The sequence below is a fragment of the Tachypleus tridentatus genome, chromosome 1 (assembly GCF_004210375.1).
Source record: "Tachypleus tridentatus isolate NWPU-2018 chromosome 1, ASM421037v1, whole genome shotgun sequence".
Lineage (NCBI taxonomy): Eukaryota > Metazoa > Arthropoda > Merostomata > Xiphosura > Limulidae > Tachypleus > Tachypleus tridentatus.
This window is the reverse complement of record NC_134825.1, coordinates 116,173,672-116,295,567: the sequence shown is the minus strand read 5'-3', so window position 1 is coordinate 116,295,567 and position 121,896 is coordinate 116,173,672. Positions and strand designations below refer to the sequence as shown.

General features: G+C 35.8%; 1 protein-coding gene across 2 annotated transcripts; it reads right to left on the bottom strand.

The window, feature by feature from the left end:
* Nucleotides 1–309: 309 nt before the first annotated feature.
* LOC143222249 (irregular chiasm C-roughest protein-like) lies at nucleotides 310–76,468 on the bottom strand. Of its 2 annotated transcripts, none has more exons than XM_076448489.1 (9): nucleotides 76,262–76,468; nucleotides 35,881–36,177; nucleotides 34,994–35,329; nucleotides 33,022–33,291; nucleotides 27,960–28,226; nucleotides 4,014–4,189; nucleotides 3,426–3,585; nucleotides 2,542–2,698; nucleotides 310–1,720 (listed from the first exon to the last, which is right to left on the bottom strand). In XM_076448489.1, the coding sequence occupies exons 1-8, from the start codon at nucleotides 76,320–76,322 to the stop codon at nucleotides 2,574–2,576; spliced, it is 1,692 nt and encodes a 563-aa protein (XP_076304604.1). In that variant the 5' UTR covers nucleotides 76,323–76,468; the 3' UTR covers nucleotides 310–1,720; nucleotides 2,542–2,573. The 2 variants fall into 2 exon arrangements, with proteins under 2 accessions (XP_076304604.1, XP_076304612.1); XM_076448497.1 differs by having other exon boundaries at nucleotides 2,542–2,677.
* Nucleotides 76,469–121,896: the final 45,428 nt, after the last annotated feature.

Here is a 121,896-nt window from a genome sequence, read left to right as displayed (position 1 = left end):
ACAATTATGCATTATTAACGGCGTTCATGTATTCGCTTTCGTATATAGCACAATACACTGTGAATCGAACTCATACGTGAAAGATAAAATTGAGAGACGTCCACTTCGTTCTAAAGTCAGAACCTCACAACAGCTGTATATTTTTACAATGGAAGTACACATGTAGTTTTCTGTAACGAAATTCACACATTTAAAATACTTTGTTTCGAATGAGTTAAAATTTGACTTTTTTAAAAAATTGATTCTATTAGCAGGAAACTTTTTATGTTATAACATTTGTTGGAATAAAGGGAAACAGATGTCATTGAATTACATTTATTTATTCGTGTACTATTTTGTTTTGTTTTTTGTTAACAGATCTTAATGGTTATCCATTACAAACACGCGGTTCACATGATTTACAGAGACGGAAATGTGTACTTCAACAGAGCTGACTTCACATAAAAATTAAGAAAAACTTTATGTGAGTGAAGTTTCTGTGATCAGTACGTACCGTTGACACTGTAACTGACCATCTGATTATAAATTAATAAAGAATGTTTAATGCTAACAGACTAGTACAAAGGACGTCCTGCTAGCAAAAGTGGAAACCACCTCATTTACGTCTTTCTATTGGTTAATCAGGAATAATAAAATTCTTGCTGGCCAAAGCGAAAATATTTTTTCGTTCTTGAATGTTTGTTTTCTGTTAACAGACTAGCCCAACAGCAGGAACGTAGATCCTGGGGGGGGGGGGATGGAGGGTGTACATCCCCTCTTCATTTTAGGTGGGGGTATGGTGCATACAATCATTCACCCCTACAGTTTGGTCTGTTGAATTGTTTTATTGTATGTATCACAGGCCTACAAACTGTGTATTTGTTATTGTGATTCTCGTGTTCTTACCAATCGAATTACATAATTAGGCCTAGATGTAGGCTTTTTCAGTAGCCGAAATGTACATCTTTAATATAGGCGTGCTTCTAAGCTTTTCGATCTAAGCGATAGTTCGTAAGTATCAGTCAGTAGGCCTAAGTATACACGCAAGTATCGTGGCAACAAGATTACTCTGTAACTGCATGTTTACAGCTTTAAGGTTCACGTAATCAGAGATTACCAATTAGTAAATTGAACAGTCCACATAAGTGGTTGCAAAAATTACCCCCCCCCCATCGAGTGTAAAAAATCTACGCCCCTGTTGAATCAACAGAATAACATACCAGTAAAAACGGAAATCATGTTTGCGTTTTCTGCTAACAGCTTAGAAAAAACAAAATAATACAATGGAAGTAAAAGTGAAAACATCATTTATGTTTTCCGCTAATATATTAATTCAACATAAACCCATGGGAGTAGAAGTTGAAATATCTTTTATGTTCGCTGTTAAAAACAAAATGGCAGGGTAGAACATAGTTCTAGTAAAAGTGTTAAATGTCCTATACACATTCTTACCAAAATACCCGAACCCGTTTCGTTCTTTTCTGTTGTATATTTACAACAAGTGTGAAACTTGTGGGTAAGTTTGAATTATGAAGCATAATAAACATACGAGCTTTAGCCGAATTGGTTCGCTTCGTCACACACGTCGTGGGTTCCTTTCGACGAGTTTTTCAGACAAGAGTTTAACGTAGGAAGAAGAGCTAAGTGATACTTTAGTGCGGTATAATGGGAACACTTATTACAAACTATTGACGAGTTTGGTCGCGCCCTCTCATTTCTTCTACCTGTTTCACTTCTCTGCCTGTAAAAGCAAAATAAACAAAGGTGTCTTAATCTTCATTTTCATAAACTATTTATTATGTTTTATTACTTTTGGGTAACGTTCGTCTAACAACTTTGGATTTTATTTTAAGAGATTTTAACTCTAAAATATATATTTAACAAATTGCGGGATTTGTAGAATGAATGCAGCTTTAAATCATTCAATTACTATAGACAACAAATGCCAAGTTTCAGTTTTGATAACTTGATCTGACACAAAATGGTTCTTTGTGTCATTAAATGGATGATATTCTGCCGAGGTTATTCCTGATAAATTAAAGGTTAAATAACAAATAAAAAACTCTACCGAATAACATTTTATCAGTTAATCTATCTAAAAATAGTAAGGAATTTTCTTATCGTCTGTTACGTGATATATGAGAACTTTGTTGTTTTTTTTAAATTTCACACAGAGTTACTCGAGGGCTATCTACGCTAGCCGTCCCTAATTTAGTAGCGGTGAGAAACTAGAGGACAGAGAGCTAGTCAGTCATCATCACCCACCGCCAATTCTTGGGCTACTCTTTTACTAACGAATAGTGGGATTTACCATTACATAATAATGCCCTACGGCTGAAAGGGTGAGCAAGTTTCGTGAAATAGGGATTCTAACCCGCGACCCTCAGATTGCGAGTCGATCGCCATAGCCATCTTGCCACATCAGCTGTAAAAAATCTCAGGTCAATCCTTTTCAAAACTATTCTTTTTTACTCTACGCACAGTTTAATAAATGCAAAATACAAACTCTTTAAATTTTTGACAAAATATTAAACAAAAAAAATTGGAACAAATTCATGATACCTTTGATGGACTATTTATTTTCTCGTCTTTGATCAGCTTACAAGAAAGCAGCTAAACGACTCCGCCCAAGCAACAGTTATTAGGGAAATAATGAACAATAAGACGTCGTCCTGATCTCTCCAGATAGTCGTCGAACCTAATATGTAGCATATAATGCCTAACCAATAACGAACATTGTTAAAAACAACTAAATATAAACCTTACTGAAAAAGATAAGTAAGATTCTGCTCAACATTTCAGGTTTATTAAGCTTTAAGAAGTTCTATCTAAAACCTTAAACATTTCCTCATTTGATTTGAGCTGTCTCATTACTGCAACTGAATGCTGTGTTAAACTTTAAACATATTGTGAAAACATTCTATGGGAGAGAAGGAAAACATTTTGAACCTTTTAGATACGTACGAAAAATGGCAACTTTATAAGTCGCAAACTGCTACTGAATATTGCAAGAAATTTCGGGTCAGTGTCACTTTTATTTTTTATGTTGAATTAAACAGTTAGTTACTTTTATTATATTTATAGAATAAATATAACGTACAATCCTGGATAATTAAAGTGCTAGTTTGAATTTTTAAAAAAAATCATATTCCTAGAAAAATTAGAAACAAAATTCAATAATATTATCATTCACGTATGCTTAATTTACAAAAGTTATTTGTAATTGTAATACAAAAAACTCCATGTTAGGGCTACTCAACGTTTAACCATAATGTTCTTGTTAGAAAAGCCTCTTAAGCCTAACGTGCCTATAGACAGAGTAATTATAAAGCCTAACTTACCAACCGATACAAGGTGATTCTTAAGCCTAACTTACCAACTGATACAGGGTAATTCTTAAGCCTAACTTACCAACCGATAGAGGGTAATTATTAAGCCTAACTTACCCACTGATATAGAGAGACTAGCTTGTGTGATGTTTAGCAAGATAACTGCATCATCGATACCTTTTTTGTTCTTTACAAAAAATAAGATTTCTCCTCCATCTTCTGGAAATACATTCGAAATCTTAAGTGCAGCTTGAAAACAGTTTGGGGTTTCCAACAGCTGGAAAAATATGTGGTAATAAAGAAAATTAGTATTTCTTTGAGATAAAAACAACAAATTATTTTACTATTTGTGTCAAGTGTCTTGATAATTTGCGATTATAGTTTTAAATGATAGGATAGCGAATGTCAAAATTAAATTACGTAAAACTTATTTGCATAAATGTTTGGAACTTTTACACATTGTTTTGTTTTAACAATAATTGTTATGGTATAAACGCCTTTACGAAACTGGCAAAGCATGGTTATAATTAAACATACTTGCCATAAGACAAATGCAAAATAACACTTTTTAATACTGTAATACACGCACGCACGTAAACAAGCAGATAAATATTTGTCTATGTTTCGTCAAATGAAGACATACGTTAAAAAAAAAGGAATGTTCTAAACAATATGGTATTTGTAACTTCAAAAATTATTACTTACTGTCACATTGTGAGCGTTATAACGAAGACGTTTTTCTCCAGGACTAATCGCTAGGTGGCGCACTATCCAGTGGGCACGATAAGGACGGGGATTGCTACAGTAATGAACAAATAAAAGAGCTGACCTTCCAGCAATGGCGAGTAGAGTCTTGTTGAGGGGCATTGCTTCTGGCCTTCCTAACCACACAAAACAACAACAGAAATAAATAATAACTTGAGGCAGTCAACACTAACTCCAACATTATGTCTAAATACTGTCTGTTTGTTTTGTTTGTTTCTGAATTTCGCACAAAGCTACTCGAGGGCTATTTCTGCTAGCGGTCCCTAATTTAGTAATGTAAAACTAGAGGGAAGGCAGCTAGTCATCACCACCCACCGCCAACTCTTGGGCTACTCTTTTACCAACGAACAGTGGGATTGACCGTCACATTATAACGCCCCCACGGCTGAAAGGGTGAGCATGTTTGGCGCGACAGGGATGCGAACCCGCGACCCTCAGTCCATAATTCTGAATACAAAATGTGTTTCTGAGTCAGGGTTGATAACTTTATTATATCTTTAAAGTGATTTGGATTTTATAGTATATAATATATTAAGACTCGTCGGTCTACATTTATTCGTCTTGATATATTCGCTGTACACTGCACGTGTATACACGAGGGCTATCTGCGATAGCCGATATCTAATTTAATAGTGTAAGATTAGAAGGAAGGCAGCTAGTCATCACCACTCACCGCCAACTATTGGGCGACTCTTTTATCAACAAATAGTGGGATTGACCATAACATTATAACCCCCACGGCTGGGAGGGCAAGCATGTTTGGTGCGACCAGGATTTGAACCCACGACCCTTATATTACGACTTAAACGCCTTAACCCACTTGGCCATGCCGGGCTAGGAGTATGGGGCTACGTTAGTCTGTAAATGTGGATTTTAAAAGGAAAACCGACGTTAGATCCATTTTGCCCTTGTTGATTGAGAGACTCATCCATAAATATTCGTACTTGACGCTGCCTATCGTCTTAGATTATTATGTCTTGAAGCTCGCACGCATGAGCAGGAATTTCATTATATTCAGCGAGATGCAAATAACGTATGTTTAAGACTACATGACAGACTGAACATCATTACGTAGAATTGAGTACGTTTTATTAAAACGATTTGAATATGTAAATCAGCAAGTCACGTGACGACCACAGCCGATGTAAAGTCGTGGTTAAATTACACGAATATGGACCAGACTTCGACGTTGTTTAGCGTTTCGTAAGTGGTTTAAAATCACCAAAATGTGGTTATTTTGGGGAAGAGTAAGTAAAAACCGTTTCTAAAATATTCGTACATTATGATCATAGAAATATGTCCAGATCGAGGATTTAGAATCAAGACAGGTATATCCTGTGCACTTAAAGGCATTGAAAAACAAAATAATATGGATCAATACTGAATTGCTTTATTTTGGTTTGAATTTCGCGCAAAGCTACGCAAGGGCTATCTACGCTAGCCGTTCATAATTTAGCAGTGGAGGCCACTAGTCATTATCACCCACCTCCAACTCTTCAGCTACTCTTTAACCAACGAATAGTGGGATTGACCGTAACATTATAACGTCCCCACGGCTGAAATGGTAAGGTTAAACGAACACGTAGGTCAATGGTAAAAATAGTCCACGTATCACAGACACTGATACGCAACATAAACGACAAGGAACTGTGTTTGGAAACGAGGCCAAAAAGATATTGATTTACCAAGATAAGACTTCTAGTCATACCTCCTGTTTAACCTTTGCATATCTCAAGCACCTAGAAAATGTAATGTGTATTTGTGCTGTTCCATGTGAAGACATGTAGACTTCTGTGCAATCGGATTGTTTAACTGAGTGGTGAGAAACCATTGCTCTTGTACACTAGGAGGAGTTTGGAAAGCTAACAGGGAGGAATATTACGCTTTGGACATGAAAGCCTTACATCGTAGCTCTTTTAAAACACGCAGAAGAGCTATTGTCAAGATGCGTGATCTTCAGATAGGGATTGACACTGCACGACAACATAGCTTGTAATGGCGTAGAGAAACTCGAAAATCGTTATAATATAATGCACTCAACCTCTGTAGAGGTATTTCTATTTAATTAACGTTAAACTTTCTTGTTTGTCACGCCTAAAAGTAACAAGAGAAATACTTTAATTTAAAGAAAGTGTTAGGGTTCAGTGAACCGAATGAACGTCGTTTCATTAGTGACAAATGATAAGCCAGGCAGAAATTTGGCCAGTTATTCGATCTTGTGCAGAAGTTCACTAAAGAAACATAACAGCAATAGTGAGATTAGATCATCACACAAAAGACAGCCACGCTCCTAAAGAGCAGAAAACCACAAAGTCTTGGATTCATAAACAAAATATACCAGCCTCAAAGTGAAGCTAAGCACTGATATAGATGAGGTAACTGGGCGAAAATGGATGGTGCTAGCACAAGGTTTTTTAAACACGGGAAATTTGTATAAAGTATTTTTTGGGAGGTGATATACTATTTGTATAATATGAAGCATCTAAAGTGCTTTACTATTAGCAGTTACTAGCTGTGATATAACAGCAAATCATAGCCTGGAAGATATAGAAGTTGGTGTCGCCATCTCTTGTTCAGCTCAAACATTAAATAGAACTAATCGTTAATGACGTCAGTAAAAAAGGTGTTTTTCATGCGTTTGACCGAAGATTTAGTCACAGTAAATCTATATTTTATAACCTTTTAAGAAAGCTTTCCTTTATCAACGTACGTTACAAGTATTCTGCTTTCCTAGAAATGTGAAATCAGTGAACGACTGAATGTTTCTTTTCCTTTGTTTACAACGTATTTACTGCCATTGTTTTCAACAGCTCGTTAATCAGTTTGCTTTACCAATTTTATATACGCTATATTCTCTGTTGGTAAGACACTCGTTTTGTTCTGAACCAAATTCCTGACAGATAGTATTTTACCTTCTGTCCATGTTCGTCTAGAGATGTTTGATAATGATTACTAATGTTATTGTATATTGAGCATGCGTCAGCTGTTACCATATAGTCCACAGTCCAGTTCTTCCGGGTCTCCATATTAATTGTATTAAAACACTCCAATGTTTGTTTTTCTTTTCTCCCATAAAGCTTTAACTGATATTAGCTAAAGGGCTGTTATAATAATAAATAATAATTAAAACACACTTGTCTGAAACTCAAACTGCATACTCAAAAGAATATTTTAAATCAATTAAATACGACAGCAGGTGGAAGCCATCGAAACACAAAGCCCATTTGTTCACTACTTCTTTATACTGCAATGAAGATTTTTGCTGTAAGCCAAAAACTGGTTCAAACAGCATCGATTTCAATAAAGGTTTAAAAACACCTGCCTTCAAAGTTGTATTACTGACTCAGTATCATGTTGCCCCTCTGTTCGTGTGGTATGACATCCGACGTGCATCCTAACCACGCGATAGAGGACAATTTATCATGAATTCCACAACAGATAACGACAGAACAGTGCAAGAGTTCTTAAAGTGCCCGGATAAATCGAGAAGTTGAACCTCAATTATGTTTCCTTCTTCCTCTTGAAGAGTTTGTAATAATTATTTGGCGTTTTGAAAGGATGGCACTGTCGAATAGCTCATCAATGATATTCGTTTTTTTCCTGCTGTATCGTGTATTGACGTCGAATCTCTATTCATTCAGCTATCTCTATTCTGAACGTGCTTAATTTGTGTTTGATATTGATCGGTTGTGCCAGTAAGATAATAAGGAACAAAAGGTACTGGCTCAGGGCAGAAAAAGAAACGTCCACAAATAATATTTCTGGTTGAAAACCTGTTATAGACTAGCTGGTAAGCATAACTGAAATAAGACTACCAAATCAGTTGATTTTATATGTCATATCCTATGGGGTTTTTCACTGTTAGTTTTATTATTATTTTTATTACCTCCTAATTGACTAGCTTCGTAAATTATGATACTGCACGGTAGTTACTATGCTGTTTGTTCTAGTGGTCTAAAAACTAAGTAATGTAATTTATAATGTTCTCACTTATATCAAAAACGAGGCAATCATTTTACTACTATGCTTTCAGCTAATTAAAGAAAGATGATAACGAATGTAAACTTTTAAAAAAAATTACCTGCAATGATAAGCCTAATACTGTAAATCTTTCATTGTTATTTTTCGATCCCAGTGCTAACCCACAGCAGATTTTTCACTGTTGTCCGCCATTTGCATTATTAAAGCATAATACATTTTTCGCTGTTTTCTGTCACGTGCACTGTTAAGCCTAGCTCGTCTTTTGCTGTTATCTTGGTTCTTCTTTACAGTAAATTAAATCCATCAAAAACTTTTCGAAGCAGAAAAATCAGTTAATTAATGAGAATAATCGTATTTTATATTCTAATTCTGAAGTAATTACAAATAAGAATATAATTAATTAATGAGAAAATAGTATTAAATCCCACAAGAGGCTTAATACTGATTAACGTAAAACCTAAAAAATCGTAGTTTTTGGAAATACAAGAATGATCCCACAGTTAAAGCATTTAGAAATTAGGCTTAATGTTCAAGTAATATTTGTATGTTGTGTGAGAAAAATAAATTAATGAATAGGATAGTAATCGTTTTAACTGTCTCAAAACAAAACTATTTTCTGCTTGTATCCTCGCATTTGATCAAATACTTCCTATACAAAGTATTCCACGCTAAATTTACGTAATATCTCTATGTTACTTATCCATTATTTTAAGAGTTTATCCACAAGTAACTTGTCCAACGTAGACCAGAAAATAGACATTAACCTTTAGATAACTTTATTTTCAAACACTACGGACCTTAATCTTTAGATAATTTTTATTTTGAAACACTACAGACCTTAATATTTAGATAATTTGTATTTTCAAACACTACAAACCTTAATATTTAGATAATTTTTATTTTCGAACACTACAGACCTTAATCTTTAGATAATTTTTATTTTCGAACACTACTGGTTGGCTGGTTTTATCAATAAATGTCAATATTACCTGTTTGAACATTGCTTACATATGGATACAAATTAGCAGGATAATACTGAAAATGACGTCTGTGAACCGGACGAGAATTCTAACGTTTAGTGTTATGTATTCAGCACTGTTAAGGGTAAACACTCTTCAATGACTGAAATGGAACTGGTAATTATTATAACAAAGCCTCGAAGGACGTAGACAATAAACTAATTTCGGCACTGGCTCTCGGAGCCCTAAAAAGGTATTCTATTGTACCATAAGGTAAATACAATAGAATTTCCAGATATGATCACCTAGAGGGCCATCTGGAATTAGAAGACGCTATTGAAGACTGGTATATACAACTTCGTAAATGAGACACACGCTGAAACAAACTATACTGCGCTATTCAATTCGCGAATAAAGTGTAATTTATTAAGCAATCATGATGGCAAAAACTCATTGTAACAATCCATCTTTCCCGCTTCTGAACATAAAGCTAAATATATATCAGTCTAACATATTAATTTGAAAGTAAGAGTGTCTTCCATTCGAATTATCATTGTCTCACAAAGCGAGTTAATTATAAATTCATTAACCTTACGTTAACGAATGTTGAAAAAACATAAATGGCTAATGAATTGAACGCAAATGTAATACGATTGGCACTGCCGTAAGCTATATTTGTAATGGAAAACTTATTTAAACTGAGTGAGATAGAGTTAGTTAATCAGTACAGCTACACGTAGAGTTTTAGTGAGTTAGACATTGAGAGTTAGTGAGTCTGTTTGTCAATGATCGAGCTAGTAAGTTTGGCATCTATTGTTTGCTTTATTGATAAGTTAACGATGAAATTTTGCAAATAAATTACATGAGCTTTGTTTGGGAATTAGGCGTACATTAGATTCGGAATTTCTATTGAAACATAGTTTGTGAAGTCAGGCCTACAGGGATATGTAGCCTGAAGCCTATAAAGAACGTTGTTAAAGAAATTCATTTATTCGTTATCGCTTCGTGGCCTTCCCCCACCCCGCTAGAGCTGCGGTAAGTCTACGGATTTACAACCCTAAAACCAGGGGGTTCGCTCCCCCTCGGTGGGCTCAGCAGATAACCCGATGTGGCTTTGCTATAAGAAAACACACACTCGCTTAGTGGGCGGTACACGTATTATTTACAATAATCCACCCTACGATAAAACATTTTACGAAGACGCTCTATTTACTGTGTTCGAGAGTGTATTTAATTAGAGTCAACAGTTTCAGTGAAGAATAAATAACAATCTCAAAGTGCGAGGAAGACATATCTGGTAGATGCCAGAAATGTCTTTAAATATTTTGATTAAAACGGTAGCGAAATACCATCTTTAAATTTCAGATAACTGTAACAGGACGTGTTTATATGAACCAACTAATCCTGATGAAGCCACACAGGCGTCTTGGATATCTCGCGTTTGTAACGACATGCGTTTACGTGAAGTAAATAAACGTTTTCAGAAACGTAAGGTGGCTAATACCAAAAACAATGTAAGTAAGATATTAGAAACAGCACTTACACTACATAACAGCAAAGGCAAACAGTATAGTAGAATGTTAACAGGCAAAACTGAAAAATGAAACTCAATTCTGATTGGATAGTAAAATACATCGCTATGGTTTAATGGTTGTCTCGGCTATTATGTAACTGTTACACACTTTAACCTTAACTGTTCTTTTTACGATGATTTTAAAGAACTGATATTAACCATCCGTGCATTAACTTTCTTTAAACAAATGTATTTCTGTGTTTCTGTTTTCGTATAGCAAAGCCACATCGGACTAGCTACTGAGCTTACTGATGGGAATCGAACGCCTGAATTTAGCGTTGTAAATCCGAAGACTTACCGCTGTACTAGCGTAGGGGGCGTTCTGTAATTGTTTGCATTTTTTTAATTCATTCCTTTAATAGACATGGGAAGGTTGTACTATTAACCAAGTTCTAGATAGAATGAAGGTTGTACTGTTAACCAAGTTATAGATAAAATAAAGATTGTACTGTTAACCAAATTGTAGATAGAATGAAGGTTGTACTATTAACCAAGTTGTAGATAGAATGAAGATGTACTGTTAACCAAGTTGTAGATAGAATGAAGGTTGTATTGTTAACCAAGTTGTAGATAGAATGAAGTTTGTACTGTTAACCAAGTTGTAGATAGAATGAAGGTTGTACTGTTAACCAAGTTATAGATAGAATAAAGATTGTACTGTTAACCAAGTTGTAGATAGAATGAAGGTTGTACTGTTAACCAAGTTGTAGATAGAATGAAGGTTGTACTGTTAACCAAGTTATAGATAGAATAAAGATTGTACTGTTAACCAAATTGTAGATAGAATGAGGATTGTACTATTAACGAAGTTGTAGATAGAATGAAGGTTGTACTGTTAACCAAGTTGTAGATAGAATGAAAATTGTACTATTAACCAAGTTGTAGATAGAATGAAGGTTGTACTGTTAACCAAGTTGTAGATAGAATGAAGGTTGTACTGTTAACCAAGTTGTAAATAGAATGAAGGTTGTAGTGTTAACCAAGTTTAGATAGAAAGAAAGTTCAACTATTAACCAAGTTGTAGATAGAATGAAGGCTGTACTGTTAACCAAGTTGTAGATAGAAAGAAGGTTGTACTGTTAACCAAGTTGTAGATAGAATGAAGGTTGTACTGGTAACCAAGTTGTAGATAGAAAGAAGGTTGTACTGTTAACCAAGTTGTAGATAGAATGAAGGTTGTACTGTAAACCAAGTTCAAGATAGAATGAAGGTTGTACTCTTAACCAAGTTGTAGATAAAATGAAGGTTGTACTGTTAACCAAGTTGTAGATAGAATGAAGGTTGTACTGTTAACCAAGTTGTAGATAGAATGAATGTTGTACTGTTAACCAAGTTGTAGATAGAATGAAGGTTGTACTATTAACCAAGTTGTAGATAGAATGAAGGTTGTACTGTTAACCAAGTTGTAGATAGAATGAAAATTGTACTGTTAACCAAGTTGTAGATAGAATGAAGGTTGTAGTGTTAACCAAGTTTAGATAGAATGAAAGTTCAACTATTAACCAAGTTGTAGATAGAAAGAAGGTTGTACTGTTAACCAAGTTGTAGATAGAATGAAGGTTGTACTGTAAACCAAGTTCAAGATAGAATGAAGGTTGTACTGTTAACCAAGTTATAGATAGAATGAAGGTTGTACTGTTAACCAAGTTGTAAATAGAATGAAGGTTGTAGTGTTAACCAAGTTTAGATAGAAAGAAAGTTCAACTATTAACCAAGTTGTAGATAGAATGAAGGCTGTACTATTAACCAAGTTGTAGATAGAAAGAAGGTTGTACTGTTAACCAAGTTGTAGATAGAATGAAGGTTGTACTGTTAACCAAGTTGTAGATAGAAAGAAGGTTGTACTGTTAACCAAGTTGTAGATAGAATGAAGGTTGTACTGTAAACCAAGTTCAAGATAGAATGAAGGTTGTACTCTTAACCAAGTTGTAGATAAAATGAAGGTTGTACTGTTAACCAAGTTGTAGATAGAATGAAGGTTGTACTGTTAACCAAGTTGTAGATAGAATGAATGTTGTACTGTTAACCAAGTTGTAGATAGAATGAAGGTTGTACTATTAACCAAGTTGTAGATAGAATGAAGGTTGTACTGTTAACCAAGTTGTAGATAGAATGAAGGTTGTACTATTAACCAAGTTGTAGATAGAATGAAGGTTGTACTGTTAACCAAGTTGTAGATAGAATGAAGGTTGTACTGTTAACCAAGTTTAGATAGAATGAAGGTTCAACTATTAACCAAGTTGTAGATAGAATGAAGGTTGTACTGTTAACCAAGTTGTAGATAGAATGAAGGTTGTACTGTTAACCAAGTTGTAGATAGAATGAAGGTTGTACTATTAACCAAGTTGTAGATAGAATGAAGGTTGTACTGTTAACCAAGTTGTAGATAGAATGAAGGTTGTACTGTTAACCAAGTTGTAGATAGAATGAAGGTTGTACTATTAACCAAGTTGTAGATAGAATGAAGGTTGTACTGTTAACCAAGTTGTAGATAGAATGAAGGTTGTACTGTTAACCAAGTTGTAGATAGAATGAAGTTTGTACTGTTAACCAAGTTGTAGATAGAATGAAGGTTGTACTGTTAACCAAGTTATAGATAGAATAAAGATTGTACTGTTAACCAAATTGTAGATAGAATGAGGATTGTACTATTAACGAAGTTGTAGATAGAATGAAGGTTGTACTGTTAACCAAGTTGTAGATAGAATGAAAATTGTACTATTAACCAAGTTGTAGATAGAATGAAGGTTGTACTGTTAACCAAGTTGTAGATAGAATGAAGGTTGTACTGTTAACCAAGTTGTAAATAGAATGAAGGTTGTAGTGTTAACCAAGTTTAGATAGAAAGAAAGTTCAACTATTAACCAAGTTGTAGATAGAATGAAGGCTGTACTGTTAACCAAGTTGTAGATAGAAAGAAGGTTGTACTGTTAACCAAGTTGTAGATAGAATGAAGGTTGTACTGTTAACCAAGTTGTAGATAGAAAGAAGGTTGTACTGTTAACCAAGTTGTAGATAGAATGAAGGTTGTACTGTAAACCAAGTTAGAAGATAGAATGAAGTTGTTGTACTGTACTGTTAACCAAGTTGTAGATAGAATGAAGGTTGTACTGTTAACCAAGTTGTAGATAGAATGAAGGTTGTACTGTTAACCAAGTTGTAGATAGAATGAAGGTTGTACTGTTAACCAAGTTGTAGATAGAATGAAGGTTGTACTATTAACCAAGTTGTAGATAGAATGAAGATGTACTGTTAACCAAGTTGTAGATAGAATGAAGGTTGTACTGTTAACCAAGTTGTAGATAGAATGAAGGTTGTACTGTTAACCAAGTTGTAGATAGAATGAAGGTTGTACTGTTAACCAAGTTGTAGATAGAATGATTGTACTGTTAACCAAGTTGTTAGAATACTGTTAACTGTTAACCAAGTTGTAGATAGAATGAAGGTTGTACTGTTAACCAAGTTGTAGATAGAATGAAGGTTGTACTGTTAACCAAGTTGTAGATAGAATGAAGGTTGTACTATTAACCAAGTTGTAGATAGAATGAAGGTTGTACTGTTAACCAAGTTGTAGATAGAATGAAGGTTGTACTGTTAACCAAGTTGTAGATAGAATGAAGGTTGTACTGTTAACCAAGTTGTAGATAGAATGAAGGTTGTACTGTTAACCAAGTTGTAGATAGAATGAAGGTTGTACTGTTAACCAAGTTGTAGATAGAATGAAGGTTGTACTGTTAACCAAGTTGTAGATAGAATGAAGGTTGTACTGTTAACCAAGTTGTAGATAGAATGAAGGTTGTACTGTTAACCAAGTTGTAGATAGAATGAAGGTTGTACTGTTAACCAAGTTGTAGATAGAATGAACCAACTGTTAACCAAGTTGTAGATAGAATGAAGGTTGTACTGTTAACCAAGTTGTAGATAGAATGAAGGTTGTACTGTTAACCAAGTTGTAGATAGAATGAAGGTTGTACTGTTAACCAAGTTGTAGATAGAATGAAGGTTGTACTGTTAACCAAGTTGTAGATAGAATGAAGGTTGTACTGTTAACCAAGTTGTAGATAGAATGAAGGTTGTAACTGTTAACCAAGTTGTAGATAGAATGAAGGTTGTACTGTTAACCAAGTTGTAGATAGAATGAAGGTTGTACTGTTAACCAAGTTGTAGATAGACTGTTGATAGAATGAAGGTTGTAACTGAAGGTTGTACTGTTAACCAAGTTGTAGATAGAATGAAGGTTGTACTGTTAACCAAGTTGTAGATAGAATGAAGGTTGTACTGTTAACCAAGTTGTAGATAGAATGAAGGTTGTACTGTTAACCAAGTTGTAGATAGAATGAAGGTTGTACTGTTAACCAAGTTGTAGATAGAATGAAGGTTGTACTGTTAACCAAGTTGTAGATAGAATGAAGGTTGTACTGTTAACTAGTTAACCAAGTTGTAGATAGAATGAAGGTTGTACTGTTAACCAAGTTGTAGATAGAATGAAGGTTGTACTGTTAACCAAGTTGTAGATAGAATGAAGGTTGTACTGTTAACCAAGTTGTAGATAGAATGAAGGTTGTACTGTTAACCAAGTTGTAGATAGAATGAAGGGTTGTTAACCAAGTTGTAGATAGAATGAAGGTTGTACTATTAACCAAGTTGTAGATAGAATGAAGGTTGTACTGTTAACCAAGTTGTAGATAGAATGAAGGTTGTACTGTTAACCAAGTTGTAGATAGAATGAAGGTTGTACTGTTAACCAAGTTGTAGATAGAATGAAGGTTGTACTGTTAACCAAGTTGTAGATAGAATGAAGGTTGTACTGTTAACCAAGTTGTAGATAGAATGAAGGTTGTACTGTTAACCAAGTTGTAGATAGAATGAAGGTTGTACTGTTAACCAAGTTGTAGATAGAATGAAGGTTGTACTGTTAACCAAGTTGTAGATAGAATGAAGGTTGTACTGTTAACCAAGTTGTAGATAGAATGAAGGTTGTACTGTTAACCAAGTTGTAGATAGAATGAAGGTTGTACTGTTAACCAAGTTGTAGATAGAATGAAGGTTGTACTGTTAACCAAGTTGTAGATAGAATGAAGGTTGTACTGTTAACCAAGTTGTAGATAGAATGAAGGTTGTACTGTTAACCAAGTTGTAGATAGAATGAAGGTTGTACTAGATTAACCAAGTTGTAGATAGAATGAAGGTTGTACTGTTAACCAAGTTGTAGATAGAATGAAGGTTGTACTGTTAACCAAGTTGTAGATAGAATGAAGGTTGTACTGTTAACCAAGTTGTAGATAGAATGAAGGTTGTACTGTTAACCAAGTTGTAGATAGAATGAAGGTTGTACTGTTAACCAAGTTGTAGATAGAATGAAGGTTGTACTGTTAACCAAGTTGTAGATAGAATGAAGGTTGTACTGTTAACCAAGTTGTAGATAGAATGAAGGTTGTACTGTTAACCAAGTTGTAGATAGAATGAAGGTTGTACTGTTAACCAAGTTGTAGATAGAATGAAGGTTGTACTGTTAACCAAGTTGTAGATAGAATGAAGGTTGTACTGTTAACCAAGTTGTAGATAGAATGAAGGTTGTACTGTTAACCAAGTTGTAGATAGAATGAAGGTTGTACTGTTAACCAACTGTTAACCAAGTTGTAGATAGAATGAAGGTTGTACTGTTAACCAAGTTGTAGATAGAATGAAGGTTGTACTATTAACCAAGTTGTAGATAGAATGAAGGTTGTACTGTTAACCAAGTTGTAGATAGAATGAAGGTTGTACTGTTAACCAAGTTGTAGATAGAATGAAGGTTGTACTGTTAACCAAGTTGTAGATAGAATGAAGGTTGTACTGTTAACCAAGTTGTAGATAGAATGAAGGTTGTACTGTTAACCAAGTTGTAGATAGAATGAAGGTTGTACTGTTAACCAAGTTGTAGATAGAATGAAGGTTGTACTGTTAACCAAGTTGTAGATAGAATGAAGGTTGTACTGTTAACCAAGTTGTAGATAGAATGAAGGTTGTACTGTTAACCAAGTTGTAGATAGAATGAAGGTTGTACTGTTAACCAAGTTGTAGATAGAATGAAGGTTGTACTGTTAACCAAGTTGTAGATAGAATGAAGGTTGTACTGTTAACCAAGTTGTAGATAGAATGAAGGTTGTACTGTTAACCAAGTTGTAGATAGAATGAAGGTTGTACTGTTAACCAAGTTGTAGATAGAATGAAGGTTGTACTGTTAACCAAGTTGTAGATAGAATGAAGGTTGTACTGTTAACCAAGTTGTAGATAGAATGAAGGTTGTACTGTTAACCAAGTTGTAGATAGAATGAAGGTTGTACTGTTAACCAAGTTGTAGATAGAATGAAGGTTGTACTGTTAACCAAGTTGTAGATAGAATGAAGGTTGTACTGTTAACCAAGTTGTAGATAGAATGAAGGTTGTACTGTTAACCAAGTTGTAGATAGAATGAAGGTTGTACTGTTAACCAAGTTGTAGATAGAATGAAGGTTGTACTGTTAACCAAGTTGTAGATAGAATGAAGGTTGTACTGTTAACCAAGTTGTAGATAGAATGAAGGTTGTACTGTTAACCAAGTTAGTAGATAGAATGAAGGTTGTACTGTTAACCAAGTTGTAGATAGAATGAAGGTTGTACTGTTAACCAAGTTGTAGATAGAATGAAGGTTGTACTGTTAACCAAGTTGTAGATAGAATGAAGGTTGTACTATTAACCAAGTTGTAGATAGAATGAAGGTTGTACTGTACTGTTAACCAAGTTGTAGATAGAATGAAGGTTGTACTGTTAACCAAGTTGTAGATAGAATGAAGGTTGTACTGTTAACCAAGTTGTAGATAGAATGAAGGTTGTACTGTTAACCAAGTTGTAGATAGAATGAAGGTTGTACTGTTAACCAAGTTGTAGATAGAATGAAGTTGTAGATAGTAGATAGAAAGGTTGTACTATTAACCAAGTTGTAGATAGAATGAAGGTTGTACTGTTAACCAAGTTGTAGATAGAATGAAGGTTGTACTGTTAACCAAGTTGTAGATAGAATGAAGGTTGTACTGTTAACCAAGTTGTAGATAGAATGAAGGTTGTACTGTTAACCAAGTTGTAGATAGAATGAAGGTTGTACTGTTAACCAAGTTGTAGATAGAATGAAGGTTGTACTGTTAACCAAGTTGTAGATAGAATGAAGGTTGTACTGTTAACCAAGTTGTAGATAGAATGAAGTTAACCAAGTTTGATAGAATGAAGGTTGTACTGTTAACCAAGTTGTAGATAGAATGAAGGTTGTACTGTTAACCAAGTTGTAGATAGAATGAAGGTTGTACTGTTAACCAAGTTGTAGATAGAATGAAGGTTGTACTGTTAACCAAGTTGTAGATAGAATGAAGGTTGTACTGTTAACCAAGTTGTAGATAGAATGAAGGTTGTACTGTTAACCAAGTTGTAGATAGAATGAAGGTTGTACTGTTAACCAAGTTGTAGATAGAATGAAGGTTGTACTGTTAACCAAGTTGTAGATAGAATGAAGGTTGTACTGTTAACCAAGTTGTAGATAGAATGAAGGTTGTACTGTTAACCAAGTTGTAGATAGAATGAAGGTTGTACTGTTAACCAAGTTGTAGATAGAATGAAGGTTGTACTGTTAACCAAGTTGTAGATAGAATGAAGGTTGTACTGTTAACCAAGTTGTAGATAGAATGAAGGTTGTACTGTTAACCAAGTTGTAGATAGAATGAAGGTTGTACTGTTAACCAAGTTGTAGATAGAATGAAGGTTGTACTGTTAACCAAGTTGTAGATAGAATGAAGGTTGTACTGTTAACCAAGTTGTAGATAGAATGAAGGTTGTACTGTTAACCAAGTTGTAGATAGAATGAAGGTTGTACTGTTAACCAAGTTGTAGATAGAATGAAGGTTGTACTGTTAACCAAGTTGTAGATAGAATGAAGGTTGTACTATTAACCAAGTTGTAGATAGAATGAAGGTTGTACTGTTAACCAAGTTGTAGATAGAATGAAGGTTGTACTGTTAACCAAGTTGTAGATAGAATGAAGGTTGTACTGTTAACCAAGTTGTAGATAGAATGAAGGTTGTACTGTTAACCAAGTTGTAGATAGAATGAAGGTTGTTGTAGTTGTAGATAGAATGAAGGTTGTACTATTAACCAAGTTGTAGATAGAATGAAGGTTGTACTGTAACAAGTTGTAGATAGAATGAAGGTTGTACTGTTAACCAAGTTGTAGATAGAATGAAGGTTGTACTGTTAACTGTTAACCAAGTTGTAGATAGAATGAAGGTTGTACTGTTAACAAGTTGTAGATAGAATGAAGGTTGTACTATTAACCAAGTTGTAGATAGAATGAAGGTTGTACTGTTAACCAAGTTGTAGATAGAATGAAGGTTGTACTGTTAACCAAGTTGTAGATAGAATGAAGGTTGTACTGTTAACCAAGTTGTAGATAGAATGAAGGTTGTACTGTTAACCAAGTTGTAGATAGAATGAAGGTTGTACTGTTAACCAAGTTGTAGATAGAATGAAGGTTGTACTGTTAACCAAGTTGTAGATAGAATGAAGGTTGTACTGTTAACCAAGTTGTAGATAGAATGAAGGTTGTACTGTTAACCAAGTTGTAGATAGAATGAAGGTTGTACTATTAACCAAGTTGTAGATAGAATGAAGGTTGTACTGTTAACCAAGTTGTAGATAGAATGAAGGTTGTACTGTTAACCAAGTTGTAGATAGAATGAAGGTTGTACTATTAACCAAGTTGTAGATAGAATGAAGGTTGGTAGATAGTGAACTGTTAACCAAGTTGTAGATAGAATGAAGGTTGTACTGTTAACCAAGTTGTAGATAGAATGAAGGTTGTACTGTTAACCAAGTTGTAGATAGAATGAAGGTTGTACTGTTAACCAAGTTGTAGATAGAATGAAGGTTGTACTGTTAACCAAGTTGTAGATAGAATGAAGGTTGTACTGTTAACCAAGTTGTAGATAGAATGAAGGTTGTACTGTTAACCAAGTTGTAGATAGAATGAAGGATAGATAGAATGAAGGTTGTACTGTTAACCAAGTTGTAGATAGAATGAAGGTTGTACTGTTAACCAAGTTGTAGATAGAATGAAGGTTGTACTGTTAACCAAGTTGTAGATAGAATGAAGGTTGTACTGTTAACCAAGTTGTAGATAGAATGAAGGTTGTACTGTTAACCAAGTTGTAGATAGAATGAAGGTTGTACTGTTAACCAAGTTGTAGATAGAAATGAAGGTTGTACTGTTAACCAAGTTGTAGATAGAATGAAGGTTGTACTGTTAACCAAGTTGTAGATAGAATGAAGGTTGTACTGTTAACCAAGTTGTAGATAGAATGAAGGTACTGTTAACCAAGTTGTAGATAGAATGAAGGTTGTACTGTTAACCAAGTTGTAGATAGAATGAAGGTTGTACTGTTAACCAAGTTGTAGATAGAATGAAGGTTGTACTGTTAACCAAGTTGTAGATAGAATGAAGGTTGTACTGTTAACCAAGTTGTAGATAGAATGAAGGTTGTACTGTTAACCAAGTTGTAGATAGAATGAAGGTTGTACTGTTAACCAAGTTGTAGATAGAATGAAGGTTGTACAAGTTGTTAGAATGAAGGTTGTACTTGTTGTAGATAGAATGAAGGTTGTACTGTTAACCAAGTTGTAGATAGAATGAAGGTTGTACTGTTAACCAAGTTGTAGATAGAATGAAGGTTGTACTATTAACCAAGTTGTAGATAGAATGAAGGTTGTACTGTTAACCAAGTTGTAGATAGAATGAAGTTGTTAGAATGAAGGTTGTTAACCAAGTTGTAGATAGAATGAAGGTTGTACTATTAACCAAGTTGTAGATAGAATGAAGGTTGTACTGTTAACCAAGTTGTAGATAGAATGAAGGTTGTACTGTTAACCAAGTTGTAGATAGAATGAAGGTTGTACTGTTAACCAAGTTGTAGATAGAATGAAGGTTGTACTATTAACCAAGTTGTAGATAGAATGAAGGTTGTACTGTTAACCAAGTTGTAGATAGAATGAAGGTTGTACTGTTAACCAAGTTGTAGATAGAATGAAGGTTGTACTGTTAACCAAGTTGTAGATAGAATGAAGGTTGTACTGTTAACCAAGTTGTAGATAGAATGAAGGTTGTACTGTTAACCAAGTTGTAGATAGAATGAAGGTTGTACTGTTAACCAAGTTGTAGATAGAATGAAGGTTGTACTGTTAACCAAGTTGTAGATAGAATGAAGGTTGTACTGTTAACCAAGTTGTAGATAGAATGAAGGTTGTACTGTTAACCAAGTTGTAGATAGAATGAAGGTTGTACTGTTAACCAAGTTGTAGATAGAATGAAGGTTGTACTGTTAACCAAGTTGTAGATAGAATGAAGGTTGTACTGTTAACCAAGTTGTAGATAGAATGAAGGTTGTACTGTTAACCAAGTTGTAGATAGAATGAAGGTTGTACTGTTAACCAAGTTGTAGATAGAATGAAGGTTGTACTGTTAACCAAGTTGTAGATAGAATGAAGGTTGTACTGTTAACCAAGTTGTAGATAGAATGAAGGTTGTACTGTTAACCAAGTTGTAGATAGAATGAAGGTTGTACTAGATTAACCAAGTTGTAGATAGAATGAAGGTTGTACTGTTAACCAAGTTGTAGATAGAATGAAGGTTGTACTGTTAACCAAGTTGTAGATAGAATGAAGGTTGTACTGTTAACCAAGTTGTAGATAGAATGAAGGTTGTACTGTTAACCAAGTTGTAGATAGAATGAAGGTTGTACTGTTAACCAAGTTGTAGATAGAATGAAGGTTGTACTGTTAACCAAGTTGTAGATAGAATGAAGGTTGTACTATTAACCAAGTTGTAGATAGAATGAAGGTTGTACTGTTAACCAAGTTGTAGATAGAATGAAGGTTGTACTGTTAACCAAGTTGTAGATAGAATGAAGGTTGTACTATTAACCAAGTTGTAGATAGAATGAAGGTTGTACTGTTAACCAAGTTGTAGATAGAATGAAGGTTGTACTGTTAACCAAGTTGTAGATAGAATGAAGGTTGTACTGTTAACCAAGTTGTAGATAGAATGAAGGTTGTACTGTTAACCAAGTTGTAGATAGAATGAAGGTTGTACTATTAACCAAGTTGTAGATAGAATGAAGGTTGTACTATTAACCAAGTTGTAGATAGAATGAAGGTTGTACTGTTAACCAAGTTGTAGATAGAATGAAGGTTGTACTGTTAACCAAGTTGTAGATAGAATGAAGGTTGTACTATTAACCAAGTTGTAGATAGAATGAAGGTTGTACTATTAAACCAAGTAGATAGAATGAAGGTTGTACTGTTAACCAAGTTGTAATAGAATGAAGGTTGTACTATTAACCAAGTTGTAGATAGAATGAAGGTTGTACTGTTAACCAAGTTGTAGATAGAATGAAGGTTGTACTGTTAACCAAGTTGTAGATAGAATGAAGGTTGTACTATTAACCAAGTTGTAGATAGAATGAAGGTTGTACTGTTAACCAAGTTGTAGATAGAATGAAGGTTGTACTATTAACCAAGTTGTAGATAGAATGAAGGTTGTACTATTAACCAAGTTGTAGATAGAATGAAGGTTGTACTGTTAACCAAGTTGTAGATAGAATGAAGGTTGTACTATTAACCAAGTTGTAGATAGAATGAAGGTTGTACTGTTAACCAAGTTGTAGATAGAATGAAGGTTGTACTATTAACCAAGTTGTAGATAGAATGAAGGTTGTACTGTTAACCAAGTTGTAGATAGAATGAAGGTTGTACTGTTAACCAAGTTGTAGATAGAATGAAGGTTGTACTATTAACCAAGTTGTAGATAGAATGAAGGTTGTACTGTTAACCAAGTTGTAGATAGAATGAAGGTTGTACTATTAACCAAGTTGTAGATAGAATGAAGGTTGTACTATTAACCAAGTTGTAGATAGAATGAAGGTTGTACTGTTAACCAAGTTGTAGATAGAATGAAGGTTGTACTATTAACCAAGTTGTAGATAGAATGAAGGTTGTACTGTTAACCAAGTTGTAGATAGAATGAAGGTTGTACTGTTAACCAAGTTGTAGATAGAATGAAGGTTGTACTGTTAACCAAGTTGTAGATAGAATGAAGGTTGTACTGTTAACCAAGTTGTAGATAGAATGAAGGTTGTACTGTTAACCAAGTTGTAGATAGAATGAAGGTTGTACTGTTAACCAAGTTGTAGATAGAATGAAGGTTGTACTATTAACCAAGTTGTAGATAGAATGAAGGTTGTACTGTTAACCAAGTTGTAGATAGAATGAAGGTTGTACTGTTAACCAAGTTGTAGATAGAATGAAGGTTGTACTATTAACCAAGTTGTAGATAGAATGAAGGTTGTACTATTAACCAAGTTGTAGATAGAATGAAGGTTGTACTGTTAACCAAGTTGTAGATAGAATGAAGGTTGTACTATTAACCAAGTTGTAGATAGAATGAAGGTTGTACTGTTAACCAAGTTGTAGATAGAATGAAGGTTGTACTGTTAACCAAGTTGTAGATAGAATGAAGGTTGTACTATTAACCAAGTTGTAGATAGAATGAAGGTTGTACTATTAACCAAGTTGTAGATAGAATGAAGGTTGTACTATTAACCAAGTTGTAGATAGAATGAAGGTTGTACTGTTAACCAAGTTGTAGATAGAATGAAGGTTGTACTGTTAACCAAGTTGTAGATAGAATGAAGGTTGTACTGTTAACCAAGTTGTAGATAGAATGAAGGTTGTACTATTAACCAAGTTGTAGATAGAATGAAGGTTGTACTGTTAACCAAGTTGTAGATAGAATGAAGGTTGTACTGTTAACCAAGTTGTAGATAGAATGAAGGTTGTACTGTTAACCAAGTTGTAGATAGAATGAAGGTTGTACTGTTAACCAAGTTGTAGATAGAATGAAGGTTGTACTGTTAACCAAGTTGTAGATAGAATGAAGGTTGTACTGTTAACCAAGTTGTAGATAGAATGAAGGTTGTACTATTAACCAAGTTGTAGATAGAATGAAAGTTGTACTGTTAACCAAGTTGCAGATAGAAAGAAAGTTGTACTGTTAACCAAGTTGTAGATAGAATGAAGGTTGTACTGTTAACTAAGTTGTAGATAGAATGAAGGTTGTACTGTTAACCAAGTTGTAGATAGAATGAAGGTTGTACTGTTAACCAAGTTGTAGATAGAATGAAGGTTGTACTATTAACCAAGTTGTAGATAGAATGAAGGTTGTACTATTAACCAAGTTGTAGATAGAATGAAGGTTGTACTGTTAACCAAGTTGTAGATAGAATGAAGGTTGTACTATTAACCAAGTTGTAGATAGAATGAAGGTTGTACTATTAACCAAGTTGTAGATAGAATGAAGGTTGTACTGTTAACCAAGTTGTAGATAGAATGAAGGTTGTACTATTAACCAAGTTGTAGATAGAATGAAGGTTGTACTATTAACCAAGTTGTAGATAGAATGAAGGTTGTACTGTTAACCAAGTTGTAGATAGAATGAAGGTTGTACTATTAACCAAGTTGTAGATAGAATGAAGGTTGTACTGTTAACCAAGTTGTAGATAGAATGAAGTTTGTACTATTAACCAAGTTGTAGATAGAATGAAGGTTGTACTATTAACGAAGTTGTATATAGAATGAAGGTTGTACTGTTAACCAAGTTGTAGATAGAATGAAGGTTGTACTATTAACCAAGTTGTAGATAGAATGAAGGTTGTACTGTTAACCAAGTTGTAGATAGAATGAAGGTTGTACTATTAACCAAGTTGTAGATAGAATGAAGGTTGTACTGTTAACCAAGTTGTAGATAGAATGAAGGTTGTACTGTTAACCAAGTTGTAGATAGAATGAAGGTTGTACTATTAACCAAGTTGTAGATAGAATGAAGGTTGTACTATTAACCAAGTTGTAGATAGAATGAAGGTTGTACTGTTAACCAAGTTGTAGATAGAATGAAGGTTGTACTGTTAACCAAGTTGTAGATAGAATGAAGGTTGTACTATTAACCAAGTTGTAGATAGAATGAAGGTTGTACTGTTAACCAAGTTGTAGATAGAATGAAGTTTGTACTATTAACCAAGTTGTAGATAGAATGAAGGTTGTACTATTAACCAAGTTGTAGATAGAATGAAGGTTGTACTATTAACCAAGTTGTAGATAGAATGAAGGTTGTACTGTTAACCAAGTTGTAGATAGAATATAGGTTGTACTGTTAACCACGTTGTAGATAGAATGAAGGTTGTACTGTTAAACAAGTTGTAGATAGAATGAAGGTTGTACTGTTAACCAAGTTGTAGATAGAATGAAGGTTGTACTATTAACCAAGTTGTAGATAGAATGAAGGTTGTACTGTTAACCAAGTTGTATATAGAATTAAGTTTGTACTGTAATCCAAGTTGTAGATAGAATGAAGGTTGCACTATTAACCAAGTTGTAGATAGAATGAAGGTTGTACTATTAACCAAGTTGTAGATAGAATGAAGGTTGTACTATTAACGAAGTTGCAGATAGAATGAAGGTTGTACTGTTAACCAAGTTGTAGATAGAATGAATGTTGTACTATTAACCAAGTTGTAGATAGAATGAAGGTTGTACTATTAACCAAGTTGTATATAGAATGAAGGTTGTACTGTTATCCAAGTTGTAGATAGAATGAAGGTTGTACTATTAACCAAGTTGTAGATAAAATGAAGGTTGTATTGTTAACCAAGTTGTAGATAGAATGAAGGTTGTACTATTAACCAAGTTGTAGATAGAATGAAGGTTGTACTATTAACGAAGTTGTAGATAGAATGAAGGTTGTACTGTTATCCAAGTTGTAGATAGAATGAAGGTTGTACTATTAACCAAGTTGTAGATAGAATGAAGGTTGTACTGTTAACCAAGTTGTAGATAGAATGAAGTTTGTACTATTAACCAAGTTGTAGATAGAATGAAGGTTGTACTATTAACGAAGTTGTATATAGAATGAAGGTTGTACTGTTATCCAAGTTGTAGATAGAGTGAAGGTTGTACTATTAACCAAGTTGTAGATAGAATGAAGGTTGTACTATTAACCAAGTTGTATATAGAATGAAGTTTGTACTGTTATCCAAGTTGTAGATAGAATGAAGGTTGTACTATTAACCAAGTTGTAGATAGAATGAAGGTTGTACTGTTAACCAAGTTGTAGATAGAATGAAGTTTGTACTATTAACCAAGTTGTAGATAGAATGAAGGTTGTACTATTAACGAAGTTGTATATAGAATGAAGGTTGTACTGTTATCCAAGTTGTAGATAGAATGAAGGTTGTAGTATTAACCAAGTTGTAGATAGAATGAAGGTTGTACTGTTAACCAAGTTGTAGATAGAATGAAGGTTGTACTATTAACCAAGTTGTAGATAGAATATAGGTTGTACTGTTAACCACGTTATAGATAGAATGAAGGTTGTCCTATTAACCAAGTTGTAGATAGAATGAAGGTTGTACTGTTAAACAAGTTGTAGATAGAATGAAGGTTGTACTGTTAACCAAGTTGTAGATAGAATGAAGGTTGTACTGTTAACCAAGTTGTAGATAGAATGAAGGTTGTACTGTTAACCAAGTTGTAGATAGAATGAAGGTTGTACTATTAACCAAGTTGTAGATAGAATGAAGGTTGTACTATTAACCAAGTTGTAGATAGAATGAAGGTTGTACTGTTAACCAAGTTGTAGATAGAATAAAGGTTGTACTATTAACCAAGTTGTAGATAGAATGAAGTACTGTTAACCAAGTTGTAGATAGAATATAGGTTGTACTGTTGACCAAGTTGTGGATAGAATGAAGGTTGTACTATTAACCAAGTTGTAGATAGAATGAAGGTTGTACTGTTAACCAAGTTGTAGATAGAATGAAGGTTGTACTGTTAACCAAGTTGTAGATAGAATGAAGGTTGTACTGTTAACCAAGTTGTAGATAGAATGAAGGTTGTACTGTTAACCAAGTTGTAGATAGAATGAAGGTTGTACTGTTAACCAAGTTGTAGATAGAATGAAGGTTGTACTATTAACCAAGTTGTAGATAGAATGAAGGTTGTACTGTTAACCAAGTTGTAGATAGAATGAAGGTTGTACTTTTAACCAAGTTGTAGATAGAATGAAGGTTGTACTTTTAACCAAGTTGTAGATAGAATGATGGTTGTACTATTAACCAAGTTGTAGATAGAATGAAGGTTGTACTGTTAACCAAGTTGTAGATAGAATGAAGGTTGTACTATTAACCAAGTTGTAGATAGAATGAAGGTTGTACTATTAACGAAGTTGTATATAGAATGAAGGTTGTACTGTTATCCAAGTTGTAGATAGAATGAAGGTTGTACTATTAACCAAGTTGTAGATAGAATGAAGGTTGTACTGTTAACCAAGTTGTAGATAGAATGAAGGTTGTACTATTAAACAAGTTTAGATAGAATGAAGGTTCAACTGTTAACCAAGTTGTAGATAGAATATAGGTTGTACTGTTAACTACGTTGTAGATAGAATGAAGGTTGTACTATTTACCAAGTTGTAGATAGAATGAAGGTTGTACTGTTAAAGAAGTTGTAGATAGAATGAAGGTTGTACTATTAACCAAGTTGTAGATAGAATGAAGGTTGTACTGTTAACCAAGTTGTAGATAGAATGATATTATAGCTATAATATTTATTGTCTATCTGCTGGTGATTTGTGTTTTAACCTGTACTTAAGTTGTCTGAACGGAAACTAAATGTGTGTGATAAACCTACCTTCAAGGGCTAATGATAACTTTATGATTACTTGTTTTTAGAATCATGACGAGTTATTAGTAATACTCATATTAGAAGACACTTCATTTGAAACTGTCCCGTCAATGGAATTGGTTTTACTATAATGTTTACAGAGATTATGAGGTCTTATAACTCAGTTATTACACAGATATTATAAAAGGAAACAGTGTGTAGTGTTGTAAAGTTATGATGAGATATTTAAAATATCCGAGCAGCTCGTCCAAAGGCAGTACTACCACTTGTCTGATAAAGGATTTAATAAACACACATTAACCCATAATGTCGACTTAGACGTCTCGTGTATGTACTGACATTTGTTTATATGTAAAGGATTCAAACAGTACGCTAACTTTTAAAGAGAATTCGGATATTTGTTTATGTATAAAATATTTAATTAGTGCACGGAATATCTGGGGACTTTTGAAATCGTTTGAAATCGGGTTTCCGTGGTGGGAAGAGCACGGATAACTCATTTTGTAACTTTGTGCTTAATTACAAACAGACAAACTATACTCGCATTTGTTTATACGGAAAGGAATCAGTCAGTACACTAACCCTTAACGTCGACTTGGATATCTCGTGTCTGTTTATATCCTACACTATTAGATGCGATACACTTGTAATGTCCCGCATCTTCATAGTGGACACGATCTAAGCGAAGATTTTTTCCGGATCCGACACCTTCCATCCGTCCAGCGTCTCGAACTCTTGCCCAACAGTAAGAAGGAACGGGTTTTCCATCAGCTTGGCACTCCAGGTCAAGAGAACTTCCTCTTTCAGCTTGTACTCTTTTCGGAGGTTCTTTTATAATTTCAGCGCCATCTACAAAATTAATATGAACTATTATTTATACAATTGTCAACAGAACCATTTTTTTTTTCAGTCTGAACATCCATTGGTAAAATAAGTTGAAAATTTTCAGACAATAACTGGTTGTTATGTTTTTAGCACAGTCATATTATATAGAGGATCGAATCGTAAACTTTAGCGTTATAAGCCCTCTAGTTTACCTCGTGCAGGCTTCTACAGAATGTATGAATATTGGTTCGTTAGTTGTTAAGAGCAAAATTATACAATGCGTGTTCCGTCGTCAGTGGGTATCGAAACCCGACTTTTAACGTTATAAACGATCATGCTTTCCAATGTATCAGCTGTAAAACAGAACAAAATGAATTAGTTTGTTGTTAACTTCTGGCATCTTGTTCCTCACTTTGTTCTAATGAATATTCCGAACAATAACGACAATTAAAGGAAAGTTATAAGACAGCGCCCCCTAGCGTAATTTTCAATATTCCACTTATAAAACACGAAGATTATATATTGTAACTCTGTCACTGAAAACCCCCACCACCAAGTGGTTTAGCAGTAATTCAGTAGGCTCGTGATTCTAGAAATCTGAATGGGCAGAGTACCTGTAGCCCGTTGTGTAGCTTTGGGCTTAAAAGCAACGCCAGCAACTATCTAAACACTCACGGAAAAAATATATATATAACTACACACAGACAGGAGAAGCTTGTTCAATTGCTTTTTGCATGTATCACTTGATAGCACAAAATATCTTAACGTTTTTTCTAACTATAATTACTTACGATTCAGTTTGAAAAGGTTTGACCTGCAATTATTTGTTGTAGTGTCTGATAATTATCTTAGTCGATGATTTGTTGTTCCGTAAATCGATTTCAGTAACGCATATTAAATTATAAATACACATAAAAATGATTTGATGTACGTTTAATTAATTACAACTTCGTGGACTGTTTCATCAGAGTCCCTCTCATACCAAACATGCTCGCACTTTCAGCCGTGGGGGCGTTATAATGTTACGGTCAATCCCACTATTCGTTGGTAAAAGAGTAGCCCATCAGTTGGCAGTGGGTGGTGATGACTAGCTGCCTTCCCTCTAGTCTTACACTGCTAAATTAGGGACGGCTAGTGCAGATAGCCCTCGAGTAGGTTTGTGTGAAATTCAAAAAGAAAGAAGAAAAGAAAGAAAGAGGTAATTTCCCTAGAACATAAAATCATGTAACGTTGATGTGGTAAAAAAGGTTTTATGAGTTAGAACTACCTGGGAACACCTTATGAACGACGCTTCTGTCGTCACGCTTTACCTGTGAACACCTTATAGACGACGCTTCTGTCGTTACGCTTTACCTGTGAACACCTTATAGACGACGCTTCTGTCGTCACGCTTTACCTATGAACACCTTATAGACGACGCTTCTGTCGTCACGCTTTACCTGTGAACACCTTACAGACGACGCTTCTGTCGTCACGCTTTACCTGTGAACACCTTATAGATGACGCTTCTGTCGTCACGCTTTACCTATGAATACCTTATAGACGACGCTTCTGTCGTCACGCTTTACCTATGAACACCTTACAGACGACGCTTCTGTCGTCACGCTTTACCTATGAACACCTTAGAGACGATGCTTCTGTCGTCACGCTTTACCTGTGAACACCTTATAGACGACGCTTCTGTCGTCACGCTTTACCTATGAACACCTTACAGACGACGCTTCTGTCGTCACGCTTTACCTATGAACACCTTAGAGACGATGCTTCTGTCGTCACGCTTTACCTGTGAACACCTTATAGACGACGCTTCTGTCTTCACACTTTACCTGTGAACACCTTATAGACGACGCTTCTGTCTTCACACTTTACCTATGAATACCTTATAGACGACGCTTCTGTCGTCACGCTTTACCTATGAACACCTTACAGACGACGCTTCTGTCGTCACGCTTTACCTATGAACACCTTAGAGACGATGCTTCTGTCGTCACGCTTTACCTGTGAACACCTTATAGACGACGCTTCTGTCTTCACACTTTACCTGTGAACACCTTATAGATGACGCTTCTGTCGTCACGCTTTACCTATGAATACCTTATAGACGACGCTTCTGTCGTCACGCTTTACCTATGAACACCTTACAGACGACGCTTCTGTCGTCACGCTTTACCTATGAACACCTTAGAGACGACGCTTCTGTCGTCACGCTTTACCTATAAACACCTTATAGATGACGCTTCTGTCGTCACGCTTTACCTATGAACACCTTATAGACGACGCTTCTGTCGTCACGCTTTACCTGTGAACACCTTATAGACGACCCTTCTGTCGTCACGCTTTACCTGTGAACACCTTATAGACGACGCTTCTGTCTTCACACTTTACCTATAAACACCTTATAAACGACGCTTCTGTCGTCACGCTTTACCTGTGAACACCTTATAGACGACGCTTCTGTCTTCACACTTTACCTGTGAACACCTTATAGACGACGCTTCTGTCGTCACGCTTTACCTGTGAACACCTTATAGACGACGCTTCTGTCTTCACACTTTACCTGTGAACACCTTATACTTCTGTCTTCACACTTTACCTGTGAACACTTTATAGACGACGCTTCTGTCTTCACACTTTACCTGTGAACACCTTATAGACGACGCTTCTGTCGTCACGCTTTACCTATGAACACCTTATAAACGACACTTCTGTCTTCACACTTTACCTGTGAACACCTTATAGACGACGCTTCTGTCTTCACACTTTACCTGTGAACACCTTATAGACGACGCTTCTGTCTTCACACTTTACCTGTGAACACTTTATAGACGACGCTTCTGTCTTCACACTTTACCTGTGAACACCTTATAGACGACGCTTCTGTCTTCACACTTTACCTGTGAACACCTTATAGACGACGCTTCTGTCTTCACACTTTACCTGTGAACACCTTATAGACGACGCTTCTGTCTTCACACTTTACCTGTGAACACCTTATAGACGACGCTTCTGTCTTCACACTTTACCTGTGAACACTTTATAGACGACGCTTCTATCGTTACGCTTTACCAGTGAACACTTTATAAACCACACTTCTGTCATTACGCTTTACCTATAAACACCTTATAAACGACACTTCTGTCATTACGCTTAACCTGTGAACACCTTATAGACGACGCTTCTGTCTTCACACTTTACCTGTTCGATCCTCACCAACAACCTGTCGAAAGTTTCCAGAGAAGATTTTGATTTTCGTTCTGAAGACTTTTTCAATATATATCTTAAAGATACACGAAACCTGAGAAGTTTCACGAACGTTGTCAGGTATGACGGTGATTAAACATATATCAGTTTCAGGTTTAATTAATCATCATGTTGGCGCAAATCACGTGGATAATTTGTAGAGGCTACGAATCTACATAATTAATTTAACGTTTCCTCAATCGGAAGAATGATGGACTTGAACTGATTACTTGACCACAAACCATGTAACGTCAAATATCTTTTCTTCTTTCCTTTCTGTTCAAATTCTGTTCACGTCAAAATAAAGACAGCTGAGAATTAAAAAAAATCGTGTGTAATAGCTTTAAGAGGATTCCATAAGCCATCACGTCTGTTTTAAGTTTCAAAAGGAGTTTCTAAACCGTGCTCTTTGTGTTACGAAAGCCAAATGAAGTGAACGAAGTCTGAATCTTTCGAGTTTAACAGTATCGTGAACTAAATTTGTTATAAAATATGTAATACTTCATTGAAAACTTTGCCTTGTGAGAATCTACATAATATGTTTAATAGGCGGTTTAAAACTATGCACCATTTTTTGTTTCAATAACATTCAAGATTTGGCTTGAATAATTTTGTGATGTTATTTCCAAAGATCACGTGCAGTGCGTTTAAAACTCATCATTTACGTGCAACCAATCATTTATTTTCTTCCTTTCGCGCGAAACTAATTAGCTGAAAGTATTTGAAAACAGCAACAAGAAACATAAAATCCCAGCGCGTGTAGCTTCAATTTTTACAGAATATACGTAAATAGGCTTAGCTGTTTAGAAAAACGAAACAATTTAAATACCAGTTAATTCAATATTTCCCACGTGTTATTTTAAACTTACCTGCTGTTCGTCTTAACGCAAAGCAATACATCGGGCTATTTGCGATCTGTTCATCTAAAAAAATTAAATCGTGGGTTTTAGCGTTGTAAGCCTGTAAAATTACCCCTGAAACTAAGTGACCCTCCTACAATAACAATTTTAAAACAATGCTTTTTTATTTCCTTGTTAAGTTTAAACGTACAGATTTTCTTGTAGCAAAGCTACATCGGGTTGTCTGCTGAGTCCACCGAGGGGAATTGAACCCCTGGTTTTGAGGTTGTAAATCCACAGTTAATAATACTGATGTGAATAAAATCACTCTGTCAGTTTTAGCGATTTGGTCGATAAACCAAAATGTGTTTGTGGAAATAACGGGTCATTTAAATTCACAAGGGGTTTTCACAACCTTATTTAAATTAGAAGTTTAGTCTAACATGGATATAAATACATGTTAAAAATATAAATAGATGTTATTATATAACATACATGCGTGTTTTCTTAGAGCAAAGTCATATTGGGCTATCTGCTGAATCCACTGAGGTTAATCGAACCCCTGATTTTAGGGTTGTAAGTCCGTAGACTTACAGTTGTACCAGCGGTGGACATAAGGTGTCTAAAAATTACGTTAACATAATTTATTATCTACTTTAATGAAGTGGATAACATTATTTTTAAATGCACTGTCTTTATCTTCTTTAATCAAAACGGTCTGATCGGAATTTTGTACTTACATCGAACGTTGAGAAAATAGCCGAACGAAGTAAAGAAACCAAATAGATGTTTAGTGGTACATTTATACCAGCCAGCATCTTTTCTGGAAATTGAAGTAAAATTGAGATACCCCCCTGAAGAAACATCGAAAGGAAGAGGACTTTGATCCTTCTGCCACAAGGGGTCGCTCAGGGGGTTGGCTTCGACATCACACTTTAAAGACACAGCCATACTCTCGACGATAGGAATTCCAAAACCTGGTTCTCTGCTTATCGAAAACGTGGGACCATCTAGAAAGAGTCAATATTTTTTGTAAAAATGGAGGTATTACATTGACTACAGAACAGTTAACTTTGAATAACAACTGTAACATCTTAAACAACACTACATTAAAAGTTCTGAATGAATAAAATTAAAAACAACAACTTTAAATGCTACCATCGATTTACTGTGGCATTGGAATTATAAACAGTGCTTTATCAACTACGTAACAATATCCCACGAATGTTCCTTTCGTGATGATGAGAAACTCACTTGATTTGTTTGTTTCGTTTGTTGTTGTTTTTTAAATTTCGAGCAAAGCTACTCGAAGACTATCTGCGCTAGCCGTCCCTAATTTAGCAGTGTAAGACTAGAGGGAAGGCAGCTAGTCATCACCACCCACCGCCAAATCTTGGGCTACTCTCTTACCTACGAATAGTGGGAATGACCGTCACATTATAACGCCCCCACGGCTGAAAAGGCGAGTATGTTTGGTGCGACGGGGATGCGAACCCGCGACCCCCAGGACCCAACTGGTCATGCCGGGCCCGAAACTCGCTTGAAGTAAAAATATATTCTCAAGACGGTTGGTAGGGGCATTAGCACTTTAATAAACATAAGGTACAGAACGTCGTTTCGGCCTGAAGATGACCTAAGAAGATCGAAACGTTGTTTTGTGCTTTATTTTAATTAAAGTTTTTAATATCCATACGAGCCCTCTGGATGATACAAAATATTTTTTTTGTTTTCTTGATTTGTTAGTAAAAATGCAAAGTAACATAATTCGATATAAAGATATGTGTTTTTAATATCACTGGTTAAACCAACTACTCATTATCAAATGAAAGATAAAACTACATTTCACGTTTGCTCATTAGGGCCACGATAAGTACTGGAAACAAAAAAAATATATTCATTATTACCTGAAAAAATTTAAAGTCACTGCTAATAGCAGAGTTTTTTGTTAAACATCTCCGTAAGAGAAGTGAGAAGTGTTTTTGTAATTAAATTTTTTTCCAAGTTCTATTAATCTAAAAACGATACCTAGAAACAACGTTTTTTTTAGTCAATAACCTCAGAAAAATGAATAATTATTGGCACGGTTCATCGACTAAAATTTAGAGAAAATAAAAGAAATGTTTGACTTGGGTTCATTACGAATGACCCCACTTAAAGGTCAAATTATAAAAACAATATCTGTAAAGTTCAGCGTTACCATTCTTCTTTACTATTTTGATATTAACCTGTTGACTGCCAAGTATTTCAGCTGCTACAATACAACTCTAATGCTTCTTTATTTTGTAACTTGTTTCGTGACGCCATTTTAGATCGAAAGTGAAACAATTTGTAAGTAGGTCAAATGCATGTATGGTGCTGACATCTAGCGTTGAAGTTAGGTATTACTGAGAACGTATTAACTTGTCCGTGGCACTGTGTTACCGATCGGCTTGGACGAGTTATCTCGTCTACGGCACTGAACAGTTTAATGCTCCACTATGTTGACCATTATGTACATATTTATATCAGCGATTGGACAATGGTTGAGTGCAGTAAAAGAGTTAATAGCTAATAGCTGACATCTTCAGGTGTGCTTAAGAATTCCCGATCTAAGAAGAGGATAGTAAGACCATTCCTCGTTGTAAGATGTCTTGTTGGAATTTCGTATTTTAATGTTTTGGTTTTCAACAGGTTCCTCTAGAGAAAGATTTATGATTCGCCATGACTACTTACACAAAACGTTCAACGATACACTGGCTGTAACTGGTTGTATCCATGCCTCGTGAAAGACAAAGGAGACCAGTTCTTTCTTGTTGAATGCTCTCGTAATGTTGAGGGACAACAAACTCCAGCTTCGATACGTTTTGTTTCCCGGTAGATATTCTGTGAAAAGCTCCCCACTGGAAGAGACGTTTGTTGTTTCCAAGAACCACTGTATTCGTCGAACAGGAATAGATGAATTTTCAGCCACACATTTGATTAGCAGCAACTGCCACTCTTGTAGAGTGACTACTGCGCCTTGAGGAAGTCTTTTGTCTTCAAGTTGTATGTAAGGCTCCACTGGTGGATCTGGAACGAAGAATCCGAAGTATGAACACAGATCTATTCTTTCCCTTTACATAATATACAGAGAACAAAAGTAAATTATAGAACCTTATCCAAAATTATGTTGTAGCTTCTTGTTAATACTGTACTGTAAAAACATGGACTCAGTCAAATCTTTGACTTTTACTAAAACACCAACCACGTCTTACAACGTGTCTGTTATTAAAGTTTTGTGATTCTCAGGCTCTATAAAGACACAAGAAAGACTTTAATTAAACACTAATTGTCAGCTCTGCTGGTAACGATGTTAACACATCTAAAACTGATAGAAAATGAAACACGTTCAACATTATGAGTGAGTAACGTCATCACAAATTATTAGCATACTACTTACTGGAAAACAGCAAAAGTTGATTGTAGTGTAGAACATTATTAAATTTATTTGACTTGTTATAAAAAGAAATCACTTAGTGCATGAAAAAACCGACTTTTCGGTTCTAAACAAAACGCAGTAACAACAACATAATTACAAACGATTTAAATCTGTTAACACTTATATTATTTTTGAAACCTACTCAGCACCGTAAGTTCCATTATTTCGACTTTACTTCCAACTGAACCATCATTTCTAACTCTGCCACACCCCCACAGACCCTCGTCAGTGGTAGCGACATCCTGAATTGTAAGAACTACAATTCCGTTACGAGTTACGTTCCAGAATCTACGATTGGCAGTTATGGCTTCCAGGACCACTGGCTGGCCGTTTTGTAGCCACTGAACTGATCCGCCAGGTGTCTCTAATTCGCATGGGAGACTGACTGTTGCTCCTGCTTGCACTGTTTTCTTCAAACCTTTTCCTATTTGTTTTGAAGCTGTAATAATAATAATAATATGTAACTTAAAATATGATATTTTATGAGATTTCATCAACACAGCCGAAGTTTCGAAATATTTCGTAAATTTTCTATTTTTAGGTTCAGGCCCAGCATGGTCAAGCGTGCGACTCGTAATCTGAGGGTCGCATCCCCGTCGCGCCAAATATACTCGCCCTTTCAGCCGTGGGGGCGTTATAATGTGTCGGTCAATCCCACTATTCTTGGTAAAAGAGTAGCCCAAGAGTTGGCGGTGGGTGGTGATGACTAGCTGCCTTCCCTCTAGTCTTACACTGCTAAATTATGGACGGCTAGCACAGATAGCCCTCGAGTAGCTTTGTGCGAAATTCAAAAACAAACAAACAAATAATTTTTAGGTTTTTAAAATTTCTTTTAGCGCAAAGCTATACAAGGGGATACAGGCGTTTTATCGACTGGGGTCTACCGTTGTTTGGTGTGGTTTTAATTTCGCGCGAAGCTACACAAGGGCTATCTGCGTTAGCCGTCCCTAATTTAGCAGTGTAAGACTAGAGGGAAGGCAGCTAGTCATCACCACCCACCGCCAACTCTTGAGCTACTATTTTGCCAACGAATAGTTGGATTGACCCTCACATTATAACGCCCCCTACGGCTGAAAGGCCGACCAGGATTCGAACCCGCGACCTTCCGATTACGAATCGAACACCTTAACCCACCTGGCCATGTCGGGCTTAGAATACGATACAACTTATATATACCCAAGCTTTAGTTGTGTGCAGGTTTGATGAAACAATGTTTTCAGGCTAAATTTTGGCTTGGAAACAAACTTACTTAGTTTTTAATGTCTGATTCAACACGATAAAAATGAACACAGTTAAACTTGGTCTAAGTACGAAAAGAAAATACCTGATTCATTATATGACAAGAATGTCCTCAAGTTATCTTATTACCAGTAAACGTTAAGTATTTCATTGTAAACGTGTTTCAAGTCCCTATACCATTTATAAATTCTAAATTAGAATACATATGTACGTTATATATTTGTTTGTTTCTTTGTTTTTGAACTTCGCACGAAGCTACTTGAGGGCTATCTGTGCTAGCCATCCTTAATTTAGCAGTGTAAGACTAGAGGGAAGGCAGCTAGTCATCACCACCCACAGCCAACTCTTGGGCTACTCTTTTACCAACGAATAGTGGGATTGACCGTAACATTATAACGCACCCACGGCTGAAAGGGCGAGCATGTTTGGCACGACGGGGATGCGAACCCGCGACCCTCAACACTCTTGGCCATGCCGGGCCACGTTATATATATATGGACGTTTATATCCTCAATATGAACTGTGACAAAAGAATTACATATAATCACATCTGCTTATCAGGGCTTTAACATGAAATATTATAGGTTAGTTATATAAAGCTTAACGTAAAACATTATCATATTCAGTTTTATCAACACATAACTTGGATAATTTACTGGCGTTAACATCCGGTACTTTATATTACAGCAAAGCAAAAAAAACAGTGAGTGTACATCTCTTACCCACACGTTACACATACAAGTCACTAAATTATACTGGAGTTTTTCAGATCATTTTAAACAAAATAACTCCTCAAAAACATCAGGATGACGTCAGGGAATGGAGAAATAGTCTGTGGACTTCTAATAGTTTTATTAAATGTATGACGGTGTCTTTAGGTAAAAGAATGAAGAAACTGAAGTTTAAAAGATGGACGGTAACTTTTGTTCATCTCAGAAATTCCTAAAGTTCGGGGGTATCCGACTGTAATATTGAGCTAATGACTAGAGTGAAGGCAGTCAACGGACAACACACGCCATCATAAAAACTTCATCTGGTTTTGTTAATGGAATAGCGTAAACGACTGTTCCATTTGTAACGCGCCCACAGTTTACAGTGCGGAGCATATTCAGTGGCATCACTTCTCGAACCTTGGATCTTTGAATCACCTAACTTTATATACATCAAACCATTGCACTATATATCAGTGTTTTAACATCAATGTATTGGCGTTCAAGATTCATTCTTCGAAACGCGTGAATAACAAACCAATGAAAGGTTCACGAGATCTGCATTTCCAATTAAACGTATTTTCTCTCAAGTTCTGGATGATAAAAAAATACTTGAAATAACGATATAAAGTAGTAACTTTGCCAATTCTTATTAGCATCAGTATAAGTTTGATGTGGAAGATACTTTTGAAATACTGGTGGCTTCATTTAATGAGTTCGACCAGCAATCTGTGAGTCGCAGGCTCTGATCCTGTCACCGAATATCCTCGCCATTTCAACTGCCTTTCAATGTGATGGTCAATCCCATTATTCGTTGATAAAATAGTGACCCAGGAGTTGGCGGTGAGTGACCCACCATCTAGTCTATCACTGTCGAGTTGGGGACGGCTTAACGCAGATGAGCCTCCAATCGCTTTGCGCAAATGTCAGAACAAAGCAAATCCAACGCACGATAAAAAAAACGTAATGAAGTCGCGAAATTATTAGACAATGGAGACAAAAATCTCTGATATTTTTGTTGAATTAAGAAACCAAAATGAGAACATTGAGCAACAATACATCTCTCTATTTCGTCACTGCTGTGTTGACGTCATCGGTTTACCACACGATAAGAGTCTCCAAAAGCGCGATAAATGTAAACAAAGGGATCTCAAAAATCGTTAGATCTAAGACCCTGATAAGACACTGCGATTTGTCGAGATCTGAGCGGATTCATGAGCGTGATATGGAACTACATTTCTCAGGTTATCAGGAAGAGCCGGCCTTTCTTTTTATCAGACTATTGGTTTCTTTGTGTTTTGAATTTCGCGCAAAGCTACACGAGGGCTACCTGCGCTAGCCGTCCCTAATTTAGCAATGTAAGATTAGAGGGAAGGCAGCTAGTCATCACCATCCACCGCCAAATCTTGGGCTACTCTTTTACCAACTAATAGTGGGATTGACCGTCACATTATAACGTCCCCACGGCTGAAAGTGCGAGCGCGTTTGGTGCGACCGGGATTCGAACCCGCGACCTTCGGATTACGAGTCGAACGCTTTAACACGCTTGGCCATGCCGGGCCTTCTCAGGCTATAAAGATAATACAGCAGTTTCGCGTTACGTCGTGTTTTACAGTTTGATGTCGAGTCTCCGGTGAAGTTAGAAAAAAGATCAAAAAGAAATCCCCAGGGTCACTTAAGGAAAGTTAGATTTCTGTTGCCGATTTCAGTAAAATATTCAAGTATAATTCATTACTACTACAAAGAATCTTCACCTTAAGAGGTTGGCGCGTTCTGTCATCACCCTCCAGGGAACTAAAACTGGACACAGCACGAAAATATCTTTCCAAACAATGACAGGAGAGAATGGTTACTTTCATATTCGCCCTCTTTTAAAAAGAAAGTGAAAGGAAACCCAAGCCTCTCATAGAATTGAAAAACCTAGTTTTCGATATTAGTTTAAATTACACTGCACTACAATTTTTTTTTAAAGTTTTGCTTCCTGAAAAGTTTTTGCTGATTGTGACAGGTACCTGGTGGGTATGCACAAATATAGTTTTGGTTTTGCTTCATCACGTAGAAACTCTGAGAAATAGAGAGTTAACTGTTTATCGGCAATAACGTATTTAATTGCGTTTCTGTTTCTAATACGCTATTAAGTTAAACATAATTAAAAGTGTTTTGCTCCTGATTTTCGTTTGTATTCAATGTTCGGTGCATCACGTTGCACTGTCCAACAGTAGTCAGCAAGCATTGACGGAGTACAGTTGTCCTGATATCGTTTTTCCATTGTAGCAATGTCCTTGTGAAACCTTTCACAGTGTCAGTCACTGACAGCACCGAGATTTGCGGGGAAGAAGTCCAAGTGTGAGTGGAGGAAATGAATCTTGAGTGACATGTTGCACTTCATTGTTTTGTATGCTTTGAGAAGTTTGTCTACCAGCTGAATATAATGTGGGGCTCTGTAATTGCCAAGAAAATTCTCAACAACGTCTTTGAAGGCTTTCCAGGGAATCTCTTCCAGCCCAACTAACAAATCTTCTAACCGCTTGTCACTCATAACATGTCTGATCTGAGGGCCAACGAAAATGCCCTCTTTGATCTTGACCTCAATTATTCTTGGGAACATCTGTCTTAAATAACGAAAACCTTCGCCATCTTTGTTCATTGCTTTCACGAAATTCTTCATAAGTCCCAATTTTATGTGAAGAGGAGGCAGATCTCCACAGATATTCCAGTTGTACTTACTGTACTGGATGTGCTTCAGCAACATTTCCATGTTCTCACAGGTTTCTTTCATGTGTGATGCATAGCCAACAAGTATTGAAGGGTGAACGTTGTCATTGTGTAACAGAACAGCTTTGAGGCTTAACACTGATGATTCAATAAAGAGACACTACTATTGCGGGTCATGGTCACAACACAGAGCACAGAACAATCTTTCGATGTCAACACAGAAACAGAGACTGTCAACTTGTGCAAAGAATTTGGTTATATCATCTTGGCGGCTTCGAAAAACAGAAATTTTCGTACCTGTTGACAGCAAACACCATTCCTGCAGTCTCGAACCCAGCAATTCGGCTTTTGCTTTTGACAGACCCAAATCTCTGACCAGATCGTTTAATTCTGACTGTGTTATGAGATGTGGATCACCTGAGGAGCATGGTTCAAAATCTGGATCAATGTCAGTTCCCTGCATTGCAGTTTCTTCATCTGGTTCGTCTAAGGTCCATTCCTCTGGTGGTTTCGGAATTGGAAGACTGTCATTATGTGGCAGGGGTCTCATTGCTGAAGGCAGATTAGGGTATTCAATTGACTTCTTGTTTTTGGCAGAGAAACCAGACACATTAGTCAAACAGAAGTAACAGTCCGTCACATGGTCTTTCTGTTCTCGCCATATCATCGGGACAGCAAACGGCATTGTCTTTCGTGTGCCTCTGAGCCAAACTCTCGGACAGACAGAACATGCCGCACAACAAATGTGAGGCGCCCATTCCTGGTCTTAATCACCAATTTTACAGCCGAAGTACAGATGATATGCTTTCTCCACAAGAGCAGTCATTGAGCGTCTCTGATGAACAAGCGTATACTCGCCACAAGTATAGCAGAATGTATCGCGGCTGTTACGACATTAACGAGACATATTGACCGACACCAATCGTCCTGTAAAACGTCTATAACATCTAACTTACTTGTTACAGTACTACTGAGGCAATGCTATATTCTGAAACAATATGTACACACTATAAAGTCTGTATTAAACCAATGAGAAGCATCTGTGTATGCAAGCCACTTTTATAGCCTGCTGAGACAGTGTCAAGCTGGCTCCGGCATGTCCAGGCATGCCCGGGCTGCATACCTCCACAGAACAGCTTCCAACCTGGCCTGATTTCATGCCTGGACATGCCCAGACTGCACAAAACATTGTTCATAGGTCTCTTACAGAAACGAAAATTTTTGGACACAAATATAAGAAAAAACATGACAAAACTGAAGATTTCGATGAAACGGTACGTGATGGGCAAATGTGGATGTGATTTTCGTGATCAGCAGCCAAAAATCTATAAGGAACACCTAACAGTGTTCAAGAAGCAAAAACTTTGTTGTGCAGTGTTATTGTTGTTTTTTATTCGGTGGAACTTCAGAATTATTAATTTGTGTGTGGAAGTGTTATGTTCTAATATTACAGTTTAGCTGAAACGGACTGTACTTTAAATAATGAAACCAATCAGAGACTTTGTTTGTTTTGTTTGTTTTTTTTAATTTCACCCAAAACTACACGAGGGCTATCTGCGCTAGCCATCCTTAACTTGGCAGTATAAAACTAAAGAGAAGGCAGCTAGTCGTCACCACCCACCGCCAACTCTTGGGCTACTCTTTTCCCAACGAATATTGGGATTGACTGTACATTATAACACCCTCACGGCTGAAAGTGCGAGCGCATTTGATGCGACCGGGATTCGAATCCGCGACCCTCAGATTACGAGTCGAACGCCTTAACCCCCCTGGCCATGCCGGGCGTACACTAAGTTAATTGTCTGTGTATCAATCCATACAGAAGCTCATATAACAGTTATAATTCAACAGAAACGAATTTGTAAAGCAACATATTCCAACTCTACAATTACTTCTGTAATATATCACGTCTACTTACAACTCTACAGTTACTTCTGTGATGTATCACGTCTACCTACAACTCTACAGTTACTTCTGTGATGTATCACGTCTACTTACAACTCTACAGTTACTTCTGTGATGTATCACGTCTTCTTACAACAATACAGTTACTTCTGTGATATATCACGTCTTCTTACAATTCTACAGTTACTTCTGTGATACATCACGTCTTCTTACAACTCTACAGTTACATCTGTGATGTATCACGTCTACTTACAACTCTACAGTTACTTCTGTGATGTATCACGTCTTCTTACAACTCTACAGTTACTTCTGTGATGTATCACGTCTTCTTACAACTCTACAGTTACTTCTGTGATGTATCACGTCTTCTTACAACTCTACAGTTACATCTGTGATGTATCACGTCTACTTACAACTCTACAGTTACTTCTGTGATGTATCACGTCTTCTTACAACTCTACAGTTACTTCTGTGATATATCACGTCTTCTTACAACTCTACAGTTACTTCTGTGATACATCACGTCTTCTTACAACTCTACAGTTACTTTTGTGATGTATCACGTCTACTTACAACTCTACAGTTACATCTGTGATGTATCACGTCTACTTACAACTCTACAGTTACTTCTGTGATGTATCACGTCTACTCATTGTAATTTACTTCCATTAGTTTACACCTAACTTGCAAACCATCATTACTAGAGAGTATTGTTGAGACACTTCCCATAAACAATACATTTCTTCATGTTTTAACATATATTTGATACAGTTATCGTTATTACTAGAATACTAAGGTACAGTATTCCGGTTTCAATATCTCCATTAGTCTAGCAGTTAAATCTGAGGGTCGCGGGATCAAAACCCGTCACTAGAAATACTCATCCTTTCATTTGTGGGAGCGTTATAATGTAACGATAAATCTCACCATTGATTGTTAAAGAGCATCACAGTGGTGTCTGGTTTTGACTAGTTACAAGTTTCTATAGGTATAGACAGCTAACGTAAGGAATATCTTTGCGCGAAATCCAGTAGATAAAATCCCCATCTATTGATCTAAGATGGTTCTTTCTTTGGTGTTTTTTTTTTTAAATAAATATTTATTGTTTATTATCTTTGTAATGCGGACACGTTTTATTTTGGAAGTTAAGCACTTTTAATATTATTTCACCCGCAGCAATCGCTATTGAGTTATACATGAAATAGTCTTATAATAAACCTAGTTTGTCACAACATGTTTTCATGGAACCGCATACTTTTTTCTGGGTTTTTTTTTTCGCAGATCTTCAGACTGCGCTAGAACTGTGTCTTTTTCAGTCTCCCAGTATTAACATCGCCCCTGGAAACAAAGTTCGTCCAGGAATGGAAAGAAATACACCCTACATGCCATGTTCAACACTAGCAAAAACTAAATAGATGGAATCGAATGTAGGGAGAACAGGAAGGTTTCCCGGGAAAAGCTGGTCTTCTAATTAGCCGTTATCATTACTGGAAGGCTTCAATAATCCCGCTAAAGAAGTAACTGATGAGAAGAAATCTAATGGTCTTCTCTTGTCTTCGGGCATTCATCTCCTTAAACAACGTGTTCTAGCACGATCGAATCGACTGTATCAGACAAAGGAATCTCAACACTACCTAACGTTCGCTCTCTGAATTATTTCATGTCTCGTGACGCTTGTGTTTGTTAAGTTTTAAAACTTTCGTCACGCTATTGTCTGTTCTAACTAGCTTCTATTCAAGACGTTAACACCACTGAGCCAACCACTTAGTTTCAGTTTTAATAGCTGTAAAGAAAGAAAAAAAAAGTCAAATGTCTGTCACGTGATACTTTCAAGAACCACACGGAGTATGGAGTTTCAATACCCGTGGTGGGCAGAGCACAGGTAGCCCATTGTGTATCCTTTTGCTTAATTCAAAACAACAACGACACCAAAATACCTGTCTCACGAACGTATGTTCAACGTTTCGTTTATTAATCATAATATAAATGTAACATCAAGAGTATAAAGGTTATTCATGGACCACGTTAGTAGTTCTTCAATACATCTTGATATTGACGGGAGTTAACCTTACAAACATTCATCTTGCTTACTAGATACCTGTTAGATATTATCTTGATATTGACGGGAGTTAACCTTACAAACATTCATCTTGTTTACTAGATATCTGTTAGATATTATCTTGATATTGACGGGAGTTAACCTTACAAACATTCATCTTGTTTACTAGATATCTGTTAGATATTATCTTGATATTGACGGGAGTTAACCTTACAAACATTCATCTTGTTTACTAGATATCTGTTAGATATTATCTTGATATTGACGGGAGTTAACCTTACAAACATTCATCTTGTTTACCAGATATCTGTTAGATATTATCTTGATATTGACGGGAGTTAACCTTACAAACATTCATCTTGTTTACTAGATATCTGTTAGATATTATCTTGATATTGACGGGAGTTAACCTTACCAACATTCATCTTGTTTACTAGATATCTGTTAGATATTTCATCTTATACACATTCTACCAGCCAAATGGATATCTTAACCCAGTGTTCCTTCATTCTTGAGTTAGTTCACGAAAGAAAACCCGTATTTAAGGATATGTTGACAGAATCCAAGTTCAACACATTACTGTTTATGTCTATAAGACTGCCACATCTCTGTATAGAACATAACAGTGCTGTCAGTGTATGGAAGTACAACAATTTGGAGTCTGAAACACCACATCACTGTATATAGGTACCACAATCTGGATTCTGTAACACCACATGACTGTACAGAGGTGCAACAATCTGAAGTCTGAAACACTACAACACTGTGTATAGGCACAACAATATGAAATCTGTAACATAACATCTCTGTATATAGGTACCACAATCTGGATTCTGTAACACCACATCACTGTACAGAGGTACAACAATCTGGAGTCTGAAACACCACATAACTGTACAGAGGTACAACAATGTGGAGTCTGAAACACCACATCACTGTATATAGGCACAACAATATGGAATATGTAACACCACATCACTGTATATAGGCACAACAATATGGAATCTGTAACACTACATCACCGTTTATAGGCACAACAATATGGAATCTGTAACACTACATCACTGTATATAGGCACAACAATATGGAATCTGTAACACCACATCACTGTATATAGGCACAACAATATGGAATCTGTAACACCACATCACTGTATATAGGCACAACAATATGGAATCTGTAACACCACATCACTGTATATAGGCACAACAATATGGAATATGTAACACTACATCATGTATATAGGCACAACAGTCTGAATGAAGTCTAAGCTACTAAGCCGCTATATACAGGGACAACAATCTGATGTATAAGTTACTAAGCCGCTATATACAGGGACAACAATCTGATGTATAAGTTATTAAGCCGCTTTATACAGGGACAACAATTTGATGTATAAGTTACTAAGCCGCTATATACAGGGACAACAATCTGATGTATAAGTTATTAAGCCGTTATATACAGGGACAACAATCTGATGTATAAGTTATTAAGCCGCTATATACAGGGACAACAATCTGATGTATAAGTTACTAAGCCGCTATATACAGGGACAACAATCTGAAGTCTAAGCTACTAAGCCGCTATATACAGGGACAACAATCTGATGTATAAGTTACTAAGCCGCTCTATACAGGGACAACAATCTGAAGTCTAAGCTACTAAGCCGCTGTATACAGGGACAACAATCTGAAGTCTAACCTACTAAGTCGCTGTACTGTTAATCCCAGTTATATAAGTTTCTGCCCCTTTTCTACCATCATAGGTTACACATGTAATTTTTTTACAGTCCAGATATTAGTGTTTGTCTAATCTTTAAAAAATATCGTTTTCATTGAAATATCTTTTTGAGTATTATCGTGTGTGTGTTTTTTTACATCTTTTAAATACAGAATGTTCGAAAAGTTTGGAATCACAGATGATTTGGACTTTATATTAATTTCAAAGTCTGGTTTATTAACACCTTTCCAATACATTGGATTCGCAGCAAAGTTGCCGAATTTGGTATATTTGGCTCTGTTTGGTAAATTTGATACAACCTTCATGAAATTTGGTAAATTTATCTGTTGCATGGCCGTTAAAAGATTTCCAAATGTATTGCTCTGCTTTACGTAAAATTTGGTCTTGTGATAATGCTTTATAAGGGCTCATCATTGCGCAGGCGCAAGATAATTTCAGACAATAATAATCCATCGGAGGCTCTTTAATGTATTGTTTAACTATAGGTGTCAGTACTAGTTTACAGTGTAATGTATTGTTTAACTAGTAGGTGTCAGTACTAGTTTACAGTGTAATATATTGTTTAACTAGTAGGTGTCAGTACTAGTTTACAGTGTTATGTATTTTTTAACTAGGAGGTGTCAGTGCTAGTTTACAGTGTAATGTATTGTTTAACTTGTAGGTGTCAGTAATAGTTTACAGTGTAATGTATTGTTTATCTAGTAGGTGTCAGTACTAGTTTACAGTGTAATGTATTGTTAAATTTACATTTAATTTAACACACAAATCATAATGGCTGAGAGAAGGAGCAATACCGTTAGTGATTTAGTGGAAAGACTATGTAAGAAAGTAGGCCTACGTAAGCCTAGTTACCAACATAAACGTCAGTTGCCCCAAAAATGGCTTAATAATCCTAAATTTTGTTGTTTTAGTCAAAATTCGATAAACTTAAATAAGTCATTTTGTAAAATATGTAGTTATGACTTATCTGGGAGTGTTACCATACTTGAGAAGCAGTGAAAAACATTTAACAAATATTAAAGACTTCTAAAGTAACTGATTTTTTATGGCCTACTACTTCATCATACAGAATGTGTCAAGTGGCTTCTACTGAACTGGAAATGTGTTCGATTGTGGCAGAACACAATCTCCCCATTTCAATACTATATCATGTTCCAGGCTTCTTATCTAATGGATGCCCTGATTTTAAAATTGCTAAAGGAAGTAAACGACCAAGAACAAATGGAACAGCTTGTTTTCGTAATGTTATTGGTGAGGAATACTTGAAAATTCTTATAGCTTAATCAAATAATATTAAATTTTCATTAATTATTGATGAGAGTACAGATGTATCTACAAAAAAACAACTTGTTCTAATAACTAGAGTTTATGACAGCTATATTAAAAACAGTTGACAAGTTTTAACTCTTTTGGAAATTAATTGCTGTACTGGCCAAGGCATTTACATTTCTATAGTAATTTTTTTTGAGAAATATGGAATCCCTTTTGAAAATCTGATAGGCTAAGCAAGTGATAATGGAAGTGTAATGATGAGTTAAAAAGTGGTATTCTAAAGCATAAAGTGCCATATCTCTTTGTACAAGGTTGTGTATGTCATCAATACATTCATGTGCATCCTATGTATGTTCTAAAGTTCCAACTTCCATAGAGGAACTGACTGGAAATATTTATTCATATTTGTCAAACAGCCTAAAGAGATTATCTGAATATGCAGAATTTCAGGAATTTATCCAGACTGATCCTAAAAAGATTTTACATCATAGCTGTACTCAATGGTTATCACTTCAGCAAAAGGTAGAAAGACTACTGAATGAACCTGTTGACTGCCAAGTATTACAGCTGCTACATAAAACTCTAGTGCTTCTTCATTTTGTAACTTTTTCGTGACGCCATTTTGGATTGAAAGTGAAACAATTTGTAAGTAGGTCAAATGCATGTATGGTGCTGACATCTAGCGTTGAAGTTAGGTATTACTGAGAACGAATTAACTCGTCCGTGGCACTGTTATCGATCGGCTTGGACGAGTTATCTCGTCTACGGCACTGAGCAGGTTAGTGGCCACTACTTGTCTTATTTTTTACTTCAGCGACATTAGAAGATGGGATAAATTTAACATCTACAATACTAGAAGGTTTACAGAATCCAACTGTAAAGATGTACTTTACATTTCTAACTTTTATTCTGCCATATGTAAATAAAATAAATTTAGAGTTTCAAGCTAAGAGCTTCAGAATTCAGTGGCTACGTGCCTCCATCAACAGTAGTATGAAAGGTATCCTTGGTAATTTTACTGAAACAGAAGTACTAAAAGATGCAGGTATATCGAAGGTTAACAACAATGAACCTTCATTTTTACCTTCACTTAAGTGAAATATATCATGGAGAAAAAACGGGAAGTATCTTTCTTGAACATTCCTCCAAATTCCAAAACAAAAAAACTCAAAGAATTTCATCTTAAGACATTGAATTTTTATGTGAAACTGGTATGTTCACGTATTTACAGATATTTGAAGCTTTAGATACAGAAAATGTGTCTCAAAGACAGCCACATTCGATTATCCCATTGGCCATGAAATTTCCTAACATTATTGAGGAAAAAACAGTATGAAGGTATCAATAGAGGATGGTGAGAACTTCTAGAACCAGAGAAATACTGGTATTATATTTCTAAAGAAAAATGTGGAGATAAATTGTATACCAATGAAGAGAAAGAAATACCAAGAGTTTAATAAAATAGGGTTAGTTATACGTTTTTATTTAACTTGGTAAAATCTGAGGAAATTATCTGCCAACCCTGATTCGCAAACGTGGTCCTCAGGAAAGGAACTCAAGGTCTCTGGACTTGACTCCCATGTTGGATTTATTTTCTGGGGCCTGCTCCAGGCAAGTGTGTATAAAGATGAAACAGGGAAAACATAACATCTAAAACAAAGAATTCTCGAAGAGTGTAAGACCATTGACAATGACACGAGTATATTTCGAAGCGTTCAAAGACAGTGGAAATAGTGTCTCCAATTTGTTTCGAATTACAAGGACAGCATATGGAACAGATCCTATAAAACTCGTTCAGATATCTGTAAGGTTGAGGCGTTCGACTCGTAATCCGAGGGTCGCGGGTCCCAATCCCGGTCGCACCAAACATGCTCGCCCTTTCAGCCGTGGGGGCGTTATAATGTGACGGTCAGTCCCACGATTCGTTGGTAAAAGAGTAGCCCAAGAGTTGACGGTGGGTGGTGATGACTAGTTGCCTTCCCTCTAGTCTTACACTGCTAAATTAGGGACGGCTAGCGCAGATAGCCCTCGTATAGCTTTGCGCGAAATTCAAAAACAAACAAATTTTCTGATATCCAATTTGCCTGGCATGGCCAAGCGCGTAAGGCGTGCGACTCGTAATCCGAGGGTCGCGGGTTCGCGCCCGCGTCGCGCTAAACATGCTCGCCCTCCCAGCCGTGGGGGTGTATAATGTGACGGTCAATCCCACTATTCGTTAGTAAAAGAGTAGCCCAAGAGTTGGCGGTGGGTGGTGATGACTAGCTGCCTTCCCTCTAGTCTTACACTGCTAAATTAGGGACGGCTAGCACAGATAGCCCTCGAGTAGCTTTGTGCGAAATTCCAAAACAAACAAACAAGATATCCAATTTAGATTCGCATCTACAGAAAGCTCGACATAAAAAGATTTAAGTGCAAGGAATAAATGTATCGGACACACATACAAACTTTTCAGAATTTTCCATAAAGTTTAAACATTTCATAAGGTACTGCAGTTAATCATGTGGAAACATTTCTGACGAATTTATTTTCCCTTGTTGCAAAAAGCGCTGTGTTAGCCATCACATACATTAATACTAAATTCGCTTTATTTCTGCCATGCCCTTAAATTGTCTTTAAATTGAGTAAACCACCAGGTAATCAAAAAGTAAATGAAATTATCTACACGGTATGAAAAATGTCCTGAAACGAATAGAAGATGGAAACCAGTTTCGGAGTTCCTTTTGTATTTTCTAAACCACGTTTTGAAAAAAAAAATTCAACGATTAAAACTATATATATATATATATATACGTGTGTGTGTGGAGCCCAGGATTTGTGGTTCAATTTCATCCACGTGTAATCTATAGTTTACCAATGTACTGATGCTATAGAGAGAAAGCACGTTATACGACAAATAAAATTTATAGCAACCCATCGTGAACAGTATCGGCTTTCACTTTTTTAAGAACTTTTGGCAGATTGTAGAGTATGTGTCACTTCCAACAGCTTTTATTTAATAAAAAACACTTTGATCTGTGGCGCAGGAACAGACGAACTACCCGCACGTAATACACGCCCCAGGGAGCAGGTCCTAGTCTTTACAGAACTCACGAACTTTTCTATATAAAGAAGAAAAAATTTACGAAACTATAAAAGTTAAGAATTGGAAGTTTTAAGAACAATAATTCCTTCGGGTTTTTATCTTCGCTTTCAGTATCACTTCTTTTCTTGGAGCTGTTTGCCTTTAGACTAACTGTTGCGAACTAAGAACAGAATTAAGCACAAGGGCCCTGGCATAGCCTGATGGTTAAGGCACTCGGCTTGTAATCCGAGGGTTGCGGGTTCGAATCCCCGTCACACCAAATATGCTCGCCCTTTCAGCCTTGGATGCGTTATAATGTGACGATTAATCCTATTATTCGTTGGTAAAAGAGTAGCTCAAGAGTTGGCGGTGGGTGGTGATGATTAGTTGACTTCCCTCTAGTCTTGCAATGCTAAATTAGGAACGGTTAGCGCAGATAGCCCTCGAGTAGTTTTACGCAAAATTCAAAATAAACCAATTGAACAACAATATACAATAGTGGAATACAATGTTGTACTGAAGAAACACTCACTACAATTTTTCTAAAAATATTGTAGATAAAATTTCCTTTTAAAGAGTTTGTTTGTTTTTTAAATTCGCACAAAGTTACTCGAGGGCTATCTGTGCTAGCCGTCCCTAATTTAGTAGTGTAAGACTAGAGGGAAGGCAGCTAGTCATCACCACCCACCGCCAACTCTTGGGCTACTCTTTTATCAACGAAAAGTGGGATTGACCGTCACATTATAACGCCTCCACGGCTGGGAGGGCGAGCATGTTTAGCGCGACTCGGATGCGAACCCGCCACTCTCAGATTACAAGCGCATGCCTTATCGCGCTCGGCCATGCCAGGCCACCTTTTAAAGAGAGAGAGACTGGAAGGTTTATCAGTTAAAAATGAAAATTAAAGATAAAAGCCCAATTATGTCACTGTTATTTTAAATCGATAACTTACCCTCGTTATGAATTTGTCATGAATCTTTCGCGATGTTTGATAAAAACAACTTCAAACCTTTTCTATTGTTTGTTGGGAATTAAATACAAAGCTACACAATGGGCTAGCTTTGCTCTGCTTATCACGAGCATTGAAACTCGGTTTTCAGGGTTATAAGTCCATAGACTAAATGTTGAGCCACTGGGGGAGAAACAAAAAGTGAACTAGAAGGTACCGATGCTAAATAGTTGATTCACGTGCTAACAGAAGATTATAGTGGAACCACGTGCCTTTTCCTTGTTGATTCGTCAGAGACAATTTCCAGTAAATGGTCACTTTCTAAACTACATGTGATTACCACTTACGATATTGTATGTTGTAAGAAAGATTAGAGGTTATGGCCATCGAGAACGAACTGGTTGGCGAAACTTACTTTATAAAAAGCCACTGTTGTCTTTATTCAGAAAAGAATGCAAAGAGGAGAAGCTTCGAGTTCTATTGTAAATGAAAAAAACTTTACTGAATTCGAACATTTTAATTTTTATACCATTTATCACTTTAAAATATTTGAGAGAAAGATCGCATAATAAAGGACAGATAATTATTTCGCGTGTGCTTTTCTGCTAGAAACGTTATTGGATAGAGAGAAACCCGTGGAAAACTCTTTCCCGTGCATAGCTGTAAGACACGTGTTTTTGGACAGAGGGAACGTCACGTCCTTGCAACGTCACTGAGCCTAATATGGTAATCACTCATTCAAACCTGTCAGCATGTAAAAAATCTAAAATTATAACTACAAATACCACAACTTATGTAACACATAGATCAAATATTTTACGACACTCTAAACAGCTAGAATCACCTACCGCATAGCGATCAGTCTTAAACTAATGAAGCTGAAATCACGAAACTTGTAATCAGCAGCATATTGCGCCTCGAACCTTGGACCTATCGAGCATAGCTCGACGTATTACCCGTCGTGAAAACAATTGGACCTTGAGCTTTACAAATCGTTTGACATGAGCCAATATTTCTTTTTGAATTCGCTCCTAACAGTAAATTAATTATAAACTAAGGTGATACCGTAGTTTAGTTGGAAGGTGGGTTTGAGTTACAACTGGTTTTGTTTCATTTTAAAAAACTCTCAGGTTCACAGAATGAAATGCCTCATTTAAAAATGTATGATACTTGACCTTAACAGCTTGGTTTACTGGAATGTCTACACATTAATTTGGTAAAGTTGGTGTACTAGTAAACACCGCAGACATCTAAGGTGTAATAAACACAGTTTTAGTGTTACATTAATTACGTAACGCTGGTGTAATAGTCAACACCACAGACATCTAAGGCGTAATAAACACAGTTTTAGTGTTACATTAATTAAGTAACGCTGGTGTAATAGTAAACACCACAGACATCTAAGGCGTTATAAACACAGTTTTAATGTTACATTAATTAAGTAACGCTGGTTTGATAGAAAACACAATAGACATCTAAGGCGATATAAACACAGTTTTAGTGTTACATTAATTAAGTAACGCTGGTTTGATAGAAAACACAATAGACATCTAAGGCGATATAAACACAGTTTTAGTGTTACATTAATTAAGTAACGCTGGTGTAATAGTGAACACAAGAGACATGTAAGGCGTTATAAACACAATTTTAGTGTTACATTAATTAAGTAACGCTGGTGTAATAGTAAACACCACAGACATGTAAGGCGTTATAAACACAGTTTTAGTGTTACATTAATTAAGTAACGCTGGTGTAATAGTAAACACCACAGACATGTAAGGCGTTATAAACACAGTTTTAGTGTTACATTAATTAAATAACGCTGGTGTAAGAGTAAACATCACAGACATCTAAGGCGTTATAAACACAGTTTTAGTGTTATATTAATTAAATAACGCTGGTGTAAGAGTAAACATCACAGACATCTAAGGCGTTATAAACACAGTTTTAGTGTTACATTAATTAAGTAACGCTGGTGTAATAGTAAACACCACAGACATGTAAGGCGTTATAAACACAGTTTTAGTGTTACATTAATTAAATAACGCTGGTGTAAGAGTAAACATCACAGACATCTAAGGCGTTATAAACACAGTTTTAGTGTTAAATTAATTAAGTAACGCTAGTGTAAGAGTAATCAACACTCACATGTGAAGGGATATAAACACAGTTTACTGTTACATTAAGTATGTGCTCCATTATTCTAGATAAGAACATATTATGCACCCGAGATATGTTTTTACGTATATTGGTTTACATATGAAATGCACATATTTCTGTCTAATAATGTATGCACAAGAGATTCGGTTTTTAACATCACATTGAAATAATTTAAGAATCGACATAAAGAAAGTATACGCATGCGTTTACAGCAGTTAGACAAATGAATTAGGCCCGGCATGGCCAGGTGGGTTAAGGCGTGCAACTCCTAATCCGAGAGTCGCGGGTTCGCATCCCCGTCGCACCAAACATGCTTGCCATTTCAGCTGTGGGGGCGTTATAACGTACGGTCAATCCTACTATTCGTTGGTAAAACAGTAACCCAAGAGTTGGCGGTGGGTGGTAATGAGTAGCTGCCTTCCCTCTAGTATTTCACTCCAAAATTAGGGACGGCTAGCGCAGATAGCCCTCGTGTAGCTTTGCGCGAAATTCAAAAACAAACAAATAAACAAATGAATCAAGTGACTCGTCACTACTCAGGTCATTTAAGATCCCCTAGAACCTCTGAATCATCGGTTTTATTTGAAGATGGCAATCAGAGACGCCATCAGAAAAATAAATAATCCACGAAGAGGGAAGCCAGGCATTTAAGTACCCCGCCGTTCCACGATCAGATGATAATTTTTTATTTTTTAACTCTACGAAACTGCTGTTTCGTCACCTGTAGTACTTACTTTCTTTTATTGTCAAATTTTAATCTGAGGAAGAAATTCCACGTACGTATGTTCTTTATAAAGGGTCTACTTCTTTGGTAGTTGTTGTAATAATATTATAAAGACAAGTAAACGAATAAAAAAAAGCGTATTTTACGTGTATTTTCGTACAAATTATAACTTTTCGTATTTTCATGTGTTTTGTTTTTCATAAGTTGATAAAACCACGAAATTATCAATTTTTTAATAGACGTGTGCAAATCATTTTTATAAATGACACGATACGACCGTCGTATCGTAAAGCCGTGATACGCTTACATCGATACATCATTAGATATTATACGATATGATTTATGTGTATTCACAAAATCTGACAAGCTTTCAGTGTACATTACAAATCTTTTGTACAGGATGCCTATTAAAAGTATTTTGCTGAAAATTCATGTTTCAAAAAAGGAAGATTGATGCTAAGTTCTACGCGTTGTCTTCACTTCTATCAAAAACATAAACCTAATAAATTCAGAAAATAGATACTCAAATATTAAGTTTGTTTATTTAAATTCCTTGTCAGCTGCCATTTGGTAGATCAGATCTTAGAATTTGAAAAAAAAAATCTAAACTTTGAAATATTTAAGTTAGATGATACAATATCTAAATTCATTACTATAATATAAATGCTATCATTCGAATACCTTACGTTTCTTATAGTGTCTACAATTTCCATCTTGCTACCATTCTTACACAGACCTAAAAGAATCTATTTTATAAGATTTTGATACAGCATTAAATAACTGTTTTTTGTTGTTGTTGTTGTTTTTTTGTAGTCTTCTTATGAGGTTTTTTTCGAGTAACAGTGGATTGACCCTAGTACAGCAGTTTAGAAACTTTAAATAAATTTGAACGCAATGATGAGTGCAGTTATATTAAGGGTACTGAGCATTATGTTTTCAACCAATGTTTATAACGTTCCTTAGGTTTGGATTTAAACTTCTACACTAATCTGATTAATTTAAAATTAATTTCAGACCAAACTAAAAATTAACCTAACAATTACTACAGCTAACTAAATATACTGTTTTGACGTTCTTAAGTTATAGTGAATCAAAGATTTCCAGGACTTGAACGAATTCTAAAAGTGGACTTAATCACTAGTTTAATGTATCACCCTTGAAATTAAAACACGCGCGAATATAATTTGAAAATTTCATTTGTCTATCAGTTTAGCCTAAAGACTTCTGAAAAACTGTCAAGAGTTAGCGTTACTTTAATGTGATGACTTTGTCCGTCAACATCTATAGCGTAAAGAATTTTAATGGCAAAGTTGATGGCTTATCTTTTCATGTAAATAATATTATTGTTTATGTATAAGTGTTAAATTAGCTTTTGCTTTTAAAGGCATGACTTAAATTTAAGTTCAGTTAATTTGATTTCGAATAAATAGATCTCCATTTACTAGCTGCGACAACTTCCCCTAAAGCAATATTAATACTCTAACACTCTCGATCAGGGGAAATATTAGAACTCTAGCACTCTTGATCAGGGACGATATTAAAACTTCAGCACTCTTGAACAGGAGAATTATTAGAACTCTAGCACTCTGCATTGTTGGTGACATTTTGATCTCTAACACTCTTGATCAAGAGACGATAACTAAATCTACACTTTTGAACGACAAATAAATTAACATAAAAACGATAATCAACATTAAACCTCTTAAATATATGATTCTTTTATTCTACACTTTGAAACACCACTACAAACCCAATTCATATTGGCTACTTCTTTCTCGAAAGGCTAAGAAACAAAAACGGATATTTAATAATAATTATTATGCTTCTCTATGAGGGTTTGTTTGTAATTAAATTACATTATTGAGATAATTTCCTAAGCCTGTCATCATGCATTTCGCTTTGTTATAAGTGTTTCTAATTCTTTCTCCAGTGGGGTTTATAATCTCTTTAACATCAAAATATTATATTGTTTCTCATTATCGTAATTAAACCTTGTATTTATATCATTGTTCGATTGTTTCTTAGTTCAATCTCAAATTTCACGCAAAGCCACTCAAAGGATACTTACTTACATCAATCCCAAATTCTGAACTGATACATGAAAGGAAAGATAGTCAACAGCAGCCACCGCCAACATTGTGTTATTGTTGACTGATCCCGTATAAGATTTGACCTATAGCGCATTCACCTCTAAGAGTGGAGCGAGTCTTTGTGGCAGCGGACATTGAACCATGAACCTTCGAAATCACACTCCAAACACAGTGAAACTAGGCTACTCCCTGCTTGCCCTGTGTGAAACTCATAACCTTTCGTTTTAAATTTATAAAAATGAAAATATTTTTTCTATACTCATTACCGGGTTGATTTTTTTAAAATTTTGGTCTAAATCGATAGATTACGCTGACTGAGGAGTTAACATTCATCCAAAAGGTTGCATTTAATTTTTTTCTTTCTTAGTTTATAAATGCGTTTTAATAATTTGTGTATTAGTTTTGAAAATAAAAATATTCTGTTCCAATTTTCATAAATTAACTTTTAATACGTCCATTTTTATATTTTCCACTTAGATTCTGATTAAAAAGCAAAAGCAGGAATTTTAATACCATGAATTTTGAAATTTAATATAACTTTCTGGACTTATGTTTAACTGGAAATCTTTCTGAGATGGCACTTTTACATTCTGATTTTAAACTTGAGCTAAGCCTAACAAATTTGATAGGACTAAGAAAGGCTTCCAAGGCTCGTAACAAGATTATTTACGTACAAAATCAGTTTCCTTCTGCATATAAAACAAAATTATCTCACAGTGATAGACATAGGTAATAATGTGATAGGCCTAGTTACGCAAATTCACATTCTCAAAAGTGAAAAAAAAAAAGTTTAAATTCCTCACAGGTTCAGTCAGTTGTTCTTTAAATTCATCAACGACTAAATACGCATCAAGCTCAAACGGCAGCTTCGCTGATCTCAACGATTTGAGCTCGCTCTATCAAATCCGAAAGTCAAAACTACAACTGCAATATTCACTGAATGAATTAGGATCAAACAATTGTAAAAACACATTTATATTGTCAACGATCTGAACTCCCTAAATTAGATTTATGAGTCAAAACTAAACCTCTTAATCTTTCATTAATTAGAGGGATCAAACAATCCTAAACACGTCTGTATTGTCAACATTTTGTCCTCGCTAAATCCGGTTTAGTGAGTTGAAACTAAAACTGTAAAAATATTATTAATTAATTAATCAAACATACCTAAAAATATTTATATTGTCAACGTTCTGAATTCACCAAATCAGGTTTGTGAGTCACAATTAAAACTCTAATTTTACATTAATTAAAAGAATCAATAACCCTAAACAAGTCTATATTGTTAACGTTTTGGCTTCGCTAAATCCGGTTTATAAGTTAAAACTAACACTGAAAAATTCCATTAATTAAAAGGATAAAACATCCCCAAAAATATTTATATTGTCAACGTTCTGAACTCACTAAATCAGGTGCGTTAAAATATGACATTCTATTAATTATGAAGGTTTAAACAACCACTATAATTACATTTACATTTAAAACTTTCTTTTCTACATCAGTGGTCCTAAGATAACTCCCGGTCGCACCAAACATGCTCGCCTTTTCAGCCGTGGGTGCGTTATAACGTGACGGTCAATCCCACTATTAGTTGGTAAAAGAGTAGCCCAAGAGTTGGCAGTGGGTTAGCTCAGATGGCCCTTGAGTAGCTTTGATAATTATTATTGAGAAATATTTCATGAATTTTTGCGGCAATCGACTGGAGGGATCATTTCAGAAAATGTAACACAGTAATGAAAATAAATAATGTATTTTGATCTTTTTCTTTCAGATAAAGCTTTAATTTCATCCAACAGTTTTTGATAAAAGTAATTTCGCATATTTTACTGTTTGTTTTATTTTTAAATAATCACAATTGATTGTATGCAAACCAACGAATACTTTAATACGATATCTTACTTTTCATAATTTCTTTTCATTTGGTAGAAATTGGAATTTTAATCTGATAAGGACTTTATTTATATGTTCTAAACAGCCAGTTCAGATATCCTTCGCTTTTAGTGACAGTGGACTTATTTTCAAACGCTGACCAGATGTAAGGCAGCCAGACTATAGCACTCGCTAACACGAGAAATTTGATTGGCTTATTGGACCTAATGATGTAATTGGTTGGTATTTTTAAAACAAGTACATACCTTAAAATACTGAAGCGAATTCGGCTTTTACTCGACTTTGCGATTCCAGCCTGACACATTAAACATTTTGTCACACTAGGTGCAATAAAAGAATTGTTTGATTTGGTTGTGAATTTCGCGCAAAGCTACACGAGGGTTATCTGCGCTAGCCGTTCCTAATTTAGCAGTGTAAGACGAGAGGGAAGACAACTAGTCATCACCACCCACCGCCAACTATTGGGCAACTCTTTTACCATAGAAAAAATTGGATTCATCGTCACTTTATGACGCCGCCTCTGTTGAAAGAGACTGCATGTTTGGTGTGACGGGGATTCGAACCCGCGACCCTCGATAGTACAAGTCGAGCGCTCTAACCGCCTGGCCATACCGGGCCTTGAAGTAATGATAAAAACCATTTTATTAATTCAAAACAAATAAACAAAAAAGACAAGGATGACGAAATTCGAAGTACTGAATTTATAAATAAGGTAAACAGCTTTTTAGAATACCTTTAATTTTCAGTTCTACCAAATATGTATAAATCGTATAGTTATTCTTAAAGCTATGATAAAAAGTGCATTATATAATTCACAACGCTAAAATTATGGGTTCGATTCGCCTCGGTGGGCTCAGCAGATAGCTCGATGTGGCTTTGCTATAAAAAAAACACACACGCATTACATAATAAAATATTAGTTGGCATCTCATCTAAAATGTGCAAAATACGTAAGTGGTTCGTTTTATTTCTTTATTTTGAAATTTCCTTCAAGAAATAACTTCTGTAACAGAAGGCCCGGCATAGCCAAGCGTGATAAGGCGTGCGACTCGTAATTTGAGGGTCGCGGGTTCGCATCCCCGTCGCGCCAAACATGCTCGCCCTTTCAGCATTGGGGCGTTATAATGTGACGGTCAATCCCACTATTCGTTGGTAAAAGAGTAGCCCAAGAGTTGGCGGTGGGTGGTGATGACTAGCTGCCTTCCCTCTAGTGTTACACTGCTAAATTAGGGACGGCTAGCTCAGATAGCCCTCGACTAGCTTCGTGCGAAATTCAAAAATAAAGAAACAAACTGTAACAGAAGGCTGGGTGGTTAACATGCAAGATTGTGCATCGAAAAGTCCAAGGTTCCAAGTACGAATCGCCGAACTTGAAATTCGCTGTACACTCTAAGGTGCGGGCATATTATGGTTGTGATAGTCAGTCCTGCTATTTCATTAATGCTTAATTACTTTATTAAGTTTCACCAGTTTTATCTGCGCTAGCGCTCACTGATTTTATAGTGACAGACTATTAACAACCTGCGTCCACCGCAGACTTATATTCTTATATTCATTTCAAAATAAATCGTGGGATTTCTCTGTCGCTTTTGTAAAACACTGATTGCTCCAAAGTGCGAAATGCGATTCATTTATAGCGGTAACAGGTCGAGAATCAGGAACCACAGAACCTACTATCCGCATTGGTTCCATTTTTTTCACAGTAGTTCTGGTCAGAACTTTAAACGTTATGAATGACTCAGTCTCAAAGTTATGATCTCTTACCTAAGCTCTTAAACCATGCTCCAAGATTAGGTGCCTTTCAAATTGGTCGTGTTGTTAGTAAAAGAAAATCATTGTTTATGTAACAATGATTTATAACGTGTGGTGTGCTATGCTAGGAGATATGGTGCTGTGCTACGCTAGAAGGTATGATAATTTGTCACTTTGACTCTCGCACATACCAGTCACTAACTCACATCAACTTTCAAAATACTCAACAATACCAGTAAGCAACAGTTATACGTTCTGCCAAATCTGGTATTGACTAAGCAGGTTTTAATAATCTTTATTCATCAAAATGTGTAGTTGGTAGGTAAGCATTTCGGTCTAGCATGGCCGGGTTGTTAGGACATTCGTCTCGCAAACTCTGTGTCGTGAGTTCGAGTTCCAGTCACACCAAACATGCTCACCCTTTCAGCCGTGGAAGCATTATTATGTGACGGTCAATCCCGCTATTCGTTGGTAAAAGAGTAGCCCAAGAGTTGGCGATGGGTGGTGATGACTAGCTGCCTTCCCTCTAGTCTTACATTGCTAAATTAGTGACGACTAAGAAAGTCCTCGAGTAGCTTTGTGCCGAGTTCAAACCAATCCAAACTATTTTTTTTAATACAGTTTTAGTTTACTTACAGCTCTTTCAAACAGGAACATCTTTGATTAAAGACCAATCTTCATAAGAAATAAACGTTTGGTTTGTTTTTGAATTTCGCGCAAAACTATTCCAGAGTAAGACTAGAGGGAAGGCAGCTAGTCATCACTACCCATTGCCAACTCTTTGGCTACTCGTTTACCAACGAATAGTGGGATTGTCAGTCGCATTTTAACGCCCCCACGGCTGAAAGGGCGAGCATGTTTGGTGCGACGGGGACGCAAACCCGCGACTCTCAGATTACGAGTCGAACGCCTTAACCCACCTGGCCATGCCGGGCCTAATAGCAATGTAAAAAAAATGTCCACTCGCGTTTTTGGTGTTTGCTTCGTGGATTTTTCAGTATCTGCTGATGATTGATGTGTTATAAAGTTGTTGTTTTTTCGCTAACGAGCAACTGGTCGATATTCACAGTTGCTTTAACACTGTTTTGTTTTTAACACAGTACATTATTTAACGCCACGTCAGTATGTTTTCTTTTATATATTTTATAAAAGTATTGAATTTGACGTGAAAAATGCCTCCATGTTTTTAACACAATAAATACGTAATTAAAAACACAGATGGGAAAAACTGTTTTTATTTATAAGTAATACTGAAACAATCAAAACCTAAGACGTGAAAACTATCTTATATTTCCAAGTAGTATTTGGTTACTTCAAGCAAACAAGATGTTTATAAGCAATATTTGAGTTATGAAAAACGAAAGATGTGAAAAAATTGTTAATGTTTTCGACAAAATTATGGATAATCTGAAGACACGAAAAGTTACATCAGGTTTCTAAATATTATCCAAATATTTGCGAAAACGAAAATAATGTGGTGTGTAACTACAACCTTCCAAAAATGGGAAAATAACGCGGTGAGTAATGTTTGTTTGTTTTTTTGAATTTTCCGCAAATCTACACTAGGGCCATCTGCCCTAGCTGCCCCGAATTTAGCAGTGTAAGACCAGAGGGAAGGCAGCTTGTCATCACCACCCACCGTCAACTCTTGGTCTACTCATTTACTAACAAATAGTGGGATCGACCGTCACATTATAACGCCCCCACGAATGAAAAGGAGAGCATGTTTGGTGCGACGAGGATTCGAACTCGCGACCCTCGGATTATAACTCAAACGCCTTAACGCACCTAGCTGTGCCGGGCTGACGTGGTGTGTAACTACAACCTTCCAAAAAAGGTGAAGTAAAGTGATGTGTAATTACAACCTTCCAAACCAGGGGAAAAAATTGGCGAATAATTACAATTTTCCAAGAAATAAAAAATAAAGTACTGAGTAACTCCAACCTTCCACAAAATAGAAAATAAAGTAGTGAGTAACTCCAACCTTTCAAAAAAATGGAAAATAAAGTAGTGAGTAACTCCAACCTTCCAAAAAGGGGAAAATAAAGTGGTAAGTAGCTACAACCTTCCAAAAATAAAAAATAAATTGGTGAGTAACTACAACCTTCCAAAAAAGGGAAACTAAGTGGTGAGTAACTCCAACCTTCCAAAAATGGGAAAATAAATTGGTGTAAACTACAACCTTCCGAAAAAGGGAAAATAAAGTCGTGTATAACTACAACCTTCCAAAAAAGGGAACATAAAGTGGTGAGTTACTACAATATTCCAAAAAAGGGAAAATAAAGTAGTGAGTAACTCCAACCTTCCAAAAAAGGGAAAATAAATTGGTGAGTAACTACAACCTTTCAAAAAATGGAAAATAAAGTGGTCAGTAACTACAACCTTCCACAAAACGAAAATAAAGTGATCAGTAATAACAACTTTCCAAAAAAGGGAAAATAAATTGGTGAGTAACTACAACCTTCCAAAAAACGAAAATAAAGTGATCAGTAATAACAACTTTCCAAAAAAGGGAAAATAAATTGGTGAGTAACTACAACCTTCCAAAAAATGGAATATAAAGTAGTAACATTAACCTTCCAAAAAATGGAAAATAAAGTAGTGAGTAACTCCAACCTTCCAAAAAGGGGAAAATAAAGTGGTAAGTAGCTACAACCTTCCAAAAATAAAAAATAAATTGGTGAGTAACTACAACCTTCCAAAAAAGGGAAACTAAGTGGTGAGTAACTCCAACCTTCCAAAAATGGGAAAATAAATTGGTGTAAACTACAACCTTCCGAAAAAAGGAAAATAAAGTCGTGTATAACTACAACCTTCCAAAAAAGGGAACATAAAGTGGTGAGTTACTACAATATTCCAAAAAAGGGAAAATAAAGTAGTGAGTAACTCCAACCTTCAAAAGGGAAAATAAATTGGTGAGTAACTACAACCTTCAAAAATGGAAAATAAAGTGGTCAGTAACTACAACCTTCCACAAAACGAAAATAAAGTGATCAGTAATAACAACTTTCCAAAAAGGGGAAAATAAATTGGTGAGTAACTACAACCTTCCAAAAAACGAAAATAAAGTGATCAGTAATAACAACTTTCCAAAAGGGAAAATAAATTGGTGAGTAACTACAACCTTCCAAAATGGAATATAAAGTAGTAACATTAACCTTCAAAATGGAAAATAAAGTAGTGAGTAACTCCAACCTTCCAAAAAGGGGAAAATAAAGTGGTAAGTAGCTACAACCTTCCAAAAATAAAAAATAAATTGGTGAGTAACTACAACCTTCCAAAAAAGGGAAACTAAGTGGTGAGTAACTCCAACCTTCCAAAAATGGGAAAATAAATTGGTGTAAACTACAACCTTCGAAAAAGGAAAATAAAGTCGTGTATAACTACAACCTTCCAAAAAAGGGAACATAAAGTGGTGAGTTACTACAATATTCCAAAAAAGGGAAAATAAAGTAGTGAGTAACTCCAACCTTCCAAAAAAGGGAAAATAAATTGGTGAGTAACTACAACCTTTCAAAAAATGGAAAATAAAGTGGTCAGTAACTACAACCTTCCACAAAACGAAAATAAAGTGATCAGTAATAACAACTTTCCAAAAAAGGGAAAATAAATTGGTGAGTAACTACAACCTTCCAAAAAACGAAAATAAAGTGATCAGTAATAACAACTTTCCAAAAAAGGGAAAATAAATTGGTGAGTAACTACAACCTTCCAAAAAATGGAATATAAAGTAGTAACATTAACCTTCCAAAAAATGGAAAATAAAGTAGTGAGTAACTCCAACCTTCCAAAAAGGGGAAAATAAAGTGGTAAGTAGCTACAACCTTCCAAAAATAAAAAATAAATTGGTGAGTAACTACAACCTTCCAAAAAAGGGAAACTAAGTGGTGAGTAACTCCAACCTTCCAAAAATGGGAAAATAAATTGGTGTAAACTACAACCTTCCGAAAAGGAAAATAAAGTCGTGTATAACTACAACCTTCCAAAAAAGGGAACATAAAGTGGTGAGTTACTACAATATTCCAAAAAAGGGAAAATAAAGTAGTGAGTAACTCCAACCTTCCAAAAAAGGGAAAATAAATTGGTGAGTAACTACAACCTTTCAAAAAATGGAAAATAAAGTGGTCAGTAACTACAACCTTCCACAAAACGAAAATAAAGTGATCAGTAATAACAACTTTCCAAAAAAGGGAAAATAAATTGGTGAGTAACTACAACCTTCCAAAAAATGGAAAATAGTGGTGAATAACTACAACCTTCCAAAAAAAGGAAAATAAAGTGGTGAGTTACTACAATATTCCAAAAAAGGGAAAATAAAGTAGTGAGTAACTACAACCTTCCAAAAAAAGAAAATGAAGTGTTGAGTAACTACAACCTTCCAAAAATGGAAAATAAAGTGGTGAGTAACTCCAGCCTTCCAAAAAAGGGAAAATAAAGAAGTGAGTAACTCCAACCTTCCAAAAAGGGAAAATAAATTGGTGTGTAACTACAACCTACCAAAAATGGAAAATAAAGTAGTGAGTAACTCCAACCTTCCAAAAAGGGGAAAATAAATTGGTGTGTAACTAAAACCTTCCAAAAATAAAAAATAAAGTGGTGAGTAACTACAACCTTCCAAAAATGGAAAATAAATTGCTGAGTAACCCCAACCTTCCAAAAAAGGGAAAATAAAGTGGTAACTCCAACCTTTCAAAAAATGAAAATAAAGAAGTGAGTAACTCCAACCTTCCAAAAAGGGGAAAATAAATTGGTGTGTAACTACAACCTACCAAAAATGGAAAATAAAGTAGTGAGTAACTCCAACCTTCCAAAAAGGGGAAAATAAATTGGTGTGTAACTAAAACCTTCCAAAAATAAAAAATAAAGTGGTGAGTAACTACAACCTTCCAAAAAATGGAAAATAAATTGCTGAGTAACTCCAACCTTCCAAAAAAGGGAAAATAAAGTGGTAACTCCAACCTTCCAAAATTGGAAAATAAAGAAGTGAGTAACTCCAACGTTCCAAAAAGGGGAAAATAAATTGGTGTGTAACTACAACCTACCAAAAATAGAAAATAAAGTAGTGAGTAACTCCAACCTTCCAAACAAAAAAGAAAATAAAGTGGTCAGTAATTACAACCTTCCAAAAACAAAAAATAAAGTGGTCAGTAACAATAACCTTCCAAAAAAGGGAAAATAAATTGGTGAGTAACTACAACCTTCCAAAAAGGGAAAATAAAGTGGTGAGAATTAAAACCAAGTGGTTTCAGTTGATGTATCAAGAAACCTTTCACAGTGTACCAACAACTGGTACAAATAGAATTTTTTGATTTGTGTGTTTGATTAATAAGGATTGTTTTCATTCTATCTTACACGTCGTGCCAAGTCTGTTTATGTTTTCGTCCATACTTAAATAGTTCTAACTAACTTCAGTATCAACTTGTAACTTATTCTGATGACCCTGCGGTTATGATACGTAAACGAGGGCTATCTGCGCTAGCCGTCCCTAATTTAGCAGTGTAAGACTAGAGGGAAGGCAGCTAATCATCACCACCCACCACCAACTCTTGGGCTACTCTTTTACCAACAAATAGTGGGAATGATCTTAACATTATAATGCTCCCACGGTTGAAAGGACGAGCGTGTTTTATATGACGGGATTCGAACTTGCGATCCTCGGATAATGAGTCGAGCGCCTTAACCACCTGAGTGTGATATATTGAATTAGTAACTTAATTAAATCCTATTTTGACTATTTTACATTTATTATGAATTGTCATAGAATACGTATACACCTTAATATTTAGTAATTGAAACTTATTAAACTCTTGTTTGTTTTACTTTAATTAAGTTTTAATTTCTAGTTTCCCTTTTACCATTAATTCTTACCTCTTTGACCGACATCAGTAAGCCTAACTTCTTATTAAACTGCAAGCCTGCATTTACCAATTTGCCATCTGTCAAACCATTTGTTTCTTCGCCACGTGCGGCCCCAAGTGAGCCAACTTTCCTCCCCAGAACAGAAAGCTGTTAGAAACGATGGCAGTTAAAGTGACGTCATTAGGGCCTTCCGTTAGTGATGGTTAATGGTCACACGAGTTTGTTCAGGCTGTCAGATCGAGAACAGCTGGTCAGCCAGAAATTAAGATAACCACTAAAAGAAAGACGTGTATTAGTTTTCCAAGATAGTTTCGTTCAGTGTAAGTTGTGATAATGGACTTAAAGAACGTATTGATGGTGAGGTTTCTGTGAGAGATTTTGCAGATTTGGTGAGGTCCATAATTTTCTTCTAATGCATTTCATTTTGCTGCTCAAAATGAAACTATAGCACCTCTCTTTTATAGTACACGATTCTAGAGGTTATTTTGAAAAGCTTTGTAAGTGGTAACGCTGAGTTTCAAGGTGGTAAAATAGCTGGATAAATCCTTGCATCTACTGTGTACTAGAAGAATATTTTCCAAGTAACTGTTGGTAGAACTAAACGTAAGTAACTGTTGGTAGAACTAAACGTTGTTCATGGTACAACTACTTAACATACACTACTTTTATAAGTATATGGAAAGTGTAGTTGCTTTACAGTTCATAACATTTTATCAGTATAATATTGTAAGGAATCCATATGAACTAATTACTGTTACTATAAGAAAGTCCCTAGCACCACTGTTGTTAAACAGCAAAATATTTTTTTCCTTTTTTGCATAGCATAGTCTGAAATACTTTCATGTAACAATGTGTCTTGTGGTTACGTAAGAGTTTTAGTTGAAATAAAAAAAACGTATTACGTAAAGGAAGCTTACATTTCAATAAAATCAGGTTTACGTATAGTACTGGAAATTTTATTACAATGTAAATATTCGTGTATTAGAGAAATTAGTTCGTATAGAGTGTAAACAGACCTTTCTTAGATCAGCAGTTGAAAGTTCATTTGGAATGTTAAAAGAAATTTCTTAGAGCAGTAAGTAGTTCATTTGGAATGTTAAAAGGAATTTCTTAGAGCAGTAAGTAGTTCATTTGGAATGTTAAAAGGAATTTCTTAGAGCAGTAAGTAGTTCATTTGTATGTTAAAAGGAATTTCTTAGAGCAGTAAGTAGTTCATTTGGAATGTTAAAAGGAATTTCTTAGAACAGTAAGTAGTTTATTTGGAATGTTAAAAGGAATTTCTTAGAGCAGTAAGTAGTTTATTTGGAATGTTAAAAGGAATTTCTTAGAACAGTAAGTAGTTTATTTGGAATGTTAAGATTATTTTATTTAAGCAACTGTCATTGATTCATTTTGATCGATGAGACATATTTCTTATAGCACCAATAATCAATAATCAATTCAATTGGAGTGTTATTGATCACGTGTAGAAAACTCAACTCAGAATACTCATTCATTAGATTATTAAAAGTCCAAAGATTTATTTTTTTTATGAACAGATGTAAACCATACGTTTCCATGAAACCGGGGGTTAACTTATTTCTGTACTAAAACAAAAAGCTCTGACGTTACACGAAGCAGAAGAGTTTCACATAACGTTTCAGCAACAAATGGATATGAAAACAGAAACTTTGGTCCACACTAATGCGTCCAGAAATATAAAAATGAAAACGTTGCACCTGAGAAAAGTTTTGTTGTTGTTTTTTTTCATATGAAAGGACGAGATAATGTCATTGTTAGGTCCTTCATACGAAGAACAGTGTTTACCCAATCAACTTCAATTTTCTTATGGGAATTACTATCTGAAACAACTTACGTTTCAGTTAATTTCAAGTTGAAAGTGAAAGAAATGGCTAAAATCGATGTATAACAATATAACGTGTAGTTATCACTATAGTTTAAGTTTATAATGTAATTGCATTGATGATAAGTAATGTTCAATCAGGTTATTTCATATCTTGCTAAACTGAGCTTAAGTTTTAGTTTTAAGTTTTAATTTCCACATAAGATAAATAAATATCAAAATTTCTTAACATATCGTTAGAAGATGCTTGAAAGGTAAACTGCATACATTTGCAAGCATGAGTACTTGATTTGTTCTTACAACGCAACTGAACAATTTTTTTTGCCAAAACTCTGTGATAATCTTTAAGCGTGAAAGAAAAAAGTCTTTTGACAGATATGTATATTAGCTTCACAGCGTATACTTGAAGCACTTCTGTCAAACCTCTTTGTTAACTTCACATAAGAATTAAAAACTCCTCTGCCATATGTTTGACTGTGTTGTACACATTTTGAAATTACATTGTCTTAGTATTCGCTGTATGGCATTTCTTTAGTCACACACAATGGGGCAAGTGACACGTGCTGGCAGAAAGAGGAGATGGGGGAAGTGTTAGATTGACGTTTCCTGTAGAAGGAATTCATGGAACAAATGATATTAGGCCTAGGGCTACCGTCAAAATAGAAATATCAATAGGGGCTGCATAACTACTAGACCGAGGTAAAAAAACAACAACCTCTAAACCATACGGTAGAAATAAGACTTTAGGTGTTCGCAAGACCGACAAAAAATAAACCTAACCCATTTACTCAAGATACAAAAGAGAATCAGGCACATTACCGTAGGGAGCAGTTTCGTAATGGTCAAACCACGTTGTCACTTCTACGAGGTCTAATGACATGTTCCCCAAAAAATATTTGAAAATTTAATGTTATAAGGTTGAACCTTAAGTCACTTTAATTGTAAATACCATATAGTCACAACGTGATGTATTGTAATAAAAGAAGTGAGTTTTAATCCGTAAGTCCTGAAAAAGTGATCAGACCATGGTCTGAGTGGCCTTATCACTTTCTACGGCCCTGAAGCATGTCTTTGTTTGGTAGAAAAATGCTGACGGCCATTTGTGATGACTGTTAACAAATATAAAAACTCATGTTTCTCAGTTTTCTTTTTCTTAAACTTCTTAAATAATATTTTTAATTGGTCCCTAACACTTGAATCTATATTTTAAATTTATCTCTAAGACTTAAACGGAACAACGATCTAATCAGGTCCAATGAGAAAGGTCATTTTATGAATCAGGGCTGGCAAAAATATGTTCGGTTGGGCAAAAAATTCTAAATGTTTAGCATGAATGTCAAAGATATTCTCTGTTACCCAAAAACAACCTCCACATCATTAAGACGAATGGCAAAAATAGCTTTTATTACAAATAATTATAATTAGCAGAAACGACAAGAACAGCATTATCTGATTGATAAAAATCCTTTGTGTCAGTGGAGTTGATGGCGTTCATGTTTTCTTATGGTAAAGCCACATCTGGCTATCTGCTGAGTCCACTGAGGGGAATCAAACCCGTGATTTTAGCGTTGTAAAACCGTAGACTTACCGTTAATGGTAATATTACTTATTGTTAGAAATAACTTCTTTATTATTAACAAGGATGACAACAAAGACAACCTCTGTTGGATAAAAATGCTTTACGTCATTAGCATTGTTTGCGACGATGCCCTCTATAAAATAAAAATATTCTAAATTATTACTGAAGTCATTAGCACGAATGACAAAATGCCATATGTTAGACAACAACTTCTAACTTATCAGCATAATTTGTGAACCACTTTCAATAATACAGAAATAAGTTTCACCTTGTAAGTGACTTATTAACATAATCAATATGGAGACGACTCTCGCATTAGTCTACCACGTCCACAAGAAATGAATGTCTTGTTTTTGTTTTGCTTCTTATCATTAAATGTGCTTTCAAATAGCTTTGCGTACGTGAATGGGTGAATAAAAGCTGTTTTTATTTTTCTGTCACGAGGAAATTTTATGTTGTAAAACCGAAACAATTCAGTTTGTTTGAATTATGCGCAAAGCTACACGAGGGCTATCTGCGCTAGCCGTCCCTAATTTAGCAGTGTAAGACCAGAGGGAAGGCAACTAGTCATCACCATCCACCGACAACGTTTGGGCTACTATTTTACCAACGAATAGTGGGATTGACCGTCACATTATAACGCACCGACGACTGAAATGGCGAGCATGTTTGGTGTGACGGAGATTCGAACCCGCGATCCTCGGATTACGAGTTGAGTGTCTTAACCACCTGGCCATGCCGGGCCCGAAACAATTCAAAAGGTAGATAATTGGTTAAATAAGAGTATGAACCAGGTTGTTTTCTAGATTGGAAGTTCCTTTAGCTAATAAATTTTTTATCATTTGTTTCCGTAATGCAATTTAAGAACCGAGATAAAATAAACCGTAATACGTAAAGAGCAACTAGAAAGTTACCAGTATAATATTTTTGCCACCTTCATTAATTACGTACTTATGTACTAGTACGTTTCTGATTCAGTGTGTTTCTGGACAATAAGCGTTCTATACACACTAGCGAAGAAGCTACAAAATTTGATGTTCAGCTCCACTCGCTATACATACACACACAAAGATTTGACTGAGATTTTGCGCTATGGTGAACTGAGAATTTCTGATCAAAAGTAAGTTTACTGATAGCCCGGCATGGCCAGGTGGGTTAAGGCGTTCGACTCGTAATCTGAGGGTTGCGGGTTTGAATTCCCATTGCACCAAACATACTCGACCTTTCAGCCGTGGGGGCGTTATAATATGACGGTTAATTCTGCTATTCGTTGGTAAAAGAGTAGCTTAAGAGTTGGCGGTGGGTGGTGATGACTAGTTGCCTCCCTCTAGCCTTACACTGCTAAATTAGGGACAACTAGCGCAGATAGCCCTTCAGTAGCTTTGCACGAAACTCAAACAAACTGATAGCTCGAAACTGAAACGATTGGGAAAGTAATTTATAAGTTAATAAATACAGTATTTTGTCCGAAAAGTGTGAAAATATTTAGGCACATAAGAAAAGTTCAAATGCATACAATACCTGTTAATTGTGCTTTCGACTGTGTCCTTAACCTTTTTTTTTTCAATTATTAAATACACAAGTTAAGCCAACAATGAAAAGATTCTAACATATATAAACGTTAACCAGTGATAGAGGCGCAAGGAGGCCGAGGGAGTGTCGTGAAGCCCTATGAGTGTAGTAAGTGTTGATATAATAAGCCTAGAGTAAAGACGTAGTGTAGGATCATTTACCTGAGAGCCAAGTGCATGAAATTTATCATGAAAGTTAGAATATCGGTTCATCTTTAAACTTCTATAGTTTTTAAGTTGAGCTATCTTCTGTTATGTAACCTCTTCAATCGACGGAAACTTCAACGTGATTTTTAACGAATAATGTGACCATTTCATGAATGGTCTTAATTTTGATTGGTTCAAAGATTATTTCAGCGATGTTTGAAATCGACTGCACTTTTTATCCTCTTTCTTGGTCAAACTCGATTTCGTAAAATGTGTTTAATTCAATTAACTTTTAAATGTGAGGTTAGTTTATGTTGTGGGATGGAAGTGGGAGGTAGTTGCTTTATAATATTTGACGGGCTATACGATAGTTAATAATACAGGGTGTTCGGAAAGTTACTGTGCACTTATATATTTATTAACAGACATGTTTAAATATAGAATATAGGAGGTAAATATGAATGACAATTATAAACAATGTTGAAAGTGACCCCTGTTGGCATCAATACAGGCCTGGATCCTTCTTATTTTGTTTCTAAACACCGCTATCAGTTGCTGGCTTGAAATAGACTGAATAAAATATAATTACAAAACTGCACAGGGACTTTCCGAACACTCTGTATTTCACAAAATTTAGCATTGTTAAATCATATGTCCATAAGTTAATTAAAATATGTTTAACGAAAATTTAGATAGTTTATCAGTTATACCATATGAGTATGTTATGATTACAGTGGTTAATTTTTAAGTTATATTCCTGCGCATGCTCTAGAGTACGGCTTTAAAAAAATACCGAATTAGTTAGGTCTATTCTACGGTATTTAAATATACTATCATTTGCGAATTCCAAAACACCATGCATTCAGAAAAGTATTGAAAAGCGTTTATAGCCACAACAAGGCAGAAAACTGATAAAAATATATCTTATGTAAAAGTCGAAATGTTTTCTACATAACTAAAACTTTTAGGCTTAATTTCCGGAGACATTTTCATATCTATGAATATTGAAATAATATTTTAATAACGTAGGATATATTTGATACAGGAATAAATAAACCAATACTGTACATTCCCATGAACATAAATACAGCAACAGAAACTTAAATTTGGATTATATCTAATATTTCCATTATTCGGACACAAGTAGAAAATTATTCACGAACATTGACGGAAGCCACTTCTTATCTTGGGATATCTTATCTTAATTTATTTGAGAGTGTGTGTGTTGTATCATAGCAAAGCTACATCGAGCTATCTGCTGAGTCCACCCTGTAATTTATTTGAAAGTAAATGCATAGACTAACTTTCTTTTTTTTTCAAAATTCGAAAGCTTTTCCAAGAACGTGATAGAATGACATTGTTGCGAATCTAGTTTCTTCAAGCATTTTCTTTTAAAGTTAAAACTGCCGTTGATTTCGTGATATAGTTCAATTTTGACGAGTCCTCGTCAGTTTAAAATGCTTGTTTACTACCTAGTTGATGGTAGTGGGAAATAGCCACCTCATCACAACTGCTTTTGTAGGTCGAAAGGTTCTCTTTCGTAACAGTCCTTCATTTGTGCGAACGACAGCGTTACACCGATTTAGATTGAGGTGTGTTTGTGAAGCCTATGAGTATCCTTAATCATCTGCTAGAAAACACTGAAAAGCATCGTCTCCAAGAGCGTGTCCTATGTTGTCCAACCTCTTGCTGTAAGAAGTATTTTTCTTTAAAAAGTGTGGTCTCATTTTTTCCAGACGTAAATAAATATGTTTTGGCTATTTTGCACTTTCGGAGAGCTGGTAATGCAACTGTTTATTTGAACTTACGCACAAATCTACAAAATGGTTTGCTACCACGATTATCGAAACTCGGTTTTTAACGTTATAATTCTTAAACTTATAGTTGTGCTGCTGGGGTGGGGGGGGTGTGGGTGTGGGAGGTGGTTCGCCATGAATAAAATAAATGGGTGTTAAACATTCCGACTGTTGCACTAAGGCTCATATCTGCAATGATATAGTCTGTATTATCTCACATTGCAGTTTTATAAACAGGAAAAAAAAAAAAAACAATAACATCTTAATGAACCACGCAAGTATAATTTTGTTATTATCAAAATTATTATTCATTTAAAGAACTTTTCCCAACGTATCAGGGAAATTCTTTTTTATTTCCTTCTACTTCGATAAACATTTATGTATTATGGTTGAGTCTTTAAAAATCATACATTTTATAATTTTTATCAGTGAGTATTTTGAAGTTCCTTAACCAACAGAGAATATCTTACGGAGAAATATAAAATAAAATAGCAGTATATCTATGACTTTTATATCAACAATAAATCAGAAATGGCAAAGTTACTGCTTTCCATCGTCGGAACGCTGGGGTATAGTAAGGCGAAAAAAATCTATGACAGTTGCTTTATATATGTACGTCAAATATATATATATATATATACCGCTAGCTACATGGAAAAGCTATAAGATATAATAGCCTTCACATTATCAAGGACAAGTTTGCCTCTATATATTCCATTATCTTCTGACAAATGGGAGATTTAAACACGATTGGCTGCGGCATTTCTTGGCGAGCCTTGCATTCATGTTATTTATGAGCTATGATACATATACATAAGCTGCCAGGCTGAAAATCTGGCATTCTGAACAAGAAAACTTTTAACGTTTTAAAATTTCTAATGAAGAATATTAGATTTCTGACAAAACAAAAACGTAACAAAGTAACGATTGTTGATAATTCTAAATAAAAATTCGGTGAATTTTTAATTTAAAGAGAAAAGAGTTTGTTTATTTTATTATCAAGGTATATAAGCGTTATTAGAAATCCAAGCTTCGTGGTGGACGTGTAGCTCAGCATTGTTCCAAAGAATTATTGTATAGCGTAGGTTATGTAAATTATGACCTTACGTTACGTCATATTATTATTATATTGTATTATTACGTAATTAATTTTCTGTGTGTTTCGGTGTAGCAAGACCACATCGGACTATCTGCTGAGCCCACTGGGGTTATCGAACCCCTAATATTAGCGTTGTAAATCCGTAGACTTACCACTGCACGTGCGGGGGGAGGGGAGGGGGCAAACTGAATTGTAAAAAAATTTTCAATTTAATTATACCAAACTGTCGACTGCTGTAAATTACTGAACTACGACTGTATTTAATATTAGTTGTGCTGACAAAGTGTAACTTTCAATCTACTGATGTTGTATGAATGTTAGTGTATTGGTACGCCATGAGTTTCGTTCTAGTGGAATGTCAGATATTTCAAAATGTACAAGTGCAGCAGAAAACCTCAATAAAAGTTAATAGATGGCGCTTCAATTAAGTCGATTTCAAATTCGTGTGCACTACGGTATTGCATTCTTTTATTACAGTAAGAACTGAGGTTGTTCGCCTCCCCCAGTGACAGAGTGGTATGTCTGCGGACTTTTATCGGTAAGAAACTGGGTTTCGATACCCGTGATGAGCAGAGCACAGTTAGTTCTTTGTGTAGCTTGGCGCTTAATAACAAACAAATAAAGAAACACTGATGTTAAAATCTTGCTAGCTTTTCTTGTAAACCCAAAGCTGCACAATGGGCTATATGCACTTTACCCGCTGTAGAAATTCAGCGTCGGATTTTCATAGTATAAGCCCTCTTCTCACCGTTGAGTCACGTGGGATAGTCTGCTAAAAAATTAATATTTTTCCAAAAATATATAACCATAGGTATGCCGAAGACTACAAAATATCGGGTGCAAAATGTTTGGAGCACTTGCTATAGCACCTATGAATAACTAACAGTTGAATCACAAAACACAACAGTTAACCACATCCAGAATTGTAACATAATGTTTCAAAATTACAAATCCTTTGTGGTTTTAAACAAAATTACACTACCAAAACATACCTCACAGTTTAATATTATCCATACACCTAATCGCTGACTGTTCCAATATTACAAGTACACGAAACGTGTATAAAACTTCTTGTTATGAGAAACAGGGTGGAATTATTTTAAAATGGCTGGATGAAGTAAAACCTCTATACTGGAGAATTTAAATTGTTTTGTAATAAAAGAAATATGAATTGTATCATAACGCCAACATCCACATTTAGGCACCATTCTGTGCCTTTGGTAAAGAACTGTCGGTAGTTAGAAACCGGTTTCAAAATCACTTGTGTATTTTTGAAGTATTTCCATATTATTCAAACACGTTTTGAATTATTTTTGTACCTAATTTCCAAGACAAAATAATCTAGAAGGCTGATTGTCAGTATGTTGGTTTATTTCAGAAAATCGCGCAAAACTATATCGGCATTAGCTAGCCCTAATTTGTAATTAGGCAATTAATAAAACAGCGCCCATCACCAACTGTTGAACTACTAAAATCTGACCGAATAGTTGGATTTCACCGTCGTTCTTCAAGGGCACCCAAAGCCCTCCGAAATACGAAGTTTGTTTTTGTTGTTGTTTTCAACGAGACATCAATTAGTAATTCGTGCTTACGGGCAGACAAACCACGATATCATGCCCAAGTTTTTAAAATTACTTTTAAATTTGTTTTGTTTGTTTGTTTTCTCACTTTCGCGCAAAGCTACACGAGAGCTATCTGCGCTAGCCGTCACTAATTTAACAGTGTAAGACTAGAGGGTAGGCAGCTAGTCATCACCACCCACCGCCAACTCTCGGGGTATTATTTTTATCAACGACTAGTGGGATTGACCATCACATTATAACGCCCCCACGGCTAAAAAGGGCAAGCACGTTTGGTGCGACGGGGATTCGAACCCTCGACCCTTAGATTACTAGTCGAACGCCTTAACCCACCTGGCCATGCCTGGCCCATCATTTTTAAGAAACCTAACGCGTGGAAACATAACACCAGGCAACTGTTAAAGGTTAGTATAACTGTCGTTTCAAAATTAACCACAACCAACAGCAGAAACGTAAAATGAGATTTGAATATCTCCATGCTCGAGTCTCGTGCTGGAAACGCATGGTTTAACTGACTTTTTTTGTCGATTTCAAAATCTCTGTTAACTTAAACGTGAAGACAGACAATCACTGTTGTATCTTAATGTGGAAAGCAAAACGTTTTGTATTTACAACATAAGAACAAGAAAAACGTTGCGTTTATATCTGGGGTTTGTTTGTTTGTTTCGGAAATGCAGAATAAACATTTACATTATTACACGAAGCAGTCAGCGAAACGACAATATGATTGACATGTAACCAGGATATTCCAGTGACTTCAATAAAGTGACAACTAGCACTCACCAACTTCTGACGAAAACTCTAAAACGGCTGAAATCACGACAAACCCGAGTAGATTTCGCATCTTTGATGGTTGAAGAGGAAGTCACATCGCTGGTGGCCCTTCCTGCTCTGGCTTTCACTCGGAGCGCGCGGGTCCGCCGAGTCTCTTACAAACTCGCGACATGGAGCGACAGCATCTCAGCTTGTGGAACCATACCTCGCGCAACCACAGATCGATCTGAAACTTTGCCCCTTCATCGCATGTTACTTCAGACAGCAGGTCACAATAGCATGACGTCACTTCGAAGTTGACTAACTATAAGGTAAGTCTTTTTTTTTTAATTTTCTGAAATATAAATTAGTGAGTATTTACAGATAACACAGAATAGGACGAGAAACAAAGCGCGTGGCTATGCGATAACGTCAAGTATCAGAATTCGATACCCGCCATAGGCACAGCATAGATAGCTCATCGTATACAGTAAATTATTGTGTAAATGTTTTATTATATTTTAATACCAGGGAAGAACCTTTTTTCAAATATTTATTTTGTACCGCTAAGCATTAATTTTTTTTTAACATCTGCGCCATTAAATATTACACACTTGTCGTCTTAAACTTAAGAAATTGAAAAGTTAGAATGCGGTTTGTTGTTTTATCAATAAATCAATAAATATAAACATTTTTATTATATTTTTTAATATTTTTTTCAACTTGTTTCAAGCACCAGAATAAAATCCGCAATGAACAACTAACGACCCCTGTGGCGAGAACACGAAACAGGAGAGGACCCCTGTGGCGAGAACACGAAACAGGAGAAGACCCCTGTGGCGAGAACACAAAACAGGAGACGACCCCTGTGGAGAGAACACGAAACAGGAAAGGGCCCCTGTGGCGAGAACACGAAACAGGAGAACATTTGTTTGTTTGTTTTTGAATTTCGCACGAAGCTTCTCGAGGGCTATCTGTGCTAGCCGTCCCTAATTTTCCAGTGTAAGACTAGAGGGAAGGAAGCTAGTCATCACCACCCACCGCCAACTCTTGGACTACTCTTTTACCAAGGAATAGTGGGATTAAACTGAAAGGGCGAGCATGTTTGGTGTGACGGGGATTCGAACTCTCGACGCTCGGATTACGAGTCAAGTGCCTTAACCACCTGGCCATGCCGAGCCCTGTACGTCGTAATCAAGTTCTTTGTGACGTCCTCTAGGACTCGCCACAGACATTAAATATTGACCTGCAAAATATAAACTTCGACACTAACATTATGTTTATAGATAAATTAAGTTGTTTCATGGCAAAACTATAGGTTGTGGAACTGCACTGTGCCCATCATACACATCGAACTTCAAATTTTTGTGTTATAAGACTTCGAGGTTATTATTGAATCAACTAAGAGGACTATGAGAGGTTAATTAATTAGATTCGTACGTCATTTTGACATCTTACTAGCCTTCATAAATATATATGCATAATATTTCAATCATTAATATAAATTATGAAAACAAAATGATTTAAGGTATCATATTTTCTTACATTAATGGCTAGAATTTCAACTATTACGAGATAACAATGTTGTTCTAGAAGACCTTTTCAAAATTTCTAGCCCTCTAGTGCTGTTCAAGTCTAGATAGGTTACTGCCATTAGCTCAGCTACAGCAAACGATCTGATATAAATCATGTTAAATATCACCCAACTCGTAAATCCAAAGTAAGCCTTATTATTTACTTTTTGCTAAGACTAGATATAATAAATCAGTCGTTCGATATATTCTTGATGCAATAAAACAATAATTCAATTTTTGTTTGTTTTGTTTTTTTGCGTTGGGTGTGTATGAATTTTGTAGCAATAAGTTTTTCAGCGTTAAAATATTTTCGTTATTTAGGACACAAAATAACTAGTATTTTTCGTAATTTTGTAGCAATAAGTTTTTCAGCGTTAAAATATTTTCGTTATTTAGGACACAAAATAACTAGTATTTTTCGTATTTACTCGTAGCTTGAAACGTACAAGTGGACTCAGTGGATAGCCCGATGTGGCTTTGCAATATGAAAAACACACACACGCATGAAACGTACAAATTGTATTCTTTTAACTGTTACCTAAGATTGATTTGTTTTGAATTTCGTGCAAAGCTACACGAGGGCTATCTGCGCTAGCCGTCCCTAATTTAGCAGTGTAAGACGAGAGGGAAGACAACTAGTCATCACCACCCACCGTCAACTCATGGGCTACTCTTTTACCAACGAATAGTTGGATTGACCGTCACATTATAACGCCCCCACGGCTGAAAGGGCAAGCATTTTTGGCGTGACATGAATTCGAACCCGCAACACTCAGATTACGAGTCGAGTGCCATACCACCTGGCCATGCCGGGGTCTCTTATCTAAAAATCTCAACTAAAATCTACGAAAATGTTAGACTTAAAATCCAAGGGTGAACAATTTCTTTGTGCTTGGTTTTATTATAGCAAAGCCACATTGGGATATCTGCTGTGTGCACCGAAGGAAATCGAACCGCTGGTTTTAGAGTTGTAAATCCCTAGACTTACCGCTCTTCCAGCGAGGGACAACAATTTTTATATCCCCTTTGTTTTTGTTTTATTTTTTATCGTAACAATACTGAACGAATAAGTAAATAAATTATGAAATGATCGTTGAATTCGTAAATATGAGTTTAAATGACTTAGTAAAAAAAGAATGCGAATTGTATGATGAAAGCTTTGTATTAGGTTTCACGCAGTAGTTCTCAGCTAAATTTTGTTTTCAACAAATATGCAGGCACATATTTAATACAAATCCAAAACAAATAACTATCACAAAAGTGGTAAGGACGCTCGACTCGGAATCTGAGGGTCGAGATTTCGAATCCTCGTTGTACCAAACATTCCCGCCCTTTCAGTCGTGGGAGTGTTATAATGTGATGGTTAATCCCACTATTCATTGGTAAAAGAGTATTCCAAGAGTTGGCGGTTGGTGGTGATGACTAGCTGCCCTCCTTCTAGTCTCACATTGCTAAATTAGGGACGACTCGTGCAGATAGCCTTCGTGTAGCTTTGCGCGAAATTCAAAAAACGAACAAACACAAAAACTGCTCAATAATGTATACATTGTACGAAGTCTTATTTCATCAAAAACCTTAAAAAATGTAAATTAATTCCTTGGCTAAGGTTTTTATTTTATTTGCCTTCAGAAGATTCTTAAATTCTTCATTCATTCACTTTAAGTACCATTAGTTGGTTTATCTTCATTCATGAACTTCAAACAGCTTTAGTTGGTTTATCTTCATTCATTCACTTCAAGTAGCTTTACTTGGTTTATCTTCATTCATTCATTTCAAGTAACATTAGTTGGTTTATCTTAATTCTTTCACTTCAAGTAACTTTAGTTGGTTTGTCTTCATTCAAGCACTTCTATTAACTTTAACTGGTTTATCATCATTCAAGCACTTCAAGTAACTTTAGTTGGTTTATCTTCATTCATATACTTCAAGTAACATTAATTGGTTTATTTTCATTCATATACTCAAGTAGCTTTAGTTGGTTTATTTTCATTCATTCATTTCAAGTAACATTAGTTGGTTTATCTTCATTCATTCACTTCAAGTAACATTAGTTGGTTTATCTTCATTCATATACTTCAAGTAACATTAGTTGGTTTATCATCATTCATTTACTTTAATAAGCTTTAGTTGGTTTATCTTCATTTACTCACTTCAAGTACCATTAGTTGGTTCATCTTCATTCATTCACTTCAGTAACTTTAGTTGGTTTATCTTAATTCATTCACTTCAAGTAACTTTAGTTGGTTTATCTTCATTCAAGTACTTCAATCAACTTGTTGGTGTATCTTCATTCAATCACTTGATATTTATAGGATTTGTCTTATCACTTACCAGATTGTCCATTTAATTTTCGGTATTTTTACTTGTTTATTTGCACTATTCTTTTCTTATAAAGTTAAGAATAAAATCCAAGTGATTAATATTAACTTTTGACCAAAGCCATCTAGTTACATAGATCATTATAAAGAAATTCAGTAACTGGCAGATTAATTAAATATATTGTTATTACATTTGTGTAAGTGAAAGAACAATGTTTGCCAATCAGTTTATGTGTGTATGCATGCTAGCTCACATGGAAACCCGATATCCCTATTGGCTAATAATGCAGTGGTAAATGAGTGCAAAAGTGAACGACATTTAACGTGCATTGTTCTAAACGAGTGCGTAACTAAAGTGTCCTATTTCATAATGTCACTTCTACCAAGAGTTTTATTAACTTCTACCAAGAGTTTTATTAAAATAAAATTCTCAGGAACTTGTTCAAAGATGGCAGCCCTCCGTGAACACAAGATGTCGTGTTGATGCAAAATACGTTATGTACAGTAATATATTTTGTTTATAATCACTCCATGTTGGAATTTAACAACAACTGCGTATTCTGCTTAAAACACCAACAGCATTATACAACATATACTTTTCCCTTACCTGCAGTACCACAATCAATAACGCTGCATATGTTTAAAAATCTCCAGTTTTCAGTTCAGGAGTTCGAGAGTTCAGATATTAAACTCCATCTATGTCCGCTTTTCTTTCGAAACATTGTGTTTAGCAATTCAATAATTCTAGTACGTAATCTCTTGTCGTGTAGCCTGTGTGTTTGTTTTTGAATTTCGGACAAAGCTATACGAGGGCTATCTGCGATAGCCGTCTCTAATTTAGTAGTGCAAGACTAGAGGGAAGACAGCTAGTAATCACCACCCACAGCCAACTCTTGGGCTACTTTTTTACCAACGAATAGTGGGATTGACCGTCATCCTATAGCGCCCCCACGGCTGAAAGGGCGAGCATGTTTGTTACGACAGCGATTCCAACCCGTCAGATTTCGTTAAGTCGAACGCCTTAACCCATCTGGCCATGCTGAGCACTTGCCGTGTAGTTTTGCGCGAATTTCAAACCAAACCAATGCTTTTTTATTTGTTTGTTTAAGTCAGCTAATTAACAGCACCCACCGCCAGCTCTTGGGTTACTCTTACTTTACGGAATAATAGTTGGTCTTCATTCTTATAATGCACCCAAAATTAGTTAGCAACTAACCATGAACTCTTAGATTTACAGTCCAGTCAAGCTAATCACAACCAGCCCTACACCATGCTGCGCTTAAGCGAAGAAGTTCCACAAAAGCAAATACATAATTTGTCTATTTGCTGTTAAGCACAAAGCAAAATGATGTTCTATCTTTGACGTACCCATCTCAAGTATTGAAACCCGGGTTTTAGAGAAGTGAGCCCTTTAACTTACCGCCGAGTCACTGAAAACCTAAAATTTACAGCAAAACATCTATCGTTTATGTTTAATTTAGTCGTATGGACGAATTTCAATAAATATTCATTAAATTTCAATTTTTTGTAACAATCTCAAATCTATAAGTTTCTGAAGAAAAAAAAAGACCCGGCATGGCCAGGTGGGTTAAGGCGTTCGACTCGTAATCCGAGGGTCTCGGGTTTGAATCCCGGTCGCACCAAACATGCTCGCCATTTCAGCCGTGGGGGCGTTATAATGTGCGATCATTCCCACTATTCGTTGGTAAAAGAGTAGCCCAAGAGTTGGCGGTGGGTGGTGATGACTAGCTGCCTTCCCTCTAGTTTTACACTACTAAATTAGGGACGGCTAGCGCAGATAGCCCTCGAGTAGCTTTGCGCGAAATTCAAAACAAACAAGCAAACTGCCAAAAAATATATATTTTATTTAAAATGTTTTTCGTATATTATTATATTTTCCATCACGAAATAAAAAGGTCCATGTAACAACAGATTACATCTCATTACAAAAAAACAAATAAACATAAATGCGAGAGCCATACAATATCTTCGTTAGGATAACGAGAACTGTTTTCGTTTCTATTATAATTACCACCAATCAGAACTTGACACTTGATGCAAGAAGGCCCAAACAAGACAAAAATGCAGAGTAGAAACTACTTTTCATATCATTAAGACTGAAAAGAAATGCTCTTATCTGAAATTAGGGTTAAGACTTATGTTTCCATCAGATCTTTTCTTTCTTCCTTTTTAGAAACGAGTTTGAACTTTATTTTTTGACAATCAGGTTTTTTATTCTCTTTTCATTAAATCTTTATTTTTTTAGCTATTAGAAATATTTCTCAAACAAGGAAATCTCTATTACGCTTACAAAGTTAGTAGATTTTAAAATAAGGAGCTATTTTTACTCACCAACCAGTAGTTTGTAACATGTCATGCACAGTTACACGAGAAATATTTTTTTTACTCTAACTTTTAGTTTTTCAAGTCCTCAGCTTCTTAAAATACACGCTAGAGGGTCCGGTATGGCCAGATGGTTAAAGTGAGTTTATGTGTTTTTCTCATAGCAAAGCCACATCGGGCTAACTGCTGAGCCCAACTAGGGGAATCGAACCCCTGATTTTAGCGTTGTAAATCATTATACTTACCGCTGTAATGGTTAAAGTACTCGACTCGTAAACCGAGGCTCGCGGGTTCGATTCCCCGTCACACCAAACATGCTCGCCCTTTCAGCCGTAGGGGCATTGTAAAGTGACGGTCAATCCCACTATTCGTTGGTAACAAAGTCGCTCAAGAATTTACAGTGGGTGGTGATGACTAGCCTTACACTGCTAAATTAGGGGACCTGCCATGGCCAGGTGGGTTAAGGTGTTCGACTTGTAATTTGAGGGTCGCGGGTTTGAATCTCCGACGCACTAAACATACTCGCCCTTTCAACCGTGGGGGCATTATAATGTGACGGTCAATCCAAATATTCTTTGGTAAAAGAGTCGCCCAATAGTTGGCGGTGGGTGGTGATGACTAGCTGCCTTCCCTCTAGTCTTATACTGATAAATTAGGGACGGCTAGCGCAGATAGCCCTCTGTAGCTTTGCGCGAAATTCAAAACAAACAAACAAACAAACAAACCAGAACAAACTCTCTAGTCTTACACTACTAAATTAGGGACGGCTAGCGCAGTTCGTGTAGCTTTGCGGGAAATTCAAAACAAACCAAACAGACATACTAGATATTAAAATGTTTTCGCATTTTCTTCCTTTTTAACAGTTTAGATGGTGTTATTATACCTTAACCTTTACTTTTAATGTGAGATAATTTTTGAGCCTCAAAATAAAATACGTTTTTTTCTATATTTTCGTTTCAACGTTTTAGAAATGTATTTGCCTCAATTATGCGTTTTCTGTGAAGTTCATTTTCATAACTTCACGACACCGTTGTCCTCTTCCACTGTCCTTCTGAAGAGATACTGCATTCTTTTGCCATAATTTAACTGCTGGTGTAATGGTAGTTTAATGAAGCATTTTACACTGTCTATATCACTGAATTGCCTGAATGCTCGAGTTTATGACGCATTTTGTATCTGAAAGGATTTCTAATTAACCACCAATAACGTTTCTAAATTTAAAGTAACTTCGTGCTCTTACATCACAACGACGACACAGCATTTTTAATTCGAAAATAAAAATGTTTTTAGACTATTTGATGCTGTGTCTAATTTTAAACTGCTGACCAGTTGGAAGGATGGAACCCAGTCAGCAGGACTCACCATCCACTCTCGGGGATTCATTGTCATTCTTATAAAACATCCACAGTTTAAAGTGGGGGATTCTGTGATATTACACGGATACGAATCCATTTCTTAAACGGATTCTCAGTGGCACAGCGGATGTCTGTGAACTGACAACGCTAGAAACTGGGTTTTGATACCCGTGGTGGGCAGAGTACAGATGGCCCATTGTGTAACTTTATGAATAGCTTCAAACAACAAACATTCCCTAAAACAAAAAGGCGTAATATGTTCAAAATTTAATTAGATCAAAACCTGCTATAACTGTCTTCCACATTTTATTAGCCATGTTTAACTTTTGTCACTTTTAACACAGAGCAGACTGTCCTACCCGTAAATTTCCAGTTTACGGTCTTCTACCATAAAAGAGATTTGTTATGACTGACGACTGTCCAGATTAACCTTGCTTTTCCAGGACACCATGATCTCAACATGAAGCAAAAGTTAGACTGGACAGTCGTCAGTCATAACAAATCCCTTTGGGGGTCGAAGACTGTAAAATGAAAATTTGCAAGATGGACTGTCTGCTCTGTGTTACCACAGGAGTGAACCTCGAATTTTAGTAAAATATAAGATAATTAAGTAAATTTCATATGTGTGTTATAATCATGACACAATAATAAAGATTTGAAGATACTCGTAAATTGATTTCAATTTCGCTTCTTTTTCTTTTCAAACTGCCACAACTCGTATTCTTTTTAAGGAAAAACTACTCAACAACAACAACCTAAATACGATGTAGCATGATATATTTATTTATTTGTATGTTCTATTAATCCTTTGGTGTTCTTAAGATTAAAGAAGTACGACCTCGCGTGCTTCTGTTTCACGCGTTAGATGAATTTAATCCCAAAGAAACCAAACAATCCAAAACAAAATCGGTTTCGTTTGCAGATTAAATCGGGTTTATGCTGTAACTTTGAGACTTTATTTCTTTTGTATTTACTTAACAATCATTTAACTTCAACAGACGCTGTTCAGATGGAACTATGGCTCCATTTCCTGAAGCTTTACGACATAAGCCATCTTATGCACACAAAACAGCCACGCGACATAAAATTTCTCAAAACAAACCATGTTGCGAAGTTCAGTTCTGTAAGATAACCTCTCCTGTAAGCTTTGTTTCAATCCTAAATCTTCCGGTGTTTGTTTTTCTCAAGTGACGTCATTCCGACATACACCAGTATGAGAGAAAAGAAACTTTAAACTCGCTCCATGTAAAGGTACCTGGACGCAAGTCAAATTATTTGAAATATTTCAATTTTTTTAACTATGTAATGAAAAAGAAATCTCCAATCCGTGGTTTTGTGATTTAAACATTGAGTGTATACGTTTTTTGAAGATTTGTTTGTTTTTTTGAATTTCGCCCAAAGCTACACGAGGGCTATCTGCGCTAGTCGTTTATAATTTAGCAGTATAATAATAGAGGGAAGGCAACTAGTCATCACCCCCCTCAACCCTTGGGCTACTCTTTTACTAACAAATAGTGGGACTGACCGTAACATTATAACGCCCCCACGGCTAAAAGGGCGAGCATGTTTGGTGCGACGGGGATTCGAACTCGCGACCCTCAGATGACGAGTCGCACGCCTTCACCCACCCGACCATTCCGGACTGTTTTTTGAAGAAACGTATTGATTTTCGTTTCTTTTGTTTTAAAGTTCGCTCAAAGCTACACGAGGGCGATTTGCGCTAAAAGTCCCTAATTTAGCAGTGTAATACTAGAGGGAAGGCAGCTAATAATCACCCTCCACCACCAACTCTTGGGCTACTCTTTTACCAACGAATAGTGGGATTGACTGTAACATAATAATAATTTCAAGGCTGAAAGTGCGAACATGTCTGGTGGGACGGGGATTCGAACCTGCAACCCTCAGATTACGTGTCGAATGCCTTAACAACCTGTGAAACTTACTGGAAAAGCGTTTATAGAAATAGACACCTCATAACTAATGACCTTTGAAACCGTTAAATTTTTAAATATCGGTGTTAAACGTATTTTAAATAAGTTATTTATATAACAATTTTGTTATGGAATAAACGCACAGTAAGTGTGATGTAAGGTTTAATTTCTTTAAACATTCTTATGTAATTACAAACATAAAAAATAATGCACTACTATTTGTTTGAAATTAAGCACAAAGCTACACAACAGACTATTTGTACTCTATCCATCACGGGTATCGAAACCCGGTTTCTAGCGGCACGAGTCCGCAGACATTCCGACGTTCCACTATGGGGCTGCGTGTAGTAATCCAAATGCAATGTTAGCTATACATTAAGAACTTGATTTTCTATCTTCCACTGGCGAGTTGCTCTTATCTTTATCCTAATTGCTGTTATAACAGTCAATGTAAAAATCTGACCAAACAAAAGGGGAAAATCGCTAACTTTCTGAGTACAATATGGAAAAAAGCTGAACATAGAAAAAGTGAGTGAAACGGTAGTTTTCTAATTTGTGACTCATATATCATGAAGGATGACAAACTTATGAACCCATGACTCATATATCATGAAGGATGACAAACTTATGAACCCATGACTCATATATCATGAAGGATGACAAACTTATGAACCCATGACTCATATATCATGAAGGATGACAAACTTATGAACCCATGACTCATATATCATGAAGGATAACAAACTTATGAACCCATGACTCATATATCATGAAGGATGACAAACTTATGAACCCATGACTCATATATCATGAAGGATAACAAACTTATGAACCCATGACTCATATATCATGAAGGATGACAAACTTATGAACCCATGACTCATATATCATGAAGGATGACAAACTTATGAACCCATGACTCATATATCATGAAGGATGACAAACTTATGAACCCATGACTCATATATCATGAAGGATGACAAACTTATGAACCCATGACTCATATATCATGAAGGATGACAAACTTATGAACCCATGACTCATATATCATGAAGGATCATGAAGGATGACAAACTTATGAACCCATGACTCATATATCATGAAGGATAACAAACTTATGAACCCATGACTCATATATCATGAAGGATGACAAACTTATGAACCCATGACTCATATATCATGAAGGATGACAAACTTATGAACCCATGACTCATATATCATGAAGGATGACAAACTTATGAACCCATGACTCATATATCATGAAGGATGACAAACTTATGAACCCATGACTCATATATCATGAAGGATGACAAACTTATGAACCCATGACTCATATATCATGAAGGATGACAAACTTATGAACCCATGACTCATATATCATGAAGGATGACAAACTTATGAACCCATGACTCATATATCATGAAGGATGACAAACTTATGAACCCATGACTCATATATCATGAAGGATGACAAACTTATGAACCCATGACTCATATATCATGAAGGATGACAAACTTATGAACCCATGACTCATATATCATGAAGGATGACAAACTTATGAACCCATGACTCATATATCATGAAGGATGACAAACTTATGAACCCATGACTCATATATCATGAAGGATGACAAACTTATGAACCCATGACTCATATATCATGAAGGATGACAAACTTATGAACCCATGACTCATATATCATGAAGGATGACAAACTTATGAACCCATGACTCATATATCATGAAGGATGACAAACTTATGAACCCATGACTCATATATCATGAAGGATGACAAACTTATGAACCCATGACTCATATATCATGAAGGATGACAAACTTATGAACCCATGACTCATATATCATGAAGGATGACAAACTTATGAACCCATGACTCATATATCATGAAGGATGACAAACTTATGAACCCATGACTCATATATCATGAAGGATGACAAACTTATGAACCCATGACTCATATATCATGAAGGATGACAAACTTATGAACCCATGACTCATATATCATGAAGGATGACAAACTTATGAACCCATGACTCATATATCATGAAGGATGACAAACTTATGAACCCATGACTCATATATCATGAAGGATGACAAACTTATGAACCCATGACTCATATATCATGAAGGATGACAAACTTATGAACCCATGACTCATATATCATGAAGGATGACAAACTTATGAACCCATGACTCATATATCATGAAGGATGACAAACTTATGAACCCATGACTCATATATCATGAAGGATGACAAACTTATGAACCCATGACTCATATATCATGAAGGATGACAAACTTATGAACCCATGACTCATATATCATGAAGGATGACAAACTTATGAACCCATGACTCATATATCATGAAGGATGACAAACTTATGAACCCATGACTCATATATCATGAAGGATGACAAACTTATGAACCCATGACTCATATATCATGAAGGATAACAAACTTATGAACCCATGACTCATATATCATGAAGGATGACAAACTTATGAACCCATGACTCATATATCATGAAGGATGACAAACTTATGAACCCATGACTCATATATCATGAAGGATGACAAACTTATGAACCCATGACTCATATATCATGAAGGATGACTGTCATGAAGGATAAACTTATGAACCCATGACTCATATATTATGAAGGATGACAAACTTATGAACCCATGACTCATATATATGAAGGATGACAAACTTATGAACCCATGACTCATGAACCCATGACTCATATATCATGAAGGATGACAAACTTATGAACCCATGACTCATATATAATGAAGGATAACAAACTTATGAACCCATGACTCATATATCATGAAGGATGACTGTTTTATGAACCCATGACTCATATATCATGAATCTATGACTCATATATCATGAAGAACTTTTTGTTTAATAAACTCATGAACCCACGACTCATATATCATGAAAGACTTTCCATCTAATAAACTCATGAACCCAATCCACAATTCATACATCATGAAGGACTTTCTGTCTAATAAACTCATGAACGCAATCCACGACTCATATATCATGAAAGACTTTCCATCTAATAAACTCATGAACCCAACTCACAATTCATACATCATGAAGGACTTTCTGTCTAATAAACTCATGAACCCAACCCACAATTCATACATCATGAAGGACTTTCTGTCTAATAAACTCATGAACCCAATCCACGACTCATATATCATGATGGACCTTGTATCTGATAAACTCATGAACCCAACCCACAATTCATACATCATGAAGGACTTTCTGTCTAATAAACTCATGAACCCAATCCACGACTCATATATCATGATGGACCTTGTATCTGATAAACTCATGAACCCAACCCACAATTCATACATCATGAAGGACTTTCTGTCTAATAAACTCATGAACCCAATCCACGACTCATATATCATGATGGACCTTGTATCTGATAAACTCATGAACCCAACCCACAATTCATACATCATGAAGGACTTTCTGTCTAATAAACTCATGAACCCAATCCACGACTCATATATCATGAAAGACTTTCTGTCTAACAAACTCATCAACCCACGACTCATATATGATGAAGGACTTTCTGTCTAATAAACTCATGAACCCAATCCACGACTCATATATCATGAAAGACTTTCTGTCTAACAAACTCATCAACCCACGACTCATATATGATGAAGGTCTTTCTGTCTAATAAACTCATGAACCCAATCCACGACTCATATATCATGATGGACCTTGTATCTGATAAACTCATAAACCTAGACACAATTTGCGTTATAAATCTGCTTCAGAAACATGTGTTAAAACGTTACTAAAGTAAATTTCTTACTTCTAGAGTCAACATAAGCGAATTATCTTCCACGAAGAAACAAATATTGAGTTATGAAAGTTAGCAAAAAAACTTAACTTTACCTTCTTGGGTAGTAAATATTTAATATTTATGTCGAAAACAAAATTCGAGTTTCCAGAGAGAGTTTTAACAAAAACGTTCTGTGAAGGAAAAAAAGTGAACGTCAAGACAAGTTTCTCTAAAGCAAGTTTCATATTAAATTGTTGTTTATTTGTTATTAAACGAAAAGCTACACAAAGGGTTACCTCTGCGCTGCCTACCACGGGAATCGAAACCAGGTTTCTAACATAATAAGTCCAAAGACATACCGCTGTACCACGAGTGGCGCTCATGCTCTGCTAATCAAACTTGAAGAAGCACCTTGTATCTATAAAGATGTCATAGAAAAGAGATAATTTGTTTGATTTTTTTTTAATTTCGCGCAAAGCTACTCGAGGGCTATCTGCACTAGCCGTTCTTAATCTAGCAGTGTAAGACCAGAGGGAAGGCAGCTAGTCGTCACCATCCATCGCCAACTCTTGGGCTACTCTTTTCCCAACGAATAGTGGGATTGATCGTCACATTATAACACCCTCACGGCTGAAAAGGCGAGCATGTTTGACACGACGGGAATGCAAACCCGAGACTCTCAGATTACGAGTCGAACGCCTTAACCCACCTGGCTATGAACAGTGGATAGCATACCATGTTAAAAACAACAGGTTTTCCAACTGATTTCTATAATTTTGTGTTTTTTTACTGGGTGTTATCCCTCTTTTAAAATCTTTAACTTTCAGAAATCTAATATCCCTAATTGGCTCGAAACTCACAAGCTGTTTACCACAATATATTTCTTTTCTTTGTATAGTTGCAGTATCTAAGTATTTAAAATAGTACAGTCTGAAGTCTCGGTTATTTAAATAGGTATCCAATAGTTTTTGGACTTTACACAGTCGTTTTAAATGTACTTTATAAACTCGGTGTCTATAAAACGGACCATTAAGCAATACGTGTATAATGGGTGATTAAACAAGATCTGTATAAAAGTTCATTGAACAATATTTTTAAAACTGCTGATTAAATAGTACATGCGCTGTGTTGTTGGAGGTGTGCAGAACGAAAGGTGTTACTTAGTAACGTCCAGTTTGATATAAACGTCTAGTTAGATGCTACACCTAAACCTCCATTATCAGCGATTATTTATTAACAATAACTGGCACAGGAAAGGGACTCAAGAAACTAAGCTAATAAAGCAACACAGGATTAATTTATTTGTGGAGATTTTAAATTACACGTGTTCATACGCGTTTTAACTCGGAGCTGTAACCATCCTAGTTCCTGTGTTAATTATTGGTGATGGATACCTAGTCACACTTAAAGGTTTAGATAATGTAAATAAATAAAAAATACAGGTTTCTTGTTGAAAAAGTGATGGCCTTGATTTTATTATACCCCTTAATAAAGTAAAATAATTTATAACAGTACTGTACCCTTTAATAACCAAAAACGGATATATGTTTAACAAATCAGATTAATAGATTTATACAGAAAATAAAACACGTAACTGTCTTGTGTATAACAATATAAAAATATTGTTGTGTTATGTTTTCTCAGGCCCCTCAGGAATCAGTATGAGATATTTTTCCTAAAAAAAATAAATCCGGTTTTTCTTAATATGAGCTGAACTTCCGGGGACACTTTTATTGGCTAAAACAAGGCATTTCCCGTACTCTTTTAGTATTGGGGCTGTGAAAAGCTATTTGAAGTGGTAAGATGACTGAAATTCTTCAGCACATCACGAGTTTAACGGTCAAGCACAATAAACATGGAAGTCTCCAAATAGCACACAGAGGTATTCAGGAACTGTTTAGAACCAGCTTGAGATATGCTGCACAGCATGCCGAGTACAGTATTGTACCTGTAGCTATTTTCAATGTGTTCCTGCCTGCTCATCCCACTGCTGACTACCGTGATGCTTCGACCTTCCTTACCAAATCGCAAATGAAATCGTTTGTACCTCAATGTATCTCAGGACGGTTGGTATGGGTATAGAGACTTGAGGATACTGTGTTTCACTTACAAATTTAACAGTTAACAAACAAAAAATTGCCTCAAAAAGATATATTCAAAACTACCCTCTTTGGTAGTTTCTGTATTGAACTTTCTTTTACTAGTCAGTATACTGTAGTGTGAAGACATCCTATGACTCCTAAAGAACGTGTTAAAACAAAACATTAAAATCTTCATATTTGTTAATATTTGGTAAATTAACTCGCACGTACCTTCATTTTAGATCGCGAAATAAAAAAATTAGAACTGCTTAAAATATACAGGAGTCGCTTCTGGTCCATAATTATTAGTGTTTATTCACGAAAGATATGGTCCACGAACATTTCATTTATATTGTTAAACTAAAGCCCTGGTGAGCATAGTTTTATCTAATTTATCACATGATTGAGTTCCCTGCGTCCGACCATTCCTAATTTTGAAGTGAGAAATAAAATAATCGTCCCTAATACTGATGTGATAAATTAAACAACCGACTCTAATCTTTAAGTGATAAACTAAAGATTTGTTTTGTTTGTTTTTGAATTTCGCGCAAAGATACTCGCGGGCTATCTGCTAGAAACATTTAACAGTCGAAAGTAGCTAGTCATCACCACCTACCGCCAACTCGTAGGCTACTCTTTTACCAACGAATAGCAGGAGTGGCCATAACATTATAACGCCCTATAACTAAAATGCCGAGCATGTGTGGTGTGATGAGGATTCGAACCCGCAGCCCTCGCAGTTGTAGTCGAGCGCCTTATCCACCTGTCCATGCCGGGCCTAAAGAAAAATGACAGTACTTAATAATGAAATAATAAACTAAAAGAAACACAGTTAACAAACCCTAACAACGGACAACTATTTCTCAGTTTATCATACAAGGTACCTATTTGTTTCTTTTCTGTTTGTTTGTGTAGTATATTATTCATCATAATGCGTGAAGACTATAATACTTTAGTTACAACAGAGATTACTCTACTGTTTATTTTATTAACGTAATCTTGAGTAACGTTATCCTGGAAATATTTTGCAAAATTAAAAGACATAATCTCCTGCCAACCTCTACTGACAGCAATAAGATTAGAACGTTGAATTACGAGTATTGATTAATGTATAGAAAGAGTGCACGTGCGAAGTTAAGCTTTTGGTAGGAATTGTGACCATTAGGTAAATCACAAACTAAAAACGTCGTACTCGTGATCTGTGATGGTCAACAGAGATGGAGCTGGATGGAATATTAATGTAAAACGTAAGGAAGAACGAAAAGTAATGAAGATTGTGGGCTTTACTGCATGGCACGTGACGTGCATGATATTATCCAATAGAAAATCACTGTCGTTTCTTCCTTTGAAGAACAGATTTATTCTTTCTTGTTCTAGAATCATTTTTACTTATGGCAGCCTGGTGCTGAGCTGTGATAGTATGCAAGTGAGACATGTACAACCAAACAATACTGAGCGAAGCCATAATGTGCACACTATGTTGTTGTTGTTTTGAATTAAGCACCAAGCTACACAAAGGGCTATCTGTGCTCTAACCACCACAGGTATCGAAACTCGGTTTTTAGCGTTGTAAGTCCGCAGACATACCGCTGAGTCACTGGGGGGCTGCACACAATGTAAAGTTATTCATGCTTTCTCACTGATCGTTGGAACTTTAGATACATTTAGTGTAATAATATTGTTTATTTCTATATTTTTGTTAGAGTTTTACACGCATTTGGTGTAAAAATATTGTTATTTCTTTATTGTTTGTTGGAATTCTACACACATTTAGTGTCAAAATATTGTTATTTATTGTTTGTTTGTTGAAATTCTACACACATTTAATGTCAAAATATTGTTATTTCTTTATTGTTTCTTGGAATTCTACACACATTTAGTGTCAAAATATTGTTATTTCTTTATTGTTTCTTGGAATTCTACACACATTTAGTGTCAAAATATTGTTATTTCTTTATTGTTTGTTAGACATATTTATCGTGACACTCTTTATCCGTCATTGTTCATTGGAAGTTTTAGATTATTTTATCACAAACATTGTTAATATTTCTTCATTAATGTTTGTTGGAGCTTCACATTCTAAAACAGAATCTGTAATCTTTAAGCCACAGTTTCTGACATAATTAATACAGTTTGTCTTTAAAATTAAAACAAAAATATTTCCTTAGAACAATTTTGTGTCTGTCTAATATGATATTAAAGAACGCTTTGTTTGTAAGCTTTGGTGTTTTTTCTACATTGATTGAGTTTTAGTGCTCAATAAATATCTGATAAATTTATTATTTTACCCATAATTCACCTGGTTTTAGGATAAATAATTACGAAGACGGTTTGGTTTTGGTTTGTTTTTTTTTTAATTTTGCGCACAGTTAAACGAGAGCTATTTGTGTTAGCCGTCTCTAGTTTAGCTGTGTAAGACTAGAGGGAAGGCACCCACCGTCAACTCTTGGGCTATTCTTTTACCGACGAATAGTGGGATTGACTGTTACATTAGAGCGCCCCCATAGCTGAAAGGGCAAGCATGCTTGATGTGACGGGGATACGAAGACGGAACCCATTTGATGTATTAATTAGCGCAGTAAAATGTTTGTTTAAACGTATTTAAGAAACAGTTTAGTGTCATGATAAAAAGTTTTCTTGACAGGTTTGGACGCCTGAGGTTATATTTATATACGTGTGTGTGTGTGATTGTTTGTAAATTAGGCCTTTGGAAATAAATCACCTTAAAAACCATCAGTTTTATTTTTCATATTCTTGGGTGGCATTTCAAGCTAACACCTCTATTCAAGTATGTCGGTTAATTATTAGGTTGTCCAGAAATCCATGTCGGAATTCTCACGATGACATTTAGAAGCTGAATACTGAGTAACTTATCGTTAGTTAGTTGGTTTAATCAACTTACAAGGTGTATTAATTGTCTGCTGTTTCAGCTTTACTCAGAGTAAGTTTCGCAACCCCCAAGGCAGCATGGACAAGAAGGAATTTCGTCTGATTTTCCTCTACGACTTCAAACTTGGACGAAAAGCTATCGAAACTACACGGAGCATCAATCAGACGTTCCGCCATGGATCTGTTATTGAACGTACAGTTCAGCGTTAGTTCCAAAGGTTTCGATATGGAGATGGAAGTCTTGAAGACTAGGAAGGTCGTTGAAAGAAGCCATCTTTAGATGAAAACACATTAAGTGAAGTAATTGTGACAGACCCTCTCATAACAATACATGAGCTTTCAGAAAAGCTAGGCACAAGCAAATCAAGCATTGCCAACTACTTGAGTACGATTGAAAAGACGAAAAAAATTGGATGAGTGGGTTCCACATGAGCTGACTGAAGATCAACAAAATCGGTGTTATAAGACCTGTCAAGGTTGACGCTCCAAAAATTGAACGAATTAGGTATCGAGTTTCTGCCTCATCCACTTTAATACCAGACCTTTCCCAGATATATTTTCATTTTTTCAAGCACTTTGAAAACTTTTTGAACAACAAACGCTTTCAAAACCAGGCAACTGCAGAAGAAGCTTTCATGGAGTTCATTGACCATAGAAACTCTGATTTCTACAGCAGGGGCATAAACAACATCGTTACATGTTGGTAAAAGTGTGTTGAAGCAAATGGTGCTTACTTTGATTAAAGCATGTTTTACAACACTGGTTTATACTTTTCTAAACTTCACATTTTAAAAACAACATTTATTTCTGGACAATAATAACTATGGAAGGACTATAGGAAGGGAAGCTTTGTTTGTTTGTTTTTTGAATTTCACGCAACGCTACTCGAGGGCTATCTGCGCTAGCCATCCCTAATTTAGCGGTGTAAGACTAGAAGGAAGGCAGCTAGTCATCATCACCCACCGCCAACTCTTGGGCTACTCTTTTACCAACGAATAGTTGGATTGACCGTCACTTTAGAACGCCCCCACGGCTGGGAGGGCGTGTATGTTTAGTGGGATCGGGATTCGAACCCGCGACTCTCGGATTACGAGTCGAACGCCTTAACACAGAGGAAATATCAAAGTTCGACTGAAAACTGAACATGATGTATAGGTATTTTGTTGTTGGTTTTCTTTTTCTTTAAAATGGAGTTTATAAGTTTCGTGAAAAACAAATTGATTAGTAGGTACCAGAGTGGTTTTTCAGGTAGATTTAAATTTGTAATAACCAGGTTTCGGTGACAGTTCAAATAAACAGGCTATAGCATTTGAAATTGCGTGATAGCAGACTCTCGTGAGTTATCCAAATAAATATTTAATAGGTTTCTGCGGAGCACACAAGACTTACGTTTTCATGCGACACGATATATGCTTCTTAAGGGTGTTGAACGTGTAGATTATAAGTATCATATTTTCTGGATCAATAGACACGTCTCAGACGAATAATAAAACGGGAAAAAGACATCTCCGGGGATAAAAAGAAAATACAGAGAGAGATTTCAAAAAACCCACGAGAATCAATCTTCATATGACCACGTCTTATGAATTTTTTAAGCTTCCTATTTTACGTATTTCAGGATCTTATAGAAAGTCATTCCTTCAATATCTTTGTAACTAATATCACCAGTGGCTCAATGAAAAGACAGAAAGATCATGAAACAAAGAATCAGGTATTTATACTTGCGATGGGTGGCACAGGAAAACCATTTTATGACGTTCGCTTAACAACAAACAAAGTAGTACAAAGTAATGCCAAATGTAAAGAGAACAATAGGTTTCAGTTTCATTTTGCGTTAAATATAGCTCATAGTCTCCTGGCCTGGCATGGCGAGGTGGGTTAAGGCTTAAGACTCGTAATCTGAAGGTCGCGGGTTCGAATCCCCGTCGCACCAAACATGCTCGTCCTTTCAGCCGTGGGGGCGTTATAATGTTACGGTCAATACCATTATTCTTTGGTAAAAGAGTAGCCCAAATGAAGGCCCGGCATGGCCAGGTGGGTTAAAGAGTTCAACTCGTAATCTGAGGGTCACGGGTTCGAAACCCAGTCGCACCAAACATGCTCGTCCTTTCAGCCGTGGGGGCGTTATAAAGTGACGGTCAATCCCACTATTCGTCAGTAAAAGAGTAGCCCAAGAGCTGGTAATGGATGGTGATGACTAGCTGCCTTCCCTCTTGTCTTACATTGCTAAATTAGGGATGGCTAGCGCAGATAGCCCTCGTGTAGCTTTGGGAGGAATTCAAAAACAAAGTATAGTTCCCTGGTGTCGTAAATGAATAATACTATGGATTGTGTCAAAATGCAAAGTCATTAAAAATGGTATTTTCTTATTCGTTCCTTACGGAAAATCTCACAAACTTATACAGTGACTATATTTGGTAACCATCCGTAAATATTAGAGGGAAGACGATAAGTCGACATCACCCACTGCCAAATCTGATCTGTTCTAATCGAAAAATGGGATATGACTGCTACTCTCTTAAAGCACTCACGACTCTTGTGTGTGAATGTTTTGCGGAAACTGGACACGAATAGCTCACCACACTAATGTTTCAAAGATGATTGGCCCTATTTTGGTAATTACTTAACTGTACCAAAAGAAAAATTAATTACATTAATTACAAGCGTAGAATATTTTTAAATAAAACATAGGAAGTAAATTAAGCGCTGATTTAGTTTCGTGATGACGATAAACTTGAAATAAAGCTCTACTTATAGGTGAACAGTATGCTCTGAAGAGTATGCTTGCTATGATAGCGTCCTCTATTGAGATAAAAACTTAAAGACAAGTTACAAATTTTTATCTCAGAACGGCTGTAATGAGACTCTTTTATTGATAAGCAGAGAACAACGTTTCGACCTTCGTAGGTCATCTTCAGGTTAAAAAAGAGAAAGTTTGAAAGTGACCGTTACTGGACACATGTCTCATGGACGAGAGTATAAATGGATACGGTATTGTAGGGGGCGTTGCAGGTGGATGTTAGGTTATTAATTAGTGAAGGTATAAAGGTGTTCCTTTATATTGGTTTAATTTTGGTTTTAGTTGCTGTATGGCCTTTGTTAACCTGAAGATGACCTAAGAATGTCAAAACGTTCTTTTGTATTTTTTCTTAATTAAAGTGCTGATAGTTACAGCAGCCACCTTGAGAGGGTTACTATTATTATTTATTGTTACCATAGTTATAAGTAAAACTAATGCTTTTAGCCAAGGTAGATCAATCTCATCGCGTGCATTTAGATTTACATAAGATTAAAGGAAGATTGTTTGTTTGTTTGTTTGTTTTAAAGTTCGCGCAAAGCTACACGAGGGCGATTTGCGCTAAACGTCCCTAATTTAGCAGTGTAAGACTAGAGGGAAGGCAGCTAGTCATCACCACCCACCGCCAACTCTTGGGCTACTCTTTTACCAACGAATAGTGGGATTGACCGTAACATTATAACGCCCCACGGCTGAAAGGGGCGAGCATGTTTGGTGCGACCTGGATTCGAAACCACGACCCTCAGATTACGAGCCGAACGCCTTAACCCATCTGGCCATGCCTGGCCTGATGAAGGCAGAATAAAGTTGTGCACTTCCAACAACAGTCAGTTAGATATTCAGATTGAGAAAAGTATGGTTTTATGACATATTTGTTTCTACCGTATCTACTTTCTCAAGTACTTTGGCATCTTGTTGTTCTGCGGAAGGTTTGTTTACTACTCGATAGTGTGGGTAAAGTGTTTGCAGAGTTTTGTTTACATGCAGTGTGTTTGAGGTGTTAATTTGTGTTGCTCATCTGGTACATTCATAATATAAGTAAGACCGTACTCGTGATAAATCTTAACTCGTTTTTTGTAAGCACAAAGCAACACAATGGGCTTTTTGATAGATTGTTCAGGCAGAGTATTTATGATGAAACTTTGTAGAATGGACGGCAACTGCTCGTTATGGAAACACAAGTGAAGACCAAAGGCGGAAGACTTTCGAAACGTCGTCCTCTACATTTGTGTCTCCACAATAGGCAATTGCCGTCCATTCTACAAAGCTTCATTCAACATAATGAGCTATCCTTTCTTTGCCTAAACTACGGGTGTCAAAGTGCGGTTACTTGCGTTTTTTTTAAGTCCGCAGACATACCACTGCGCCACTACGGAGTCTGTTATCTTAATTCAACACAATCAAATCTTTAACTTTGGACTCTTCGATCCACAGTCCGACACTGACACACATAGCGTACATAATTTCTATTGTTGTTCTTATTGTTATTATTCAGAGATTTGAAGGAAGTCTACTTTAAGCTTCTTAACGTGAGGAGTATTTTGATTGATTATTGTTGAATAAACTGTAATAACCAAACACGTAACAAACAGAACAGGGCGAAAGAGATTTTTTTGGGCTAGCCACTGAGATAATCCCTCACCAATGACAATAATTAATTAGAATAAATAAATAAAATTAAATGTTTTGTGTTTATTTGTTTGTGTTTTAATCACAAAGCCACACAATTGGCCATCTATGCTCCACCCACAACGGGTATCTAAACCCGGATTTTAGCGGCGTAATTTGGCAGACATGCCGCTGTGCCACTGGGGGGGGGGGGCGTTTATGTCTCTAACCAACAAAAGTTTGTAAGAATTGAACGCCAAGTCAACAGAAAAACATGTCTGAAAAGTTTATAATTCTATCCAAAAATATTTTTGTTTGTTACTGTTTGCAGTTAAGCGCAAAACTATGCAAAGGGCTATCTGTTCTGTGCCCACCACGGATATTAAAACCCGATTTAGGGCACACTTGTTCAAAATATAAGTCTACATCACATTCTTCTGTTTGCTCTGCACATCGCTTGTTTCGAACACTGATTTTTAGCGATTTGAGCCCTCAGAATTGCAGAAGATGTTTGTATGTTTACTTCGTAATTTAATTGCAACAACTGTGTGAATGCGGTGAATGATGAGTTAAAGAAATATATTTAAATATAGATAGAAACTTCGTGAACACATTTTATACGAATCAATATATTTAAATACAGATAGAAACTTCGTGAACACATTTTATACAAATCAGCAAAACTTGGATTTAAAAAAAAAATTATTTTTGAATTTTAGACTATCAACATTTGCACTTTCTTCACGCCAGAAAGAAGTAACGAAGTTTGTTTGAAATGTTTGCGCACGATGAGATTTTAATTATGATTAATGATAGATGGCGTTACAACCATAGGAAAATATTTTTTAAATGTTGTTTTGTTCTACTGCAAAAATATACTTTACTGAAAGATTATTCCACACAAGTGAAAAGCTCATATAAAGTACATTTTTTTCTGTTTTCTGTTCTAAATACATTTATTACAAACAAAGAACATAAGAGTCTAAGTTATATTTTATCTTCTCCAAGACTTTTTTTCGAAGATGAGGACTTTGATCTACAAGGTGCTGCCATCTATTTGTATAGCATTTAAAACGTTCTGCCATCCAAGATGATTTTCTTAAGTTAAACTGTAACAGCAGATTAGATATATTTATTAAAGAACTAGTAACTTCAGAGTTAAATAATTAAATAATTAGATGCGTGCTTCTGTTCTGATTGTATTGAATAACCACATGGCAACTGATTGAAGGTCAAAAATTAGGTTCAGAATACATCATTTAAAAACAAACAATGTTTTACCAACATGTTCTGTATTTCGCATTCATGATTTAAAAATTAAACTTAAATTACAAGCCAATTAAGAGTATCAAAGTCATCAGTGCAAGAAGGAATTCTTTTCAAAAACCATTGTTCTCAATATGCCGCTTCATGCTATATGCGAAACTATTGAAAGACAGCGGTGAAAAATTGACATATGGCAAAGAAAACTGTGCTAAATATATCACAGAGTAAAGAAAACTGTGTGAAAATATGTTATAGAGGAAAAATTAGTGTGAAATATTTTACATAAGAAAAACGGGTTTCATTTGTTTTGAATGTTGCGCAAAGTTACACGAGGGCTATTTGCGCTAGCTGTCACTAATTTAGCAGTGAAATAGTAGAAGAAAGGCAGCTAGTCATCATCACCCACCGCTAACGTTTGGGCTACTATTTTACCAACGAATAGTTGGATTGACCGTCACATTATAACGCCCCGACGACTGAAATGGCGAGCATGTTTGGTGTGACGGAGATTCGAACCCGCGATCCTCGGATTACGAGTCGAGTGCCTTAACCACCTGGTTAGTCCTTTCTAGCCTTACACTGCTAAATTAGGGACAACTAGCGCAGATAGCCCTTCAATAGCTTTGCACGAAACTCAAACAAAATGATAGCTCTAAACTGAAATGATTGGGAAAGTAATTTATAAATTAATAAATACAGTATTTTGTCCTAAAAAAGTGTGAAAATATTTAGGCACATAAAAAAAGTTCAAATGCATACCATACCTGTTAATTGTGCTTTCGACAACTTTTAAGCTACTATTTTACCAACGAATAATGGGATTGACCGTAACATAATAATAACCCTTCGGCTGACAAAAAAGCAAACATAGGAAAGAAAGCTGAGCGAAAACACACTGTTCAGAAAAAGAACATATCAATGTTATTTTTCTATTTCTGTTGTCGATAGGTACACATTTACATAAAGGGCAATCCATTATCCCCACTGCAGATATCGAAATCCGATTTGAAGCTTTTGGAGCCCAAAGACTTACCGCTAAACCTCCGACGGTCTTTCCTACACGAAAGATACCTGAGAGAAAATAAGAAAATACACTGTAAAATAAAATGAGAAACATTTATTGTTAATGTACTCACGAAAATGTTACGATTCAAAAATGACCTCTTTTCTGAGTCGTTTGGAGCAGAATTAATCTTGTTTTTTAGTCGTTTCGAGCGTAAGTAATCTTCTTTCCTGAGTCCATTAGAGCGGAAGCAATATTCTTTCTGTATCGTTTGGAGCAGAATTAATCTTCTTTCTGAGTCGTTTGGAGCGAAATTAATCTTCTTTCCGAATCGCTTTGAGCAAAATTAATCTTCTTTCAGAGTCGTTTCGAGCAGAATTAATCTTCTCTCTGAGTCGTTTGGAGCAGAATTAATCTTCTTTCTGAGTCGTTTAGAGCGGAATTAATCTTCTTTCCTGAGTCGTTTGGAGCAGAATTAATCTTCTTCCAGAGCCGCTTGGAACAGAACTAATCTTCTTTCCTGAGACGCTTGGAATAGAATTAATCTTCTTCCTGAGTCGTTTGGAACAGAATTAATCTTCTTTCCTGAATCGTTGTGAGCAGAATTAATCTTCTTTCCGAGTCGTTTCGAGCGAAATTAATCTTTCTGAGTCATTTGGAGCGGAATTATTCTTTCTGAGTCGTTTCAAGCAAAATTAATCTTCTTTCTGAGTCGTTTGGAGCGGAATTAATCTTCTTTTCTGCATCGTTTGGAGGGGAATAAATCTTCTTTCTCAGTCGTTTAGAGTGTAAGTAATCTTCTTCCCTGAGTCGTTTGGAGCAGAATTAATTTTCTTTTTGAGTCGTTTGGAACAGAATTAATCTTCTTTCCTGAATCGTTGTGAGTATAATTAATCTTCTTTCCGAGTCGTTTCGAGAGAAATTAATCTTTCTGAGTCATTTGGAGCGGAATTATTCTTTCTGAGTCGTTTCAAGCAGAATTAATCTTCTTTCTGAGTCGTTTGGAGCGGAATTAATCTTCTCTTCTGCATCGTTTGGAGGGGAATAAATCTTCTTTCTCAGTCGTTTAGAGTGTAAGTAATCTTCTTCCCTGAGTCGTTTGGAGCAGAATTAATTTTCTTTTTGAGTCGTTTGGAGCGGAATTAATCTTCTTTCCTGAGTCGTTTGGAGCAGAATTAATCTTCTTTCTGAGTAGTTTTGGAGCAAAATTAACCTTTTTTTCTGAATTGTTTGGAGAAGAATTAATCTTTCTGAGTCTTTTGGAGCAGAATCAATCTTCCTTCTGAGTCGTTTCGAGCGTAAATAATCTTCTTTCTGAAGTCGTTTGGAGTGTAAGTAATCTTCTCTTCTGCATCGTTTGGAGGGGAATAAATCTTCTTTCTCAGTCGTTTCGAGCGGAAATAATCTTCTTTCTGAAGTCGTTTGGAGCGTAAGTAATCTTCTTTCCTAAGTAGTTGGAGCAAAATAATCTTCTTTCTCACTCATTTGGACCGTAAGTAATCTTCTTTCCTGAGTCGTTTGGAGCAGAATTAATCTTCTTTCTAAGTATTTTGGAGCAAAATTAACCTTTTTTTCTGAATCGTTTGGAGCAGAATTAATCTTTCTGACTCTTTTGGAGCAGAATTAATCTTTCTGACTCTTTTGGAGCAGAATCAATCTTCCTTCTGAGTCGTTTGGAGCAGAATTAATCTTCTTTTTGAGTCGTTTCGAGCGCAAATAATCTTCTTTCTGAAGTCGTTTGGAGCGTAAGTAATCTTCTTTCCTAAGTAGTTGGAGCAAAATAATCTTCTTTCTCACTCATTTGGACCGTAAGTAATCTTCTTTCCTGAGTCGTTTGGAGCAGAATTAATCTTCTTTCTAAGTATTTTGGAGCAAAATTAACCTTTTTTTCTGAATCGTTTGGAGCAGAATTAATCTTTCTGACTCTTTTGGAGCAGAATTAATCTTTCTGACTCTTTTGGAGCAGAATCAATCTTCCTTCTGAGTCGTTTGGAGCAGAATTAATCTTCTTTTTGAGTCGTTTCGAGCGCAAATAATCTTCTTTCTGAAGTCGTTTGGAGCGTAAGTAATCTTTCCTAAGTAGTTGAAGCAGAAATAATCTTCTTTCTCACTCATTTGGACCGTAAGTAATCTTCTTTCCTGAGTCATTTGGAGCAGAATTAATCTTCTTTCTAAGTATTTTGGAACGAAATTAACCTTTTTTTCTGAATCGTTTGGAGCAGAATTAATCTTTCTGAGTCTTTTGGAGCAGAATCAATCTTCCTTCTGAGTCGTTTCGAGCAGAATTAATCTTCTTTTTGAGTCGTTTCGAGCGGAAATAATCTTCTTTCTCACTCATTTGGAGCGTAACTAATCTTCTTTCCTGAGTCCATTAGAGCGGAAGCAATCTTCTTTCTGTGTCGTTTGGAGCAGAATTAATCTCATTTTTGAGTCGTTTGGAGCGAAATTAATCTTCTTTTCGAGTCGCTTTGAGCAAATTAATCTTCTTTCAGAGTCGTTTCGAGCAGAATTAATCTTCTTTCTGAGTCGTTTGGAGCAGAATTAATCTTCTTTCTGAGTCGTTTAGAGCGGAATTAATTTTCTTTTTGAGTCGTTTAGAGCGTAAGTAATCTTCTTCCCTGAGTCGTTTGGAGCAGAATTAATTTTTTTTTAGTCGTTTGGAGCGGAATTAATCTTCTTTCCTGAGTCGTTTGGAGCAGAATTAATCTTCTTTCTGAGTAGTTTTGGTTTTTTTTTAAACCTATTTTATTATGTTTAAAAGACCTAATTTAAACAATCAGAATTACTTTTCTTTCCTGAATCGTTGTGAGCGGAATTAATCTTCTTTCCTAAGTCGTTTGGAGCAGAATTAATCTTCTTTCCTGTGTCGTCTGGAGCATGATTAATCTTCTTTCAGAGTCGTTTCGAGCAGAATTAATCTTCTTTCTGAGTCGTTTGGAGCAGAATTAATCTTCTTTCTGAGTCGTTTAGAGCGGAATTAATTTTCTTTTTGAGTCGTTTAGAGCGTAAGTAATCTTCTTCCCTGAGTCGTTTGGAGCAGAATTAATTTTTTTTTAGTCGTTTGGAGCGGAATTAATCTTCTTTCCTGAGTCGTTTGGAGCAGAATTAATCTTCTTTCTGAGTAGTTTTGGTTTTTTTTTTAAACCTATTTTATTATGTTTAAAAGACCTAATTTAAACAATCAGAATTACTTTTCTTTCCTGAATCGTTGTGAGCGGAATTAATCTTCTTTCCTAAGTCGTTTGGAGCAGAATTAATCTTCTTTCCTGTGTCGTCTGGAGCATGATTAATCTTCTTTCTTGAGTCCTTTGGAGGAGAATTAATCTTTTCTCTGAATAGTTTCGAGCTGAATTAATCTTCTTTCCTGAGCCGTTTGGAGCGGAATTAGTCTTTTTTTGAGCCGTTTGGAGCAGAATTAATCTTCTTTCTGAATCATTTGGAGTTGAATTAATATTATATAATATTATGAATTGTTATCGTAATACGTCTGGGTAAAAAAAAAAAAAAATGTTTGTAAGGAACTTGTAGTGGAACTTCTGTTCACCAGAAACTCCAGGAAGACGTTAACCACAGTTTATTGTTTCTTCTTCTTGTCGTATCTATAAAGTTAGAGACAACTACTCGAAAATCACAATAGTAAAAATATTTTAAATTTAATTTACTTTCACACTATCAATTCAATATTCTTATAAATGTTATCAAAGTTATTTGTTTTAATTACACCCATTCAAATAATTCTTATAATCTGGCAGCAAGACCAAAAAATATGTTGTAGGTGTAAGTACGTTTGAGACATAATGTTAAATTTATGTTCTACACAGAAGTTTCAACACTTAGTAAGATACAGAGTAATTGTTTTATCGCCATCTAGTGTCAATTTGTAATATTATTTGATGATCCTTGTTGTAAATTTGTTTCGTAATGATTCAATTATAAGTTGGAGAATTCTACTTTTTCATTGAATGAAAATGTCAGACTAGTTCTTTATGTATGACATGCATAATGAATTACGTATTTTATCACAAGCCTTAAAATTATGATGCTATTTTACACCTAAAAATTGTTATAAGATGACTGTTCATCTCCTTAATATATGACTTTTTAACTAATTACGATTTCGCTGTTTCGCTCATATGTGAAAACAAAGTTGTGGTTCACACAAATTCGGAAGTTTAAACTGTTTTATACATAAGGGTCATCTTGTAATCCAATAACAATAACATGTCGCTAATTTAACACAATAGTATTTCGAATTTTCAATCTAAATCTTAGTCTTGTGTTTCCTTGTACAAAGCTATATGCTGCGTCCACCGAGGAGAATAGAACCCCTGAGTTTTGCGTTGTGAATCAAAAGACTTATCGCTGTTTCACTGGGAGACGTTTCATAAGCGACACTAGAGCTAAAGAGTCAATTAGTTCAATTAGTATCTTACAATTCACAAATGTTCCCTCTTCTATTCAAAAGTCTGTGACGAACAGTACGCACGCATTTGTCACAACTTTCTCGCAATGAAAAAATAAACGATATAGTATTACCTCTGACATCAGTAGCTAGTCGGTAAATCTGAGTTTATGATGGCTAAATTAAGGGTTTCATCCCTGCAGAGATCACTAACAAATATGTCTTGTTATCACCTTCTGCTTCAGGTATATTTATGGAATATGCTAACACTATATGGTCCGTTATCATAAAATATGCTTCTACATAAGTCTCAAAGCTTTGCTGAAAAATTGGAATCGATTATTTCTATCAATTATTATCGATTAAAATTAATACAAAAAGTATAGTTCGTCATTTGTGTTGTTTTCAGTAGAATATCACATTAGGGATATACGATTAATAACTATAGACATTTCAGAGAACATTACACAAAACAAACATGTTCAAATATTTCATTCTTTCTTTAAACTATATTTTATTATTTGTATTGATTATAGTGTTTAAAAATATTTTATTTTCGTAGATTTATGAAAATTATTTTGCACTCTTAGCTTATTATGCGGATTTAGGACAAGCATAAAATCTCCAAAATCGGCCAATCCTCATGAGATATTATTGGGATGACGGCCAAAAATGCCGATCATTACAAAGGTACACAACTCAATACATTATAACCAGTATAAGTTTGTTTCCACGTATACTGCTTTACGAAATTGCATATCTTCAGTAAGACCGCTATATGTAATTAGCTAGTTTTACCTTCAAAATACACCACAGTGGCTCAACGGTATGTCTGCGGACTAACACGCTAAAATCCGGATGTCGATACCCGTGGTGGGCAGAGCAGAGATAGCCCATTTTATAGCTATGTGCTTAATTCAAACAACTTCCAAAATTTTATTATTTTAAATATCGGACTTTTTATAGTTATAATTCTTTCGTAAGGAAATACTAATACGAACATGTTTTTTCACAAGCAAACTGCTCGTAAGACCTAAGTTTTTTCAGAACTTGAATTATTAAAAAAAAAAAAATCTCAAATTTAATTCTTATTACTCACACAAGATGGCGAGGTAAACTATTTGTCTGCTTGTCCTGAACGATTGATCTTACACAACTATACATGTCTGATCGGTTGCTGACTCTCTATTCCCGGAAGAGTCTTACGTCAGGTTGGGAATCCCGACATATTTATGAATGCGCTACCACTACTCCTAACTCCCACCCCTTTTTATAACCTTTATCTCTCGTGGTTCTTTAAGAACGAAGCTTTATTATAGAAAAAATGCCCTATCAATCCGGAACTGCACAAGGTTAGTGAAAAGATACTAACTTCCATCTGGTCTTTAGTCCTATAAACAGACGAAACACGAGACAACAGAACTGTATATTATATATCTTAACCAAGAATTGCCTGAAGTTAGGGCTAGGGTGGCAAGAAATGGAACGTCAAAGAGAATAAAGGCAAGGTACCAAAGACCATGAAAAAGAAAACTAGCACGTTGTAGCGCGTGCAGGTGAGACAACTTCCCTGGGAGAGGGTATTGAATCAGACCGGATCGATGGGCGACGTCTGGACCCTAATGCTCAGACAGACGTCCTGGTTTCTAAACTGGCCCTGGAGTCTGTCCGTCTGGGGTGTTTCCTAAGCGTTATACCGTGACAAAGTTACGCGGTGTTAAAGTTGTTTGTTCGGCCGTCAGTCGAGCTACTTTGTATCTCGGTTACTTACGTAGCATCTCATTGCTGTATCGATTTACCCCTGCATAATGATCCATCAGCTACTTATGTATATTTATACATACGACAGATCATTCCGAGTTTTGTAAGCCTCATATTGTCAGCCTACCAATTACTAGGTTCCATACCGAAATATTCGCTCACTAAAAGAAAAAATGCGTGGAAAATTTTCGTTTTAAAATATTTTGTGTCTTTGTTGTATTCTTGAGAAGCGTATACTAAATTAAAGTTGGTGTTTACTGAGCAACGTATATTTAAACTACTCAAAACTAGATAGGAGTTTACTGAGCAACGTATATTTAAACTACACAAAACTAGATACGAGTTTAGTGAGCAACGTATCTGTAAATTACACAAAACTAAATAGGAGTTTAGTGAACAACGTATCTGTAAACTACACAAAACTAGATAGGAATTTACTGAGCAACGTATCTGTAAACTACACAAAACTAGATAGGAGTTTACTGAGCAACGTATCTGTAAACTACACAAAATTAGATAGGAGTTTACTGAGCAACTCATCTGTAAACTACACAAAACGAGATAGGAATTTACTGAGCAACGTATCTGTAAACTACACTAAATTAGGTAGAAGTTTACTGATCAACGTATCTGTAAACTACACAAAATTAGATAGAAGTTTACTGAGCAGCTCATCTGTAAACTACACAAAACTAAATAGGAGTTTACTGAGCAACGTATCTGTAAACTACACAAAACTAGATAGGAGTTTACTGAGCAACGTATCTGTAAACTACACAAAACTAAATAGGAGTTTACTGAGCAACGTATCTGTAAACTACACAAAACTAAATAGGAGTTTACTAAGCAACGTATCTGTAAACTACACAAAACTAGATAGGAGTTTACTGAGCAACGTATCTGTAAACTACACAAAACTAGATAGGAGTTTACTGAGCAACTCATCTGTAAATTACACAAAACTAGATAGGAGTTTACTGAGCAACTATCTGTAAATTACACAAAACTAGATAGGAGTTTACTGAGCAACGTATCTGTAAACTACAGAAAATTAGATAGGAGTTTACTGAGCAACTCATCTGTAAACTACACAAAATTAGATAGAAGTTTACTGAGCAACTCATCTGTAAACTACACAAAACTAGATAGGAGTTTACTGAGCAACGTATCTGTAAACTACACAAAATTAGATAGGAGTTTACTGAGCAACTCATCTGTAAATTACACAAAACTAGATAGGAGTTTACTGAGCAACGTATCTGTAAACTACACAAAATTAGATAGGAGTTTACTGAGCAACTCATCTGTAAACTACACAAAATTAGATAGGAGTTTACAGAGCAACTCATCTGTAAACTACACAAAACTAGATAGGAGTATACTGAGCAACTCATCTGTAAACTACACAAAACTAAATAGGAGTTTACTGAGCAACTCATCTGTAAACTACACAAAACTAGATAGGAGTTTACTGAGCAACGTATCTGTAAACTACACAAAATTAGATAGGAGATTACTGAGCAACTCATCTGTAAACTACACAAAATTAGATAGGAGTTTACAGAGCAACTCATCTGTAAACTACACAAAACTAGATAGGAGTTTACTGAGCAACTCATCTGTAAACTACACAAAACTAGATAGGAGTTTACTGAGCAACTCATCTGTAAACTACACAAAATTAGATAGGAGTTTACTGAGCAACTCATCTGTAAACTACACAAAACTAGATAGGAGTTTACTGAGCAACTCATCTGTAAACTACACAAAACTAGATAGGAGTTTACTGAGCAACGTATCTGTAAACTACACAAAACTAAATAGGAGTTTACTGAGCAACGTATCTGTAAACTACACAAAACTAGATAGGAGTTTACTGAGCAACTCATCTGTAAACTACACTAAACTAGATAGGAGTTTACTGAGCAACTCATCTGTAAACTACACAAAACTAGAGAGGAGTTTACTGAGCAACTCATCTGTAAACTACACAAAACTAGATAGGAGTTTACTGAGCAACGTATCTGTAAACTACACTAAATTAGGTAGAAGTTTACGCTAGTGGACCCAACTCACTGCACAAGCTACGAAGATACGACATTTCCTAGATTGGTTTTGTGTCTCTAGGTGGTACAGCGGCGAGTCTTTATACTTACGACTCTGAAGTACATGGTTTGAATCCCCGTGGGGGACATAACAGATAACCTAGGGTTTCTTTGCTCTCAATACAACAATAACTTGATATCGTGACCTTTCACAAACTGTTGAAATATGGATACAAAAACAAACAAACAAAAAATAATTCGAGACTCAATTCTTTTAACATGTTTCCTCCAATCGCCGAGGTTGTTACGAAACATAATATTATATCTACTATCATCCTCAAATCGACGTTAACGATAGATAAGTAAAATATACATATATACCGAACTTTTATAAATGTCATTTCTACGTTTAAATTCTTTACTAAATCGTGATTGTATTATTTTAATAATTATTGTTACTGAAAATAGTGTTTTCTATGTATAGTTGTTACCTGGTAGGCACGTCATGGAAATGTAAGAAACATTGTGATTGGCTAATTTAACAATTTCTTTTCCTTTGGGTGACGATTCGCAACAGTGGTTATAAAAACAACACAAAATCTAATCTATGCGTTTAAACTCAAGGTTTATGACTGTCCCACGACTGGTTTCTTTATTTTTCTCGATTTCTCTTGTAACCTTTCGATAAACTCAACAATAAAACTTTAGTGCTTGTAACGCTGAAAGTCACTGCTCAGTACCGATAGTGTACACAATGTATATAGTGTGCCAGTAATAATAAATATTAACTTCCGGTCAGAGAAAGTAACCTGCTTAGAACAAAACTAAAAACCAGTCTGATAATTTGTATGGCTAACTAACTGTACCTTCATACATATAACAGTTGTAAAGCATTGTTTCTCAGTTGTGTTAACCATAATCGCTTAAAAACAAATAACAAAACTTAGTGTGTATTTTTTTTATTTCAACATGTGATTTGCTTGACGTTTGTGAGCAACAGAGCAACATGTTGACACAACAACGAAACACTTAAAGCTGCGTGGCCTTCACGAAACTTACTGATGAATCTGTAACAATCAACCAACAGCTTGGAATCGATTTCTGTGTAAACATCTGCATACCTTAATTAAGTTTCCGTTTTGTTTCTGGAGCAGAGGTTTATACAGAGCTACTGTTGTAATCAGTTTATAGTTGAAATAAGGGTTTATTGTATTAATTTCTGTGCATAACTTAGCAAGTTATATATATATATATACACTACACTTACTAGATTACTATAATCATATTGTTTAATTATATAAATAACCACATTCACTATGTTATGTGGATTGTCTTTTTTACCGTTATCTGTTTGTATTTTCTCATATAAAATATATTTAATAAATAATGATTATTTAGTATAGAAGCCTTAGGTTTAGTACAATGTCCTAACTGTTGTAACAGTTTACAAAGTGACTCTATGCATTATACAGTGGAAAGTTTATGGAGTAGCAAAGCGTTAGGCCTACTTTAACAATGTTTCGCTAGACATAATTTTATAATGGTGAGTTGCTAGGGGATATACTTTAATTTGTTTGTTTTGAATTTCATTCAGAGCTACACGAGGGTTAGCCGACCTTAATTTAACTGTGTAATACTAGAGGGAAGGCAGATAGTCATCACCACCCACCGCCAACTCTTGGATTACCCTTGTACCAACGATAGGGGGATTGACAGTCACATTGTAACGCTTCCTCGGCTGAAAGGGGGAGCATGTTTTGGTGCGACCGGGATTCGAACCCGCGACCCTCGAATTACGAGTCGAACGCCTTAACACTCTTGGCTATACCGGGCCTCAAATGATAGAAGCACTCGCAAGAAAAAAACATGAAGTATGTTTAACAGCACTGGGTTTCAAACCTGGACCCAACTCTGTGTTCTTGAGCTTTCCTGGCGAAGGAACACGTGCTACTTAACCACATAATAATTAATATTTGTTGTAACACAAATCATTCTTTTTATAAAATGAAAGAAGAAGAAATATCGACTCTCACTGCTAGAGCTCCTGTTTGATTTCAGGGCGACTCTCTGATCCACTATTAAGTCTGTGCCTTTCTAGTGTTTTATAATACAATTCTTGAAAATCTCTCAGAGACGACTAGTCTCATTGGATCTGTCGAACATAAATTACCCTGAGAATTAAAAGCAGTTACTCAGGGACAACAAGAAGGAACCAAAATAGCTCTAAGGATAACAATTAACTTAGAAGTAAGTAAGTAAGAAATAGATTTAGTACAGCAGAGTGATTCGTCAACATTGAATAAGTAGATACGTGCGAAAAACACGTAAAGTTTTTGGGTCGTAAAAATCGCACACATTGTAATGAAAAACAATATTACAGCAGCATTACTGAAAGATGGAAATTCTTCAATTAGAGTTGAGGTGGGAAATCATAAAATAAGATAAATAAAATTTCTTATTGTTGTTATCCAGAAAAAGACATGTTCTGAATGACTCTCCCAATACCAGAACCAATCGAGAGCACGAAGAGAATCCAATAACGACTGGGTTTGACAAACCCATCAGTACTGATGTTTTTTCACCTGATTAAAAAAAAAACAAACATTATAATACTTGAGGTATCTCTCACTATTAACAGAGCTGTGAGAGAATTTCATGGTGAAAATAACTTGCACAAGTTGTTTTCTTGTGTTTATTGTACGAGTTTAGCAATGATCTGTTTCTGTGCATGTACAACAAACTCTTTCATCAAGTGAACAAATTTAAAGGAAAATGTGAAAATCTTAGAACTTAGATTTATCTATCTTATGGTACATGAAAATACGTCTGGAAATTACGAGAAACACGTTTTGGAACTTGATGAAAAGTCCCGTACTCATCATTAGTATTGTTTATTTTTGAATTTCGTGCAAAGCTACACGCGGGCTATCTGCGCTAGCCATCCCTGATTTAGCAGTGTAAGACTAGAGGGAAGGCAGCTAGTGATCACCACCCACCGCCAACTCTTGAGCTACTCATTTTACCAACGAATAGTTGGATTGACCGTCACATTATAACGCCCCCACGGCTGAAAGGGCGAGCATGTTTGGTGCGACCGGGATTCGAACCCGCGACCCTCGGATTACGAGTCGAACGCCTTAACACACTTGGCCATACCGGGCCTTTTGCAATAAGAAATAACACACAAACAACATAGAGACTCGTAATTACTGTATGTTGATGAGGTTGGTTTTCGTTTTTTGAATACATGTTCAAAATAATAAAAAATGAAAAATATGTTCGGAGTCGGAAGTGACAGAGAATATTTTGTTTTGAAATCCTTAAAAAAATCAAAGAAAACTCGAAAGTGTTATTATTTATTCAAATTACAATTAAAGTGACAAAAGTAATATTTTCTTTTGTTCTTTTTAACGCCAAGCTACACAGTGGGCTACTTGAGTTCTGTCCGCTGCGGGGAATCGTTTTCAACCCTCACCTTCACTCCAAATTGTAGCGTTGTATGTCCGTAAGTTGACGGTCACCCATCAGGGAACTAAAACCTCCACGTGGATGAAAACAAAACTATTATTTTGTGTAAAAAATATTAAAAACGTAATAAAAATAAAATTGATATTGTTTTCCCTGGTGCCACTTAATAAATATTGAAGTCCAAATGCCGGGTATCACCTAGTGACCAGTATACCGATCGCAAGGTTCGAGGTTCGAGCCCGTATATACTGCTGAACACACTCGGCGTCAAAACTATAAGGTTAACCCTATTTGTCAGTTCAAAGTACCCAAATAGCCAGCAGGTGTTTGCGACTTCACTGACCTCTGGTCAGCTGTTTTAAATTATAGATAGGTGTGATTAAAGTTTAGTGACCTCTGACCATGACTCACGTGCCACATTACGTGTCATTCAGATTTAAATAACAAAAACTAAATTTCATTCTCAAACCAGACCGGGCTATATGGATGAATAATGACGAATCAATGTATATAACAAAGACATGTAATTTAAACTGAAGCCACGAGAGGACATTGAATTATTACATGTTTATCATAAGCAAATTACGTTTGATTTACGGAAATATACTTTGAATGGGATACAGAGTTGCTTTTTACTTGATACACGAATTACCCTTGAATTTTTCTGCGCCAAGCTCGGAATGGTCAGGTGGTTAGTAATCTGAGGATCGCGAGTACGAATCCCCGTCACGCCAAACATCCTCTCCCTTTCAGCCATGAGGTCGTATTAATATCACGGTTAATCCCACTATTCGTTGGTAAAATAGTAACCCAGGAGTTTGTTGTGAGAGGTGAGAATTAGCTGCGTTCCATCTAGTCTTACACTGTTAAATTAGTGACGGCTAGCGCAGATAACTCTCGTGTAGTTTTACGTGAACTTCATAAAACAAAAAAACGAACAAACCTTTTGCAGGAATATTTCATTACTAAAAATAGATCTTTTCTGTACCTTCTCTTTGAAATGGAAACTGATATTCCTCAGCAAATATTTGACCAGAAGGACACATTGCCAGTACCAAAGGTTGAAGAACGAAAGAGACGATCAACATTATATATCACAAACAGAGGTGGGTCCTTTGAGCATTGTGTGATAACTTTAAAGTCAATAATTAAAAAATCACAGGATAATTTTATAGGAAGAGGAAGCGAAAAAGGTAGTAGCGATAGGTGCACTTTCTCTTACCCACTTTTAATGTTTAGCTCTTAATGTCATTATACAGTGTTTCACGTGATTAATTAATTAACGGTCATCGATCTCAGAGCTGTCTTACGGGCTGAAGTTGAAAGCTCACTTATTTAAGTAGAAAGTGGATAGAACTCAGAAGCAGCTCTTCGTATCAGCCTTAGAATGGAAACTTTCTCTCAGTTTACGAGGTATTACAATATTGGTGGTCATTTTTTTCCCCATACATATTAAATCCCTGAATATACATGAAACAAAATCAGACGTGTAAACGTCTGTAATCTATCAGAATAGTCTTTCATTTTTATAATAATTACTACCAGGCAAATGCTTCTTGTTTATTAGACGAAACAGAGATAACATAAGATTTTATTTCTATCTGATAAGCCCCTCAGTGGTCCAGTGGTATGTCTGCGGAATTACAAAGCTAAAAAACGGGTTTCGATAGCCCATTGTGTTGCTTTGTGCTTTACAACAAAATAAACAGTTATTTCCTAAGCGTTTTCTGGGAAGCTATATATCCTTTCCTCAAGAACAAACTGCTTTGAATATCCAACAACTTAAATAGTAAACAAATTTTAAGATCCCGGCATGGCTTGGTGGGTTAAGGCGTTCGAGTCGTAATCCGAGGGTCACGGGTTCGAATCTCCGTCGCACCAAACATGCTTGCCTTTTCAGCCGTGGGGCCGTTATTATGTGACGGGCAATCCCACTATTCGTTGGTAAAAGAGTAGCCAAAGAGTTGGCGGTGGGTGATGATGACTAGCTGCCTTCCCTCTAGTCTTACACTGCTAGATTAGGGACGGCTAGCGCAGATAACCCTCGAATAGCTTTGTGCGAAATTTAAAAAAAAACCAAAAAAAACGCAGTGATATGTTTGAATAACATTACCTTTGCATGGCGCTAAATCGTATCTTGTAGATTTACTTTAAGTTTCCAGGAATTGAGTCTTCTTTAAGGACGAACGTTCTGGTAATTTTCCAGGTACCGTTCTTCTCGTAAAACTGGTTCTCAATTCAAGCTGTTGCCTTCCTGAAACCATTTTCTTAAACTGTTGCTGGTTCCAGTCTTGGTCGTCGTTATACTCAAATTATTTGACCTTGTTGATCAGAGAAGTAGCTCCTGCAGGTCAGTGCTCTGACCTTCTAACCTTCCCAGAAGGTGAAAGAAGCAGCCATTGTTCCCTTTCACCTTGGGTGTGATTTGTATGACTAAAGTCTGTGACATGGTTTTGTTTACCTACAGAACTGTAGTTTTGCTTTTGTTGTTCTTATCCAAAGATGGCGCTACCAGCATTGTGGTAACCCTACTTTCTTCTTCCCAATACACACCTCATTATTTCACCTGTATTTCCCGAAGAATATTCTGTATTCTTTCTTCTTCCCAATACACACCTCATTGTTTCACCTGTATTTCCCGAACAATATTCTGTATTCTTTGTTCTTCCCAATACACACCTCATTATTTCACCTGTATTTCCCGAACAATATTCTGTATTCTTTGTTCTTCCCAATACACACCTCATTGTTTCACCTGTATTTCACGAACAATATTCTGTATTCTTTCTTCTTCCCAATACACACCTCATTATTTCACCTGTATTTCCCGAACAATATTCTGTATTTTTTCTTCTTCCCAATACACACCTCATTATTTCACCTGTATTTCCCGAACAATATTCTGTATTCTTTGTTCTTCCCAATACACACCTCATTGTTTCACCTGTATTTCCCCGAACAATATTCTGTATTCTTTGTTCTTCCCAATACACACCTCATTGTTTCACCTGTATTTCCCGAACAATATTCTGTATTCTTTCTTCTTCCCAATACACACCTCATTGTTTCACCTGTATTTCCCGAACAATATTCTGTATTCTTTGTTTTTCCCAATACACACCTCATTGTTTCACCTGTATTTCACGAACAATATTCTGTATTCTTTCTTCTTCCCAATACACACCTCATTATTTCACCTGTATTTCCCGAACAATATTCTGTATTTTTTCTTCTTCCCAATACACACCTCATTATTTCACCTGTATTTCCCGAACAATATTCTGTATTCTTTGTTCTTCCCAATACACACCTCATTGTTTCACCTGTATTTCCCGAACAATATTCTGTATTCTTTGTTCTTCCCAATACACACCTCATTGTTTCACCTGTATTTCCCGAACAATATTCTGTATTCTTTCTTCTTCCCAATACACACCTCATTATTTCACCTGTATTTCCCGAACAATATTCTTTTACCTTTAAGCGGCCATACTCTCCAGTTGATCAATCAGTTATCTCAGTTTTTAAGTAACTCGTACTTCTAATGGTTTTGCTATCTGGTGCATGAGATGTTATTAAACGGTCAAAGCAGAATAGTTTTTTTTTAAGTATTTTAATACGTCCGCTTAAAGATTTTATATCCCAGCAAAGCCACAGTGACCTCTGGGATGCGTCCACCGTGAGGGTTTGAATCCAGTCTTTTTAATGCTATTAAAGACTGATAAATAAATATAAGCTGATAAATTTACATTTTTTATACCGAGAGACACACTTAAAGACGTTTTATGTAACACAGTTATTTTGATGGATTTATAATGCTAGAAACCGGGTTTCGATACCCGTAGTGGACAGAGCACAAATAGCCCATTGTGTAGCTTTGTGCTTAACTAAAAACAAACTCTTGTTTATTATCACTGCCTGGCTGTGATGTCCAAATTATAAACCATTGTTGTTTATCAGTGATTGAAACTTTGTCTGCTCCTTGCAGAATTTTCGAGCAGAGCTACAAGAAGGAATATATACATATAATTGTCCCTATTTTTAACCACTAGACTAGCTGGAAGGCACGTGTATCAATTTTTAATTTCTCTAAATTATTTTATTTAAATTATTCTATTATTCAAATAGAACATAAAAACGAAACAAAAAGATCTTTACAAATACACCGAAACTCTTCCACCAATCAGAAATCAAAACAAGAATGTAACATGATACCGCCGTCAGGGGGCACATAGTGCCATTAATGAATGTTATTGCGCACTCCTCCATCCCTAAAAGTAGGACTTGTTTTTTTCAAAAATACTGTTCTAAAAATTCGTATTTATTAATACCACTCCTGAAACCCAAATTACTTTGGAGTTATCGACTTTCTTCGAAGCTGTGTCGTAAATGAACGCCTCCAAAATTAATGCGTCATTTTTGTGAAGTTGATTGAATCCAGTTATACCGCTCGTTAGGATAGATTACATCTACTTAAGTAAAGAGTATTTATACGACTCTAAAACACTAAAAACGCTCTCACGTTCTGTATAATGTCGTTGACTTCATGTCTGAAGGCAAAACTGAAAGTTTTTGTAAACACGTGTTACTCACTACGCTCTAATATCATCTCTCGTGTAGTGTTTGTTGTCCGCGAAACACAAGACCACATCGTTTCGTAGATTCTAATTCTTTCATCGGCTGTTTTCGTCCTCGTTGCCTCTTCGTATAACAAACAGCCAAGTAGGTGCACGTGACTGAAAGCACGAGGTTACAAACAACCAGCTTCCGAGACGGTGACGAACTAGACGTCCATTTCTGTGTGCTATACTATATATCCACTTTAAAATTCAAACGTGAATGTTAACCAAAAGAGACGTTTCACTTATCTCGAATCGCCACCTTGAAACTGATAAGACGATAACAACTTATATTACTCCGGAATTGTTTTTACTTATTACTTTGTTTATTTCCAGTTAAGCACAAACCTAAAAAATAACCAACCTGAACTACACCCACAACAGGAAATGAGCCATAAATTGTAACATTATAAACCCTTAGCATCACCGTTGAGCCACAGAGAACTTACTGTTTAATATTTATACACATAGAATGTATTTCTGATTAAGTTACCAAGTGAAGCCTTGTGAAGACACGAATGAAATGAATATCTGGAGAACTTCAGGTGTACCACAGTATTGGTATAGTACCACACGTACACGAGTGTCTATAACATCAAAGCAATAACGTTGCCCTTACGAAAATAAACAGTGAAAAACATGACGTTTCGATCTCACGACAAGCGATTCTTGGAAACAATTATTAAATCATTATTAACTAAATTATAATGAAACGTTAGGGATATTGTTTGTCCAAAACTTCATTACTATTATTACTATATAAATAATGACATAGTTTTGGTTATTTTAACGTGTTTTGTTTAACTTGTGTGTTTGTTGGTGTGTATTGTTAGGTGTGTATCTCATCAGTCTCTTTACCGTTTATGAAGACATAACAGCTATTCACACGCACATCCTGAAAATGGCTGGTCCTTGAAATATCATAAGATGGTTGAAAATGGCTGGTCCTTGAAATATCATAAGATGGTTGCACTGGTAAACATTAGAAACCTAAATATATTTTGCTTTTTCTCCAGTATCGCTGTTGTCTTAGATTTAAGTCATATTTACTAAAGTTAATTTGAAGTAAGGATACAAATCCTTGTATGGCAAAGTGGTTAGGGGCGCTCGACTCGTAATGTGAGGCTCATGGGTTCGAATCTCAATCCCACTATTCGTTGGTAAAAGAGAAGACCAGAATAAAAATACAGAATTAAACTAGCGGGTTGAAAAGGATAAAGGTCATGTCACTATTGTTATATCAGTTACGATTAACCCTAATGACTGGTGAACTCAACTGTACAACGCAAATCCAAAAGCATGAATTACACACGTAATTTTGTCGTAATTGTTGGACATAAGAAAGACACCACCTAGTGGCTCAGCAATAAGTATGCAGACGTATAACGCTAAAAATCGTGTTTCAATACCCGTGCTGGGCGGACACAGTACAACAAACATGACTAATGTAACTGAACATTCCAAACTGAAAGTATAACCACTGAGTTTTCTATAATACCATCTTCATTTCCGTTATACAAGTTCATGATTTATGGTGATGTCACAAATGGGCCCGGCATGGCCAAGCGCGTTAAGGCGTGCGACTCGTAATCTGAGGGGCGCGAGTTTGCATCCGCGTCGCGCCAAACATGCTCGCCCTCCCAGCCGTGGGTGCGTTATAATGTGACGGTCAATCCCACTAATCGTTGGTAAAAGAGTAGCCCAAGAGCTGGCGGTGGGTGGTGATGACTAGCTGCCTTCCCTCTAGTCTTACACTGCTAAATTAGGGACGGCTAGCACAGATAGCCCTCGAGTAGCTTTGTGCGAAATTCCAAAACAAACAAACAAGATGTCACAAACAATAGCAGTTTTACTAGAATATTTTCATAACGATGTTTTTAAAACACAAAATTACTATGGATAACACAAGACGTCATATCATGTGGTATGTCTCTTTTTTACCTGCGTTTTTCCACGTTTTACACAATGAAAAAAAAAAGATTGTTTTTTCCCCAAATCGATCCTAATGGAATATCTGTAGGTATTCTTGATAAACGCTAGATAGCGCTACTAGATCATGCCATAAGTCTCGTGCAATTGATTCGTCAAAATGAACAACTTCTGATTGGTTGGAAAATAAGAGTGCAACACGAGACTTTTGTATTTGTATTGATTAAACATGTTGGTTTGGAATTTAGAAGACTGAATAGATTATTTTTATTATATGTCTAAATAACGACGTTAGCCATTTATTTTTAATAAAAAGATATATTTGTTTGTTTGCTTTTGGAATTTCTCCACTCGAGAACTGTCTCCGCTAGGAGTTCCTAATTTGGAAACGATAAATTAGAGGGAAAGTAGCTAGTCTACACCACCCAACGTCAATTCTTGGGTAACTTTTTGACTGACAAACAGTGGGATTAGCCGTAACTTTATAACCTCCCCTCCCCGCATATGGAAAAGCGAGTCTGTTCGATGACAGGATTTGAACTTGCAAACCGCAGGTTACAAGTCAAATGCACTAACAACTCTACCATGCCAGACCAAAGCAGTAAACGTTTTTAATAAAACATTATTAAAAAAATCTTTGTTTGTTATATTTTGACTTTCGCTCAAAGCTACACAAGTGCTATCTGCGCTAACCGTCTCTAATTTATCAGTGTAAGAGTAGAAGGAAGGTGGCTAGTCATCACCACCCACCGCCAACTGTTGGTCTACTCTTTTACCAACTAATAGTGGGATTGACCGTCACATTATAACACTCCCACAGCTGAAAGGGCGAGCATGCTTGGTGTAACGGGATTTGAACCCGCGACCCTCTTATTACGAATCGAGCGTCCTAACCACATAGCCTTAAGAAAATGTCTGCGAGTAATCGAAACTTCTTGGTTGGTATTTTATAAAACTTCATCTAGTGGTAGCCGTCCCTAATTTAGTAGCGTAAGACTACAGGGAAGGAAGCTAGTCAACACCACCCACAGCCAATTCTTGGGCTACTCTTTTGCCAACGAATCGTGGGACTGACCGTCTCATTATAACGCCCCTACGCCTGAAAGGGCGAGCATGTTTGGCGTGACGTGGATTCGAACCCACAACTCTCAGATTACGAGTCGAGTGCCTTAATCACCTAGCCATGCCAGGCCCATTTTGTCACTAGCAATGAGACATGATCACGTACATTTTAAGTGGAACCATATTCAAACTGTAAATACATCATATGATTGAGCTTATGAAGTAGCTCCCTCTAGCTTTAAAGTTAAGTAACTTAATACTTATATAATAATGCTTCTGATGTTTTACTAATGCTATGTTTTAATTCTTCTTTGTGTTTAACACTCCCTAGTGGCACAGTAATATATATGCGGACTTACACCGCTAACATGCGAGTTTCAACAGTCATAACAGATCACAGATAGTTGGTTGTGTAGCTTTCCACTGAACTTCACACAGGTCTATGTCCAGTACTTGGATATTTTTAAAGTTTATTTCGTATTAATTTTAAGTCGTATATTTATTTACTTTTAACTGTCTTTCGTGTTTTTTGCATCTGGTTATTTTAATACCTGTTTTTCCTATTTGTAAACTTTCACAGTCTAAACATTCTGTTTTATATCATTGTTATATTTTTTCATAATGATATACCTGTGGTAAAAACGCTTAATTTCAGCTTATAGTTTAATTATGGTTTTAGTCTTAACGTTTCATTTTCTACTACATATATCTATATATTTAATTAACTCGATTAACGCCAACCGGGTTCTAATAGTTTAAAAAAGCACGTTTCGAAGAAACCACAAAAATATTTGAAATAACTTTTACACATATGTATGACTGGTATTATTGACTCACCTGAAAGACTTAACTCGAGGATTTGAGTCGTTTGACCTTAAACCTAGACACATCAGATATACACGGGACGGGAAAGGCGGTCCAGACCCTGACTTATTCAAACCTTCAGGCGACAGCTGGTGAGGGTGGATGACATGAGAACTGTCGTGAAGGGTGGGCCCCAGCGACAGTATCGTGCTGACAAGAAGAATAGTTGCTATGTGCATTGTGTCTGAAAATCGTTTGAAACACGTGCACGTCTGGATCTTGTCACGACTGGACGAGTGTTGTCAATTAGCCACAGAGACCAGGGTTACCTGTGCCTAGTGGCTACCAGGAACAAAAGCACCCTGACATCGTGGATTGATTGGACTGGATTTCTATGAACATAGATTTAAAACATTTCGAGTACAGAAAAGACGTTAAAATGTGGTTTACTAACTTATTTAATCAACTCAATAATAAAATAACTATGACCTTTGAGTCAGAGGTCATTTATAACATTAGCTGTTCAAATGATTAATTAATAAAACTGTACAAGGTACATGTCAGGGGTAGCTTATAAAC

Bases quoted from the DNA above. Each gene is read 5' to 3' on its own strand.
- LOC143222249 (XM_076448489.1), bottom strand. From the start codon at position 76,322: ATGCGAAATCTACTCGGGTTTGTCGTGATTTCAGCCGTTTTAGAGTTT. The intron at 4,190-27,959 runs GTTAGTGTACTG...TTGTGTGGTTAG, and splicing joins TATCCAAGTCGACGTTAAGG to GAAGGCCAGAAGCAATGCCC. The intron at 2,699-3,425 runs GTAAGTTAGGCT...GTTATTGGTTAG, and splicing joins TAGTCTCTCTATATCAGTGG to GCATTATATGCTACATATTA.